The 143,148-nt window shown below is 35.3% G+C and overlaps 14 protein-coding genes and 1 pseudogene across 25 annotated transcripts in view; 7 read left to right on the top strand and 8 right to left on the bottom strand.

Moving 5' to 3' along the window:
• LOC113497952 (protein unc-13 homolog 4B) overlaps positions 1–11,560 on the bottom strand; it is a 53,112-nt gene extending 41,552 nt beyond the window's left edge. Inside the window, exons 1-3 of one of the 4 annotated variants that reach the window (XM_026877791.1) lie at positions 10,545–11,476; positions 9,323–9,638; positions 8,636–9,292 (exon numbers count right to left, since the gene is read on the bottom strand). In XM_026877791.1, the coding sequence (XP_026733592.1) occupies positions 8,636–9,292; positions 9,323–9,543 (878 nt within the window). In that variant the 5' untranslated portion in view covers positions 9,544–9,638; positions 10,545–11,476. Of the gene's footprint in view, positions 1–8,635; positions 9,639–10,544 lie in introns of all 4 variants that reach the window. The other 3 variants (XM_026877790.1, XM_026877792.1, XM_026877789.1) reach the window with 3 other exon arrangements.
• A 3,863-nt stretch (positions 11,561–15,423) lies between these two features.
• LOC113497960 lies at positions 15,424–17,408 on the bottom strand. Its single transcript, XM_026877808.1, is given in 4 exon segments — positions 15,424–15,609; positions 15,881–16,016; positions 16,502–17,338; positions 17,341–17,408. Coding segments are annotated over 4 exon segments (1,062 nt in total). The 5' UTR covers positions 17,405–17,408; the 3' UTR covers positions 15,424–15,584.
• A 12-nt stretch (positions 17,409–17,420) lies between these two features.
• Positions 17,421–28,667, top strand: LOC113497962 (protein FRA10AC1 homolog). Its single transcript, XM_026877811.1, has 5 exons — positions 17,421–17,503; positions 25,123–25,407; positions 26,060–26,219; positions 27,156–27,383; positions 28,565–28,667. Exons 2-5 carry the CDS (start codon positions 25,135–25,137, stop codon positions 28,633–28,635), a joined length of 732 nt encoding a protein of 243 aa, XP_026733612.1. The 5' UTR covers positions 17,421–17,503; positions 25,123–25,134; the 3' UTR covers positions 28,636–28,667.
• On the bottom strand, positions 19,784–22,036 carry LOC113497958 (ribonuclease H2 subunit A). Its single transcript, XM_026877806.1, has 5 exons — positions 21,669–22,036; positions 21,168–21,397; positions 20,855–20,998; positions 20,323–20,470; positions 19,784–20,095 (listed from the first exon to the last, which is right to left on the bottom strand). The coding sequence occupies exons 1-5, from the start codon at positions 21,925–21,927 to the stop codon at positions 19,824–19,826; spliced, it is 1,053 nt and encodes a 350-aa protein (XP_026733607.1). The 5' UTR covers positions 21,928–22,036; the 3' UTR covers positions 19,784–19,823.
• Positions 22,267–25,076, top strand: LOC113497961 (zinc finger protein 596-like). The gene is made up of 2 exons (XM_026877810.1): positions 22,267–22,389; positions 22,473–25,076. The coding sequence occupies exon 2, from the start codon at positions 22,494–22,496 to the stop codon at positions 23,469–23,471; it is 978 nt and encodes a 325-aa protein (XP_026733611.1). The 5' UTR covers positions 22,267–22,389; positions 22,473–22,493; the 3' UTR covers positions 23,472–25,076.
• A 349-nt stretch (positions 28,668–29,016) lies between the features above and the next one.
• Positions 29,017–52,514, bottom strand: LOC113497953 (cytosolic purine 5'-nucleotidase). Of its 5 annotated transcripts, none has more exons than XM_026877800.1 (13): positions 52,361–52,514; positions 45,943–46,173; positions 38,801–38,874; positions 38,449–38,566; positions 38,270–38,365; positions 37,941–38,087; positions 37,243–37,519; positions 36,815–36,989; positions 32,942–33,164; positions 32,307–32,454; positions 30,849–31,003; positions 30,110–30,218; positions 29,017–29,563 (listed from the first exon to the last, which is right to left on the bottom strand). In XM_026877800.1, the coding sequence occupies exons 2-13, from the start codon at positions 46,134–46,136 to the stop codon at positions 29,447–29,449; spliced, it is 1,833 nt and encodes a 610-aa protein (XP_026733601.1). In that variant the 5' UTR covers positions 46,137–46,173; positions 52,361–52,514; the 3' UTR covers positions 29,017–29,446. The 5 variants fall into 5 exon arrangements, with proteins under 5 accessions (XP_026733601.1, XP_026733602.1, XP_026733603.1 ...); XM_026877801.1 differs by lacking the exons at positions 45,943–46,173; positions 52,361–52,514 and adding exons at positions 40,714–40,981; positions 42,448–42,588; XM_026877802.1 differs by lacking the exons at positions 45,943–46,173; positions 52,361–52,514 and adding exons at positions 40,714–40,932; positions 42,448–42,588.
• Positions 52,515–52,923: 409 nt separating this feature from the next.
• Positions 52,924–55,426, top strand: LOC113497959 (BRISC complex subunit FAM175B-like). Its single transcript, XM_026877807.1, has 3 exons — positions 52,924–53,150; positions 53,252–54,229; positions 54,525–55,426. Exons 1-3 carry the CDS (start codon positions 53,067–53,069, stop codon positions 54,636–54,638), a joined length of 1,176 nt encoding a protein of 391 aa, XP_026733608.1. The 5' UTR covers positions 52,924–53,066; the 3' UTR covers positions 54,639–55,426.
• A 739-nt stretch (positions 55,427–56,165) lies between these two features.
• On the bottom strand, positions 56,166–61,909 carry LOC113497946 (Hermansky-Pudlak syndrome 1 protein homolog). Of its 2 annotated transcripts, none has more exons than XM_026877781.1 (11): positions 61,580–61,909; positions 61,337–61,483; positions 61,067–61,179; positions 60,469–60,687; positions 60,019–60,149; positions 59,806–59,941; positions 59,353–59,476; positions 58,900–59,180; positions 58,033–58,144; positions 57,368–57,567; positions 56,166–56,818 (listed from the first exon to the last, which is right to left on the bottom strand). In XM_026877781.1, exons 1-11 carry the CDS (start codon positions 61,673–61,675, stop codon positions 56,641–56,643), a joined length of 1,737 nt encoding a protein of 578 aa, XP_026733582.1. In that variant the 5' UTR covers positions 61,676–61,909; the 3' UTR covers positions 56,166–56,640. The 2 variants fall into 2 exon arrangements, with proteins under 2 accessions (XP_026733582.1, XP_026733581.1); XM_026877780.1 differs by having other exon boundaries at positions 58,033–58,183; positions 61,580–61,907.
• Positions 61,910–62,040: 131 nt separating this feature from the next.
• LOC113497949 (dihydroorotate dehydrogenase (quinone), mitochondrial) lies at positions 62,041–64,547 on the top strand. The gene is made up of 5 exons (XM_026877785.1): positions 62,041–62,287; positions 62,397–62,606; positions 62,744–63,138; positions 63,442–63,779; positions 64,042–64,547. The coding sequence occupies exons 1-5, from the start codon at positions 62,264–62,266 to the stop codon at positions 64,251–64,253; spliced, it is 1,179 nt and encodes a 392-aa protein (XP_026733586.1). The 5' UTR covers positions 62,041–62,263; the 3' UTR covers positions 64,254–64,547.
• Positions 64,313–65,580, bottom strand: LOC113497951 (ATP synthase subunit s, mitochondrial). The gene is made up of 4 exons (XM_026877788.1): positions 65,441–65,580; positions 65,058–65,355; positions 64,688–64,951; positions 64,313–64,592 (listed from the first exon to the last, which is right to left on the bottom strand). The coding sequence occupies exons 1-4, from the start codon at positions 65,459–65,461 to the stop codon at positions 64,564–64,566; spliced, it is 612 nt and encodes a 203-aa protein (XP_026733589.1). The 5' UTR covers positions 65,462–65,580; the 3' UTR covers positions 64,313–64,563.
• A 616-nt stretch (positions 65,581–66,196) lies between these two features.
• Positions 66,197–68,701, top strand: LOC113497950 (ras-related protein Rab-4B). Its single transcript, XM_026877786.1, has 4 exons — positions 66,197–66,417; positions 66,520–66,600; positions 67,597–67,929; positions 68,173–68,701. Exons 1-4 carry the CDS (start codon positions 66,402–66,404, stop codon positions 68,385–68,387), a joined length of 645 nt encoding a protein of 214 aa, XP_026733587.1. The 5' UTR covers positions 66,197–66,401; the 3' UTR covers positions 68,388–68,701.
• Positions 68,702–69,076: 375 nt separating this feature from the next.
• LOC113497947 (hexokinase type 2) lies at positions 69,077–87,251 on the bottom strand. 3 transcript variants are annotated; one of them, XM_026877783.1, is made up of 9 exons: positions 86,912–87,251; positions 79,288–79,450; positions 78,991–79,172; positions 78,722–78,895; positions 77,277–77,376; positions 76,547–76,736; positions 76,048–76,253; positions 73,535–73,761; positions 69,077–71,910 (listed from the first exon to the last, which is right to left on the bottom strand). In XM_026877783.1, exons 1-9 carry the CDS (start codon positions 86,936–86,938, stop codon positions 71,821–71,823), a joined length of 1,359 nt encoding a protein of 452 aa, XP_026733584.1. In that variant the 5' UTR covers positions 86,939–87,251; the 3' UTR covers positions 69,077–71,820. The 3 variants fall into 3 exon arrangements, with proteins under 3 accessions (XP_026733584.1, XP_026733583.1, XP_026733585.1); XM_026877782.1 differs by lacking the exon at positions 86,912–87,251 and adding an exon at positions 79,983–80,730; XM_026877784.1 differs by lacking the exon at positions 86,912–87,251 and adding an exon at positions 83,089–83,372 and having other exon boundaries at positions 71,821–71,910.
• A 6,017-nt stretch (positions 87,252–93,268) lies between these two features.
• LOC113497944 (proto-oncogene tyrosine-protein kinase ROS) lies at positions 93,269–129,983 on the top strand. Its single transcript, XM_026877777.1, has 38 exons — positions 93,269–94,490; positions 96,125–96,184; positions 113,274–113,333; positions 113,404–113,494; positions 113,578–113,798; positions 113,878–114,126; positions 114,207–114,354; positions 114,530–114,649; positions 114,727–115,057; positions 115,172–115,384; positions 115,462–115,863; positions 115,930–116,024; positions 116,095–116,233; positions 116,313–116,514; positions 116,598–116,787; positions 116,872–116,990; positions 117,131–117,326; positions 117,491–117,657; positions 117,986–118,173; positions 118,694–118,901; positions 119,245–119,514; positions 119,600–119,805; positions 119,881–120,704; positions 121,023–121,166; positions 121,409–121,643; positions 121,896–122,092; positions 122,848–122,983; positions 123,228–123,361; positions 123,760–123,972; positions 124,275–124,414; positions 124,694–124,858; positions 125,372–125,566; positions 127,071–127,290; positions 127,589–127,686; positions 127,992–128,101; positions 128,561–128,724; positions 129,200–129,253; positions 129,332–129,983. The coding sequence occupies exons 1-38, from the start codon at positions 94,338–94,340 to the stop codon at positions 129,730–129,732; spliced, it is 7,458 nt and encodes a 2,485-aa protein (XP_026733578.1). The 5' UTR covers positions 93,269–94,337; the 3' UTR covers positions 129,733–129,983.
• A 223-nt stretch (positions 129,984–130,206) lies between these two features.
• On the bottom strand, positions 130,207–137,333 carry LOC113497945 (smad nuclear-interacting protein 1-like). Of its 2 annotated transcripts, XM_026877778.1 has the most exons (12): positions 136,849–137,333; positions 136,651–136,747; positions 136,361–136,504; positions 136,167–136,286; positions 135,952–136,049; positions 135,566–135,647; positions 134,984–135,073; positions 133,053–133,127; positions 132,451–132,699; positions 131,965–132,165; positions 131,530–131,744; positions 130,207–131,111 (listed from the first exon to the last, which is right to left on the bottom strand). In XM_026877778.1, exons 1-12 carry the CDS (start codon positions 137,222–137,224, stop codon positions 130,861–130,863), a joined length of 1,998 nt encoding a protein of 665 aa, XP_026733579.1. In that variant the 5' UTR covers positions 137,225–137,333; the 3' UTR covers positions 130,207–130,860. The 2 variants fall into 2 exon arrangements, with proteins under 2 accessions (XP_026733579.1, XP_026733580.1); XM_026877779.1 differs by lacking the exon at positions 136,167–136,286 and having other exon boundaries at positions 136,849–137,332.
• Positions 137,334–138,384: 1,051 nt separating this feature from the next.
• On the top strand, positions 138,385–142,569 carry LOC113498113 (annotated as a pseudogene).
• The last annotated feature ends 579 nt before the right edge of the window (positions 142,570–143,148 follow it).

Below are 143,148 nucleotides of genomic sequence, written 5' to 3'. Positions count from 1 at the left end.
TTTATTCTGCACCGAATATCGTTCCGTTATCCTCGTCGCCACTGATAAATAATAGACGTTTGCATAGTTCAAGCTTCTATTTTCAATTGCCGCCATTCCAAATCTGGCGCGTCGCTCCTCACTTAACCACAGACAACACAAATATTTATAATCATATGTAACAAACCCATAACATAATATTGGGATGCTAAAAAGGTTAAGGCCATAGTTATATTATAAGCAGAATATTTTGTTTGATACTGATGGCTATTTTTAACTACCGTAGAATTATCCGTTGTAGTTTCACATGTAAATGGTGATGCTAATAGCAAACATTTATATTTTGATGATGCATTTTTTTTGTTTTTCGTTGATTTTATGATTGAAAAATCAACTACATATATGTTGTCCCTCTACTGTACTGAAAGATCCGGCTTTAATGTGAGCAGAAATATATAAATAGATAAAAGGTAAAACCCTGAAAATTCCAGTTACTCAATTTAAAATTGCAGTATTCAATCATTATTAATCACAGTATTTTGAAAGACAATGTCGTAATTGCATCGGAATCTAGAAATTAATTATTAAGTACATAGCTACAACGTTTTTTACTAAGTAATTGTTCAGAGACCTTTTCATTCATTGTTAATATAACAAGATTCATCTCGCAAATCCTTGCGATAATTATAACGTAACTGACCTTTCACAAAGGGCTTTTCTCGGTAACATTCGCAACTGTAAATAAATGCAGAATATCACGGAAACTCTACATTTACCGAGATAAATATTTTGCATTCCAACTAAATAGTCACGCCTGACAACTAACGAAGTCTCATAACTTGCATTATAATTACACTGTATAATTAACAACTTTATTATACACGAACGAAAAATTCATGCATCGACTATGTATGTAAGTCAAAAATGAGAGGTACCTAATTTAAAGTAATTTTATTTTAAAAAGTTTTCGTTAAATGGTGACAAAAACATTCAAATATTAGTGCTCATCTATTTTATATTTACATAGATGTGATAAGGATAAGCAAATAATAAGGATAAGTACTTATATCACTGATAACTAAAAATATTATTTTTAAACAAGTCGCACCAATCAACTAGACAAATTAACATTTAGAAAAAAACGAATTAAATACAAGAAAGCTCTTACTTTTTTCTGGAGATGATTTCTTTTTCTTGTAACTTCTTATACAAGAATTTCCACGGATCGTCTAACTTTTTCGTATGCATTTTCACTGATTATTTTGATAAAGCGCTGTCTTAACAACACAAAGTCTTACGCTTAATAGAGTCTAAAACTGTAAAAGGCAATTTATTTTCATAAAGTCAAATTCCTTCACCATATTCCTTGTACGCACATCAGTATTTTTCAGGCTATACTGTTGTAGACAGCGCGTGGTGTCAGCCACTGACCGACTGAATTGCAATGCCGCAAGCTTTGTTTGTTAGAGGTTTATTACCTACTCCAGTTTTTAGAGTTCCAAGGTTTATACGTAAAACATTTTTTGTAAGTTCAATTATTTAATACCTAGTTTGCCGGCTTATTATTCTCATGAAACATTCTTGTTGAGGAAAACAGCAAAAATTAAAAGCCGGTATAATTGGGTTATAAATTGCTTATTCAATCAAATTATTCGCAACTGTTGGCTTATTTAGCTACTTAGAACGTAATAAGCAAAATATGATTATAAACATTTTCTTAGTCCATACGGTACGGAACTTTGCGGTGAATACTTATAAAGCCATCATGGTTACTTAAACGCAGAAGATTTTCCTCCAACCCTGTTTTTGCTGTATAATTATTGAGTAAGAACAACATTAACAACAATGGAGTCATTAAAATGTCAGGTTCTTAGTGGTTTTACACTTGAGTTAAACTACAATCTTTAAAAGATTTAATTAACATAATGCCAGATAGAAAACCCCATCATTGTTAAATTATAGAATCAAAAAACCGTAGGCGTACAACATGCTGTATTTAGTTTACTGGCTAATACCTGAAAACTTTCCGTTTTAAGTCGACGATGGAATCGATACAGGTCTGGAGCGTTAGGGTCAGTAGCTTTATATTTATCTGGTGAGTCAGAAGAAAGGGTAGAAACTTCTTGGGAATTTTTGCTCCGTCTCTTCACCCGCAACAAGCGCACTTAGAAAGCAAAGAAGAGTGGGCGAATCTGAGTGCTGTACATTTTATTTTAACGTTCAAAAGTGTCATTTTGAACAGGTGATTTTAATTTTAATTTCAGGAGATCCTTAAGAATCAAGAAATTATATTTAACCACTATAGGAAACAATCGAATATTAGTAAGCGTTTTTCGTCATTAAAAACTTCAATTAGACTTCAGGGGTTTTTTAGAATTCCTAATACAATAGCAAAACGACGAATACACCGCTACTTGAGAGGGGCGATGACCGAGAATTCAGTCAGTTTGCTGGTACTGACGATTACGCTGCAGCCCTCGTGATAATTAAATTAAACCGTTCTCGGAAATACCTGTACAGAAATAAGAACCATTTATGAACTCTTTAAAGGCCCATAAATTTACGCTACTTAGTTTTTTAGGCAAATGACGTATATAGATAAATAAGTCATTTGCCAAAAAAACTGGTACGACTGGGATTTTTTTGAAAAAAAAACCATTTCCCTCTTCATATGGATGGGTAGGTAGCTGTTAAAATTTAACACATCTCCCAAATATTGGCATTTTCTGATTTGTTCCAGCTATTTAACATTAATTTTTCCTTTATTTATTTTGTGGTCTAGATTCAGCAGTGCATTTTTAGATTTATAAATATTATTCTTTAAATTGAATCTACAATCTACATTAAATAGCAACAGTCATGAAACACCTGCAGTTCTAGATATTACCTAAATCTTACCAAAGTAACGTATGCCGTTTCGTAACTTTAAGAACTTGGTGAACAAAAAATTGACCCAGTCAGTCATGATTAACACAACAACACGTGCATCAAATGGTTACTCATTGATAGCTAAGAGAAGCTCTCGGAAACACCTGCATGCACTGAGCAGTTTTCTTATATTATTTCCATATTCATGAATAGTAATGCCTATTCCATGCTCTATTTACACCCTATGTAGATATGAGAATATAAAGCATTGAGCTTTTAAAATAAATAGTTGCTATCTAAGACATTTCGGCCATCGAATCAAATCAGATGGATGGTTCAAAAGGATGGGGTGAGGCGACAGGACGTACTACCCCTAAGGAAACCACGCGGTGTATCTGTTCTGCGACGACCGTCCATACTCTAGTTCATCTAACTTGAGTTTGGTAGTTAATAATTTATCACTTGCTCAGAAGAACAATCTTCTTTCAACATACTAAAACATATAACAGCAAAAGTACGTAGGGTGTCTTACTATTTTTTTATTTGCCACTGGAACGGCATTTATAGGATGGAAGATAGACTTTAATATAACCCGGATAAAGGTATCACCTATATCTACACTAATATATAAAGCTAAAGAGTTTGTTTGTTTGAACGCGCTAATCTCAGGAACGACTGGTTCAAATTGAAAAATTCTTTCTGTGTTGAATAGACCATTCATCGAGGAAGGTTTTAGGCTATATACCATCACGCTGCGACTTATAGGAGCGAAGATACAATGGAAAACGTGGAAAAAACAGGCAGGACTTAGTTTTCTTTGCAAGATCCTACGATTAAAGTCTGATCAAAGTAATGAGTTTGACCACAGAAGAAGATTTATTTCTGCTTAATTTAAATCCATCATTACAGGTTACATTGCATTATCTAACGACACTTAATAGCATGTCACATGCTAACATTAATCAGCAATAGATCTTTACGTGGACCGGTTTTGCCAGGTTTTGTTTTTCCAGAAGACATAAAATCCCCCTTATCCATGACGTCATGTACTACCATTAATTTAACAATTGTAAATTCAGTGTGTAAATTCTTCGCAAAAATAAACACAAACATGATTTCAAATGAACCAAACGTTCTGTGTAAAATTCCGCAACCTAGACGAAATTGGTATTATGTTCCACTTGACTTTAAAATAACTAAGCTCTTTAAGATAATGAGACATGGTCAACCGTCTACCGAGTTATCACAAAGCATAGAAGTAATGATACATAATGTTCGTCAACATTCTAACAATAGAGATATGTATGTACTCTCATCACTTAAACTGTTAGCATTCTCGTCCGTGGGCAGATAATTTGCATTTGGCTGTATTGCTGGCATTGTTGTTCCGCAGTACATTCATTCTTTCATACAGTCGAGTTAGCAATCCCGTGGTCAGAATTTCAAAAATTCAACCGTAGGCCTTCGAAATAAGAGGGTCGTTGACAATAGCATTGTAAAATGTAACGTGTTGTACGCGGGCGAATGTAGCTTGCATTCTAAGAATTTTCGTCGCACATATTAGGCTAAATGGAAGCATGCGACGTCATTAATATTGGTCATCGCTTTTTTAATCAATTGATGGTCGCAAACACACATCTCTTACACAGAATATATATAGTATTAAGCCTCTTATTACTTAAGTACTAGAATTCTAATTTATAGACATAATTTATCTTTTTATATTAAAAACTTCATTAATTTATTCATGTACATTCATTTAAGTGAGCATCAATTTATACGTAATAATGATCGCGCAATCAAATAAACAATAAGTTTTTGTTCAGTCGCTTCTTCATAATAGAGACCGTACCGGACCGTATTGCCCTATGCATGCAGACCGTATTGTCCGTCCTGTGCCATGCAGCGACAATTAATTCCTGATGCCGAAGAGGAACGGACGTCGGACGTTGATCGCTACGCTAGCTCACTACTACAAAGCTACCTTGGACCCATTAAAGATTCATCACATGTTTAATAGTACCGTTAGTCATTTATTATTATAACTAAGAAAGCAAATATTGACACGACAATATTAATGCAAGTGTAATTATACGTCTTATCAAGATTGTGGATAGAAGTCTCCAAGAAATGGTATCACGTAACGACTAGTTAGGGCTTCGGATGTGATTGATGACGGAAACAGGATGAACGATGAGCAGAAAAAGGTGATGTTTACATAAAAGAACTTGCACCTTGTTATCATACCGTACGGTAAACATTTATCACGCTAGTATAACAAGTTGCGTTCCCGCAATTTCTACGTAATTGACTATCCAGTTTTCAAAGGAAACAGTCCGTTTACTTGATGTAATTATCTATATCTGCTTTTAATGATAAAATGTGTGTTTACAAGACAGACAAAGAAGGCCATATGACGAACAATGAGTCTCTCTTTAAACAGCGAGATGTTTATCATGATGCTGATGAGGCGAGTGCTGTGTAAGCGCGATCGCGTGAAATAAGATTTAGCACATTTATTATGCCTAATGTGTTGCTAGATTTCCAACCGAGATACCTAAAGTCAATAGAGGAAAACTTACTGCATTATGAAACGTTTACTGTAAATGTATCAGTATGACGTTCGTTTGTGGTAAAGGATCAAAGTGAAAAAGTGTGCGTCACGCGCTTTATTCCACGATTTCCATGCCTGTTATCGGCCATCAGTTCTTTCATATAGCAACATAGGAAATGCTATAATAACAGTCGTTACTTGAGCGCACATTGATGTTACACAACCACGCAGTAATGTAAACGAAGTACCTGTTAACTATTGTGTGGATGACCAAACCCAAGGTCGGGAAATTAGTCAGCGCGTTTGCCATGTTTTTGATATACACATTTTTTTGCTCGAGACATCGTTTTAGCTCATGCAATCAGTGGGCATAACCAAAAATGGATATCACAGCAATTTATGAATGTTTTGCTTGGTTTTGCTCGCGACTATCTAAGTTAGTAGGTAGGTACTGTACAATTACAAATAAACGACCGGTCCCTGAAAATAGCAGCATACTCAAAAAAACTTGCTTCAAATGTGGACTGATTTCATTGTTTTCGATGGTGTTTTGTTTGTAACTTTCCTGTGATCTGACATACAACGCCATCTGTATGGCTGTTTTAAAACAATTATACGAACGAATGTTCATTCAAGGCATAGTTTCTTACTATACTCCGTTAGAGGCGCTTGCGCATGCTCACTTTTGGAATACATACTTATTATAGTTATTTTTTTTACAAATCATTTGTTTAACTTGATTGCAAACATAGATTGATGAAATAGCTTCACCTGTTCCAATTATACTGATACACAATAAGAGAGTTTGTTTAATTCAGATACCAATAATATTTTTATCAAAGTATAATTATTATCTTATTAGGTACTAGTTAACGCTTTAAAAAAACGTGATTGGTTTTACATTGATTTTAAGTTATCAAAGCAACTGAAGTATTTAATTCGAATTAATCTATATGTCGCGTCAGGTGGCATGGCAAGACACTAAAAGGTATGCAACTTGTCGTAATACCGGACAATTAAACTAATAAAGCCACTTCGCTTGTACAATCAGAGCAAAGATGTGTGCAGCTGCAGAAAAACAGAGCGTTTTAAGCGACATAATTAAAGGGACAAATAAGGGATAAGAAGTTAATTAAACTAATAAGAGTTTGTAAAGACACTTGTCTTGTGGTTTGTCCTTATTGAATTGACTTCAGCGTCATCTAAGTGTAGAACATGGAATAAAAATGTTAAAATAGTAAAAAAGTATATTTTCAGCGATACCGTAGCCAAATATATTTTTCTTACTTTTGACAGTATGTCTTTTTTTCTGTGTTACCACGCAGAGATAGAAATTGTAGAATGGTTAACATGATTCTTATAAATCCAGAAACGCGGCCCTGCTTCAAGATTAAAGTAGATTCTAAGCATTTCGTTTCAAAAACACCCTACCTATAATAGTTACAAACACATTGGTCGATTTGATTCCAGACAGACCACAAGCAGGAACAAGTCATATACTCCCAATATGTATATAGTTAGAAATTGTCTTGTATACATTTAGATATAACGGAGTTACGTAACAGGAAAGCCGGCTTGCTCTACAGATTAATATGGTCTGAATTACCTACAGTGACATCATAAATCCGATTTGAAACTAGAAAGACCTTTAAACCGGGACAACTTCATTGCAAGTACTGACGTAGAAAGCATAAAAATGTCTGCAATTGCAATTATATTACTTTAAAAAGTGGAAGAAGTAGATGAGCGGTTATTAGCATATCGCATCATCCTGACTCATCGTATAAGACTCGTCTCATCAACCGGACGATTACTAGGTCTACTAACGATGGAATTGCGCAAAATTATACGTCCAGAAGAGATTAAGCAATTGCCTGTAAATGCTCTATTCTATAGGAAGCTAAGAACGGGAAATTGTCTCAAATGATATAACAAAAATAGGTGAAAACTCTTCGATAAACTATTTGTGTATGAGAATTAGAACATTTGGGACTCAAGCGAGAAGTAATAGATGGTATTTGGAACAAATATAGAAGGTTTACGTAATAGGAATAAATGATGACGTCAATTTAATTTATCTTTATGCTCGGTAGCCCCTTATTTACGTAATTAACAAAAGAACTAAACGAAATTAGTTCATTAATCAGTTCCGCATTAATCATGTTCAGTTCTTTAACAGAGCTAACACGACTTCATGCAATCTGTTTTATCATATTCCCTTGAATTTAAATAAGCAACTTGAACGTAAAATCTATGCTTCATTAATTTCGTTAATACTGCGTATACAAATGCTATATTACCACAATTATGTAATATCTAAGTACTAAAAAAGTGGATGGAAGTTTGTCGAAATATAAATATCTATATCCCGTTACAGTGGCTCAAGAATAGTTATCAATTGGTAGTTAGATACGAGTATTGTTTTAATTAATTTTAATTACACAGTATTAGATAATTTTTGTATAAATGTACCTAATGTGTAATATAAACGCGCAATATTTTTTTTTTCTAAACATTGTCGTTTCTTTGCTTATGCGTAGAAATTTCTAACAACTAGCATTTTGATTTAGGTACTACCTAAATCACGTTACCACATATTTTTTATTACAGAAATTCATGATAACTACTTAAATAATGAGGTAACAGCAATTTTCCAAACACAAAGGGAATAAGCAATGTTTCTCATGTTATAAAAGCCAGAAACAAATCGCACTATAATTTTGAATCTAACACTTGAATACGATATTTGATACAGTAGGTACATACAATCAGTTGTTTTTGAGACAGATGTCTATGTATGTCACGTTTACAATAATAAACATTCCGCACATGTATCCGCGGAAGATCAAGCGACACGGTAATCTAGAAATTATTCTAGACACTATCGCATCAAAAAGAAGCAAATACGTCATATCAATCGTTACTCAACGTTGTGAAAGTGACGTATTCACAAAAACAAACAAAGAAGATAAAATTGGGAAACAAAGCAAGACTACTGACTAACAATCGTACTAGAAGGTACCTGGTATTTAGCTAGTTTGTTATATTTATCATGGTATGCTAAACAGCCACAATCAACGAATGAAAGTGGTGGTTTTATAGGAACAACATTTAACTTAATAAAATAATGATAAGTACTCTATAAAAGTATGATTGTAATGTTCAAAATTCGGCGTATCATCAGGAATTCAAAATATTCAAATTATGCAGTAGTACAAAAAATTGTTCACTTACTTCTGATGCTTGGTGGTCTCTGCCGTGTTTTGTTTCTTCCCACGCCACAGTAGTAAACAATCGAAAGCCCCTTTTTTGAATGGGGGCTTTAACATCTTCCACCGCTTTCTAAAATCCATCGTCTTTGTATTCACTGAACTAGCACTTGCACTTCCACTAGCGTCCGCACTGAGGATGTTCGGTTCGGAAACACCTTTCCTAAGATCACCAACCCTGGTCGAATTTATAGAACACTTTTCAAAGTCCACTGGTGAAGCAAATCCACCCGAACATGTTTTCCTTTTCGACATAGGGGTCGATGTAGTAAAAGACTTGTCATATTCAATACCACTGTCTGAGAACTCTGATACATCTGTGACTCCTTCGCAAATACTGTGAAGTTTAGGCCTTCTAGTTTGTACCACTGTCTTTGAATTTAATATACTGTTCTGTTCAAAATTTTTGCTTTTCACATTGTGGTGAATGTCGACAAATGCGGTTACATCTTCGCAGCTTTTTGTGTTGTATTTTGACAAAGTGAAATAAGGCCTGGTTTCTTGCTTTGGATCCGTTCCAAGTTCCATGTCTCCGATGCTTGTCAAATTGTCTTCACTTTTGGATAACACTTTTATGTTCGATAGCTTTTTGGTCCTCGGTGGTCGTTTTGGGGTGGATTCGGGCGTGTTGCGCACTACGGAATAGGGTTCGTCCGCACGCTTAGTGGGCTTGGAATATTTTGCGATAATTCTGTTTATTTCAGAGCTATTCTTGCGTCTATATGTGTGTCGTTTAAAGTTGAGTGGCTGTTGATAAGAGTCGGCTACGGTTGCTCCGGCGACCCGAGCTGACCTTTCGCGCCATTCCGCGACTTTGTCCTCTATCAGCCTCTGCAGCTCGAGTGCGCGCATCATCGGTCCTATCTCAGGCATTTTGATGTCTTCACAATGTCAGTATTTATAATTTTAATGATATTTGGCGATTTCTTTGGTTAACAATTACACTATTCACGATACTGTATTGAATTCTGCAACGATACAATAAAAAATCGTAAATAAATTGAAAACTTCCCATTTATCGCTTTATAGCTAAGGAAACATTTGCATTATAATGAACTTAGTCACGAAAGGCCTGCGCATTTCGACGTTCCTTCAATTAGTGCCCTACTTAATCAAAGACTCTAATTAGATATGTAGAAGCCCTTCAAATTCAATAAATGACACAATGCAGTCTACATTTAGAAAAAAAGTACCAGAATTTTGTAATAGTTAATGTTACATCATAGCGAGTTGATATAATTTGTTATTGAAAATTTTACACTTTCCTCTGCAAGTTATTCAATTAATGATGCAGGGAAGCTAAAACAATTTAAGACACTTAACTTTTTTCTGTTTTTATTGCTGAAGGTCTGCAACCATCTATTAAACATTTGGCGTACCTAATGCAGCCTCGCTCTTTTACAAGAATAACCGTCTTTCTCTAAGATACAGCGCGATATGCCCTCAGATACCGACTTTAGATTATAAGATTACATTTAGGTTATAAGTCGACAAAAGAAATAGCTCAAGACAATAGCTGTCTGGTCAACGGGGCCAGAGAAGCGAATACAATTGTAATAACCTATTAGAGAGGAAGTGCCAACCGCGATTTCTAACGTCCTTCCGAAACTACGCGTACCTATCTAACCTTTACATCCTATCACCGGCACAGAGCTATTAACACAAGTACAGGAACCGTCGGAACTATCGAAATTTAATCGCACAGATGTTCATAAGAAGCAAAAAACGTAACAAACCTATACGGATGGAAATGATTTTAGTCAACGCTAAATATACCAGTATCACTCCATAACATAGACTAGGAATGAATACTCATGACTAATACATATAAAAGAACTAGCGAACCCCTGTAAAGAAATAAAAATGCTACTCACATACGCACATAAATTCCTGTTTATCACGTATACGTCACTAAAACTCACACAGCTTCTGGTTACAGTAATCGATCAATTTAGACTGACTTTTTTAAATAAAACTATAAGACTGTTAGTGTCACGAAGACTTCATGTTTGATAATAACACATTTTTACCAAACAATGCCTTCAGACACCATCTGATAACAGATAACATATATCGTTCAAGAATCGAGATAAATTCGTTCCTTTGGTAAATACTTTGTAACTGTATTTTGTAACTACTGTCAGATTGAGAAGCCATTATTAGGTCGCGCTCGTCCTCACTGGTAATCTCCCAACACAAACAAGGTATTGTGTAAAAGTATACTATATAACGTTATCCATATTACGTAATTTTATTCTCAGCACCTGACTGAGCATGTAGGCCTTCCCTATGTGTTTTGAAATTCTAATCACCTCTAAGTTAAAATATACCACGGCGGTTTTACGTACAAAATGGTAAGCTAGGAAAAATCTTTGTTCATATAGCGCTTTATACGCGAATTGATCTAAATGCGGTTAGATGATATGTTTACATTTATTCCTATTTCTGTACGCCTTAGCCCTCAAATATCTCTGAGCACTAATATTGTTTAGAGAAAGCCAGTAATAAAAACAAGAACAGACAATGAACTTACATTTCATGCCTTATTGTCTAGTAAATAAAAATTTAATTAAAAAACACTATTCACTGAATATCGACCATTTCACATGACGATCATCTTCAAGATGTTAAGAGTCGCGTACACTCACTGAACAAGTATACACAGTCCCGATGTTATGGTGCGTCAAGGCACACGTGTGGCGAGGGCACGTGCAGATTCCACAGTGAGCCACCGAGCCACACAAAGCGTTCCAGGCGAATGCTCCTGCACTTGACTCAGCCAGCAATATCCACGGACCGGCCCATCCTGCCACCACCGACAATGGATTAAATAGAGCATCCACTAAATACTACGCTGGTTTGCGATAGCGAACGCTACCTATGTAGAGTATCTACGTTTGTTATGTCATCATCATTCATCATCATTTAATTGACGACATTGTACATTGAATATTTTCTTAATTGCTATTGCACATGACTAGTTTTTGCCTGACTTTCTGTAACACACATTATTGCTATCAATAGTTTAGAACCGTGTGAAACAAAACTCTAAATTTTAACTACATGTTCCTAATAAGGACTCACCAAATATATTTAAGGATTTGTGGATGTGTAAAGTATGGATGTATACCAAACCAAGTTACTAATATTTTCTATATTAGGAAAAAAATAAATATTAATATTTATGAAAAAAAAAGTAAAACCATCAATACGAAGCTTAAGTGTATTACCTGCAGTAACTTACGGTACATGATCCTTAACCTATGCTGTTCCAATTTTTTAACACCGTGGAATAGTTAAATGCCATTATCTGTGTTCGTGGGGCATTGTTCGCCGCTGCGGGCGTGACAACTACTTCCGCCAAGTTCATTGTCGTTGTCGCACAGGCTTGTTGCATTCATGTCCTAATGTGACCCCGGCCTGAATATATATTAGCCAGGGATATTATAAGTCCCTTATTAAATAACTGTAAATGAATTTATATCTAGCCTTTAAACTAACTTTTATCAGAGGAAATGTTATTTTAATCGTACGACTAGGCTTACCTGTCCAGTCCCTAACAAGTTTCACAGGATACGATAGATCCATCTGGATTTCCTGATTTAAATACAACATTTATGGAACATGTTGCGAATGATAATATTTTTTGTGCCGGTAATTAACAATGAACTTAAATTAGGCCAAATTATAATGAGGATATTTTGATGACGCCTTTATTATGTCAACACTTAATTAATTGCAAGGTTGATGGAATTTTTATCCACATAATGCACGAAATTCGCAAGTATCAACAAAGCTGTTAAATAGGACAGTGGAAAAAATGAATTTTAAGCATTGATAAAATTAAACAAACCCGCTGTTTGCAGATCGTTAAGATTAAGATACGAGAGTTATAAATTATCCAATAAATATGTGCATTTTCGATAACTCGGGTCGCTTTAATGTAGATTAATCATCAACGAGAATTATCCAGTTAAGCTGGATATCAGTTGAAGTGCTTCGGTTTATGGAATTTATTTGAAAAGGGTTTCATACCTAAGAGTTAATCTTCTTAACTTACATCAGCACTCGTAAAATTCACTCTCACTACAGGTGAGCGCTGCTGATCCGTGTAAATATCGAACATTAAAACCATTGTTTCGCAACGGTTACGTAGGAACCGTAGGAAGTAATACACCAGACAATGCATCCGGTACGAACTCGAGAAGCTGCGGGCACATTGTATCTTTTATTTGTAACACTTGACACAAAAATAAATTGTCCCAAAAAGTTTTTGTTCACTCATAAAAACCAACTTATGTCCAGAATAGTTAAACGGTTGTATTGTATTTAAACTTTTTTCTAATCCAGTCTCCTTTAATACCCTCTTAACACGTATCAAACTTCTTGAAATCACTAAGAATTTTATTTCTAGGTAAGTACCTAGAAATAAAATTCGAATAAGAAAGAAAAACTAACTACTTCAAGACGCATTCCGACGCGACGAGGTCTTTCAAGAACAACATAACACTGAAAAATATTTTCTTATCAGATCGAATCAATATTTCAGATAGTGTACGTAAGCATCTGTTTCTTATTTACTTAGCTGTCTGTTATATCTTAAACACCTGACATACAACTGGACACTGATCTCCAGTTTTTAAGCGATAGTGGTACTTAAAATTTCCATACTAAAATAATAAACGAGCAAGTAATTCTGTTTCCAGTTTCTGACTGCACGGATAGCGAAGTGGTTGAGATTCTCCACGCCGAACCCACTGTGTGCGTTGTGTCGCGGGTTCGATCCCTGCGGTATCAAGGCAGGAAAAGCATTTGTATGATCCACGCATGCTTGTCTGGGTGTATTTGTGCTTGTGATTTGTATGTTTGTGCGACCCCCGCGACACAAGGATTAAATTCCTAACTTGGGGAATCGTTTAAAAAACTGTGCTAGAGACGGAGTTTACTTTAGGCTAAGTAAAACTTATTGTATTAAGATATGACATCCAAGAGGGCAAAACCGCGGTCCAAACGTAGTTATGTCTGAGACTGTTCGGTACATTAGCCCGATGATAAATCCCACATCCAAATCTCTTGCACCCAATGAACTGTGCTCTCGAGCACATGTCAATTGCTTGAATTGGTTTAAATTAACACTGAACACAAAAGTCTAAAGTTAGACGATTCAATTGTAATAAGGATAAAGTCTCGGTCGTTAATGTTGATGTCAGATTAATTTTGTTTTTTCTAGGAACTACGTTTGGGCGAAACAATTAATTCTTTGGAATTAATTTCGGTTTCATTACATAGTGTTAAAGGTTTGTGAACTGGAAAATATAAGGAATCATATTGTTGTTTGAGAAAATAAAATAGTGGATTATTATAATACACTACGTCATCTTCCGCTTTTTTCCAAAACTGGTTGTAGTCGGCTTCCAAGTTTAATCCAAATTATTATTTAATGCAATATCAAAGCTATTTATATCTACTATTTTGCACTTAAATTGTTCAAAAGTTTCTAAATTTAACCGTCCCGTAACTGACTAATTTCAGCAAGATAAGGGGAAGTCCAAACCCGCTTCTTCCGAATAACAAAACCACTAAGACAGGATAAAAAATTTAATGAATTTATTTAAAACCCGACTTAAAATGTTAATCGCGGTATTGCGGTGGACGACTAATAGTGGGACGTCGCTTTATCATCACAATAGCGTTATAATTACTTAATTATGTTTATTCCCATAAATATAGGTCAACATTACAAATAAAAACTTATTATACCCAATAATAAAGTTTCTGCTTCAGTTTACATATAGAAAAACAGTTTTTCAGCATCAAAACTACTGTTTAAAATAAAATTTGAATCCTGATTAATAGTAAAGCATGAAAGAATTAATTTATAATTTATAGTAGATAGTAAGTGTGGGATGTGCGGTTGTATAACTTCCGTAAGTAGTCTTGTTAATACTTTCATATAACCAGAACATATCAATCAATAAATGAGGCAAGTACTTTCATATCTCCACTTTCCCTATTCAGCAAATCGATCATCGGATCCTGAATACTAAACGCTTGACCGTCCAATGTCACCTAATTTTCTTTAATTGTCCCGAGACGCCAAACAATGAAACATTGCCAGCTGCATTACTATTCAGCATTTGTAATCATACGGAACCGTGCGTAGAATTGTTAATGCTAAGACCTCCAGGTCTCGGTCTTTGATCCTAAATACGGAGAAAGTACATTTTCACCAAAATTCTGAGTTGCACAACATGTTTGATAAATCTGTACGCGGTTCAGGTGACAAAATGTTGCTTTGAGTACACGCAATTTTCACTTTCAAAAAGTGATTTGTAACGAAATAGCAGAAATTAAGTTCGTACCCTAATAGTAAATCCTGATTTTAAATTATAAACGCGAAAGGTTGTATGGACGTTTGTCCCTCTTTCACGCAAAAACCACTGAACGGAAGAAGAAACTTGGTACACAGATATTTCGTAGTCAGGATCACAGGTCAGGATTAACACATGTTACCGCGGGCAACTCGAATACCTTTTCTAGAAATACTCTATTACGACATTTGACTATAACCACGTATTAAAAATCTTCACTAAAGGAAAACCTACTTAACTTATCAGAGTAGATTTACTTTTCAGCATTACAAATGCACTATACTTAAGTACTGTGTCAAATAAGTAGGTTACGCAAATAATACCGAGATAATCAAATTTTATACTTATGAAAGATATAACTATGTAAATATAAAAATAACAATAAATTAAATAACATATTTATTTACTTATAAATACACAATAATATCTAGAAATAAATTAAATAAATAGATCGTAGCTAACGATTTGACTTGATTCAGACTAATTTCAATGGCACCTGCTATAACAAACCAATTTAACAATGTTGTAAATAGCGCTTACATCTTACGACGCTGGTGATGAATTTCCCCTGAAAGAAAAAATGCTAATTTAACTCTCGCTATACATCACAAACAAGTACAACCGATTAAAGACATCTAAACGATTAGAACCTGATCGATTTCAATTTATCGATGTGATTAAAACGAAATCTGCAATTTAAAATAATTATAAATCATAAAAATGACCTTTATAATTATAATCACGAATGCAACTAATATATCAAGTAGGTACTTGGTTTCACTTAATTTTGTTTTTCATTTACAGTCAAATCAATATAATCTATTATAAGTGTTATTTACCTGAAATAAGGTTGAAATTCGTAAATGTCGTCGATGACTCTGCGCATGCGACACGTAACGCCGCAGTTTGGCTGTTGCTGACCGTACACTGAGATAGCGCGCTCGAACAACTGATGCACCGTCGTTAACTCCACCACTGTACCGAAACAAAGTATACGTTTATATTTAAAAAAAAACACATGACTTTAAAAATATGTGAATGAAAGAATGATAGTCAACAAGGTTGGTTATGATATGGCGGCATTTCAAGGTCATTAAAAAGTCTTGGGGCAACAAGAAGAAATTATAAGCAGTAAGATTCATACATCGACTTGAAATTATTCTTAGGATTCCCTTGACGCAAGGCGCTAATCTAAATACGTCATCGACTATTTACCCGTCATAATTCTGACATTTTTCTATCTTAAACATTCAAAACAATCCTAAAAAGCGTGGTAAGAGAATTGTTTTCAAATTGATATTTTCATCGAAAACCAAGGGAACATTTTTCAATAAGAAATGAAAAAAATAATATTATTTGCAAAAAAATGGACTAGAAGTGACAATTACAGAGTTTCTAAGTCGAGTCATTATCATTAATTTTATTGAATGATTAAATAGTAACTAACAAAATGAACTTACGATCTTTGGCGCCAAAGTTTCGTTCATCTTCATCATTATTTCCACCACCGGTATCTTTCTTGAAACTTATGAGTTTTGGTATAACCAACAACATACACACAACGGCGAGCATAGTCACAAGCTTCTTGAATATAAGGAATTTCAACAGCAATTTAGCGATCGTCAAAATATCGAGCTTTAACGAAAGTTTGTCCAAGAAGCCCAAACCTGGTGCCGTGTAAGGAACTCCATAGGAAGGTTTGAGAGGAGGGCCGTATAAAGGTGGTGGCAATGGTTTCTGAATAGGCGGCCCGTACGTCTGAGCAGGAGGTCCGTAAGTTTGCGCCGGAGGTCCATATGTATGCGCCGGTGGCCCGTAAGTATTAGCCGGTGGCCCATAACTATTTGCAGGTGGACCATAGTTTGATGAAGGAGGCCCATATGTGTTCGGTGGCGAGTTGTACGTAATTTCAGGTTCAAATTTCACAGGCGAACCGTAGCTCGATGACGGTGGCAAGTAGCTGTTAGATGATGAAGGTCCTGAGAAACTGGATGATCCTGACGAACTAAAACTTGTGTCACTTGAAAACGGTGGTGAGTAATCATAGCCAGACTGGTAACTGTCATCGCGGTTTGTAATTTTTTTCTCTCCATCTTTTGCTGTAACTATCACAACACCTTGTTTTGACTTCTCAGCTTCTACACGAGATTTAGAATAGGCATCTAAATACGTATCAGTCTTCGATAAAGATGATTTTGTTTCATTTCCAGGCCCGACAATTGCAGAAACACACACGCTAAACGCTGCCGCTACAGCAAAATACTTGAACATCACCATGATGCCGTTTGTCCTCCGTCTACCGTCCGAAAGAAGTTGTCGCCATCGATCGCAACCAACGAATGACAAGCGACGTTGACTCCCATTCAGTTTTCACTTTTGACTTACCGTAAAAGAACCTAAATATGATAATGGAACACAATTAAATTCTCCGAGTGAGCCCAGCGCGTTCCGCATTGCTCATTGTAAGTAGGTGCGCGCGTGTGCTGGCTCGCATGCTAATGCACGTTAGAGACTCGCCCCGGCCTTGTTGGATGAGCCTCCCCAAACATCGGGACCTTTTATCGTATAAAGAAATCTTTAAATAGACCGCAGATGGTTTGTGAAAGTTTTATCGTCGTTTTTATCGGTGGTGATAAAATCATCTGATGACATTTGCCTATCCATTTTTATATCGGACCAAAGCTTTTATTATAAATAAGCTCATAAAGACAACTATTATACTCAAAATATACTCCGCCAGTTTTTAAAGTACTTCATTGTACGAAAAAAAATCAGGACCTTTTCTTCATAGGCCGTAACCGTGTAGCGAAGCTGTACCTATGGTTGGAAGCAGAGGAATATGGATTCTTCATGCCGAATATAATATGTGCTTTATGTGCATGCACATAGGGTAGCATCATCAATCAAAAATACCTATTTTAATAAAGCCAAAAATAATCTACAAAAAAATTACCGCTTTGAAAATATTCTAAATCCAAACATGACGCATTCCAATAAAATTACTAACAAAGTCACAGAAACCCAAAGCTGCTTAAAAAGTAAGTGGCATTTACAGTGTTATAAATAAACATTCAACTTCTTTAACTTTCAACTCACGAAACCGTGCATTTTGCCAACATTTCCGCCACATAAATCACATAAGCATTGGGAGAGACTCCAAAATTATAAAATACAATTTGTATCGTATGGCAAACAAGCGACAACCGTACAAATTGTATTTAAATTGTTGTCGATTTCTACTGATCAGCAATGCACAGCTGTGTCATTTTCACTTGCTAAGTTATACGAAACTTAAATACCTTTTCAGGTGACTAAAGGAGTCTGGTTCTCATAATTGCGGTAACAATAGCAACCGTTGTCATTTCAATGGTTCTGGCACCGACCGTTTAACATCTGCCTGTATTTTGTAGACCCAACAGTTTGTGTAAATATTAACAACTTTCTGTATAATTTTCATTAAAGACTTTAAAAATTACTTTACAAATCCTATAGACACCTTGTTTTAGTTGTTTTAATCAGGAATAAGCCACTATTTAATATATTAAGTAAAAGTGGCTCATATGTGAAATACTTTATCCAGTATATTACAAAACAGGTAAAGAAAATCTAATTGGTAATCCCGTGGCGTACCTACTTAGTAAATGTACATTCGTAAACAATAGCGACGGAACTGTTTTAAATTTAAATGTTTTTGATCAGTTGCTTACTCATTGAATAACTAGTCAATAAAACATTGTGGAAACTCTTACGCCTGATTTAGTTGGTTAGAGGTTTGGGTTCTAGATATTTGTGAGGGTTCAAACCAAAAAAGGTTTTAGAAAAGTGTTTTATTACTTTTTTGAGCATCAAATTGAAATGATATTAACGATTAGGACAAAGCGTTTTGCTTTCGTTTTTTTCTTCCGCTCTTAAACATGTATTTATTTTTCGCTTCACTTTAGATATTCAGAAAAGTATACCCGGATTATAAGCTTTTTAAAATGATAATCGAATGCAGGCGCCACAGTTGCACACACTTTGCAATTTCCATTCTCTTTGAATGACAATAAGTATTATTTTCTCTCTGACAATGTACGTACAGAAAGATGTCGCTTTAAGAATATTGATTCCAAGAAGAAACTTACAAATCGCAGTCCGGATAACTGTTAAATTACAAATTTTCGTCTTTTAAAAGAAACGACTACCAATAAGATACTCCTGGCCGCAAACGCGTCCTCTCATGTTTTAAGACTTCGGTTGGGTCCAAAATTATCCGGAAGATCTCGACTAATAAGTAATACGTTATTTCAATTAATTTTCCGTAGATACCCCAATAGTTTTTGTAAATATTTAAAATCTTACATAGCACTGTAGTAGTACACATTAAATAATTATTATAGTACTAAACTTGTCTATAAATTCAACTTGTTTTTGTTAGTTGTACCCTAAAATGAAAATAGATTTAAAATATCCTAAAATCTACGTTTTTAAATGTCACTCCATTCAAATTTTATCAAAATCTTGTAAATTGCTCTGAAAAATTTCAGCCTGCTAGCCTATCGGGAAATGCCTCATAATTGAGTTACAAAAATCCAATCAGAATTACAAAAAAACTAACAAGAATAGTGAGTATATGTATAGAAAAATTAGACCATAGCGAAAATATCAAGCAATCACACACCTTATTTTAATAGAATTAAAGGTTTTTCTATGCATCTTATTAAAAAAAAGACATCTACTGTACACTAAATAACAACTATAACTCAAAATTAACTAATATTTATTGCTACAAATTAAATTAAATTATTCAAATGGATTACTAACAGTCAGGTATCTTTCGTCGAAAAACTTGTGCCTTTTCCTCGCCTTTCCTTCATCAGGTTTTTGTGTGAAGAATGAGCTTATTGATTTTGTTGGTTTCTTTGTAGAACCCTGGTCATCTACCTCCTCAAAGGTGCACGCCGCAGCTTTCTCTTGCAGCATCAGCTCGGCTGTTGACCAACTGAATCTGACTAGCATTGGATATCCAAACACGTTGTCAATTTGATCACGAATAAACTTTTTTGTGAGCGGGTCTGAAAAAAGAAATGTTTTTAAAAATAGAGTATCATTTGGTTTAGCATTTAAATATAAGTTTCTGAATGGAGGCTATCATATTTTAGTTGTATTTTATTGTTTCTTACTCGAAGGAGAAACAGAGAATCCTGTTAGTAAGGTTCCACTGCCAGTTCTGAGTGAGATAATATAAAAAGTTACCTTCATTATTTATCAAATAAAATGACTGATATGATAACATTATTACCTCCAGGATAACCACTTCCAAATTCTGTATGTGACATTTCCAATCCTTCATGGAATTGCCAAACCTTTAGTGCATGGTCTCTTGTCACCTTAGCCACAATACTAGCCGCTGACACAATAGGATAAATAGAATCAGCTTTCTTAGCAACCTGAAATTATTATAGAAAATATATTATTTTTTGTGATCAAAGTAGACAAGACTCAGACGTCTTTACTGTTTATAAATGTAATTTATTTATTAAAAGTATTTGTATCAAAAGTGATACAAACCTAATAAGAAAAAAAATCAAAGTAAATATTGAAGTTTAAATTCAGATTAACAGAATGTAAGTCTTTATTGTCTACCCACCCACCCACCTCATGCAGGATTATGACAAAAAAATAGTTAAATATGTACTATAAATGTTTAAGTGCATTAATGTTAAGCATTTCTTAAGTTCCTTTATATTGATCATTATTGGAAATGTTTCAATCTCATTTGACTTGTTTGTATACACATATAGCATTATAGCAGCTATAACAATTATACTCACTGTAATTTTGTAATCTGGGAATATCTCTTGTAGTTTAGCCTGGTACTTTTCTGGTGGTCCCACAGTATCAACATATACCTCAGTTATATTAGCCCCACTCTCAGCTGCTCTTTTAATCAGACTTATTGCAGAATTCATTGACACCTGGAATTTAAAAAAAAATAAAGTTGTCAATACAATTAGGAATATAGTGATAAAAAGTGATAAAAAGTGATAAAAAATAAGTGGTATGGATTATGAACAGTAGTAATAGGTTTCCATTTTTATCCTTTGGGCAGTATCTTCATAAATATAAAAAATAGTAAAATTATACCTCATTCAAGGAATGTTTTGCTCGTCTGTACATAGAATTTGATATATAATTAGGTGAGATCACTTCAGCAACCCAACCAACATTCTTTAGTGAACTTTCTTCTGTTAACATTTTAGTAAAAATATTATCTCGCTTTTCTTCCGTCAATGCTTTTGAGTCAGCACAACCAAGATCTTGTAGTACTTTGGTTTCACTCACTGGGCAGTAAGCCACTCCATACACCATTGGACCTGGAATTAAATTTTAGAGAATTAACAAATAAATTATTAAAGATATGGCAGTTTTTCTCCTACTAATGACAACATTTTTACTTAAGTACTACATTGTAAATATACATGATGCTATGACTCGCATATGCTTTGATTGCTTAAAATTCTATCAGGCGCCCAACTTTTTCAGAAATTGTAGGTAGGTTTATTTTAATACTTAACAGCTCTGGAAACTCTGGGAGCTAATTGAAAATTTACTCCGATAACTATAGCCTATGATTAATTTCTTTACCTAGTACGGGCCCTCGTCCAGCCTCGTCGACGCCTAGCATGCATGGTTCAGTTTTACACACTTCAGGCACCTCAGAGGAGCTAATGAAATTACTGTAATTATTCTTAGCTTTTATGAAATCTTGTAATTCTTGCAAAGAATTCACCATGTTTGTTGTTAAGTTATTGCAATGTTTATAAAGACTTGTAATCACACTTTGATAAGTGATAACTGATCCTAATGACACTTGACTGATTAAAATCAAAATCATTCGCGCCATAACAATTTTGACGGACGATGATTTTGTTGTTGTTCCAAAAAAAAATGATTTAGTAATATTCAAATCGGACGCAAATTGTAAAAGTTTTGGTAAAAGTGAATGAACAACGAATCTTTCTAAGAAAGTAATGATCATATTAGAGGTGATTTTATAGAGAATTTTCATTTTTTTTTAATGTGTAAAATTTAACAAAAAAATAAGTTCTTAAAAGATTTTTTAGAACAAATTACTTATTTTTCTTGTATTTAAAACAAAAATCCTGAACAAAAAAAAGTAACTAAACTAAACAAACATCCATAGAGTTGTAAATAGTTAACCATAAGCATGAAGAGGCGTAGCATAAATAAACTGAACTCCTTGTAGAGTAGTGCATAAGCATAGCATAATATTTTTAGATGTAGAAATCAAAGGTGTCATCTGAATAATTATTAGAAAAATAATCACTGATCGTGTACATTTAAGGTAAATGTTATTATATTCTCTTTTTTAATTATGTTATTGGTGTAAGTGTTCAGATTCAGTAATTTATGTATACTCGTTTGTAGGTTAGAGTAGTGCGATCTAATATGCAGAACAACCCCCAGGAGCTTTCATGGCAGGCGATTCAGGCTATCGTCGGGGTTAAACTTCCACCAAATGTACTACGGTTTGATGATATCGGATTCCATTTAGTTAATAATACAGCTTCAAGCGCAGAAGACTCCGATTCGGATGTAGAAATAGTTGAAAATGGATGGGAGTCTGATAATAATGTGTCCTCCAGACCCGATCATTCTGACAACGAAAAAACTACGTCGCCAGATAGGGAGCAGAGTGAGTCGCCTGTTTTACGTCTCGTAGAGCCTGATAACAATAATTCAGGTAAAGAGACATTAGATTACAGAGATTATATGGAGAAAATGGATACGAAAGATATTTCACCAAAGGATCATATGACACAGATCCAAATCGACGATGCTGATAGCTCTAACGGGAATGTTATGTCTATTGAAAACTACTTGGAAGTCACTTTGTCAACTGATTCTGAGGCTAGTCATACTTGCAACCAATGTAACCAAATATTTACTAATGAGAATTCACTTGCCTCACATAAATGCAGTGCTAAACCCACCGAAGAAAAGAAGTACCCCTGTCATGTTTGCTCAGAGAAATTTCCAAGTTACTGGGATCTTAGGAAACACCTAAGTAGCCATTTCCCTGGAATGTTGGAATCCAAGTCAAGCTTTTGTCATCTCTGTCAAAAAGACTACACTAAAACAGGATTCATGAATCATTTACGCAAACACACAGGTGAGCGACCATTTGTCTGTGAACTCTGCCACAAGGCATTCTCACAATCAAGTTCACTGTCAATACATATGAAATTCCACCTCAATGTGCGTAAACATGCTTGTACGGTATGTGAAAAGAAATTTGTTACTAAAAGTGAATTATCTCGTCACATGACTGTGCACACCAAGCAGAAGTCCTACTACTGTGGTGTGTGTGACAAAGCATTCACTCGCTCTGATAATATGAAGAAACATGAGAAGACTCATGGGTAAATGCTTTTGACAGAACTGAATGAGAATATAGTACTGTGAACAATGTCATAATATAACATGCAATTCAATTGCATTTTAAATAACAAAATTGTCAAAGTTAATTGTATCTGGTCAATTCTGTTGCCAAAAACTGTGGTATAATACTTTTCAACTAGCTATGATTTCTGATTCTCTTATTGCCAAAAAATTAGTTGTATGTTTATTACGAATAGAACTTTTACATTGTTTATACTAAATTTAAACCTATCATGATCTAGTTCATATTTTAGTCATTATGGTGTGTTTCTGTGTTTAAGTGAGTGTTAACACACTCATGTGTGCTGCTGTAATTGCTTTCTAGATTTTTTTATTTATATGATTTTCAACTGCATGTTTGGGTAATATTAGGAATTTAGTAAAATGTCTTTGCAGGTGCTTTACAATAAGGTCACACATATCTCAATCCAATGTTGCCTTTTAGATATGATAAAATGATATTTTAATATTTATATAGGTTGAATGTCCAAAGGTCCCGATAGCCTTATTGTAATGTTTACATTAGATAGAGGGAAGATGTTTGTTATAAAATATGGGGCCTATTCAAAAATAAGTCACAAATAAGATATATATTTTTGTAAACCTTATACTATAAGGTACTGAACTACCAGTTAATGTGAACTTTGCCAAATTTTAGATAAGTATTTCAAGTGATTTATTATTGTACTGTGTTGTAACCAAAGCAATAACATTTTTAATGTGCCTATTCTTTATAATAATTATTATAATTACGAGTATGTATACCAAATAATTTAAATATTAGTGTTAATAGTTGTAATAAATTAAAAATCAGAGGTAACTAGTAAGTTACTGTTTCCATGAGTGGATAATAAAGAGGAACACAATATTTCCTTCTTGATGGTCTCCTAAAATTTGTTAGTTAAGACATTGAACAAGTATAATTATATATTAGTTAAGGTTTTATACAATGAGGTCTTGATTAAACATCACAAATGTTTAACAGTGCACATATTTATTTGTTACTGTTAAGGAACATTAGTAAATTAGTATAAACTATTTTATATGCAAGGGAATGTGTCCCTCTGCTGTAAGACTTTTAGAACCAAAATAAGCAACTAAAATCCCAAAGATAATGTATTTTCATATTTTATTCTTAATTGGCTATAAAACCAAAGGCTAAATTATTAACTTGTTTGTGCCACTTGGATTTCATAATCTGGTTGTAATATAATGCCTTAAAATATTGTCTAGATTTATCAAATCTATAATATGGACAATAATCATATTTTAATATATTTATTATATTTAATTTTAGATGTTTAACTTTGCATGATATGTTTGTAGATTTAAGAAATTGATATTGAGCCAAATGAAATAAAAACGCAAAAATCTACAAGACTGACGATAATATTCAGAGTAGGTATAACTCGTGCACAAAAACAATTATTTATTCATACTGTTTATTGCAATGTACTATTTATCAAAAATGCACCTTGTTAAAACTCATCATGACAATTAGAATAAGATCCGTTTGATTATAAATTTAAAATATTTTATGGAAATGTGTAATAATAATTGCGATTTTATTAAAGAGTTGTTTGTTGCAAACTATGTTTTATTTCCGAATACATTAATTATTTTCCCTTTGTTCTAGGTTGCACTTACGATGTCTGCAAGATTACGTAATCTTAACCCCTATGAATTGCATAAATACTTAGTTAATGTATACTGTCTCAATACGAAGGGCTCTACCACAGCTTTAAAACGGGACACCTCCAAGGACAGAACTGATCTTGACATCATAAGGGAAAACTACAAGTTCTTATGGGACGAAGATGATGTCGCTGACACATGGGAGAAGCAACTAGCAAAAAAATACTACGACAAGCTTTATAAAGAGTATTGCATTTGCGATTTAAGCAGATATAAAGAAAACAAAGTAAGTTCACGAATATTCTAAAGCACTCGTGTTATTCTAAATCTCTAGTCATGTTAAAAATATTGACGAACAAATAAATGGCAAATATGGTTCCATAGAAACCTCCGAACCGGTGCAAAAGCCATGTGAAAAAGCTTAAAGGCTCCCCCAATTTAAAGCACGGCTGCGAGATGGGGCCGACCCCTTATAACTCAATTGCCTTTTTTGCCCGAGAGACCTTCCTTTGTGTGTACACTGGGGAGTGCAACAAAGGCCGTGCTGCCTTTCTGTAGGCTAAATATAGCTCTATACATTCACCCGCATTGATACACAGTAACGCACATCTGGCCATTCGTGCCGTACCCGATCCCCGTTTGTCTCACTAAATCAATGACAAAAACGCACGCTAGCTCTCACGTTCGTTACATTATAGAAGAGATTATAATGTACTATAGTCAAAGTTTGGCGCCAAAATCTATATTTACTTTCCATTGTAAATTAAAGTACTTAACGCATACTGAAATAAACGGCAGTTTAGTTATGAGATCAAAATACCAGCCAACTTCACCGTTTAATTGATATTTTTTTGGAATTCGTTTGTTACAATAAAAAAATGGAGGCTTCGTAAACAAATCGGTACTTGGAATGTTTAAATATAATTTATTAACACTAGGTAGCACTGCGGTGGCGCATTGAGAAAGAAGTTGTACTTGGAAAGGGTCAATTTCAATGCGGTAATAAGACGTGCCATAGCGATCATGACCTAAAGTCGTGGGAGGTCAACTTCGCTTATATAGAGGACAACGAGAAGAAAAACGCACTAGTAAAGCTTCGTGAGTTTCATACTATCTTATCTGCACAAATTTATCAAATATCCATGTTATTTGACTGTGGCTAATGACGTGTTGATTCTGTAATGAGCTTATATTACCTACACAATAGTTAAGTACCTACTTAAGTAGGTATGTAACTAGTAAATGATATCAAACAAACAGTCTTAATTCACAAACATATTATTTACCTTGAAGAGTAAAGGTTATTACAGTAAAAACACACAATATCTAATAATTGATTCTCGACACTTCAGCGTCCCCTGGTTTGGGGTAAATTTTATCTAGACGTACCTATCTAGGACACCTATCCTCTTTCTATATAAAGCTTTAGATGCCGAGGTCAGGTATTAATATAATCAAGTCGCAGACGGCTGGCATACGATCATCCGGATCCAGAGGTAAAGGGATATAAGTGGCTATATTTAATGGCTATTTTATAAATAGCTACTGTTGCAGCCAACCTACACTCTTCGGTGGTTTTGTGGTATTATAAAATGAAATTCATAAGTCGACCGACAGATTTGGACTCAGCTCATCGAACCAAAATACAACTAGTACACGAAAGACTTTAATAAACAAGCAATTGTTCCATCCCTTTTAAAGAAAAGATATAATTATTACACCGCAGATTTAGAACCTTGCTAGTGTACTACGAAAGTGTACTGTAATATAATTCACACAACAACCCTTGCAGTTATGCTCCTATCTGTGAATGATCGTAAATTTTAAGACGGATGTAAAGTAATTACGCCAATTGGGTCTCGTTACACGTTATACCAGGGGAAGGCTTGTACCCACATTTAAACTAGGCTCCATTGTTGTATTTACTTTGTATAGCTGTGCACAATGCACATTTAAACATAATATACGTTCTACGAAGTACTCTACCGTTACACGTGAATAAAAAAAATGTTTAAAAATCTTAACTTTTTGTAGGGCTGTGTCCAACATGTTCGGATATGCTGAACTACCGTTCGAAAAAGCGCGAAATTAAAAGACTGAAGAAAAGCCACAGAAAAAATAAAAAGTCTAAAAGAACAGTTAACGAAGTGGACGAAGATCAAAAGCAAGATCCTGAGCCTTCTGAAGAAGTCATCGAACCTTCCACTTCAACGGAAATGACTGTGTCATCACAACCCGAAGATGAGTCCTTATGGAAAAAAGGTTTGTAAGATAATTAATTATTGTGGCAAATATTTACAAAAATTTTGTATAGAGGTGTAGGTAAGATACTTTTTTTATTTCTTGCGTAGGTCGCCTGTTTTTCGGTTACGACGAACTCGGAGGTACATTATCAGCATACTATATTTTATTTGTGTTAGGTACCTAACGACTTGCCTCATGTTGAAAATAAAATTCAAGACAAAAAAAAAAAAGTCTAATCAAATATTGTTTGTGTCCACAATTTGTTTTGATCAGCGTGGAATCGTTGTTTACAAAACGGCTACCTTGAACCGTTCTGCAGAGCCTTATCGATAATTTTGTTATTGAGCAGCGACATCAGTAGTTAGAATCCTCCATAATTATGTTAGCTTTAACATAATTATGGAGTTATTTTTTTTTAAATATTACACGAATCATAGAAAAACAAGTTGGGACGTAGGTAGGTAGATATTATATAGGTAACACTTTTTGTTGTTCGTATATAAGTGCACCGCACCCGCGCAGTAGGTAGGTTGTAATTGTGTTGGACAGCCAAGTACTTAAATAGACGAAGGATTAAAACTGAGCCCACCGCCGCATAAAATAGTTTTTTTGATTCCAAATTCTGGCATTTGTAGTAATCGAAACAAGCAACACCCATTTTTTACTTCAGTCTTACCGCTATCTTTGCTATATCGTAGCCGCCCTAACAGCTAGTTGATTACTACGTCATCGGCCGAGAAGAACACAAAACGGATGAAACGAATTTAGGCAGCTATTATTAAGCAAATTTAGAAATTTTATTAAAATTTTTAGATTTTTATTAAGTTTGGCATGTCGTTACTTCTGCTGATATGCCCCTGGTAAATTTTGGTATGCACTGCAATGAAACGACTTAATTGCGGGAGACGGTGCACGGCCGATCAAGTGTTCAGTAAGAGTCTACCCTCTTCCTACTTAGAGGAGATGGGTGTTAGGAAAAAAGGCTCACTGTTTACACCAAAAAGGTACACATTTGAGACATTTCGTTAGTAATTCGCAACATGCGAAAGCCATTATCTTCTAGGAGAAATGAAAATTGACTGAAATTATGTTTTCTAGAGGAACTATCTCGCATTTGCAATTACTACTTTAGTAAAATAGTCATAATACTGCAAACTCATTGAAATTGAAAATACTAATGTTTCTTTTTTTCAAAACAGGTATACAAGAAATTGAAGAAAAGTCTAGAGAAGAGGAATTCGAAGAATATTTAGAGGATCTACTACTATAATTAAGTATAAATAAAAATGCACATAAATGTAATAAATCGTTTTATTGCATCCTATTACACAATATTATAACACTTTATTATGTAAAAATGGAATAACCGCTATTACAAAAACGATTTGCTCGTACATTATAAGTATGTAGCAAAAAACGAGCTATGTATATTCATTGTAATGCTAAAGACTATGCGGACATACTGAATCATTTGTAATTGCACGATGCATTTCATATCTAACAACACATTCAGACCTGGAAATAATAGCAGTATCGTATACCTAAGGCCGAGAATGGCTGTTTTAACAAACATACTGCCAACCATTCGATCGAAGAAATATAACCATAATAATCAATTTTAAAACAATCTGTAAATAAAAACCATTTAATATCATTGTATATTAATCACATTTATTATAAAGTAATATAAAAACATCTAAAATAATAAACAATTATTCAACATAAACATGTATAAAACGCATATCTGCCTATATTAACAAAGCCTCTTTCAACCGCATGACTCGGAACTGCATATGATACTTACAGATAACGAATTGAATCTCGCAATAAGTGGATAAGTGTGAAATATTGGACGCGCCGATGTTAATACTTCAATGTTTACGTTGAGTCTCATCTCGTACGAGTACACGAGGACGTTTGTGACGTGAGTCATAATTAGGGGCTCTGTTCGTGATGATCCCGTATAGATAAATTTCCACGTCCTGTTGGAGTTTGGTACTGTACTGGATGTACTGTGTTGAGGTCACGCTGGCGGTGACTGATGTAAACAATCATGAGAAGACGTAGAACATTGAGAGTGTTTATTTGACGTTCGCGTTTGTCGCCGTCTTGCCGACGTCCTCGTCGTCCGAGCAGTCCTCGTCGTGCGTGTGCGTGAGCTGGCGCGGGGTCTCGGGACGGACGTGCGGGACTTGATGCTACAAACATTCATTTCATTAGATTATTTGTGATCAATTATTGCATTTTGTAAATTCATCTTCGATATTCTCCCGATGGATTTCGGTGCTACAGAAAGGACTACAAAAGTCTAAAAAATATGTCTAGTATCCAGATCCATCTATAAATAGAATATTGACCGACAGACAGGACGCTTCTACAATCCTGTTACTTTTAAAATTAAACTACCTGTCTTTGACGAAGCAATCAAATCTTACCAACTCATTTATTCTTATAAGTTCTACGTAATACGTTCATTAAATTACTAAAGAGGATACGAAACAATGTCACCTGCAACTAAATTTAGTAAGCAATTTATTAATCACAACTCGCGCTTCATATAGTTGTTTGCCAAAAAAGTACAATGGGATATTAATAAAGGATGTGGATTCAGTCAGTTTATGGAGTATCTTGCCGGTTCTTTTCCATAAGAATGGCACTTTGGCACCACGCAACTAAAGTCATCACTATAACGAAGTACCTGGAAAACAGCCTACTTAAAAAAAAAATGATTTTGATTTCTGTACCTTAGTGTCGGGATTGTCAGTATGGCTGGGCGCGTCATCCGAGCTGTCCTCGTTGAGGCCGAGCTGCAGGCTGAAACTGGGCTGACGCGGCGCGCTCGTTTGTCTAGATCTGAAAACAAATTTTAAATCTTTTGACTACAACGACTTTAAATATTTTATACTGTACACAGGACATTAGATACAAAAGTTTCTTTTCCTCTGAGTATTTAAACACACCAATAATATTTAAACAAGCCATTAAACACATAAATAATTTAAGATTTAGATAATCGAATACAAACCCATGTGGTGAAAACTATCTTGACTAGTTAAAATGTATATCATTACTCAATTGTTTTATTATGTATACAATAAAACAATTAAATTATTTATGTATACAACGTAGTTAAATTGTGTTGCTTATTATAAATAAATAAACAGTTGTACTTAGAAAAACAGGCGGACTTAGGGCCAATTTTTCAATCGCCAGATAAATTTTATTCGACGTATATGTTTGACGTTTTGACAGCTTTTGTATAGAAAAATCGGGCTTTACTGTGATAAATAAGGAAAAACATGTCAAAATAGGTAACACAATAACCCAGAGTCTAGACTAGTAGAATACCATCTGGGGAATTGTGTGTCAAAACGTCATTTAATTTTAAACTCTAATTCAGGTTAAATTAAAGTTCAATATAGGTATTAACGTAATTAATTTAGGCCTCTTTTACGTATATACTATAATACCAAGGATACTAACCTGTCGATAGTGGGCGCGTCTACGGTGAACCTCTGTTCGTGTGCCACCGTAGACTCGTGGGGCATAAGCATCGCCGGGGCGCGGAACATGTAGCAGAACGGGTAGTACATCAAGTTCAGGAACGAAGCCGCGTACAAGTCGGCGTACCTTACAACCTGGAAATTTATATATTTATTATTTAGTCATAACACTTTTACTTTATATAGGTACTCAAAAGCTTAACCTATACATTATGAAACTTTCATATAGTTAGCAAGCTCGTCTACATACATGACAAGGTAAATTAAAAATTCCTTTAATAAACACACACTACTGGTCTAGAGCATTTTTAAAATAATTGCGTCAGTAGCTGTCAATGCAATGAAACTTGGATAGAAATAGAAATTGCCAAAATCCGGAGTCAAAGCATATACCAACATCCATTCGGACGATGCGTTGTAGAAAAGTTGGTACAAAAAATCTTACTCAACATCACACAGTATCATGTCTATACGAACAAAATAATTGGACCCAATAACAACACATATAAAGCATCTTTATGTCAAAGGATTAAGGTTGACTCTCGTGCTTCATTCATATAACTAGCAGAGTTGGAAAGTACAAACATAATAGGTGTCCACTTCCTGTACCAGGCGTGTGCTCTTTATCAATAAAGAGATAACGGTGTACTCATAACTCGGCCGTAAAGCGTAACCGACTGACTGAAATGGTGTGACTAATCTAGTTATTAACAAAGAGACGATTTACATTCTTAGGTAACTGCGACGCTAGCGTAATAGACGTTAGTTTACGTCGACTCGAATTTTGTTCCACAAATCATCACAAAATATGGTATTCATCTATTTAGAATAGCTTTGATTGTTGCACTACTTAATAGGTACTTATGCCGCAATTGACGTCAATCAAAACCCTCGTCTGGCTATCAGAGAAGGCACTCAACTTGTGATAGGAATTTGACTTAATCAAATTGAAATGTATTTAACTGCATTATGCATGCATTAACCAGTCTATTGCCAAATAAATCTTAGAGGACAACTTGTTTCACACACAAACTAAACCAGATTTTGAAAACCTACGCGTATTTTGTCCGAGTGTAGAGAGAGATAGATAGATCAGATATTTATTTATGTACATACCTAACTACGTAACTGTGACAGGAGATAAGACTATGTGAATGATTTAGCAGACGTGATTTAATTTTATGATAGTCATAGATCTTAAGTCTTTGTCGTCTAGTCATTAAATTGACAACTGTATGTCTATATATTATCGTGGCGAAACCCACCTCTTCTCTATAGAAGAAAAAAATGTAGAGTGAAAACTAAATTTGGCAATTAATAATTCTGTAAAATATAAGCGAAAGTAACAACTTATTATAAAACCGCATGAAACTGCCTATAACCTCGAATTCGAAGTCTCCAAACATTTATAAATGTAGTAACTATCAATGTAACATACCTGTGACGAGAAGAAAGTCTGCCTAGATCCGGAGCGGAACAGCGACCCCAGCATACCGTAGGCGAGGTCCATCTTGTGTGTGACGTCACGGATGGACATGCGCAGCTTAGAGATATCGGGCTTCTCCTTTGTACTTGAATCTAAGTCTCTGTAAAGCGAGGTATGAGTTAAAAATGTAGGACTAAGACATGTTGATGATTAAGATTGATAGATTTTGATATCGAATAAAGTAAGCTTAAAATCCAAGAAAGGATGTCCTACTAATGTTATAAACGCGAAAGTTTGTATGTGTGGATCTTTGTTCCTCTTTCACGCAAAAACTACTAAACGGATTCAGACGAAACTTGTTTTGATAGTTTATAACCAGGATTAACGCATGAAATAGTCTTTTCGTGTTTTTATGTTCCCGTGGGATAATGTTCGATTTGCAGCAGCCACGCGGGCAACAGCTGGAAAAGTTGTATTTTCCCTTCGTTTTTGCGGCTATCCAAGCCACCTTGGTCATATTTAACATCCAGACTAAAGTCTAGACTTAACACATCTATTAAAATTAATAACCGTTCCAACTAACAGCACTGTACAATTAAATATTAATAGTATGACCCAAACAAAGAGCAATTATAATGGAAACTTACTTGTACATATCGCCTAGTTGCACATCAAGGTTCTGTAGCTGAGCAAACAACTGACATTTGTCGGTCCACACGTGTAGCTCTTGAACTAATTCAGGTACGATGAGGAAGGTGCGCCAGCCTCCGATCTTCTTGGACTTGAGAATATCACCGAATATGTGGTCACCGATGTATAGAACATCTTTACCCTTAGCACTGATCAATTCAGTGAATACGTCGCAGGAACCTGTAACAGGTGATTTTTTTTAATGATGTTATGTGAACTGATTTTGGAGAGCAGTGTTTTGACTTATTAGATGTCCTATATTCTCTTTCTATTCCTACATAAAAGGCTGGAAAATGGGCTCATGCATCATATGTTTTCACAGGTTATCGATTTTGGATTCCATCTGAAATTCGGATTCTAATATGATGTTTTTCTTCCCTGGTTGTCAATGGAAAATTTTAACATGCAAATTCAATAAGATTTTGAGAGGATAATTATAATCAAATTATGTCAGTTCAAATGCAGTTTATTGTATTACCATTTAAACAGATCAAGTTCTTTAAAGAAATCTGTGTTAAGGTCGTGACGCAATCTTTACAGGACATTTTACAATTTTCCCTAATTAGTTCCAAGTACGCAGATAATTGTGCTTGATTTGAATCTTTTAAGTAGATGAAGCAGTTTTAAATAAACTATCAAATATGTGTACAATACTTACATAAATTTATAAAGTATATTATGAAAATACCGTGTAACATACGTGAACAGATAACAAATAAATTTGCCTAACAACAAAAATATTTTCCGTGAAATCGTTTTAACAAAAAAAGATAACATATTGTGCTGCGTATCTATAATTATGATTTGTTTCATCATGGTATATTTAATTCTTCGTTTAAGTATTAACAACATTGAACGTCATTAGAAGTTGGTACGTGACAGTAATAACAAAACAAGGAAAATACTACGGTTAATTACGTAGGACACCTGTATACCTACTTCAAGTTCAATCTAGAAAATAAAGTTCTATCTTTTAAAAATATATAATAACTAGCTGACCCAGCAAACGTTGGTTTGCATATTTTCTTTTCTAGTTGTGTGTATTTTTAATGTCACATTTAAAAAAAAAAACAATCGATTTCGCCCAAAAAATAAAATATATTTTTTTAGTGTGAGCAACCCTTATCACTTAGGGCTGTGAAAAATAGATGTTAATCGATTCTCAGACCTACTGAATACGCATATAAAATTTGTAAAAAGCGGTTAACTCGTCTCGGAGGAGTACGGTAACTAACATCGTGACACGGAAATTTTATATATTATATCACTCTCAGTTAATACACTATTTTTATTACTCATTTTGATGTTCATCATTTTCAGTCCTGTGTAAACCGCAAGCAGACTCTAATTCACACTACGTTGCGCAGTATTTTTAGATTTAAGAAATAGCCTATGACACTAAAATGTGGCGGACAAATAAGATAGTAGTTCTTTTAAAACTAAATAAAAAATTCACTAAAATTTCACTCTTAATAATGTTAGTATCAATTCGCCCGCTCTGTAAGTAGTTTCTCTGATGAAAGTTTTTTGCCAATTTGTTTAACTTTCCGTAGTGTGGAATGGTTTGCTCTTTTTTATATTCACCTCTGTCAAATATTACACCTATGTATTGGTCATAAATAACTTTATAGCATCATATTGCCAAAGGATAAAATCAACTAATATTGAAAGTAAAATAATATTTTTACTTTCAATATTTAGTTTTACCTTGGCATTTACTACAACATGAGTTTAAATTTTCAGTTTTATAATTATTATTTAAAGTTCAAAGTAGATTAGTGGACAGGCGCGAAACTGTTTTTTTTTAACATAAGCATTGCTTAATTTAACGTAATCGACATTTTGAAGTTTTTAAAGATCAAAGGTGACTAAAACCTTCCACGAGTAAAATGACTGACGTCTTTTTAATTACAATAAATCTTTGGCTGTTTATCAGTTCACAAAGCGTCTCCGATTAAACAAAAAAAAAACAAATTTAATTTGGAGGAGACTAAAGAAACTCCACCTCTTTTACTAATATGTTTTATTAGTAAAAGAGGTGGTGGTATTTATTACAGTTATAAAGCGTGACAGCGCACTAGTCTGACGTGTAGAGCTGAGTCTCTCTCCAACTGCCAAAAATTATATGTAACGAAACTTCGAACACAAAACGTTTGACATAAATACAAGACTCAAGTAACAGTTTTAATATAATCTGACTTGATAACACTTGTAAGTATGTCTCGTGTAATTTGCAATTAATGTAATTATTTGTAAATTGATAACCGCTCGCGTAACACGATCGTATCTTAAATATTATTTCATTATTAGTACAACTTTAAGGACGAGTTCAATGTTCAGACGGAGAAAATAAGGTCTTATAATGTACAAGGCTGGCAGTATGTTTCTTGCATAGAGCTTGCGTGACCAGCTGATAATGTGGAACATCTTACGTCATGTAATCGCGTTAGTACACCGTGATTTAGATTTCAATGACGTCGCCACAGTGCGCATGCAGAGCTCGGGTGAAAAAAACTTTTATATAATCTTTTTTGTAGCACGCATAATTTCATAACACAAGTTATTCCGATCTTTATCGATAACATTAGGACGGTGTCGCACTGTTGCTGAGCGAAAAGTCGCGGCGGATGAAAACAGCTGGAGCATAACAAATGGCTATCAATAGATGATGCATGTATGTGAGAGTGATGCTTGTGAAATTCCATCGGTGTCGCATCGTTGCTTTCACGCTTCACCACACACTGTGACATGAGCCTTATATCATAAACGGCAACCTTGTGACTGAGCTGCAAAACTCTACAAACCGCTTTTAAGACTTCAAATAGTTTTCAACGTAAATAAAATATCCGCCGAAATGTAAGTAACGGATACATTTTTAGCTAGAACGATGACCATCGAATTAGAATAGATAAAGCATGGTCCGTACAAGCCTTAGCAAGTATTATCAATGAATCATTATCAGTGTCATAAGTACATCTAATTGCTAAGGAAGTGTGTTGATTATGATTAATCATTCTTTTGAGAAATGTTATGATAAGTCGACGTCGTATTCCTTATGACATTAGTGGACTACAAACATGAGTTTATACTCAACCAGTCATCAAGGAACACAGTGATTAAAATACGAATTTAGAGTTCTTACGAATGTACAGACGCGCAGACGGTGTCAAATTCTCCTTGGTACTAATTTGCATTTATTATGATGCCGCAATAATATACGTAGCATGTACATGTACATACTTTTACTTCGGGTGACATCACGGTACTTGTTAGGCCATGACCTCTTTGTTTGAAAATAATTTTCAATTAATTCAAGATATAAATGTCTTGAATTAATTTATTCGATGAAGAAAGGAAGGAACCGAAAAGGATACATAAGCGCAAAATAGATAACTTTTTTGCTAAATAATTAAAAAAATGACACGGTTTTTTCTTGGTGTAATTATACGGGTTGGAAAATTTTCAGCATAAGCTCAACAGATAACCAAAATTGGTACGAAAGGTTCAATAAGATCTCTGAATACACTATTGCTTTTTCGTTTTAAGTAAGGCTAGACCTTTCCATCACCTATTTTTTTCCAGTACAGGTTAATGCAGTAAACCAACAAAGCACATGAACCTAAGCCTATTGGTATATTCTGAAGTGTTACTACACTGCTCTTACTACTACGCTTTAAACCTTCATAAACATTATTCATATTTACTGATAAACGTATGTAAAGTTGAGCTGGCGTGGTGATCAATGCTCAGTCCATCTCTATGGGAAGAAGCCTGTTCCAATGGGAAATTCATTAACAGTATTATTTTTTTTGCAATGATCATAATAGTACCTCCAGAATACACAAGTCCTTCGTGCAGCGGGCCGACGTGGTGGCCCATCTTGAGCGCGCCGGTCTGAGTGTCGACCTGCCTGAGTGTTGTTCCCTCGCCGAAGAACAACGGCTTCTTCGCGTCTACCACGATCCAGTCGAAGTAAGTCCTCCAGTTCCTGTGGGGCTCACCAGGCTACAAACAAGACCAACGTTTAGTACTTGAATAGCTGTTCTTCTTCTTTTTAAGTCCAACCTAATGTCACTAACTTGATCAAGGTTTTAGTACTTGTAAAAATAGTCTTCGTTTAAATTAAACCCAATTAGCCCGAGGGGTAAAGCCAATAGGGATGCTTAGCAAAGAATAAAATTCTAGTGGCCGATTTTAAAATGAGATATATCTATAGACCAATAGAACTTAGTGTAACAACAGTAATGAGTCTTATTACCTTAGCGCCATATGGAAAATCGAATAGGTAGTTCATGATTTGGTCAGTGAAATTGTAGTCGCTGTTGGTCAATATGAAGATCTTGGCGCCGCTGTCCCGTATCCTCGAGAGGAACATGGGCAGCCTGTCGTCTTTCTTCAAATACAAATCCATATTTTCTATAGTCTTGCTCTTTAAGTCCCCGTGTATGTGAACGTAGTCGACCGCATTTCTGACGTCTTGGAAGATTGATTTGAATGACATTGCAAGATCTCCGGCTCTTACGCCAGTTTTTTCTCTGCGATAAAAATATAGCATAAAATTAAATATTGTTGATCCAGAAAATCTGTTTTTAAATAATGACCGAGAATGTACTGCGTATGAAGATTTTTTCCTTCTAAAATTAACTGGGCCTGCCATACCAAGTAGTGCGTTTGTAGGTCGACGAGTGAAGTACGAATTGCGCAATGCATAGCTTCGTGTTATGTGTGAACGACTATTGACCACTCACTTTCAAAAGGAGAGCTATTACCGAGTTATATATGGCATCTGCTGGGCCATGCGTCAACACTGCTAAAAACTAGTTTATCCGGCTAATCTTGCTATTTTTGTACCTGACTAATTTACGAGTACATTAACGGTATAGGACAAATATACAATTTTAACGACTAATTAAATACAAACATATATTACAATTTGTTTTCCTTTGTGACACTCACCTTGTGTATTGAGGAGAATTTGTGAAGAAATCTATCAAACAAGCTATGAGGTATGTTTCTGGCAAGTTGAATAGTGTGTTCAACACATACACTCTAGACTCATCCAATGTTAAGAACTTGTTTGGATATAATTCGTATACTTGTGAACTGAAATAAACGTACAGCAAAATGTAGTTTTTATTTTTTATGAGGATACAATTACAACATAGATATCGGATTTCAAATTTCACAGTTTTTGTCATCAAACATCAAAGCGAACGTGTTATTTCGTGATGATTATTTTTGAGATCATATTGTAATTGGTAGACAAGATAAAAAAGTGGACTTACTGTTTTAAGAATTCGAATCCATGTACGCATACTAAAATATTACCATAGGCGTCTACTTTCAATAGGTTTCCATACAAGGTGTCGAACCACAGACCTCTGAAAAAAAAAACATCGTAAAATATCTAGCGATTGAGAAGTATTCAAACTTGAGTAGGTACTGTTTGTTTTTTGTTTCTTACCGAACTGGGAATGAGGGATCATATTCAAATTCTAATATTTCTTGTGGATATCCCTTGGACACTAATCTCTCTTTGGTTAAATTAAATCCTAAATTTTCATACTGTGGCGATTTGTACTCTGTAAAAAAAAAGAAACGATAAAACCATAATTCTATTTTTGAAATACATTTGATTAACGGTCGATTTTTCAATCGCCAGACAATGTTTATCAGAGTTATCCGAATATAATTTGCGTTTTGACAGCTTTTGTACAGAAAATATGTCAAACGGCCATTATTTATTCCTCAGATAGAAGATTCAGATTTAACGGATGATTGAAAAATCGTCCCTAAGTAAATTAAGTGTAACGCACCAGCCAGTGTGTAGTCCATATCAAACCCATAGAACTGGACATTTTCCAAATGTAGCGATCTGTTTACAAAGATTCTGTAACAATACAAGGGGTCAATGTTATCTCTCTGAATGTAAACAAGCGTATGAAGAGCATAGGTATAATCGATATAAATAAGTAGGTACAATGTTGGACGGATAAAACTGTCACCGTCTTTTACACGTGAATACCAATTTCTTTCGGAGATAATGGAGAATTGATATCATATTCAAAGATGTTGATGAGGCAACCAAAGGTCAAAATCGCTGAAGTACAAATACTTTTTTTTTAATATACGAGTACTAATTATATGAGTAAAATTAATTTTATCTTGGTCACTGGTAGAGTACCAAAGCTGGACTTTTAATTTCAAAGCCCAAGTAGATAAGTAGCTCTTCAATTTTAATTAATTAAAAACAAAAAAGATGAGAACACTAAGAAGGGTCTGTGAGTCTGAAAATAGAATACCTAATTACTTACATACAAGCCGCCTGTCAAAATATAAATGGCCTATCTATGTATAACATTTGACTGATGAGTGATAAAATGGTTTGACGACTTCAGTTCCAAGACCTTGGCAAAAATAAACAAGTTTCCGAATCTATTTACTAAATAAATTCTGTTACAGTAAGTATATTTCCATTAGTCAGCTAGTAAAAATGTTCGCGACCGAGAATAACGTGATCAGTCGAACTCTTTTCTAAGTAATTTGATTCAAGTAGGTACTTAAATAGGTAAGCGAATGGGTAGCTAACTAGTGCTAACACGCAACCCTCACATCCGTTCCGTTGTTTCTCGACTTGAGTCGTTAGATAAGAATGACGTCATCACAAAGACGGCTGCTGATAAGAATTTCGTATGCCCTTCGTACGCTGCCCATAAGGAATCTGGACATATCGATTTCCTAATGATATTCAAATGACTTAAAACAAAATTGTAGATTGCAGCAAAGAATAACGGTATTCCCCGAAAGTTTAATTTTAGCAAAACTGCTTGCCGCTTATTTTTATAAAATTTACGTGTTCTTACTTAGTAAATACTTATTGTAAGCACATCATAGAGGATAGCCAAAAAAAAAACAATGTAGAAAACATTTCTCAGCATTGACCATGAATTATCAAATTAAATTAAAACTGAATAACAAACTCGCAGCTATTAGTCAAAACATTTTCCTGCAAAAATATCTATTTATATTTACTTTATTTGACTAGGTAACTATAAATTGGTGTTCTTATAGCCACATCGTACTTGCTTGTCATAACAGGAATGTATTTTGTGATGTTTTCCTACCAAGTGTCGGGCAAGGTGAAAAATTTCATGCAAGTCAGACGATAATCCAAAACGAAGCGATGCCGTTGGCTCCAGTTTGATGTCAATTTCAATAATCTTAATGTATAGGTACATGTTTCATATTTGTATCAGACCGCTAACGCACGCACATCATGAGTGAAATTCCAGCGACATGCCAACATCGTGATTTTAACGAATCATTCCAGAAACATCAATAACTTGTGCCCGTTTTTTTTTGGCAAAACCAAGAAATTGAGTGAAAATTGACTTTCTCTCATCGGAATTAAGGCAAGTCCAATAGTAACTCAATTAACTATAATATATCATACAGTTCAATGCAATTAAAGAGTCAAGGCAGTTAAAAACAACAAAGAGAAACAAAGCGATTATATTCATGAAAACAAAAACATAGCTACATCCAAATGTGTAACAATACAATGTAGAAAACGTGCAGCAGGGCAACGTCACATTATATGCATAAAACAAAGGCATACCGACTGGCAAAACATCTTTTTAAACAAGCAACAACACATTAGCCGATTATAAGAATGTTGTTTAAACCGTTTCGTCATGATATAAATTTTATACCAGCAACAAACACTCACTCATTTGGTGCTGCCGTATATCTGTCCCCTTTTCCGTAGGAACAACCGTTGGCAGTGAGAAGATCAACAGAGCCACTTGTAGATCCGTTTTCCATGGCTAGTTCTATCCTCATATTATAACTATCACTGATAAAACACTATTCACAACACAATTACATACACCACTAAACAAAAAGGTGCACTGATACCGTTTGAATACTGAGACGTAATTTGATTTTACTAAAAACAAAACATTTATTTCAGCGATTCACACGTCGCTCATGATTCACTGCAATCGTTTTAGTGAAACGCAGGAAGCATTTGAGTGGATATCCTTGACAGTGACAAGGTTAAAAAGACCGGTCTAGCTTCACATTCAGGTTGACGGGCGTTAGGTTCACATGGTGCGGGCTACTACATAACAACTGCACATTTTCAGGGCTTATTCGTACAAGGTATTGTTAGTTCATTATTTATGCATTAGGTACGTATAGTTCTAGTTTACTACGACCGAGCGAAGTGCTAAAGGAGGCTAATGATTTTCCAATTATGTATGTGTGCTATATTCTTCACATAATTCTCCTTTAAAATACGGTATTTTAGTCCATTGTTCTACAGATATCTCTAAATTATATTTAAAGAAGAAGCAATACCGGAGCGGTACTAAACACGAAATCCAACTATTTATTCATTCAAACAGACAATCACATTTTACATTTTATTAATAGATCTTTATATTTTTTATAATAGTCGGCGAGGCCAATGATATGCATTACTCTCCAGTCACGGCTTTCAAAGAAATTGATGCACAAAGCAACATTAATTTAGAGTTCTGGACAAATTAATATTTTTTGATACTCCAATGTCATCAATTTTAAAACAAATTTACGATCATTTTCATGTATGTTTGAATATTTAAGTACACGAGTAAGCAGTACATGATAGTTTTAGAAAAAGAGGTAACTACTATAACCCTTTAATCTATAGATGCGGGCTACTATGTGTTACTAAATAGGCACAGATTGTATTCAAGACTACTAATATTAATTATTTCGACTATTTGAAACGAATTCATTCTATATCGTAAGCCAAATATCGTGAAAAGGGATGAGAAGGGTCAGTAGTCTGAAGTGAATGCAGTAACTGGGCGCATGGGAGAGAGGCTGCCAGGAAACACGAATCGATACTATAATACCGCCTAGACTACAACAATAACTACCCACGTATCGTTCACAGTACCATGTCTCTTATTTTATTGAATAACACGATTACAGAACTTGCAACTTTGATAAATAAATTATTAGTATTGGGTTTAATTTTAAAATTGTTTCAATTTGTTTTTTCTTCCCTGGTATATAGCTTTCCTTTTTGGTGTGGCTCACATTTATTGGTGAGTATAACTTGAATAACAGCATAATTGAAGTGTTGTTGTAAAAATAAAGAAAATCTATTTTGCCGTGTAGCACACCAATCAAACTGACATGTAGATATACTTTCCACTAGAATACCACACTAAAGCATCTGGGACAAACAACAAACAAGTTAAACTAGAAATCATCGCTTGCACAACAAATTCAGACTATGAATGAATGTTATGCGCAATATAAAGTGCGACTCGCACCTACGCGCTAAAATAACAACCTTGTTACTGTCAGAATAACCATTTCATATATGTATTGTATTTTATTAAAAATATAAAATTTTACATAAATCACAATACAAGACGGAGCAAAAACATTCGTGAAAATTTTTTACTTGACGGAAATGTACGAGGTGACAACACACTGTACTGTACACAATAGTTTCACACGTTTGGTATTAAACTCGCGCAGATAAGAGAATTCTATAAATTAATTAGCCTTTATGTGCGTGCGATATGGATCGACGAGAGCGTCGCGTATACTGACGTTATATCGGGTCGACGGTCGCCTATACCTAAGGCCCCCACAGTACAATCACTTCCCCCGCGACCGTAGCGAACAGCTGATTCGCTAACTTCGACAGACTCATAGAGTCACGGCAGTATTAGACTAGCGTGAATAATAAGTACTTAAACGAAACTATTATATTTTCTAAAATGTAACTACAAATGTGATGTCCAATATTCGTTCAAAGAGAAATATTATTTTCTATCATACATGTTTTGAAAGATTGTATGACAGCCTGTTCAGTTAGCTTCCTTTCATTCCTTATAACATTCTGCAATTTACCCACCTGTGAATGAATACTCTCGTGGGCATCACCACTCACTTTCACTGACACAGCTTACAATAATTCCGTCGTGTTTTTTTATGAATTTACGAATAAGAATTGTAGAAATGTACCATGTACTCAGTATCACATTATCGACGGCAAAAATAGCATGAATCCTTATAGATGTGTGGCAAATTTATGAGAAAAGAGGAAAAAATGCAAATATTTAAAAAATAAATGCAGGGCTTTCGAACACCAAATTGCTCTTATAGTAGCACAAGGAAATCTTTTCAAACCATTACCAACAATATATTTTAGATGTCAAGAATTTATAGTACTTTAAATTGAATGAAATAAAAACTTCATTATTTATTTATTCGTTTTTGGTCAACAAAGCTTGACATTTCGCTAAAAAGGTCGAATATCAAATCAATATTCTAACAAAGTTAATTACGTGTAAAAGGAATCACTTCATGAAAGCATATTTGAAAGAGTTCGAATCGGAGCTTACTTTACGGCAACGCTACTTCGAAGACACTCAGAACTTTTGGATTATGTATGCACTTTTTCGTCCAAAAAAAGAGAGAAACTAAGTGTAGTTTCTCTCTGAACTAGCGAGTTCAGATTTGAAAAAGATTGCCATATCCACCATAGATCTTGTCACCCAAATACTAAAGAGAAATTGTCTAAAAATAGATACGTACCATTACATACGAAACAGTTTTCTAACACGACTTTAAAATGGAAAGTGTGCAATTATCTTTTCATTATACTTTTCCTTCTGGATCAATAAAGAATGGCAGTCAATTTGATGAAGACACCAGCTGGTCAGGTTTATCCATATCGTTTTCAAGGCGGAACAATTCAAGATTTTGATATTACGAACCTCAAGTTAAAGCGGCTAACGTAAAATATACATTTTCATACTTATTGCGAAATCTACTCACATCTAAGAAGTTTCTCATAAACATTTAACAGGCGATTTCATTCATTTCCCTTATCGGACTTGACAAACGCCTACCTACTACTTACATAAATCTGTTAGTGACCGACTGCGTGGTTTCGATCTATGTATAATTAATCAGACACGCAGTAGGTACGCTACAAATATTTTCGCACGGGGTGAGTAAAATTGAGAATATCCAACTTTGATAACTATTTTTTGTGGAAATCTTTGGCCGAATCAGATGAAAAGCCGTTTTTCAAAGAAATTGTTTTGGGAAAGTATGAACAAATAAAGTCTGATGAAAATGAACGAAGTCAACTAAAGGAAAGTGCTTTGAGCGAACACCCAGGAACAACAACGGAAGAGTGTAAGCGAGGAGAAAATACATTTACAAAACCACGACTAGCCGAGTCGACGAAAATTATGGAAAAATTGCGAACAAAGGCACCGTAGAAGACAATAAAAATTGAACACGTATTTTGAAAAAACCCTATTTCAGAGATATAATGATACGTAAATTATTCACCAAAAAAAAAAACTAACTCTAGAATGGCCTTTTTCAATGTCAAGATTAGATGTGTATCTATTCAGTAATGTGTAGTCTCGCACATGTTGGTAGGTACATGTCTAATCTCAAGGTTATGTAAATTCTACGCAATGACAAATAAAAAAACGAGAATTTTATGTACAGACCTGTGCTCAAGATTTCTTTTATCAAGCCAAGTTGAATGCATTTCAGAAAACGACACTGCGATACTATCAAGTTCAACATCTCCCTTGTAAAAAGGCTTGTCCACACCAGCTTCTGATTTATCAGGAAATTCTAGAGCTTCATCGCCAGCGAGAAAGGTAACCGTTGGCCGCTTACTCTTCGATGAAGAATTAGCGCGTGCGCGTATATCTTGAGGATTCACTTGTGGTGATAATGGGTACGCACACTCAAACGCGTCCGGCATTTTGATAACTAACACGTCTAGCTGTTTCTGTTGCTAAAATACAACTGCCGTCACAAGAACAACACTTTAAAAAACAAGAGGACGATAATGATAACCTCAAGCGGTGATAACTCTTGACCCGGTCAACAAGTGATGTAAATATTAAGTTAGAGTTACGAGCTACGCGTTCGCGTCAATTGGCACTTGAAAACATAATGTAATTCAGGGCGCTAAATGGTACCATCAAAAAACAAAGCGATAGCGTTAAACAGTTATTTTGGTTAGGTAAGTAGCTGAAATTAAATGTGCTGTAACATGATAATTTAAAGAACAAATTGTTTTTGTAACTGGTTCTTCCTTTTCAAAATTGTATGTTCCTCTTTCGTTTTTGTTTCTAGTTTCTGCATAATTATTGTTGTGATGTCTGGAATAGTTTTTAATGCTGTTAAGGATTTACATGAACGTAATCTTTGAAGACGTAGGTTTAATATTTCACTTTATCAACATGTGAACTTCGAGAGTACCTACGATGTATAAACGTGAATGATAAAAATATTATTATGTAGATAACGTACCTATGTATATCCAAATAAGAAATTGGGTAATTATAAATGCTGCGAAAATGCATTGCCCGAATTCTAGAAATATTTTTAGGCCAAAAATGGCGCAACTGCAATTCTGCATTTCTTTATGGTGCCGTAACTCTTTTAGAAAATTAATTTACGCCGATATGACCAGGGAAATGACTAAATGTCCAAAGATTTAAGGTTGCTGCAGCTCTTTCGTGTTCAGGGTTCGCGGTTGTCTGCGAAAGGGATCCCCGCCTATAGGGATCGTAGAAGCATTCCGGTGCTTTTAGCCGGTAAGAGTCCTGCACACCTCTACGCCTCCACCAGGGCGGACAAAACCCATGAGGATTTCGGACAGTGCACAAAAAAAGCTTGTCCATCTTCAAAAGCGTAAATACGGCAAGAAAGACGGAGCTCTTACACCAAAAGCAAGTGAAGGTTGCATTGCACGATGTTTTTTATTGACTATTGTTCTTTTAGTCTTAAGGATTCTTCAAGCTCAACTTACGTCATTTGTTGAGATGGTATGCGTATACTCTATTTTTTTTAACATCTGTGTTTAGGTACTTGTCAGTATCCTAAAAAATATTATATTTTATGAACTTACCTGTGTTCTGCACGTCGATAATACTTTTTCGACGTCAGCTTTTTTTTTTCTTGGCTCATTACACATTCCTTGTTAATGCAGGATTCCATGTTTGAAATAGTTGTGTGTGTCTCTAGTTTAAATAAAGGAGCACTTAAATTTATAAATCTTCGGTTTCTAGATGAGCTTAAGATTATTCTTGGTAACCTGAACATGCATAGGCAATGTTCTGTTACGTTTATTTTTAATTACCTAAAAGAAAACGTCATAAATTAATATGTATAATTATGTTTTGAATTTAACTATGTATTGTTTTCGTTTTTATCAGACGGTCATTACATTAGATATGTGATGGATGGCAAGACAACAACAACAAAACCAACTAAAGAATATTGTGTTAGCCATTGATTTTCAATCAGAAGTTTATTAAATGCTTTTTTACATAATACATGTCTCACAAATATAATTAAAATTTTCACATCTTAAATCACACCCATACAGTGGGAAATCCAGGTTTTTCTCTTGTCTATTAACAAATTAATATTTATCCTAGTAGATTACAGGAAAAAATGCAAAAATCTTATGTTAAAAAGCTGTAATTATGTCATTACAGCTACTAATATCAGCCTAGCATATTAACTCTTCAAATTATTTTTCACAAAAACTCAGCTGCATATGGGGGCATCAACCTCTAGCTAACCTGGCTTGATCAGCCACTGATGGGATCAAGCCAAACTAACTCAAAGCAGGAATAGTTACTTGATATTTTCTCATCCAAAATAAAGTTTCTTTTCTTTTTTTTCCTCTGTGTGTAGTCACAGTGAACAGACGTGTTTTTGTGAGCTCCTCAATTTAAAAAAAAGTTTTGCTATTATATTTAAAATTATTAAATGAAAGACACTTAGCAAGTACACCACCCTCTTGCTAGTTAAAATAATTTATTTTCAACACAATGGACAACAAATTTTCAAGCAGTTTGGCAGATCTGGAGCAGCTGTTCCATTCCCGTATGGCTGAATATGAAGATAAACTGGTCAAAGCTTCTGCAGGAGCAGGTCAACCATCAGACAGCATAACCTCCATCAGCAATGACTTCAGGGACTTCAAGACCTTTGTTTGGCAAGCACTGTCTAAGTTAAAATCCCAAGTTGAGTTGCTTGGCCATGGTTTTGACAGGCATGAGACCCTCATGCGAAGAAAGGTGCTGCTGCTTCATGGGGTGCCTGAGAAACCAGAAGAAAATCTGCATACAGTTGTGACGGACATTATTACCAGAAATTTAAAATTGGAAGAACTAAGGGACAATACCTTGCATGTTTGTCACCGCTTAGGCCCTTCCAGGCAGAAGACTCGACCCATCCTAGTGAGGTTTTTCAAGGTAGAGCATCGGGAGCTTGTTTGGGACGGCAAGAAGCAGTTAAAGGGCTCGGGCATCACCATTTCTGAGTTTCTGACTCAGACTCGACATCAAGCCTTCCTTGCCGCCAGGAAACATTTCAGCGTCACGAAGTGCTGGACCACTGAGGGCAGGATAGTGATCCTTTGCCCTGACAATATTCGGCGGAAGATTGAGACGGTAAGTGAGCTCAACGAGTTGACAACCCGTTTTCCTACTGGCGCCATTGAGACCTCCGGCTCCGACCCTGGTCCTCTTAAAGACGCCCCAGAGACCTCCAAGGCTCAGCGAAAGGCGAGGCGTCGGAACTGAAGACATCATGCACTTTCACTAATTCACTTCTAACTTCAATCTCTTTTGCTTTCGTCGGTACTTCAATTTAAATTTGCGTTAACTATAATTCCGTTACTTTTAAAATAGTTCTATAACTTCTTGAAGGTATAACTGTATTTTGTTGTGCACAGTTCTATATTTATTGTTGCCACTTTATTACTTTTAATATTTAATTTAAAGGTCAGTGCACCTATAATTGTGTAATACATACTTTGCAGAATCTGTGGTTATTTCCTAGTGACATCTGTCAAATTGTGTCTAACTGACATCTTCTTGCTGCGTTCATTAATACTTGCGCGTGAGTGTTTTACCTGATTTGGCTTCATGTCTTTTAATTTGTTTCATTTTATTTTTTTATTTTTTTTTGTTTCTGTTTGTCGTTCTTTGTGTTGGAATGTACTTATTTCTTATTAATTCACCGGCGAGAAGGGGTGGTCGTTGCTATTGCTACGTGCTTATTAGTTATTAATTTAGTGTAAAATATTATTATACATATATTAATTTATTTATTTTTAATTATTTAATGGATGCTCTCGACGAGCTTAATGATAGTTTTTTTTCCTGCTCTTCCGAATCTTGCGGTTATGTTAGCGCGGACGACTTAAATTCTACTCCCTCTTTACACGAACAAATTTCTTCTCTTTTCTTTGAACATCGTAACAATTTTAACGTCGTGCATATTAATGCCCAGAGTGTTCCGAGTCACCATTCCGACCTTCTAGCATCCTTTAGCAACACAAACGTCGATGCCATTTTGATTTCGGAAACCTTCCTCAAACCTTCACTTCTCTCTACTCAATTTTCTCTTCCCGGCTTCGTTCTCATTCGTAATGATAGAACTGGGAAAGGTGGTGGGGGTGTTGCCATTTACTTGCGAGCCCATTTACCTCATAAAATTGTTCTGGCCTCACCCTCATTGTACTCCGAGTCATCCGAATACCTATTTCTTGAAATTTCTTTAAATTCTTCCAAAATTCTCCTTGCTGTCCTCTATTCCCCCAACTTACGCATCGACTATTTCCGCTCTCTTGATTCCACTTTGAGTGAACTTTGCCCTATTTACAAACATATCATCATCATGGGCGACTTTAACACATGTCTTCTTAAAAATGATTCACGTTCCACCAGACTTACTTCTCTCCTTTCTTCTTATGATCTGCATGTCTTACCTCTCTCTGCTACTCACTTTGCTCCCAACTGTTCTCCTTCTCTATTAGACCTTGCGATTGTGTCTTCCCTTGACAATGTCGCACGGCACGGTCAACTTACGGCAACTTTCTCTTACCACGATCTAATATTTCTATCGTATCGTGTTCGCACTCCTAAGCCTAAGCCACAGTATTTGTATTTGCGTAATTACAATGCGATAGACATTGAAGCTCTGCAGGCCGACGCTGCCGCACTTGACTGGTCACCTGTCTCTGATAGCCCCGGTACGGAACAAAAAGTGTCCTGCTTTAATTCGATGGTCCTTGGTTTAATGGACAAGCATGCACCTATCCGCCGTATTAAAATAAAGCATAAGCCAGCTCCGTGGATAACAGCTGAAATTAAAGTTCTTATGGTCCGCAGAGACAGAGCGAAGAATAAACTCAAGGGCAGGCCGTCTGATGTGAACCTCGAATACTATAGGGCTCTGCGCAATCGCTGCAGCCGTCTGTGTAGAGATGCTAAAAGGCGCTACTTCCACGAATCACTTATCAACCGTAGTTCCTCCGAGGCTTGGAAATTTCTCAAATCCGTTGGTATCGGCAAATCTCCCATACACACCTGTACAGACATGGATCTAAATGAATTAAATCTCTCTCTTTCTCAGCCGCCTATCCATTTAGATCCAAATGCCAAAACTGTCACTCTCACTGAGCTTCAGAACTTGCCGGCACCAAACTGTCCCTCCTTTTCATTTAGTCCTGTTTCTGAGGTTGACGTTGAAAAATCGCTTCTTGCAATTACCTCCAATGCAATTGGCTGTGATAATGTGTGCTCGAGAATGATCCGTCTCATCCTTCCCCACCTACTCCCGATCCTAACTCACATTTTCAATCATTCCTTATATACTTGTAATTTCCCATCCGCCTGGAAGCAGGCACATATCTTACCTTTACCCAAGATCCCTAACCCCTCTGTATCATCTCATTTCAGACCCATTTCCATTCTCCCTTACCTCTCCAAAGTTCTCGAGCATATCGTTCACAGGCAGATAACCGGTTTTTTAACGTCAAATTCTCTTATTTCTTCTTTCCAATCTGGTTTCCGTTCTGGCCATAGTACCGTCACTGCCTTGTTGAAGGTGACTGACGACATCCGCTGGGCAATGGAGAAAAAGATGATGACGGTCCTTGTCCTGCTTGACTTCAGCAGTGCCTTCAACTCGGTAGATTTTGATGTGCTACTTGGCATCCTAAAATCTCTAAATTTCTCTTCTACATCCCTAGCATGGTTAGATTCTTACCTTCGGGGTCGCTCGCAGTGTGTTCGCCTTGAAGAGTCTCACTCTGATTGGTGCGAGCTCACGGCGGGTGTTCCCCAGGGTGGCGTCCTTTCTCCTCTTCTCTTCTCTATTTTCATCAACTCTGTAACTAGAGTAATTGCTTCCCACTTCCATCTTTATGCAGACGACTTGCAGCTGTATCGCCACTTTCCAGCTGCTGAGGCAGACTCTGCCATTGCTGCCATGAATAAAGACCTGGCTTCCGTTTGTTCTTGGGCTGAGTCTTATGGTCTTAAGGTGAATCCATCAAAGTCACAGGCAATCATCATAAGTAGCAGGTCTTTGGGGAGCCGATTAAATTTATCATCGTTATCGCGCCTGTACTTTGATGGAATCCCGATCAAGTTCTCGGAAACCGTAAAGGATCTGGGGATTATATTGGACACAAATCTCTCGTGGCGTCCTCAAGTTGCCGAAGTTAGCCGTAAAGCCCATTTTTCCTTTCATTCCCTCAAATCCCTTCAACACTTTCTACCTCTTCAAACTAAAATCTCACTAGCCCTATCTTTAATCCAACCCATCATCGATTATGCTGATGTTTGCTATCTGGATGCTAACGAGGAGCTCCTTAATAAACTTGAGCGCTTGCAAAATCTATGCGTACGTTTTGTATTCGGCCTGCGCAAATATGACCATGTGTCTCACCTCCGTAAGCAGCTTAAGTGGCTCCCAATCCGCCTTCACCGGAACACTCGCATTTTATGCTTACTGTACAATGTCCTGCACAATCCTTCGTATCCCTCTTACTTGCGTGAACGCTTTTCCTTTACCCGACCTCCTGATGTCCCTTGCAGATCGCATATAAAATCCTTGTTGCATTGCCCATCCCACTCCACTGACTTCTATTCCTACTCCTTTACCATTCACGCAGTAAGACTTTGGAACTCGCTTCCGCCTAACATCCGTGATTCCAAATCTCTTCATATCTTTAAAAAACGCGTCAAAGAGCATTATCTCTCTCATGACTGACTTATTTTGGATATACATATATATATATTATAGTATTTATACCTATGTATGTATGCATATATATATTTATATATTATAATATATTGTTAGTTATATGTAGTATGTATTAGTGTCAATTGATTTATTAGTTTAATTTTTATTAGTTTAATTGAGCCACACACCATGACTGCCAATATTGACGACTTCTCCTTTCGCGGGTCTGCTGGCAGAGATTTCTTAAGAAATAAGCAGTACCCTTGTACATCATTTATGTTTATAATGTTATGTTACTTTTAAGATCTCTTGTGTGTGTACATAAATTATTAAATAAAAAAATAAAAAATAAAAAATAAAGTTGTATTAATAGAACTATTTAATGGATATACATATCGGCATGTATATTAACTATTCACCTTTAGCCTACCATATTCCTAATATAGATTAATTGGTATGATTTATATCTGCGTCTATATATGGAGCACATCTTTTGATAAGCTTCAATAATGTTGATAATATCAGCCCACCAGCTGAGATAATTTCAAATTATATACAAGCATATTACAGTAAACATGGAATCATAATCTACTACCAAGTAAATACTGAAGCTTTATCTGTATGAAGATGTTGATACATCGTCTGTTAGATACATTTGGTATTTTTCCATTCCCAATGTGTGTAAATAAGATTGGCTTCAAATAGATACTTCACAAAGTTGACATATTTCATGGTATCACCACTTATTAGAAAATGTATAAAGTAAGTTTTCAGCATTAAGGTAAAGAGTAAAATATGGCTATTGATTTTGCATTCTTCAATATATTTATGATTGCTACAACTGGCTAAAATTCAGATAAAATATTACTGATAACTTATTTTTATGTTACTTACTCCATGGATGAAAAAAAATAAAAATCAATTAAAATGGTTTTGAGCATTGTGTACCGAAAAATTTAGGCTGACCATTTAAAAAATAAAGAGCTGACTTACGGTACCATCACAGCAAAATAAAGCAAATAAATAAATACCGAAGTAATGGATGTAAAACGCGTGAATAAAAATAAATGAGTTATTAGATAACCACCTGACAAAAACGAATAGAGCAAGGTGCCTTTTACTGCCCAACGCAATATGGTACTTATTAAAAACTGTTCTCATTCGGAATCTTTTAATAAAATTATATTTTACCCCTTATTTGTGCCAAACACTAATTTTAGCTTGTAAGTATTATAATTTCATGAGTCATCGTAATCTTTATTTCAAAATAAACTTACCGCTGAACTTATTCAAATTCTTAGATTCTTATAGAAATATTCCGTAGTAGAGTTATAAAATTGTGATACTTGATTTTGCGTCCATACAAGTGTATCGAGCGAATTTAAACTTGCACTTGAATGACAACTACAATATCCACTGACTGTTTTCAGAACAACTTGCGGTTTCACAGACAGATCATAGAAACTTCAAAATCTACCCGATCGGGGATCTATTATTAGGGCCGGATGAAATAATCGTCTTATTTGGAAGTCTTGAATTAACTTCAATTTCAAAATATGGGTTTTTATTCTTATTTCAAAGACACAATTTAAATGACCACACGTATATGGGAAGTTTCAACTGATTGCCAAAGAAAACTATTAAGTTTAAAATCAAGAAGCGAGAGGTCCCTGTAAAATACTGTAAATACATGGTGCATTGAGTTAGATCTATGTCAAGAAACGCCTGAAATAACTTTAAATGTTAGTCCATTATTATTAAATAAATTCCCGACTTAACTAAACGTAACTAGTGTTAATAATACAGAAGGTTTTGTTATCTGTCTCTGAAACGTGACAGCACTATCTATCACAGAAGTCATTGTCACGTCAATTCGGTTACTGTGCAACTGGCCAGATATTTGTATATATTTTTGATATTCATTCAATTCTCCATCGCATATTACTTTAAAAAGTTGCTTCAGAACGACCTGCCCATGTAGTTATGGCTTATACAGAGAAGGTGTTGTTAAGTAGCACTGCGTTATCGTTTTTGTTTTACGAGTGTGTAAACTCTGCGAACAGTCAGGTTAATATTTGTACTTATTGACTCCATAATAAATAATTATATCTTTAAACAATTTTAAACGTATCTTATTCCACGATAATGACGTATGTGCTTACTTTCAGGAGGGATTCCTTCTCGGCGATGTGACTACAGAAGTTACTAATCACATATCCGATTCACATAATGATAACACCCGTTTAGACACCCAAATTGAAGTCAGAACAGTGCTACCGTTACCTTCGGTATCTCTTTTCTATTTACCTACAGGAAGAATAAAGGAAGATGTACTTTCTGACTTGCTCTCTAGCACTGCCAATGATATTGTAGGTTGGTACAAATACCGAAAGAATACCAGCATCAAACCAACCTTTAGAGACAAACTAATATCTAAAGGATTACAAAAATATTTTGAAAGGTTTCATGGGAAGAAACACTTTGTAACATGTAATTTATCGAGCAAGATCTCATCATCTGGATCTACACAGACTTTTATGTACAGGTTTGGAAAGATCAATAGTTTTGACATGTATGAATACATTGAAGACATAACGGCAAACTTAGGTGAGAAGTTTACTGGCTACAAAAGATCACATAGAATTTCTCCACATAGCATTTTTAATAAGATTGTTAGAGAGAGCAATGTGCAAAGTAACAATACCAGTGATGCAATTCTGCGTATACAAGAAGCTGTAGATGTGAGACTGCTGAAGGAGGCTAGGATTGCGGCCAAAAATGAGTGTACAATCAGAGAATTAGAAGCTGAAATCAAGCAAATGTCTACCATCTTGTCTGACAAACACTCAGCTGATTTACAGCTATCATACAACAAGTATGTTGAAGAGAAGTTATTGAACAGAGAGGCTGAGATGGCCCAGGCTTGTTTAGAAGCAATGAGGACTCCTCTAAAAGTGGACATTTTGAATGCTACAAATGCTCCCTTGAATAATAAACATTTAGATAATGACAGCCCTGGTATGTTGGTGAAAAATGACATCACAAAAAATAGTCAAAGTCCTCCCCTTGTGGCAACTGGCCCAACCAAACAAGTTTTGAATTATGCTGCTGCATTAAAAAATAAGAATGAGGTGGCATCTACTAGTGTAAGTATTCCATAGTTTTTATTCTAAACCCATCAGTCCATCAATTCTATCTTATCTTCTGTTCATTTTCTTTCATAGCTGACAGATTGGGCCCAATCTTTGTTAAGGTTGTCTAAGAAACCCTTCCATTTACATCTGGGTTCCTATGATGATACATATAAAGAAGCTGATGAAAAAAAAAATGTCCAATTTTTAGACAATCATTTTTCTGTTTATGTACACCATGACACAAGTTTTGAATATCAAAAGACAATAGTATAAATTTTTTCATTAAAAAACAAATGTATTTTTACAGAGAGGGGACATCTTCACTGAAGATTTGATTACCTTTGATGTAGATGAAAATCACACAAAAAAGACTTTGATAGTGAATGAGGACAAGTGTGATGACAGTTCACCTGAATACTGACAAGTGCCTTTACAGCTAAGTGTTTAGATATTAATTATGTTACCAGATAAGTAAAACTGTCAACTGTAATATTGTTTTGTTTGTTTCTAATAATACTCATTATATAAATAATACTATTATCTTTTCTAATACAATAATTTTCAACACACATTGCTTGTTTGTATACAACTTCACTTAATACAGTATGTTACAATTATTCTATTGTTTTTAAAGAATATAATTTATGAGCATTTTCTCAGCTGGACAGTTTTACAGAGCTGAACTTCTAATACATTAAAAGTTTTGCTGCTAACCTCTAACAACTTAATATTATGTAAAAGAAACAACCATCATATGATGAGAGACTCTTGATCTGTCCAGTTAAGGCAAGGCATTAATACTACTTAGTTTTAAGTTTTATTATATTACCTATGTTTAATACTTGAATGTGAATTGTGTATGAATTTCAAAAATCTTAACTAACTTTTATATCAGCATTAAAAAGCTCATTAGTTGTACTTCAAACATATTGTCTTTCCTGTTTTGCCAATTGCCTGAATACTTAATAATAGTTTAACTTATTGTAAATAGAAAAGTTAAGCAATTTTATTTCTTATCAGTCTTGTTAGATGTTGTAAAGTCCATATTGTTATATAAATACTTGAAATATAACTTAAATCCATATATTTCTTAAAAGAAACCTACTAGTTTGATGTAAGCCAATAAACCAATCATTATATTATTATAAAATTGTTTGTTTATTAAATTCCTTCCTTACTGTATATACTGAATGTGGATACATTAAAAAACACATAATATTAAGTCTTATTTATTTATTTAATTCAATTCTAACAATGATAAAATATGGCACACTAAAAAATAAAAAAAATAATCTTACTCTTATAATACTATTGAGTACAATAATAATTTATAATGTTATAAGTCAAAATATAAAACTCAATATAAAATAACTAGGTCATGCATACTTTTAACTATATTTTTAATTTCAATGAAATAATTCATTCATGTAAATTGAGGTAGGCTAATGTTAAATTGGTTAAAAGCATGTTTTTTATTAAAAGCTGGAATGTTTTGTATATTACATTGATAATGGCAAGAATATTCTTATAAGAACCTCATATCAACACACTTACAAAAAATATTGTAATGAGTGTCCGGTACACTTGATATGTTTTCAAGTATGTATGTATGAAGCCAGAGGTCGACAGCCAGTTTAAAGGCTGGCCCCAGATTGTACAACAACCATAAGATCCTTGCAAATGATCAATTAATGCCCTATTAGTTAATGATGAATTAAACAATTGTAAAGAATAACTAAGAAGGCTGAGATATGTTATTACGATGTAGTAATACCCATCTGCGTTTAGCAAACCTGTATCCTTACTAATATTATAAATGCGAAAGTAACTCTGTCTGTCTGCGCTTACGCTTTCACGTCTAAACCACTGAACCGATTTTAATGAAATTTGGTACAGAGATAGAGATGACCTTGAGAAAGAACAGGATAGTTTTTATCCCGGACTTATGAAGAGTTCTCTAGGAAACGCGATATAACCGACCTCGACGTGGGCGAAGCCGCGGGCGAAAAGCTAGTTTAATATATGTGCAATTCTTTTTACTTGGAATGGAATTATACAGCACATATGGACCCCATATTAACCCTAAATTGGTAATATCAATAAACATTTCTACTCATAGCTACCCCAATAAGCTACCATTAAAATATGAACTACACCTATCAATGTCGTAGATAGTAATACAGTATGAATATCACTTATTATATTGTGTAATACAAATATATGCTACCCAAAGTTGGTATCAGATACGAAAGCAAACAAAATTAAGTACCCACCTAACTACTTGAGATTTTAGAAACCACTTCCACAAGGTATATGAGTACACGAGTTCCACAAGAAACAATCATCGTCGCGATAACTCGAATTGTACTCAGGGAAAGATACTAGAAATGTATTTTGTTTTGTTTTGAGCGTCTATGCTCGGTTTACAATAGGTCAGCGGCCCCAGTAGATACTTCTCCTGCCAACTCGTGTACTGAGTGCGCTAGCCGGCGAGCCTGCTGGACCGCCGTGGACGCAGGCAACAGACCCAAATGTATGCAGATTAGTTCCTTGACTGCTACTCCGCGAGTATCACCCGGGAACGCCAGTTCCAGCAGCTGCCTGTAAAACGTGTTGAAATACAAAATGTGATACAGTTAAAGAATGCTAGCTGAGCTATGGAAAGGTAGATTGGTAAAATATTACTGATCTGAGCACAAGAACGAGATAAACTACCTCCATGGACAACAAAGGGATATCCCGCCTGGTCATAGTTGATGAAGAGCATGGTCGCCTTATAATATGCCCTTAACTTGTAATATATATTCTTACCCAGAATGAGTCATGAGAAAAAAAAGGATTGCCCGACTAATATAGGCGTGGTCGCGGGCAATCCCGATAATTACGCGTGAGTAAATCGTTGCATCATTTAATTATGAATCATTCTCATGATAGTTACTATCAAAATAAAAGTTACATGCATAGAGACAACCAGACTCGAGACCAGCATTCGTGGTTCACACAAATATCCTACGCGGGGATCGAACCCGTGACACGACATGCTCAGTTGGTTTGGCATTGTGACCTCAACCACCCATCTATCCACACAGTTGCAAAAATCCATGTAGTTTGGCCATTTTATATGATCGTATACCGTGTGGTAGGCCATACCTGTAGAAGGCGCCGAGTATGTCCCCGGGCGGCGGCAGCGCGCGCACGGCGGCGGGGTGCGGGGCCCGCGCGGGCCGCACGGGCTGGCCGCGCCGCTCCCACCACACCAGCGCGCAGCCGTGCAGCGCGCCGCGCCGCCACGTCGCCGCGCAGTAGCCCTCGCGCACCACGCCGAAGCTGCGGCACACGGCGCGACGCACCTGCCCACAGAACAAGGCTTGATGATACCCAAGGCCTATGTATAAAGACTACTTATATACTGTTCGAAATACGTTGTTGAGAAATTATGAGCCTAATCACTAGCCGATACTTGAAAGTTCCGCCTTTGAAGTGTCTAACTTTTCGAAAACTGGGATTATTGACGTAAACAGATTGCTAAATAGGATGTGTGGATCACTACAACCGTATATACCACTGGGTTAAAGTCGTCACTCAATGGAGGCCACAAATTCCAACCAAAAGAAAATTGGTGCCTTCGAAGCGAATTGCAGAACACATACCTCGAGAGCTGATTTAAGGTGGCGTGAGATTAATTTTTATCGAAAGACTCGTGGCACTTAGATAGGTCACGTTAAAGCCTCTCATTTATATCCACCATTAAAATCCTAAAAACGAAACAATTAAGACTACCACTATTCTTCCAGAATTATGTATGTTACACTCACCGTATTTGGCGCCAACATATCGGCGCAGTCCGCCATGTCGGGAGCCAGGAACCTCCCCGTGGTGCGGTCCACGTATATGAAGTGTATAAGTCCGGGGAACTCTTCCACATACTTGTGCAGCGTTAGGGAACAACTCGCATCTGTCTCGCCCGTGCTCTTCCAGACAAGCCACATTAAGCGAAATAATCAATTCAACAATGTCTGATGATGGCAAGTGGCAACCATTTTGTGACTTGGTTTAATTTTATTTTAGTAACATTTATTATGGAATATCTAAGCAATAATTCGTGAGTGTAATTTTCTAATTACACTCGCGAATTGTTGCTTTTTCTCAAATTTTCCCTTTTGGGATAAATCAATCTTAATGAAATCAAGATTGGAGTCACAAATTGATTAAAAAGAAATACATGATTATGGTTTAAATAAACTAAATATTTCAAAACATGTACAAATGATATGGTGATAGTTGATTTTCAACGAGCACATCAATTTGGAGTGATTTATCAATTTATCTGTCTTCCGGTATAGCCCAAAATGGGTCTTCATAATAAGCGTTTTTAAAAGCTTCTTGGTCTTTGAATTTTGTGATAACTTCATATGAATCTACTACAAATGAAAATGAAGCAATGGAAATTATTTACTTGAACAACACATGAAACGAATACTATATCTACCAACATGCGGGAATTCAAATCCAAATGTTAAAAAGAAGCTAGCTGATCTTTTTTTTCTGCAATAAACTTCTTCCGAATATATTTCGGACTTTTCTATGTCTGTTACAACAACAACAACAGAGAAGCACTTTTAAATAAAATAAAAAAATATCATATCCCCATTAACTCTATGACACTCATTTGAAAAGGATATGATCCCAAACTGAAGAATCTTTTCGCTTTCACACACAGGAACTCGACGTACGGCGCTAATATTCCTCTCAGATCTTTCAAGGGTTGTTCCATCTTGAGACCAGGGATGTCAGGTTTCAGTTGTTCTATAACGGCCTCTAGCGCCGTATGCATCGCCGTGGCAGTCGTTTCTGGTGTAAGGGGCGTGGTTGTAGTGCAAGATTTGCGCAGTTCCAACATACGGCTTGTCAAACGAGCACAAAGATTTGAATGCGCTTTATTCTTGCGTAAGGAATCTGTTGTCTGAAATTTATCAAATATTGGATTATTTATACAGTATAGCAGAACTGAGTTAGGAGACTCGTCTGGAAGATAAAACTATATATTAGCACACACAGTATTAAGGACAGGAGTCATTAAAATAAATGTTAGGTACCTAATTTACTTCAAATCAAAGTTTGTCATAGTAACTTACTTTCTTTATAGAAGTCTCCAAAGCATCAAGGGTATTAGGCAGCAACTCTAAATTCCTTTGCAACAAGAGTCTCCTCAAATTGGCAAGTATCTGATTCGACATGTATGCAGCAATGCCCACTTCCCTGTGAAAAGATCAAACAGAATTTCATCTTAATTGAAATAGTGGAAAATGTGGTTGATTGTTGATTGTTTCGTGTACACGAAATAAACAACAAACAATAGTCCTATCTTTGGGGTTTTTGATAGCGCGACGTTTGAAAGGAGATAATGGAAGAAAAAATCTTGTAGCCACAATTAAAACTGGACAACTGCTTACTGCCCAGTAAGCAAAGAATTGCTGAAGTATACGAGGCCTACCGTGACATAGAGTGACGTGAGGCCTCTTTTCCAAAACCACTATTATATTTTGTTTAAGAAGGTATGACAAAATACATATTTTTTTAATAATTACCTTAAGTCCATGTCGACAACGACAACGAAAGTAATACGCGGCGCAACTTCAGCTAAGTGTATGGAGTGCGGCGCGCAAGGGCTGGCCGCGGAGCCCGCACATAAGTTCACTATAGCACTATTCTCAGTTGACAACCCTGTGGAGTATATAACACATTTTTATTCCTTAAATCCAATTTAAAATAAGTATAGAACAACAAAACAATATACTCACAAGGTAAACGGATTATCTCCCGATTCTCATTGGAATCTTCATCACTAACATCTTTCCAATACTCCTGAGCAGCAACACATTGTATGCTCAGTAAAATCAGATCAGGTGGTGATAAGTCTTCACTTCCGCGACTAAAGAGAATAATTTTGAAAGATTATAAGTGTAGCAGTATACCAGTTGCTTTACCCAAAGCAACACCTTTTGAATAAATAAATAACTGATGAGTAGTATGATTGATTTGATAATATTTACTGTTGTTTTACATGTTTTTAAAGGAATTTTTACACAAGAACTACCGAAAAAATAAAGTATAAAATGTAGATTTCTGTGCAATAGAAAAAATTACCCTCAAATTTCTAAGGTTATCTTCTACCTTTTTGATTCTGTCACTGATTAGATCTAATTCTATATTACATCATTAATCATAATGTATGTAAATTATAATATTACCTTGAATACAATGCCAACAGCTTATCCCCAACAAATAACATAAAATGACTATGTTGGTGGGGCAATTTGATATCCTTTGAAGTTGCTTTCAGGGCATTGAGGGCAGCCATTGTTGCCCCACTCTCACCAATGACTCCATTAGCGCCAGGTATTGTGTCACCCTTGGTGCGGCTGTCCAGTAGTACCGAAAGCCAGTCTTGGTATATTGACGAATGTAGACTGTAAGATGACATTCAAACAGAAATTAAAGTTTGTGGAACAGTGTACTGCTTGTTTTTGTAATTTTGTTAATCATGTTTTGAACAATATAATAAATCATAATAATTTTGATGTCTCAAACTCCTTGTTCAATAATTGAGTCCAGGTTTAGGTAACTGGAAATATGGTCAGTGGTATATAAGTCGTTTTGCCATATTTTAATAGTATCTACTTACTTACATTGTATTATAAACAAGTTTATCCAGCTAACTTTGTTCTGCCAACAGATTTTTGAATTTAAGTCATCCATGGAGCCACCCAAACCAGCCATTTAGCAGTTAAGTGACATACACATGGACAGTGGAATTAAAAATAAATGGAGATTATAGAGTTTACTTACAAATTAATGTTTTGTCCACAAATATGCTGGACAAATGTCTTGAAGTCCAACAGTTCTCTGTGGGCATCATCTACATAATCTTCACTGATAACCATAAACACATGATCAAGCCACTGTGAAATTAAGATTTGTTATTTTTTTAAAGGTGCTATATCTATAATTCATAGTTCTATACTTGGTAGCAACATTTATGGGAACAACTTAAAGAAATGAATGATAAAGTTCTTAAGATAAAATTAACTTATATAGTGCATTATAATTTTTACTTACCTCATCAAAAACAATAGTTGTCTTATCCTTGCACTGTATTGAAGAGTAGGTGTTTCCAAACTGAGCAGCCATAACCCGCTGTGAAGTTATAATGGGCGCCAAAAGTTGTGATACAGTATCACTTTCTGTTACATCAGTTTGGTTCTCCTGAAATCGAATTATGATACATATTATATATATTGCGATGGATAATCAATAAACCATCTCTACTTTTAAAGGCATAAACTTACTATGTAGACTTACCTGAACACTGAACGTTTTCATACGTTCTATGAAAGAGGAGTCCCATTTTCCAAACACTAGATCGTTAACACTATCAAATATCAATGCAGCCTTCATTGTTATTTACTTCAAAAAATATTGTAAGTAATATCCGTGTGACTATAATGGCGTGAACTAAGTTATAGAATTGAATTTCGGCTTTAGAATTTTGATCAAAGGCGATATTATTTCAACATAATATGATTTCATCCACAAAAACATTAAATGGAAATCAGCACTCAACAGCAGGTACATACATTCCAATAACAAGTTTATTAAGATCAGGTTTTTGACAATGACATGACCAGACATTGACATTGTCATTTTTTTTGCACTACCTACGTTTTATTCATAGTTCAAACAAACTTGTTGTAAATTCTGTAAATCCCACAAATTATTAAAATCCTTGGCAATTATAAAATCATAGTACCTACTTACAATAAAAAAAACAATCGATTAAAAACGGTTTACTGTCATCAATGGAAAATAAGTAAAAATCGCTTTCGCTTTCTTTGGTCAATGACATTTTGACAACTGTTTATCAAATTGTCAAAATTCCATTCTGACTTCGTTAGCTTCCTTGTAATCTCCCTCATATTTTGTGGGAACGTTAACCTTAACGAGAGTATTTCATTGATCAAATTTTTATTTCAGTAGTATAGAACAATGGGTAGTAGAGAACAGGCAATCGTAAGTTCGTAATTACTTCTAACTTAAAAAAAAAACAATTTTTTTACGAGTAGAATGTAATAGAAACTAAAATAATTAATTAGGTAATTAACATTTCTGTCAATTTCAGAAAAAACTAAAATCATTATGCTATGTTACGTTTGGAGGCGCAGCGGCTTATCAAATCATTTATTACAAAAAAGATTTCAATGGTTATTATACTAATATTTTACAACCAGTCAGTCAATATCTCAATCCTGAAGTAGCTCACAAGCTTGGTGTGGCAGCTATAAAATATGGTATATTTCCTTCCGAGAAGGCAGAAGATCCTTCGATATTGGTAAGTTATTTTTCTTTGTTTTTGTCTAGCCCACTGTCTCATTGGTGGGCAAAGACATCCTCCAAATAATAATAATTTTATTTAAAAATATTTTTATTTTGCTTACAAATATACAAATTTCAAATTTCATTTTACAGAAAACGAAATTTCTCAATTATGATTTAAATAACCCAATTGGAATTGCGGCAGGCTTTGATAAGCATGGTGATGCTGTTGTAGGGTTGAGAAAATTAGGATTCTCTATTGTGGAAATTGGCTCTATCACACCAGAAGCTCAACCTGGAAATCCTAAACCAAGGGTATTTAGATTACCTGAAGACGAAGCTGTTATAAACCGGTATGGTTTTAACAGTGAAGGACATGACAAAGTGCACCAGAAAATTGATACTTTAGAAAAATCACTTCTGGATAAAGGACTATTGGGAATTAACTTAGGGAAAAACAAACTATCTGAAAACCCAATTGAAGATTATGTTTTAGGAATAAAAAAGTTCTCAAATGTAGCAGATTATTTTGTTATAAACATTAGCAGGTACCAGCTTAATAGTTAATTTTAAGATTTTGCTTTTTTCCTGATAAAATTTACTCCCTATCTCCAAATAATATCTACACTACCTTGGTTTGGTACATAAAAAGGTGAAATTGGTGTGTATTAATACCAAAAATATTAAAAATACATAATATCAAAATATATACATGAATTTATAAACTGAGTTCTTAGATAAAGAGACATACCAAGATTGTTAACTTTTTTTTGTAGCTAACCAAATGGAGTACAGGTTGTTGGGTCTCTAAACTATTGTCAATTTTTTTTTTTAATAAAATTGTCTTTCAGCCCCAACACCCCAGGCTTAAGAGCCTTACAGCAGAAAGAGGAACTCTCCCAACTCCTCACAGAAATCAACAAAGCACGAGATGCATGTCAGACCAAGAACAAACCACCACTGCTTCTCAAACTGGCACCAGACCTCAGTAATGAGGAAATGAAAGAAGTTGTATCAGTAATATTAAGAAAAGAATGTCATGTTGATGGCTTAATAATCTCAAACACAACCATAGACAGACCACAGCTTCGTAGTAAACAGCATACTGAAGAAGCAGGTGGTCTAAGTGGTAAACCTCTGACTAACAAGTCCACAGAAATGATAAGGGAGATGTATAAAATGACGAAAGGTGTGTTAAGAATAAACTGTCTTTATCCGAATCATAATTTAGTAAAATTAGCTTTGGATGAATTTCTAATTTCAACTTTTTTATTGATTATGTAGGTTTTTTTTTCATAATATATAATTTTATTGAACAGGATAGAATGGGCACAATAAAAGTATAACAGTTTTCAAAACAGAAAATATTTTATTCATGAAAAAATTGTTACAAAAAAAACATTTTAGATAAATAATTGTAAACAGTAAATATAACATCAAACTTGTTGCAGGCAAAGTGCCCATTGTTGGAGTAGGAGGTGTATTCACAGGACAAGATGCATATGAGAAAATTTTGGCAGGCGCAAGTGCTGTTCAAATATACACAGCCCTAATTTATCATGGGCCACCAGTAGTGACGAAAATTAAAACAGAATTAGCAGAACTACTGGAAAGAGATGGTTATAGTAATGTTAATGAAGCAGTTGGCAAAGGAATTAAATGAACATTTCAACACTTGTTATAAAAATGCATAGTTAATTGGATTGCAGAGTTAATTAGTGGGATAGTTTTTAATTGGCATCTGACAAATTGATTTCATTAAAACTGTTTCTATTTTCAATTGATTAATATACTCCACTTGCAAGATAATTTGCTGTATAGACATGATTGTTTTGTATTGTTAGTATTGATATCTAAGTAGTGTTTAGTTTAGTTAAATTATGATATTTTTGTAATTCTGCTCACTAATTATTATTGAGAAGCAAATTAAATATTATTATTTTGTGATTATTTTTGATCTACATACATAGTACTCATTTAATTTTCTCTTTTACTCCACCATCTGTAAAAAAGTGATGAATAAAAAAATAAAAATATAATTACTAATAAATAATAAGACTATAGCATCCTTATAAAGTATAATTTATTTCCGCCTACCTTCGATTTTGCACTTAGGTAAATGTGCCTGAATGACCAGTTTACATTCTTCCATGTTTTCTACACTTATCAACCCATAAAGAACTAAGTGTTGTAGCTTCCTAAGTGCCTTTATTTCTTTCAATCCAGCATCAGTAACATTGACACACTTGGACACTTGAACATGTGTTAAGGTGCTTTTTCCATAGGCAAGGCCTTTTATAGCTCTGTCATCAATGTAGTCATCATTGTGGAGAGTAATTTTTGTCAACTTTGTACATCCCACTAAAATAATAATGAACACAGTATCAAAAGTTATAATTAAAGTAAGCACGCTGAAAACTGATTATTAGAATGTAAAATTAACAGCTACTACAAGCTCTTTACCTACTTAAGTGAGGAAATCCATAATGTGATATGGAAGAGTCTGACCCATCAATTTCCAATACTTTAGGAACACCTAATGATTCCGGTGGCAATAAATTATAATCCCTTATTGTTGATCCATTGACCCAGACAATTTTGCCACCGTTTCTTAGCACCCATTCAGCACACGCACGATCTGGGCCAAATTTTTTAATGCGATCCGTGTCCGGTTTATTGAACATCATGTTGACGTACTCCCAAAAACATCTTACTTGGTTATTTCTCGGGATGAAAGTTTTCGGAGTTACTACACCAAAAGATTTCTGTGAACATTGAGTAGTAACAAATCAACAAATTAAATCAAAAAAATATATTTACTGTGCAGCACGACTGGTATTGATCACTTACATAACGTAGTGTATGCAACATCTTAATTAATTATATTTTAAGAACGTAACTGTGTGAAATCTAAACTCCGGTTTCATATAAAAACAACTTTGACATGTTTGGCTTTGAAATCTCGAGGTTATGTAAATTATTAACTGTCAAATTGTCAATTGTCATAGACATTTGACTTTGTTTCACTTTTTAACACCATAGGCTTATACCAAAGTAATAACAGGTATTATAATACTATTAAAAAATTATGTTAATCAAAACGTTTATTAATGCCAAAGACATTATATTTGATTATATCATACTTGATTAATACTGCCTAGGCTATGGGGAATTGTCAAAATCAATGGCTTTGGGTCTGAAGTAGCCATTTGAATTGTTACAGGGGTAGAATAATTTTAAGGAACAATTAATGTACCTCAATGTATAGTACTTGGCATTGTGAGTGTAAATGTACACAAAAAAGCTGTAACAAACTTTGTCTTTTCTGGTATAAGTGTGATTACTTTTCATCTAATTACTGTTTTTTAATATAAATTTGAAGTGAACTTAAACATTTTCCTTTCTTTATTAGGGTCCAAGTCATTAGAAACAAGTACAGCACCAGAGTTGCATTGCTTTGCAGAGTTGTATTGCAAAAATATTGTAGTATTTTTTTAATTAACATTATTTTGTACCTTCAGCGGTTCAATCAATAACTTGTAGCGTTAAACGTTTTGCAAAAACCATAAATTTTATACATTTAATTTATCTGGCAAGGTCTGTAATGTAACAGTTGACAGACAGAAACCAACAATCAACTCTTCCTGTCAACTTGCAAAGTATGTCGTGAAATTAGAACCGTTTCTAGGTCTCCGCTTAATAATATAATGAAACTCCGCAGTTACTACAGTTTGGATAGTCAAGAGTTTAAATTCTAAAAGCCTGGAAAACAAGTTTAAATCACTCTTCGCCTTTTATTATCAGATGAACGATGTCTGAATCTTATGGTATGTATACAACTATTATTTATTATGTTTGTTACGCCAACCGTGTTATGATATTTTAATACCATTAGTAGTTTCTTAAATATTTGTTTAATCTTTTTTCAGAGTACCTGTTTAAATTTTTAGTTATTGGTAGTGCTGGTACAGGAAAGTCAAGTCTCCTTAATAATTTTATTGGAAACAAATGTAAGTAACTATAACATCTTTATACATTTAATCAATACACTTCATAAGCATTCTAGGAAGTGCCTTGCAACCTTTTTGCGTGGGTGTGGACTGGTAATATATTGGATATCTTAACATTTCTTAAATTTTGGCTTTGGTTTTTTTTTTAATAATTATAGCACAATGATTATTTTTCTGCCTGTGCTAGAGTTACTGCCGGTTTTGGGAGATTTAATTCAAAGTAGAATTGGCATAACAAGATATTGTATGTCTAATAACAAACCAGTAGTATTGAATGTGCATTGCATCATGTACCTCTTTATTAATGTAATATCAATTAAAATAAAAAGTAATATAATTCAATGGCCTCTATGTTTAATTATTTTATTTTTACTGAACTTTTATTTTACAAACTTGGAGCCAATTTCTCTTTTAATCATCTGCAATTGTAAGGTAAATAATGCAGAGGCCTAAAACTCTTAATCGGATATTTGAGCATGTTGAAATATAGGTGATTCTCCTAATAAAAACTATGTTATCATGCATAAAATAAAATAAATGTTCATATCTCCTTAACACGTCTTTGCGTTTTCATTGTTTCTCGTCAATAGCTAATTTCATTGCATATCATTTTCTGTTTTTACATTTCAACCTATAAAACTCAAATTGCATGGTTATCTTTGCCCTTAGTGGAAGTAGTGTACCTACATTTTAAATATGTTTGGCTTAAGCATATTGTTTTCAATTTTTTTCTCAATTCATGCATGATAAAGAATGTAAGTATGATAAAAATTGTTTTCATGTATGGCAATTTACCTGGTTTGTTATCATTAATATATTTCATATTAACACATTGCTTTATCACTGAGCTCATTTTGTTTTGCACAGTAAGTTCATTTTCGATTATTAAAGTACTCTAGAATAATACAAAATATTAAACTTTTATTGTCTGTTAACTTATTCATACATTTCTTCTATCACATAAAAAAAATGATATCCATACTATTGTTGTTACAGTTAAAGAAGACAGATGCCACACAATTGGAGTTGAATTTGGGTCCAAAATAGTTAATATAGGTGGCAAGTCAACCAAATTACAGATATGGGACACAGCTGGCCAGGAGAGGTTCCGTTCAGTGACTCGTTCCTACTACCGAGGGGCAGCTGGTGCATTGCTGGTGTATGATATAACATCCCGAGACTCATTCAATGCACTTGCTAACTGGCTGAGAGATGCTAGAACTCTAGCAAGTCCAAACATTGTTATTTTACTTGTGGGGAACAAAAAAGATATGGAGGAAGCCAGAGAAGTCACTTTTACAGAAGCCAGTCAATTTGCACAAGAAAATGGTGAGGACACATTGTAGTCTCTGTATTTAGTTCTATTTTTGCCGGCCTACCTCTATGTCGTGTATGTTATTGCAGTTGTATAAGCGTAACAGTGCAGTATAAGGCGTAGAGCAGCGTCAAAATTATAATAATATTATTATTAATTGTTGGTGCTAGGCCATGTGAACACTAAACTGAATTTTCAGATATTGTTTTTGGCGTAGAGAATAACTTATTGTCTTTTATATTTAAATTACGTTTCAGAATTGATGTTCCTGGAAACAAGTGCTAAAACTGGCGAAAATGTAGAAGAAGCTTTCTTGAAATGTTCTAAAACGATTCTGGCAAAAATTGAAACAGGGGAACTGGATCCCGAGAGAATAGGTTCAGGGATACAGTATGGTACTGGCACATCGAAAAGACTCGCAGCGCCTAAGAAACCAGCAAGAACCCCATCTGATTGTGCCTGTCATGTCTAAGAGAAAGGGTTGTTACATAAGATGCATGATCTGCAGGCAGATATGAATTTATTTAAGAATCTTTTGTTTGCAGTCTCACCTTTTAGTAGTTAATTTAAGTATGTAAGTATCAAAAGTATATGAAGGCAATTGAATTGTCCCTTCAAGAGATCTGATTGTATGATCTGTTTCGATATTATAAATTTATGTATAGCTACACTTTATAATGTGATTGTAAAATAGGATATTATCGCATTGTAATTATATGTTATTTCACTGCACTCATCTTGTGGTCCTGTTCTGTCAGGTTGTGAGATAAACTAGTTATAATCTCATTCTTGTTTTTCTTAAGAACTTCCCCTTTACGCGTGTTGGTACGTGTCGATACTGTCGATGATATCTCTCGTTTAAAAAGCTAAAAAGCTAAGCTCGTTTAAATAGGTAGTTACTAACTACAGTTGACTTATTTACCTACCGAGCCAGTTCTCCATTCTCCGATTGTTCAATCGTTGTATGTGATCGTCTTCCAAGACCTAAAGAAGTTCATTTTATAATTAATTATGACTCGAGATTCATACTCACACTCTCATTGAGTCTTGGCACTGTGAGTTAAAATTATAATAGTAGTTTTTTATTATAATAATAGTTTATAATTGCTTATATAATAGTAGTTTAGGTGTTAACAGTGTTAAGTAAATGATGAAACTCCATAGGTTTTATACAAATTTATTTCTGAAATAAAACATTTCTAGTAGCTCCTATGCCTTAGAGCTTGCACATAAAATTAATCTGATTAGGTACTACCATTAACTGGCCCAAACATAATTTGATTGACACAATAATTATCTACGAAGCATGTGTAGAATTTATAAAAAATATTCATATTAAAAACACAACTAAGAAATATAACATAATTTAAACAACAACAAGTATAAGTATCGTATGTCCAGTTTTTAGAACAAAAGTATTATTTACAATTTGTTGGTAATGTATCTAAACGTAAACTCGCCTGTCTTTCGAGGCATAGGTACTGAATTTGATATGTACATTTTCTGCGGGTAGTAGTAAAATCAACACACATTTATGACCCTCCAGATACATGTGGAATGTGGTATATTGTTATTTGATGCAGAAAGTTTCCATATCTTTTATAATTCATGTAACTGAAGTTTTATAAAAACAACAAGAAAATAAGGTCACTTATTGAATTCATATGATGTATTCTTACAAAAATTTACACGTTTTTATAAATAAATATCTTTTTAGTAATAAAATTCACCATTTGAGCAAATAAGTAGATAATAATAATCAAATATACATAGTTTTATGTATTTTGTTGGAACTCATTATTGTAATGAAACTGAACAAGGCATTGCAAACTTTTTGTATTTTTATCCGTATCCGGTTTATGTGCTATAAATATAAAAACTTTCGGTTGTACTTTTCTACTATATAATTTTATATTAACTGTTGATATGAAAACTAAACGCCTGAATTACAAGCTCAGCTTGGTTAACGCAAGTATTAGTTCAACTAAATAATTAAATGTACTTACATAGATTCTAACACTGTACACTTATTCCACCATGATTACTTACAAATAAATCTAATAGTGTTCGTAACAGCGTGCAGCACACATACTTGTAACGAAACATCGCATACATAAATTAAAATGCACCTATATAATGAATCTAGGAACTATAATTGGTTGTGTGTATGTTAAAGTGAACCCGATTATAAATTTATAGATAACTTGTTATGAATTACAGTTTTAATCATTATTTAAGAATAAACGCTGTTTATACTATTGTTGATAAATGGATACTATTTAAACAAGTCAAAATATAGGCACACGAACAGCATTAATTGCTGAATAGAGTCAACAAATTTAGCAAAGAAATAATATAGTTGAACTGGTCCTAGTTCTATCACAGTAAAATATCAAAACACTTATGCAACTTCTGTGATTTGTGTATTTAATATACTCCACATTAAAACAACACTGCTGTGTTGTATTACCTATATTTTTTAAATTGATTAAATTCCAAATCTCACTTTATTTATGTTCTTTTTTAATGGAATGATTATAATAACGAAAAAGGATCTACAAGTATGAGATTCTAACCGAGAATGTAGTAGGTTCGGCTCGGTCTATTCTGATTTTGGAATAAGCTATCATTCGGGCTTGATACTTTGATAGGTTCTATGTAGACTGGATGTTATGCAAACAACGGTTGTCAAATTGCATAGTTTGTTTAATTAAACAAACAATTACTTATATGAATCGTTATCATCCAATCGCCATAACCCATATGACATCACAACTTATAGCTTGTAACAAAAATATATTAAGTTCGAAACTATGAAAAACTTTACGTGGAGACTTCCAATACATTACTTTTAAAAACCAAACCTTTACAATTTATATCAAACAATGCGCAACACGTTGCGTTTAACAATTACTTCTAAATTAACAATTTTCTCAAGAAGTACTTTGCATTAAGTGTTTAGTTATTAAGTAATTTATAATATCATTCTAATTAATTTTTCAACAGTTGCTATTAGTATATAAAATTACATATCTACTTAACAATATAAGAGCTTTCTCTCCGATAAAATATACAATACTATAAAACTACTTATTGCTAATATAACACAAGTCACTGAAGAGAATTCTGAGCCATCTTACTGTGTGCTGGCAAGGAAATGCTTATGTTACTGCTGTACACTGATTGACACTAAGATCATGTTCAAATCTGACTATTTACGTCGTTGATGTTCTTCACCTAAATCAGTCTTATTCTGTTCAAAAACAAAATGTGAAAAGATCAAAAATCAAACAGATTAAAGAAAAACGAAATTTTAGAAGCAGACCCCTACAACCCTGACTAGACTTAAGTACAAACAAATTGCAAAAATAAAATTAAGTAACTCGTTGGCCGAAATATTGAATCTTAGTGTCTAACAAACTTACTGCATTTGTAGAACAGATTTTCTAAATTTCATGCAGCGATAAAGCCAACTTTAATTTCAACATAGCGCGTATGCATAAAGCCGTGAAACCATAAGCACACAGTGGCTAGGTATACATATCCTGTATACATTGTATTCTATCTACATAATTTAGTAAATGTGCTAACAGCCGCGAGCTTAAGGCCATACATTATCATTTCCGTCTGCCTATTGATTGATTTTTACGAGAACTTTAAGTGATCTTTATAAATGTAAAACAGTGTATTCCCGGCTTATATTTCATCTTTAGTGATTGACACTTACAGTTCTATAAAGATTGAACGTTATACAAATATGGTATAGTAAACAATTTTAAAAATATATTGTTATTTAGTTGACTGCAGTGTCTGTTGTGTTGCGGCTTACATGCGAAGGCTCGGAGTAGCACAGCCGCGGCGGCGTGGCGCTCGGCGGAGAGATCGCTGGGTGTGGGGGGGGGGGCCTACGCCACCGTACTGCTCTGGCGGCAGGCCACGGCCGCCACCAGCGCCGCGCCGCGACCGCTGCCGTCCTCTGATAGCATCAGGTCGAACTGAAAATACAAAACATCTTCATTAATCTTAGTTACATTCAAACACATTCAACCTTTTTTGCGTTAAAATTCTCTGAAATATCTACGTGTTGCGAGAGTAAAAAATAACTTCTTTAAATAAGAATAGATATGAGCTGGTACAGTGATGATCCTAATTTAATACGACCATTAAATAACGTAATTAAGACTATCTAACACTTATTAGTATGTCATAATGTATTGTAAGATAAATCACGGTTTACAGTCGCAGATTAAGTTTATCTCGTATCACGTATTTAATCTCGTAGCCCGCTATTTCCTAGCTAATATTTGAAATAAAAACCGTATAAAAGTATTTTATAGTTATCGCTAATCTTATATACAATGAAGGTATTATTTTTGTTTAGATGCAAGATATCGTTTACGAAAGTCATGGCGGTGACTATCTTTCTTTCAATCTATTAAGTCGAAGTGATTTGATTACACCCCTATCGAAGAGTGGAAACTTTGAAAAGGTGACCAAATAAGTAGGAACCCAGTGTAATGACAAGTCACCTTTTCAGTGATAACGATTTTTTTTAGAATGATGTAATTAGGAATTTATTTGTTTAATTGGATTTCCTAATCGGCAGAGGAACGTATTCTCGGTATCAAATTATTTTAATAGTTATTAAAATTATAAAAAAAAATCGTGGAAGGTCTTTTGGTAAATTGCCCAAGTCATTCGCCATTGACACAAAAAAACGTCACTTAAGGTCAAACGTCTTATCTATTAATTATAACTCATTCCTAATAGTTGATACGTTGTTCTACACTCATCAAACGAAGCTAACAAACAAATAAAGATGATCCGAATGTCTAGCTACATTTAGCCACGACTTCATTTAGAAACCGTGACCTTTTGATCACAACGCGAATAGCGATTCGCCATTTAAGCTAAAGGTCGCTTTGTTTAATTTCCGCAAGCTATATGTATTTGTACATTTGGTGAACAAAGTTACCAAGTGCGACCATGACGTTAAATTGCACAGTGCATCAATGATACGCGGACTGCGAAGACACGGGACAATTTAGTAATTGACAACTATTAAATGTGTCGACTTGTCAATTGCATTGTGATACACAACTACATTGAAATTAATTGACAGTAAACGTAATTGTATTTACCAATTGCGATAAATTGACCAAGTGACCGCAAACTATTGAGATGGGTGTGTCGCTTGTAATAAGATTATAAGTCATCGCCCTATTCTACGTGCGTATAATAACATTATTTTACAATAATACGCTAGTTATCTGATTGAACTTCGAACAAAGTGGGAAAATAATATTATCTAAATTACACAAGCGCTATAAAAAAAGAGTGCGTCACCTTAATATCAACTAAAAGCAGTTTTTTTTTATCAGTACATAAAGCTTTATTTGCTTAGATTTCATGAGTATGCCCGTCCAGTACTTTTCGATAACGTTTTACGCATTTCGCCTATTACTTGATTTGATTAGATTGTAATTAAACCGGACGTATAACGACTTATTTGCTGAGTAATGTGGCAAAGCACGAAAAGCGCCTTTATAACTTAGTAGCTAAGGCGATATTCCATGTAAGAGAGTTATAAAGATAAGAGAAGTGGAGGTTGGGACGTACCTTTAGGCCAGGCCGGACGAGTTGCGCGATCTTTTCGCACATGAGCGTGTGGAAATGTGGGTGGAAACGGTATACTGAGCCGTCGATGCCGACGGTGACGTGAGGCTCGTTCATCTTGTTGAGCAGGCAGGCGATACCGGCCGACACGAGGTGAGCTGCGCGCCTCGACACAGCCTCACACACGTGCCTCACTGCTGCCATGTCTGCTTCGCTTGCGTGTGACAGACCTGAAAAATAATGAGAAACCTTTAGTTCGATGAATGCATTTTTAAAGCGATTGACTAGCCCTGTGGATCACGATATATAAAGAGAATTCGCGGAAGACGTACAGTTTGAAGCAGTATGGTCGTGGACATTGAAGAAAAAGTTCACGAAACAATCAGGCTGATAACTCTGTCTAAAATTGAAAGTATTGTAGAGAATAATTCTAAAAACATATTAAGTAACTCCCTATCAACTTCATTACTTAAGGAAGGTCGCTACCTCCTCCAAAAGAGCGATAGAAATTTAGAACAGGCAGAAAAATACGCTCTATAGTTTGCCCCTACATGGCCGAGGCCTTGATTATTAGGCTTCGTTCTAGTTGCCATGATACGGTATCTAATACTATCACACACTAAATTGTCAAACACGGACACGTACGTATAACTAATACATACATTAACATTATAATGTCCTTCACTTGTCTAACGTCATGCGAAATAAAACCGTAAAATATTAATTTTCACTACGCTGATGTCATGTTTTCATGTTCATCAATACAAACATACCTACATTTTAAATTTCCCTTTTGTCATTTTTGTTACATGCTTAAATGACGAAACTGAAATAAAAATAAATTCCGAATCTCAAGAACAAAAACACTTTTTTTATTCGTATAAGATGCAGGTGTTTACCTGTCATTCCAAGAGTCGTCGCTATAGCAAATACGTATTAATGTAATTAGGATGACAAGCATGACTGTTAATTAAAAAAGACACACGTACAGGCGGCACAGGTGATAGCAACGATAAACTATCGCTGTTTACAATGTCATTGTCAATACTTGTTAAATGAAGCAAATTAACATAGTAATACCTCTCATAATATAGTTTGCACAGATGTAGGTGGTATTTTGTTACATTTACGACACGGAAAGAGGTTTTATTGCTTTACATTATCTTAAACATTTACACGTACTATTGCCTCTTGACAATAGTACGTCTTATAGATGAATACACAATACGGGAGCTATTAGACGTCGAATTTAAATAATTGTTGAGTTGTAGTGTTGTAGCAAAATGTATTTAAATAAAAATAATTTGAATTCCAGTCTGATAAGCGATCTTCGTTCTAGATTTAAGAACTGTATTCAAAATACCTTATACATATACCCTTCACCTAAGTGCTCAAGCTGTGAAGAATGGAACAACGAACTCCATAGTATAGCATTATAACTAGTATTGTTTATTCATTCTCGTGATATCGTCATAACTAAATAGTCTATTAATTAATGTTTATAGTCATTTTTATCAGTTATGATTTCCTAAAATTCATATTATTAATCAAATCCGGACCTTTGCTATAAGGTCAGCACTACGCACATTGAAATTGATACAAGGCCCGGTTGACCCTTTATTTATTCAAAACAATTAATATTTGATGAAGTATTATTAAAATTTTATTACCATTATATTTTTAGTATTAGCCGTAATCTAATAAACCTTTTAAAAAAATCTGTAGTAACAGATCAAACTAAAGGATACTCTAACTAAGGATTGTATTATTTGTGTACTTACATAACCAGGTGTCATGAATTTAAAAAATTTCTTGTTTTACATACATAAAAATCGGAATATTACCAGTTTTGTGAGTTGTGACTTAAAGACAAGGTCACGTCTTGCAGTCGATTTTTTGCCATCCGGATTTTGTTATTCGAATCACAAGCAAACATTTAAAAACTTGCATATTTTTTTATTTTGACACTTCCTTAAAACGTAGGTTTTAAAAATGATTCAGAAGAAGACACGTAAGTGCATGAGTGAAATCTCGAGATTTCCAACTCGACAACAGTATAGCGCATAAGTAAATAAAATTGACCTTTACAACATCATATCAAAGATTAATTACTTACTAGTTCTATTGAAATGCAATAGTCATAAAATGTTTCAGCATTGATTTATTTCACGGCTTGTACATTGGACATTAACCTATAGGCAGGTCGCTACTATGAATGTATGTAGATAGCAAGCATTATGTAATTTATTGCCAACAGAAAGATTGTGCAACATGTATAGATTCTTGTTATGCAGCTCTGATTAGCGAAGTTTACATAACATTTATTTAGAAGTATTGACTATCATCCAGCGCTATGAAAACATCCAGGTTTAAAAAGTACTTTTCATTCTACCCCAAAAAACATATATTGTGGCCCGTTTTTTCTCTATACAATAAATCCCACATTTAACCCCACTGCCCTTTAAATTCAAATTAAACTGCTTTGCCTTTTCTATACTTATGAAAAAGGTACTTACCAAGTTCTTCAAGGACTTCCATACAACTGGTGAAGTCTCCTGGTTTGTCTGATTCAATTTCCGAAACGTATTTGGTGTAGAAGCTGCCGCGTTGGAACAACAAATCCGATCCACGTCCCCCGAATAGGAGTCCCATCTTTGTGAACTTCACTAGCGCTAGCCGAACAAGCTCTCCCATGTACATTCCAGAAATCATCTTCTCTTGTCTGTAATACAAATAATACTGTTATTTAGCTATAAACGGATTTGCCCGAAATTGGGAAAAGGCGGATATATAATACCTATCATTATTGTATACGACAACTGCGTAATAATTTGAGAATTGCATTCTCATATGTTATGGGCGTGTTTTATCATTTTTGTGAGTGTAAATCGATAAAATGAGTCGACACTTTAATAATTTTTGATTACATCGTTCAATCAGTATGTATAATTATGGTTATCAGTAATCAAAAAGGGTGAGGCGTCAAATTTGATACATGAAAGATAAATTACTTACATCTGTTTTCCTCGGTTGATAGAGTTATTGTCAACTTCTCGGTCGAACTCAGTGCGAACAAAGTCTAGGGCTCCGTCGTCACCAAATGCGCCCCATTCAGTGTTTATGAGAAGTTCAGGTTTACCGGGTTCTCCATCAAACAGTTCGCAATTTTCTGTCTTTTCTACATAGCAAGCGTTGCTGCCTGTACCTAGATTATTACAAAAAATATTGTGAGATACTTGTTTAAATAGATTAACGATACAAAAATCAAGCAACATACTACAATCCCAGTTAATTTCATTGTTATAATACACACATTGGATTATAATGAATGCTTATTCGATTGAAATCCAGCCAACCGTTACATAAAAATATGATTAGTGATGAACCATGATGTGGTCCCTTCCCCAACATCCACATGATTAGATAACTTTTTAATTTATCTCATTTCTTTTTCGATTGCTTTAGTTGTGTATGCTTTTAGTATAGAGTCGTATGGTTATTAAAAAGTTTGAAAACTTTTAAGCAGCATGCCCAGGAAACAATGCCAGTCCCAACACCCAAGCGTTCAAAATCATGTGTATAATTTCGCTTACGGAAGCGTACCAAACGAGGCATGTAAATCCAATTCACTACCAATAGTATACACAGATTGGAATAGGTAGATGTTACGGTTATTTGCAAGTATTAAAACACAGGACAACAGTCAAAGCGACATCGAACATCACTATAAACAAGGTAAACCTACCAACGATGAGTCCTATTTTGCAGTTGTGGTTTTTCCACGCGCATGACATCAATGTTCCCGTAGTATCATTCAGAATAGCGCATATGTCAATTTGTACGTCCTACAAGAGTGAGAAAACATGCGTTTTAGATGAGAAAAAGTAAATATCATTCCAGAATCAGATATGACAGATTATGATTGAATAATTTGTTCTAGGTTGAAGATGATTGATCTGTAGAGGCTTTCAGAGGCGGTGTATCAACTCGTTAGATAATGTTTACAATACCTTAAGTATTCGTCGATAATGGAATATGAGATTGAGATTGATAACAATTTTAGAACTATCATATAACCGGGCCCATAGTATTCTCCTTATATGTATACCAATTACCTCAAAGTTAAATCTCATATTACATGCAATCTTCGCAATATGATACGATATTTGTGACAGTGATTATCGTGCAGACGTATAGTCCCGGTTAGTGGCCCATTTAAGTACGATTGAAATATTGCAATGGCTTCGTAGCGTTTGACTAATTTTCCCCAGAAAGAATGCCAAAGGATCGGATTATTCCATGCACATGACTCAATTGCGATAAGACACTCCAATACGATACCAATAAGAATACGTACTCATAATGACAATATAAAAATAATCGAGAAAGCGAAAAAAAATAATTGTTGCTTTGCTAAAATTTTTGAAAAATAAAATAGATGTTCCCACAAAACATCTTAAAATTATTGTCCTGGACAAGTCGTATTGGTAGCTAGAAGTGAGGCATGGATGCAAACGCGCACGTTTCTATAACAATGGTATTGTAGGTATATTACCTACTTAGTGTTGATAAAATATCATTGTATAAGCGTTTGTTAAACGCGATGAGTAGCAAAATATTTTGCCAAATTAGGTTTGGAGTTTAAACTGAAATGAATCAGCGTTTTAATCTATAAAAAAGTACCATTGTCAATAAGACGCCAAGTATGTTAAATGCATAAAACAAACGAAGGACGAAAATGTGGTCAAAAAATCTTTCAAAACAAATGAATGCACCGATTGCAATATCCACCGAGTTGTTACTTATTTGAAAGCCTCTACACGGCTCTCTTATTCTGAATCCAATAATCATGCCTTACATTAATAAAAGAGAGCTTTTATCATCATCAACTCACCAATAATAACCCCTATTCGGCAATTAGAGTTCTTATGTGCACATGTCATGAGAGTGCCAGTGGCATCATTAAGAATGCCCATCACATTTATGTGAAGGTCCTGTAAAATTTCTGTTCTATTACAATTTGGACCAGAAAACATGCTTATAAAGTTTTGCATTGATCAATCATGCTAATTCTGCTGAATCAGTTCATTTTGTAACGAAAGATCTTGATCAAAGGCTTTTTATGAATCACATAGTCAGAGTACAATTTGGAAGTATAATTTATATGGTATTGCGATCTGAATGACTTACCCCTCGTCTGGCAATGGCATCTCTTAGTCCCTGGACGACGTCTTCTCCGACGACTCCTGTACAGGAGAATCCTTTGGTCCATCGCTGTAGGATTCCTTTTGTGAGACCCAATTGTTTTAGAGGGAAGCTGAACGTAAAACCAAGTGATAATCTTTCTTCATAAACATCATGCTCCTATTTAAAATGAAAAGTAAAATCATTAGATATGTTATTGTTTAACACGTAAATGATAAAAACTTAAGGTAAAGAAGTTATCTGGTATTACCCACCTTCATAAAGTTTGCTAAACATTCAGCTATGTGGTCAAATAGAGCGATGCCTGTACCAGTCATAATGTGATTTGGAATAGCGTAAATTTTGGACTGCATATCGAAATGATTTGCTCCTAAGTTAATAATTAAAACTCTGAAATTAGTTCCTCCTAAATCCAAAGCAAGGAATTTACCGCGTTCTGTAAGAAAATTGAAGAAATACTGAATATAGTAAATGATTGGTGATCCCGATGTAATTTGGTGGCGTATGTTGTTTTGTTATGGGAGTTCTAAATTATTTTTGAATGTTATTACCTTTTCCATTGGGTAAATCTTGAATGTAAGTAATCCAGCACTTGACAATTGAATTCGCATGCGTGTCTTTACCGAGCCCTTTGATCAGATCATTGTGGAGGCGGCTCATTATCTCCTTGATTTGTTTATCCGACAAATGTAAGACTTCGCATTCTTCGCGAATCTGAAAAAAAATATCAACAAATAATAACCTAAAGTTACACGTTAGACAACCGAGGCAGATGCTAATTTTAGATGTGCTTGTAACCGGTTGTATATTGGGAGAGGTTTTGGTGATACCTTATGTGCACTTATCATCATAATATTATTTATGGGATGTTTTTTTTCGCCATTTTCGAGATTAGTTGTTTGTTGTCGTTGTTGTGGTTACACATATATTTAATTGATTAAATTCCTATGATTTAACTTTATTTAAAAAAAACTTATTGTTTGTTACATAAACTCTATGAACATCGTTATTTATGCATTGTTATGATTTATTGTTTGAGGAATGATGATTACGGCAATCTCTGTTTTACCTTCATAACTATATATTTTATTATATTACAAAATGCAATTCTTTCAGACGTATGTACGAGCGAGTTGTTCATTATCGCGAGCGAGTTTCACAAGGTCAAAGCGGTCATTACAACACTACCGTTGCTTTCCAATTCAAAGCCGGCTTTAAAAAATATATTTAAATACGTTGCACTCACCTTTGGTAAATTATTTATAACTATGCCCATTTTGAAACACTTGTGCTCTGACAGTTGATAATAAAATAAAACACTGCGCGGTTTATAAGGTTATACTCGACGACACGTCTCGCCTGATCCGCAAGAAAATGAGGAATACGGCTCTAGCTACTAATACTAACGGACGTTGCCGTCAGCACTGCGTCGAACGCTCATACAGACGCGGTCTTTTTCATTCATGATATTAAACTATTGTTATCTCGCTTTAGTGAATTCATTTTGCATGTGTTAGAACGGTACGGAAGACCCATATGACAAACATATTTTTTATGTAAATAATATCGCCAATCCTTTATAACAACGGCGTTCTATATGTACCATAGATATAAAGTTAACCTTTAGGTCCATAATATTTTAAAATCGGAAAGCGTGTTTTATCGCACTTCCCAAGTCGTGCCCCTGAGTCCGCGATTCTGATTGGCTAGCGCGTGGGCTCGCTCTTGACGTCATGGCATTCCTCGATGTTCGTATTTGCATTAGTAGTGGTGACTTGTTCTTTTTAAATGTGTGTAAAGTTCGATTATGGTTAACGCACGCATGCAAATCTAAAATGAGCATTATTGCCAGGATAAGTAAAAGTGGTTGGTTTATTTTTGTGTTGTGTTAATTATATAGGCAAACTTTGAAACGTTAAAATGTATTTATTAAAAACGATAAAATATTAGGTTTTCGGAAACTTTGTTTGTTCATCATGAAATATTTTAATACTGTAATCTATTCAGTTGTTAACAAAATTATTTAAAATGCTTTGTAATAGTTATGTAGTAAAAACTTGGAAATAACCTCAAATACTCATAGGACAGCACGTTTTAAACTATTGTGTAGGATAGACTCGAGAAAACAGTGTGGTGTCGTTTTGAAAACATGCATTGAGTGGAAATTTAAGTATTTTGCGACGTTCCGGGTAAACATACGTAAAACTGTCTTGGCATAGTGTATCTGTTTATTTTTGATACTTGGGTAGTTGTGTACAGCGACTGTGACGACAACGACGCAACATCTACTTATATTTCAAAACGTTTGACGCAACTAAGCAACGTCTATATGACAATAAGCTTAACGACCAATAAATCCAGTGGAAAGTTCCTACTCAAGTATCAAAATATTTTAAAGATATGAATCGACGATTTTGTACTAAATTAAGCATTTTCCGAAACGAAAGTAGGTGCGCCTCATGGCTAGACAGCATTATCATACTTCACGGCGATTTCGATAAAGTACCATATCATATTGAGATTATTAATTTATCTTTAGCGATTTTATCACTTAAGTGTTAACACTCAAACCCTGACTCACAGAGGTAAGCCAATTTGCACTCTATTTCATGGTGGCTAAGTCCACGACATATCGTAAAAAATTGCGCAATAATATAAATCTAATATCTCAAATCTTAGTGGCACTGATTGTTCTTATTTACTGCGAATTTCTGAAATTCATAGACGTATTCCCATTTACTTTTCTAATTTAAAATAAAATTAAAAAATCGCTCCTAAAACATCTCGCTACATTTATTCTAGATATTATGAAGTTTATCCTCATCTATTAAAAGTGATTTTACTTTATAACCTTGATCGCTGTGATTAGAATTCATGAGTTATAAATTATCAGCAGATTTAAAAGTCACAATCTTCTAGTTCAGACTAGTTATGTCGAGATGAAAACTTGCTAAAGGAATGTGCTAATAACTTTATTCCACAAACAATTCACGATTGATTTAGTCTTTGCTATCAAAATCTATCTTAATCGATGATCAAATAGCCTATAGAATTAAGAGATAATGTACAATTGATAAAACTTAATTAGGATACTAATTAACGTATATATTGTAGTCTGTGAAAGCAAATGGACAATATTTTTGCCTAGGTATTGGTGACATATGGACCTCTGCCTGATTTTTTGGTTGTTATTAAACAGTCTCTGTGGCTATTCTGAGCGTAGTCTCAATCTGCTTTACTTGACTTAGTAATTTCTTGCTGAGGAAGATATTAATGTTTAACCCAAACATTAATATCTTCCTCAGCTTTAAGCTAATATACATATGGCTTTACAAAGTCCTTTTGTGGCTACTTTCATCCCTTACCAAATTTGCGGTAAAAGAACCAAAAACATGTATCTCATATATTTATTTACTTTAGAACTAATAACCAGTTTTTAGTACTCTTGTCGTGTTTTGATACAAAAGTTCATTCCTCTGTTCGCTATCACTCGACTCTTGAGGCTCAGGTCTCCATTCTCTACACTTTGGGGTTAGATTACTTATTTTGCGAGTGCAAATCAGGCAGTCAGTTATCCTGACGGAAATACAATATCCATGTATTCAATTTTCACTGAACTAAGCAATAATAACAGGTGTGTATACTACAAACGTAACAAATTTAAGTACGCTTTTGCACGCGAATGAAATGAATTGGAAAATCTGTGGACAGTTTATTTTTGCACTCAATCCATATACTATTGTTTACTCAATCTTTCGCAGTATCTGGACAATATAATAATTCCTGGACAATTTCAATACTCTTAAGAAGTTTTAAAAGTGCCTGTAAATGGGCGCAGTTCATATAAAAATACACCTATAACTTCCAATTCCTTTTGCTTTTGTTAATTTAATTTGAAGGACATGAAATATTTGGTTTCAAAAGTAAATAAATAGAAATGTTTTGTTTGTAAATTTAGATCTTTATGAACCATAGATAACTACTGTAAATCATCCAGCAGTGACACTTGAATCATAACCTCAATGATTCATTATATTGAGGGGAATCCCTTCCTGTTTTTCTTTCCTTGGACTGATTGCTAGCAAGGACAGTTGTGAAACAAACTAACAGATGTCTGTAATAAATTGAATTACCTGCCTACTATATTAATCTTTGAGTGTAGATAAGCTCACGGAAAAAAAAAATCCTTACGAAAGTCCCGGCCGGCATTTCTTATGTTATTGTGAAGCAGAATTGCATTCTAACCTAAAATTATGTTTTGGAAAGGATACATGAGAACAACTATGTACTTTAGTTATAACCGTTGGGAAAATTTCTAATTAGAACAAACATTTAACTACGTTGGTACTTACGACATCTCGTGCTTGACGCATATCGATTTGTCTTGTCAGTCGCGATGACTGCGATAAAAGGTGATGAACGAGTAACGTTGGGGTCCACAGGGTGCTGTCATAAATTTAACTGGGCACAAGAAAAATAGTATCCGCGTTCTGGCAAATACCGGTATCGGTGACCGCTAAGCCGTTCAGAAGTGAAAGGAACGGAGAACAGTGTCGTGAGCAACGCAGAACACTTGCTTGGCGAGCCGAGGGTCACCTTGAGACGACGCGAGTTGCGGCGCATGTGCACCACACCCTCGGCCTCGCCGTTGCCCCGCGCCGCGCGCCCTTCCCTCCGCCAAACGCGGAGCGCCGCGCCGACGAGACGTCACACGCGTACGCCTCCTCCCCCTCCCCTCTCACCCGCTCGCGCGCTTACTATAGCTAGAATACCAACATTGCTCACGTGATGCCCTTCATGTAATACTGCGTCAGTATTTTTTTATTAACGACGTATTGTGCCCTTTATTCGAATTCAATTTTTGAAAAGTCCTATTCCTGCTTCTCTTATATAATAAAATCGGCGACTGTGTCGAATCCGTGCATATTGCGTTGTTTTGATTATAATTTCTGATAGTACGCATAATAATTTAATTAAACTTTGTAGCCAGTTAGTTACCTAGGTACTTCTCACAAGTGACAAGTACCAAGAATGCTAGTCCGCCTATTCAAAGTTTAACATTTTTGATTTTTCGAACTTATGTACTAACTATATTGTTACTAATGAACTGGATAAATCCTCAAACATGATGACGTATTGAAATCAAAGCAATAAAAGTAAATTTTAACAAAAAATAATATAAATAAGTGTGTGGCAAATATCAATATTACCAGATATAATACTTTTTGCGTCAGAGTTGCAAAATGCTCGCTTCAGAATTCGATTAGAGCATAGTTTATAGTTCATTAGTACTGCACATTGATAAGTACCACGGGTGTGACAGCGACGCCCGCGCCGATGTGGTGACGTGCCCCCAACCATGTAGGTGTTTGTTTTCGTAACACATCAGACCACAACCACTACACTGGCATTGCGTGACGCATAGCACGAGCCACGAGCCACATCATGTTATGCGCTTCTCGGTATTCAAATGAGAACTATTTCCAAATGTTTTTGTACTGTTGCATTTATTGCATCATTAGGAACAAAGTTTCCAGGATAAGGAATATTGTTTTTTCGTTTTGGTTTTTCATATAGAATATTTATCAGCTGATGAATATTTGTACAGAAAACTATTATTTTCGGAACACTCTATTCCTTTCTTGTAAAGGTGATTATTTGCAGAAGCCGCATTTGAAATATGCCTGGGGTCATTTCATCTTATATTAATCTTTGTAACGGACTTTTCAAGAAAGTCAACCTTTTTTGTCACAAATGTGCAAAACTTGCTATGCAGTCTTTTGTTTTCAATTTGTATTCGATGGTCATTCACTTGAAAATAGAAGGATGACTGATTCTTTCAACAATTATTATAACCCTAATTGGACCGTAAACTTTGGCTCATACGCTCTATAAATTAACGTCAGCACATGATTTGGGCACGTCAAAACAACAGCATACTTTCAATCTTAAGGAAGGACACGTGCGAAATTTCTGCCCGAGAACGTAGAGCGGAAAATTATAGTCTTGACAAATAGAAGAAACGTAGTTTACGTATAAAGATACAATGCTCATTAATCTAATAAAGCCTGTCATATAAATAACAAAGCGTTTATTTGAATTATTATCGTTAAACAACATCCCTAGTCAGATAAAGAACAAGAAACTACCTATCAAATTGAAACAATGCCGCCTTTAAGTAGGAAAAATATTTTTGTTATCAATACCTAGGCATTGGTAATCAAAACGACTTCAACCGTAAGAGCTAGGTATAGTTCCTAGGTAATAAGGCCTAACTAGGTAATGATACTTATAAAAACAATGGCCTATAAAAATACTAGGTGATGGAGTTGAAGCGTAACTCAAGGTTAATTAATTATTTGTTTTATATCGGTTTTCTCCCGTGTATTTATCGGGATGTTCATCAGTTTTGAATCCAAAAGAGTCCCTATTATGAGCCGACGCGGTTAAACCGTTATTGAATAATAATTATGGATCCGCCTTACGGAAGTTATTATAATAATCAAGGTTAATTAGCCAGATTTATTGATTAAATTAAAATCTAAAAATAGAGTTATTCATGTTTTTTCCCAACTGAAATGCAGTGATGATAAGTTTCCTTTCAAGTTCCTGTGCTTTAGGTTGCTTGCTTACAACAAATTCTCAATCCAACAACAAAAAATAATTATCTTGTTTTTCATAACCCATAAGTAAAATTACTTCTTAAAACATTGTTCATTTAAAACAATATTTTGTTATTGAAAAGTACAGTAAATCATTAAACAGACGGTCACAGAAACTCGGGTACTGAATCGATTATATTATTATTGAGTTGATACCCACTCATATATGTATCAAGATCAATAGTTTATTGATTGACCTCCGGACCCTGTACCTCTTGAACTAAGATATACCGTGAGCTAATGTTTAGAAGATTGATAATAAATTAATTTTTGACATAACTTTATAAGTGTTTACTTCAATTTGTAAGCATTTGATTTTAAAAGATTTTTTTTTTAAATTTGCTTTTCTTCAAAAGAGTGCTTTTTTGGGTGTTTGTTTTGCAATGAAAATACAAAGGAATTTAGGACTTTAGAAATTATGAAAAGGATATTAGCTTGAGGAAACATTGACTCTTTATAAACAGGAAAATTGTGGTTTGGACTTCGAATACCTACATGATGTAATTTGTTTTTTTTTTGTTTTGGTTTGTGTCAAGAATAAATACCTACGTTTAACACCAATATGTAAGTAGCTTTAATACTTGGACGCCATTTGTCTTCGAGGTAATGCAAACCCCATTGCAATGACTTTTTCTTACGTCACTAAATAATAGCTTTACTGACGTTGTTTTCCTCATAAAACGCGGGGATTACCAGCGAGCAAACGATACAATACGTTCAGCATGCTATAACATTTAAAGCCGAGATAATTATATACCTCATTATGTTATAAGCGACTTGTTAGTATTCAGATGTCTCGAGATTTGTGTCATAACAAATTAGGCAAAATTTTCCTATGATTCAAATGAGAACTGCGCTTCAGTATCGAAGAAAGAACTGAAATAATATTTTCGTCAGGTGTTTTCGAACTTCATATAAATACTCTTTTCGTGTCATTGAAATATTGCATGTCTTACTTGTATTTCTATACGTATAGAATGTTAGCTTACGTCTGTTCCTTTTGTAAGGGCGTTACGGGCGACTAAATTCTGGATCTTTGTCATGTAGCCAAATGTGTAGGATCGTTGATCCGTCGTTCTGAACAACATCCTATCAATACTCTCGTAATATAACATCTACATTGTGCATAACTCATGAGTATTGTAAAAATAGAAATAGGAACAACATTAGTAATTTTTTGGAACAAATATTCGTTTTAAATGACATTTACGTGTCCGCAAGTAACATGACATTTGAAATGTCAACTTAGTTAGCAGACAATGGCGTAAAGTAAATAATAATACCTTGTTTTTCTAAACGTATGCAAAATACATACATGTAACAAGTCACCCAGTCGCAATGAGTTTGAATAGCGGCGTAGTTAACTTTATGCTGTGAACATTTCTTACAAGAAGTGCAAGTAGAGGGTTACGTAATTGAAAATATTCCAATCACGGGTTCATGATTAAAATAACAGTTTTATAGGATATAGCGTATTATCAGCAGGTTAATTAAATATAATTAATATATTTACCTTGTAATCTACTAAGTCCGAAGCCATGATGTTCCCCGTCTTGGAAGTTTTCACCGACACACTCCGTATCACAGTTTATATTGAAATAAGTCGACTATTTCTTCAACACGTCTTTTCTATGATGCTCCACAATAAAATCCTTTATCTTGACATTTACCACAGTATAATCTTTATCTAAATTACGTCCAATGAATTGCGGGAGAATTACAGATATATTACATACACATGAAGTATAAAACAACGGTTATTAAACGCTCTGCGGTTCTAAAAGGAACAATCAATAAATTCACTTTTATGTATTGATAAGGTTTTGTTTGTTCGTGATGGTCCTCAGAACTAAATTATGTGCGAGTGTTATGGTTAGGTAACAGTCACTGATCTGATCGTTCTTTGGCACTGAAATAACGAATCTTGGAGCTCTCCCAAACTAGTTGTGGAAGACGAGACTTAAAACACGAGAGGAGCATAGGACAAAGTATTTTTGCTTGGGACTTCTTATTCTCATATCTCATTGAAACGGTATGAGACGGAATATAAGACTAAAACTTTAAGTGATTCGTTTTTGTTTGGCTTCAACTCCACACGTCTATTTGTGTGGTCAAACTGCAAGCGTACTGAGTGTAGTCAATGCTGCAATTATGAATATTGTAGTAATTGCTGTGCGACACGCTTGAAAGAAAGCAAGTGAGGCTAAGCTTAACCCCTTAGATAGAGTAGATTCTGAGAACTAATTGCAATTAAATGTACTTAACGGTTTTATCATGATACCGATGGCACTGACATGACCTTTGTTTTTCTTGATTAAATTGCTGGCACTTCGCTCTTTGAAAAATATTTTTCAATAATCATTTTAATTGGTTGAAGTTTAATATTATATTTTATTCCACGTTTGAACACGTGGCTTCATTATTTGCATGTTATTTAGTAACTAAATAACTCATTATTTTGTTTCAAAGGTCAAGTTAGCTGTAGCTACTCTAGTTCTATTTAGTTTTGAATATGTAAGTAAACCAAATAATCTTTCGAATACTAGGGTGTTCATTATGATTCCCAAAATAATTTTTGGTCTAAGTTATTCAATTTCATAATCTAATATTTGTGTCTGAGTTTTTGTAGAGCTGTAAATTTTCCTATTTTTGAAACCTCTTATGATATAAAAAAGGGAATATCAGAAGCGTTTTATAATTTAACTACCCGTTGATTCTTGAGTCATTTTAACTTTTTCCTTCTTAAACTGGACTTTCTTGGAGACACGAATCTACTTTGAAATTGCTCTTGTGCGTCAGAATGTTAATTTTCCTTCATGGGTTTAGGGGTTTACCATCAACTATTGAAGTAGGAATATTACAGTTATGGAATAGAGACGATTCTCTTATCCTTATTGAGCCGCTATCTTGCATCCACAACTGCAAAATTCTTTATTTCAGAGTTGATTTGGTAGTAGGTCCCCTGTATATTCCCATTATACCTCGATTGAATGACCAACTGTTTCAAGTGAACCTATTTCTCCTCGTATTTTCATTACAGGTAATTGATGTTTTACCTTACTATTGTATCTTGATTCTAACAACGACGAATGTTTTGATAACATGGATATTGTTACGTATACTCACTGTTCATCAACATTCATAGTATCTGTTGTAAATTATATTATTTTATGGTATGTGCCACTTATCATTTTATAGACGCACTATAAGTCGATAGAAACTATCGTTTAAATAATTTCTTTACAAACATAAATGTGTAAAAGGATTACAAATTATCAAACGCGTTTATTGAATTGAAAACTAATAATAACAAAAGCATAAATACTTATTTTGCTGGACCCAATGCCTACCGCTCTACAAATTGCATTTTTTTTAAAACTCACATCTGAAATTTTTCAGAAGCTTCATATCATAGAATGCAATATGTTTGCTGAAAAAAAATAGAAAACAATTGACTCTAGACTTTTCTTATGTTTGACTATCCGTTCTGATTCTTAAAAGATTACTCATTAAACTTAACAAGACTTAGTAAATGTTTACAAAATTAACCATTGATATAAAAAAATCACCGGAAAGTGCCAATAACACGGCAGATTAGATTATACATTTCTTTGAATTAGTGAAATGCGTTTCTTGATAAAATAATTTTATTGCAATAGTTCATAGGTGGTGAATGTGTCTACACTTATATTCTCAAGACATTATCATTAGCCTTGAATAAGCTGGGTTTGCTGTGTTGGGCCTTAATAGGCTAATTTTTTATACCATTCTCCTGCCCGAGGTAATTTTGGATGCTGCCGGGCCGGCGGACCCTGCTATCGTTTTTATATCATATACAGTGTTATCAACATTTTCTTCCTTTACTTGTTAACTTATACTCATGTGAAAGTGCAAATAACACGCTGATTAGAAAGCACCGAAATACAATAAAGAAGGATTGCGCAATTATTGAAATCTACACTGACTTTCTTGATAAAATAATTTTCCTACCATAGTTCATAGGCGGTGATTGTTTTGTTGTGATACTATAAGATGATGGATATAATGAAAGGACTTGCATGCATTGCATTGCATTATGTTATCACATTCTTTTTTTTTCATGATGAGAGGGAGGAAAAAAAGACATGATTATAAGTGTACAACCGAGATTCATGGAGTATTCATTACGCTTCATGCCGGTGCGGTCTGGATTTTGATCGTGGACCGCGATCTCTCATGTCGGTGTCACTGCAAAGACGACAGGAGATTTACGTTTATTTCAACAGATTTACGACCAATGTATATTTTAAGTTGTATGGAATATTTAATGGAAGGGCGTTGTGCTCTTCAATAGAAATGTTTACCGTTTAATGTCCTAAATTGTCCCACAGAAGTTAAGATAAAAATGCTTAGTTCATAAGATTTAGTCTTTGAACTTAAGATTGGGTCATTTGAACCTAGAAGTCCCTCTTCTTTACCTGTATGCATATGGAAGTTGATGTATCTGTACATGATCTGAAGTTATGTCATAAATAGATATGTATAAGGCGTAGATAAATGATTGTGCAAATCATACAACTCCTCAATCGTTTGAGAGGCGTTTGGAGAACAGATAAAGTTTAAATGACGTCTCTGTGTTATCGAACAAGTCGCGATGACTATGGTGTTTTACTAGGTAGACGTAGCAGTACTTATAATTGAACTGTATTTATAGATGTATTATTTACAAACCATAAAAAAAAAAACAAATAATAACCTTCTTTAGCCCGTGAGAGGCCGTTCATTCAAATTATAACCAAAACTAATTATTTGTTTATTCAATTTTTTTTAGTTATACTTGGCCATTTATTCTTCTTTTTTCAAGTCTAGCAAGGGTGCAGAATCTTCGGAAACTTGGCTATAATGGAAGAACTACTTATGTTTTAATTTGAGTTTTCAATTAAAGGAATTGTTTATGCATCGGTGGTTTACCATATATATATTTTTTTCTTTCTAATTAAAAAACAGATTTTGTTAACGATAGCTTATTCTCAATAACAAGTCTAAGCCGTCCGTGTTACCACAAAAAAGCAAGTAATTTACTTAAAGAATGTGACCTAGACACTAGACAGCTACCTAGACACGTTCTGTGCTAATATAGGATTAAAAAAGTCCTTGAACGCACGCAGTAATAATAATTACACACTGCTTCCTGATAAGATCCGGTTAGTGAACGAAACTTCCCTGATATGTCAAACTACAGGAAGCGTACCCATTACCCATATCGAATGGGTCAGTGTAGTGGGTGGTGATTCTATTGATCTTTAGTGCTAATGGGTCTCGCTCAATGCAGTATTTAACTATGTATTAAGAATAGCGCCGACAAGGAACTGGAAACATTTTATTTTTGAAGACCTAGATAATTATAACTTATTTAGTTCCATTATATCTATATTTTATTATCTTTGTACGCTTCCCTTTAAGTATTAATTAGATAGCAGTATGACGATGACGAATTCATGATATTATTTCTTATAACAATAGGGATATATATTGTTAAAAAAAACGAAATACGTAGATAGGTATGATAGGAGGATGTTAAAGACAAAAGGCGTGTTTAAAAATTAATAACGTATAAAATTGCCACTGTTACACAATGTTTATGCAAGGATGACGTAGTTTATTTTTACGATCGATCATCTTCATCAGTTAGCAAGACCAACTTTAAAGTAGCTCCATCTGTTGATTTGTTTTTGAACTTTAGTTTGCATTAGTAGCGACATCTAGTGGTTATGTTTTATACTACTATTTCACTGTCTCTCCCACGTGTGAGGGGTATTAATCCTGCGTTTTATACTTGGACAGATACGTGTGGACAAGTTTCTTACTACAAATCAGAGATGGCATTTTATGCCATGCGATAGGTAAATAGGTGTAGATGTAGAGTGGATGCCTCGAGTGGCAAAATTCTACTTAAAAATAATAACATCTAGTCAGTGAACTTATTTCGAGTTATATAAATTGAACCTTTACTATCCTAAAGTATTTGGATGTTTTTCAATGGCCCCAAAATAATTCCTTGAGGGACACCTGCTACCTAAGGAATCCAATATATGCCCCGTATGTAATCTTAGGTCCATTTTAAACTGAAGTGGTAAAATAAAACACCGTATAGGACTCAAAAATTAAAAATAATTTTCCTTCCTTAAGTAAGGCAGCAAAGCAGGCACATCAGTTTCTGAAATCGTCAATATACATGGTCCGTGACATACATTTACACGAGTAGATGGATCAAAACAATATAATTAATAACTTTAGGTCAAACGACATCGTGTTCGATAATAAGCTCTTCGTTACTAAACGCAGGAGTGGATCAGATATTTAATCAACTAGTCAATGAAGATAACGCAGTAGGTATTTACTATTAATAAGGCCCAAATATTCAGAAAAACAGCTCCCATTTTTTTCTTTTAGACTGTTCAGGATTTTTCTAAGTAATATGGTTGATATTCATGATTCGTTGCTATAATTTTGTTTTTGGTTTTTAGCTAGTGTTAAAAAATCTTTTTCTTTTTATTATAGCTTTATTGCTTTAATTCCCTCTTAGATAAAAATCAAGTACCTCTAAAAAGAATGTAAAATAGGTAAGCCTGCTATTGCACCGAGAATTTGCCGTGATATAGATTCTACGGTTTGTATGTAATGCATAGGATGGTGTTTGAAGACTTTGAAGTCGTCGTTTATCGGAGGCTTTCGTAGCTTCATGAACGAAGGGTCTTACAAATTAAGGTATAAGTATTGTCCTTATTGCAAACCATTATATTTCAATTCTAGATTAATTCTTCTAAGTTTGCATATTATGCCGTTATGAAGTTTTCCCTCTTGTTTTGAGTATTTCTCTTGATCCCATAAAATCATCATCAAGTTAGGATCAGAACTTTTTATTTGAAGTTAGTTGTATATTTTTGTTCTTAAAAAGATTACTCAAACAATTAAAGTAACGAGTAGATTACTTTCAAATAAATACGTTTTATCTTATTACAGGGAAGGAATAGAGTAGCGGCGTTCTGGATCTATCTGAGAACACACGTTGAACTGAGACTTTCCATCGTATGCATACCTATCTACCGTTGGATATGCAGGTGAAGACTAGGAAATTTGGTGCCAACAGGTAGTAGCATTTCATAGTTTTCCTTGGAACTGCTACATCTAATTCTGAATAGCTCTCTGTCATCATTGCGATTTATCAATTATTCATCTCGTAATTTTTTCCGCTTGATGTATTGCTAGTTATGGCTTTTTAGAACTGCTAAATATTGCTTTGTATTTTTTTTGCGCGCAAGAGGCCTATCTCCAGCACTGGCCAGAGATGATGATAATAATTAATTTATAAACACGTTAAAAAAAATGATTTTTCTGAATGCTCCTCTATCTTCTAAAGGGAGAGACAGTGATGTTTGACCAACACGACAGCACAAGTTACCTCGTAAAATGGGCCAAATTGAATTGTAAAGGTGAGGTAATTACATAGATTTGAGTAATTTTTTCCACAGTTTCCATATTCTAATAGCCAAACTGATAGAACGTGCTGTCTTGGTGCAATAAAAACTTATTGTGGTATTAAAAAAATAATACACACAACATATATGCCTTACATCCTACTACTATTATAAAGGTGAAAGTTTGTAAGTATGGATGTATGGATGTTTGTTACTCTTTCACGTAAAAACTACTGAATGGATTTGAATGAAACTTTACCACAATATAGCTTATACATCAGAATAACACATAGGCTACAATTTTTGAGGTTTCTAATGTGAGGTCGTTAAAAACACATTTTTGTGCTTACATTGCAAACGCTGACTGAATCCTACAAGATAGATAGAAGGCAGATAGATAGATAGAAGGCAGGTATAAATCATAACTTATATCTTCTAAGCACGCGGACGAAGTCGCGGGCTACAGTTAGTGTACAATATGGACACATGCAGACTGATATGTCATAATTCATAGTCTTTGATAAATTCCCCAAAGGAGCTAACCACCATAATATTTTTAAGTAACAGTGGGACAAAGTGATCAAGATGTACACAAAAAGTTTAAAAGTAACGTCTTATAAGAAATGAAATCATCTCACCAAAGGAATGTTGGTAAGCGTGGGAAGTCATATATGAAGAGTACGTTGTTAAATTAATTGAACTCTTCGTGTAATGGCGCGTCTTCTCGTATCATTCGACGGCCTTGCTCCTTACTGTGATATACGGCAGCATAAAGCATGCTTTACTTCGAGATTAAGATCAAAAAGGTTAAATGCGTAAATTTCAAATTATAAACACTGTATTTTTTTTTGTTGATAGCAATAAAAAGATTTTTTGAATTTTATACAAGAAAATACACTAAAAATGATCTCCGGTCTGTCGTTGATTAATAATTTCAGTTTATTATGTGCTTCTATGGAACAATAAACGTAAATTGTTCTTAAATATTGCAATAATTGAAAAATTCGACCCATGCGAGTTTGACCTATTCCAGTAGACATGAAAATGTGTGCAATTTACATAAGGACATGAAATAATAGGTGCGACAAGTGAATTTTGTCGGCAGGTAGGGGCTACAGTTATAATGGTTGTAGCGCCCAAACTAACCGTCCTCGTAGCGCGTGCGCCGGCGGGCGGATGCGCGCGACTCAGTCCATGAGTAGCTTTAGCTGCGTACGCGCACCGAACGGACTCTTGCCGCGCTTTACGAACTCATAGGATTATGTTGACTCGTCGCGTACTCGATATCGTCCACAAACATTTTACAGTTTTAATTTAAACTGTGCTACCAACGACTGTTTAAGGCTGATTGTTTTATATAAATTGTATGATATATACAGTGTTTTTCATAAATAGTTATGTTATATTGCGGAAAACATGTGTGACTCGTGTGAAGGTGCGCAAGAGTGAATTCAGCAACGGTGGCGGTGGTCGGCGTGTACAATGAGTGCGCCGCTGAATTGGCACAAATGGCTAGTGTTGTCGCTGCTCGGATTGGCTTTGTCCGCTCGGACAATTGGCTGCGATTACAGTTCCATCACCGAGAAATTTGGAGCGGAAGCCGTAGCTCGATGCAATGAAAAATGCCCGTTCCAGGTTCGCTAAGTCAAATTAATCTTGTTTACTCTACAACAACTGTACCATTCACAAGTTCCATAGTTCTCCAGACAATTTATTAGTTTATATATTTCGATGACATAACAACTACAACATTCCTGTTTTGTGCGTTCATTGACAAAGATTACAATGTACAGTTTATTGGTCGAGGATAAAACGATGATCTTAATTTATTATGTAGTTTATTTGCGGCGACAGTCGTGCAGGTTCAACGCACATCTAAGTAATTGTCGACAATTAGCGATCCACTATAATCAACGCAAACACGCTAAATATAGAGCAGCGTGGCCGACTGTCAAGTGAGTTGCTGGTCGATGGTTGAAGGATAAACCCTTTATAATTTAAATATTTAGTTATTTCGTAAAAGGAAGCATTTTTTTACTCTAAGCCACAATATAGGAATAAAATATTCTTACCACTTGAAAACGAGGCTAAAACTGTATCCATCCATATTCCCTTGACCAAGAGCGCAGTATGAGAATCTGATACTGTATTATACCATGTGAATCAGAAACGTTTAAACCACGGATGGATCACATTTCGGGGAGAAGCCTTTGAGGTGCACCCTGCGGATTCCGGTCTCACGATCGCAAAAACTGACCAAATATAAAAAGAGGATAAGGGAAGCTTTTATCTTTTTATTTCTACTATGTCGATGTAATCACTGTGCGGTTATGCACGGTGGTTTAATTTAGCTATACATATTTTCGCCAGGTCTGATCAAGGATTATTTCAAAGAGACAAAATTTGAAGTAACCAATGATTACACATGCTTGTCATTTGTAATGTGTTATGCTATGGAAAAAGTCCTGGTTGTTGAACATTTCCGCACCTGTACTTCTAATAAGATTTAAATCATGAAGATTTAATTTACTCAATCGTGTTGAGCCTTTTGCTCATTGAAACAAGTATGAAAAGATGTCATAACATAAATTTGTGCAATATAACAGTGTGTTGACCACTAATAAAGGGTATTATGTCTTCTTTGAAATCCTTAGCCATCAAACTTCATTAACTTTTAATAAGTTTTGATGCCCGTCACTTTCTATTATACAAGTATTTTAATATGGACCGCGAAAATGGAGGCATTTTGTCCGATGGGTAAAATTATGGGTAGAGGAATCTTGTAAATAATAATGGAAAGCACTTGTTGATATTTGCTATGTTATTTCATAAGAGTTTTAACAAAATTGAGCATTGATTTAAAGAGGATGAGTAATTCTGTTTTTTTTTCTTAACTGCCCTGTAAATTACTTTTTCATAAGCTTATAGGTGGATTAAAATCACTCAAATTTTATACTCACTCACCGACAAACTTCAAATAGTCATTTAAGACTCTTAAAGATTCTTAAACATGACTTAATAAATAAATATATAATATGTACGATTTTTAAACTACTAAACGATTTACTGCGTTAAAATAGGGATCAATCAAACTTTAATTGCGGGCACAGGTAGTCCTAATGACGTATCACGCTCCGTTGCGTTTGCGTCAACCGTGTCGCAACGGAAGCTATAGTTTGACTTCGTCGAACATCCCGTGACAACCCCATTATATGTAACACCGGACCTTAACACTTTTTAAAAATATTTTTTATTTCCTTGGTCTACAGAATCGCACCGGCGACGGTCACTTCGATGTAAGTTGTGGGTCAGATTGCAGCGTGCAACAGGTAAGTTTAATCCTAATTTCGAGTTCTTTGCTTGTACCATAAACCTATACTAAAAGCTTTGCATCTATCTACTTATATTCAAAACTTATTCAAAAAATTACACATAAACTCCTGTTTTACGGACTTCTAGACGAGAACAGTTAAAGACTTTCTGCCCTTCAAGTGCAAGTCTGACATTGGGGATATTGACTATGATGAGATAAATTGGATCAGTAACGCTATTCTCTTAACATTCAATCGTACCCACCGCCATGCAAAGTCAAAGTAATGTCATGGAGATTTTGTCTACAGTATCTGACCTATGGTTATAATGAGAAAAGAAGCTTAGATCATGTCTTATTCGATAGTTTATTACGAAAATAAAAGTAAAATTATAATGCCCAAATACTTTTATCCCTTCTTCTACTTGTGACTAATCTAAAAGGTCATTAACACAAGAAATAATAAAGCGCTATAAATTAGTAATAAATTATAATTAAAGAAACAACTAGGTTCTAGTTATCTTTTATTTTTAATAGTAAAAAATCTGTTATCCTAGGTAATTAAGTTATTAAGTTCTGTGTTTACCACCCACACAATTAATTATATCACACATACATTGTAGAGTCAGTCACTGATCGGCTGTAAGTGCGCAAGCGATCATAAAATGTAAACCGATAAGACTGTTTATAGTATATTTATGTTTTGTAGTTCACAATTGGGTAACCCAATTTTAACGGCCCTGTAGCGAAAATTATTATGTAGGCATTGAGCTAAATTCAAAATTTACTTTTTTAACCTATGGACTTTTATGCCAGTTCGTCTCCATAGAAATTATATTTTGGAATCGTACAAATTATTGTATAGATCAAAATGTTGATGTTGTCCGCATTTATTTATTTATTTTATAGGCCAAACCAAATATAAGCATTATTATTTCCAAATGTAAATATTTTTTTACTTATATTTTGATAGAGGTGCTTTTGGGTGAACCTATCAACAGTCAAAATATAAAAATAATTTACAAAAAGTTTATAATTACTGCGATAGCCAAATCACAGCGTTTCACCTATGACCTCGTTTATGATATAAGGTATTTAATGAATACTGTTACCAAAACACAAGATAAGTTGCACATTAAGATTGTGAATATTTACAAGTTGCCACTTCGGGTACCTACACGTATTGTTATTTTGTGGTCGGATAATATGTCGCAACTAAAACTGACAGCCGTATAACCTTACAAAAGAACGTTTGAACTAAATACTATTGAAGTGAGCTAGACCGTGTAGTTACATGAACAAAACAGACTCATGAAACTATTCCAGTTCTATTGTTGTCACATAACTTTGTTTAAATATTTAGAGACAGCAGGATTTTTGATGACGATTCTCCACTTACCCAACTTATATTATAATGCGGTAGAATGCGAATACTTGTAAAAGGCTTGAAATTCAGAAGAATAATAGTAAGATACACCAACTAATAATTTTCTTTCAAATAAAGGTTTTGAGACAGCATCTCTTAACCAATAAGCGAAAGATCAGTAGTCAAAATAGTACACAGCTACAAACTTCGTTATCCATCATAACTTTATTGTTAGTAGAGACATAAAACGCCGTATTCCATCTAAACATTGACAGTTACTACTGGTTTATGTCAAAATTATCTGTTATCTCCAATTTACGCCCCTGCAGCGCAAAAAAGCTCAAGTGGCGGCGGCGGGTAGGACGCACAGTCACCCCTCACGCCACAAACGAAGTCAATTGACTTGCTTCCATTATTATTATTTGTTTCCATTTCAATAACAATGAGCAATATGGAGCACAAGTTACGATAATTTATTTTTATTGTACAGACCGCATATCAGTGGAGAAACTGATATTTGCAACGCCCCAATTTTGACTACAATAAGGTTGTTTATCGTGACTCGTTTGTGCGTCTGGTGTGCGGTCTGAAATTCCCGCATTTATCTGCTTTATCGAATCCAAAGATAGCTTGAAACTTCTGACTTTTCACGTTAGGTAGGTTTACTAAGAGATATCGGGGTTTTTGTAAACATGAGTTTGTTGTATTTTAATTATTCGATTGTTTACGGAAAGGTGCTTTACACCTCCGGCATCCATGGGAATTTATTTATCTGAACGTTGCAACTGCAAGGTTGTGCTTAACGTCTGTCGTCACCTCGTAAGGTGTGGCGAACAGAAAGCTTCGTGGCCTTCGTCGTCCCTTTGCTCTTTGCCAAACAATTTCATCTTCCTTGCGAGGCAATTTGTTTACTGGCTTTTCTATGAAAGTATATTGTTTTTTTTTTGTCTTATAAGCGGAATGTAGTTTAGCCTCTTTATTCTTCATTTATTTCGATATACAATTTTGGATAACAATTGCAATAATCGTGCCTATTTTTTTTCATACCGTGATTAGGGTATAATCGCTTTTGACCGACTGCAAGATGCATCTACAATATCTCTTCAATGTTCTTGAAGTGTTTCCTAAAATTTGCGATAGTACTTTTTGCATCATGTAGGTACCTATGTCTGTTGTTGTACTCGTATCGTTTAATAACCGAGAGTTCAACTCGGCGGTTAGTTCGTTCATCCTGCGAGTGTAGATGTCAGTAGCTATGGAGTTAGGTGGTCAGTGCCATGGTGCTGGCGACCTGCGCCTGCACAAGGGTCGCGTGAGACTCGACGCCGGATGGACGCAGGAAGGAAGCTTCTAGTTGGCTGTTTGCTCCCCTCGGATCTATTTTAGAGTTCATTCGTTTTATTCTATCATTTTACAGAACATGCTTTTTAATACGGGCCCAATGAACGTGGTAATCTCTCTGAAAAATGACATGTTGCTTGATGCTTTATGCTCTCCAATTTACTTTTTAAATTGTCAGAAATTTTATCCATTCTTTAACATTCGTAACAGAAGATTTGTTGTAAAAAAAGAAGTTTTTATCGAACCAAATCTTCCTTTTTACAAAAAAAAACGAAAATATATAAGGAAAATAATAAGTCGGGTTGAAACCAAGAGTTTCATACCTTTCTTATCGTTTCAGCTAGTGCAATGTACAGGCTCTATCGCGCAAGGTCTGATCATCACGCTGTTAGCAGCATGTTACATAAATATTCCAATGCCCTTCAATGCGTCTCTTCAAATGCCTACATTACTACGTAAATAACATGAGGAACATATGTGAAATTATTAACTCAGAATCTAAAGATTTTCATTTCCTAGGTTTTTTTTTGGGAATTAACGATCAATTAAAGTACAAAATTTCTCCATGCATCATTGACCCCAAATCATACAACCTGGGCCTTTTCCAAAAAACGCATTTACCCGTGTTAATGGGTAACATTGCAAACAATACCGGAATAATTATAAAAATAACTGAACAATAAATGGGGAAATTATAATTTATTCATATGAGAAGTCAAGTGTACCGTAAAGTGACCAATATTGAACCCATGTAAGGGAATTCAATCCCCTCCCTGTGCGGTTCGCTGCGTCGCGTTCGGAAATGAACAATCACCTATCGGATGTAAAGGTACCTGCGATTAGTTCATAATTTATGTGTGAAACTGGACTGAATTGTGTTTTGGTATTTATGCTTTTTGTCAGGGGTTTTTGAAAAAAAAATGTTATCGCTGAAAATAAATGTAGTCAAATTGTGTTATTATCGGGAATTTCTCTCTCTATCAGTTGAGTGGCGAATAAAAATCAATCTCTTATTATCTCACTTATGTACAGTATAGTTTAGTATAGTTCTTCAGTTTAAGTCAAAATAGGCACAGAACAAAGTAATAGTGACTGTCGTTGCAGCAATGAAGATACGTTTTAAACCCCAGCTTTATTTGAAAGGCCTTTTATTTTTTTATGGCAATCATCAAAAATATCTTAATGTGGGCAATATTAAGATACTTTTGATGGGAAGGAAATATATTATGCAGTGTCTCAACCCTCAGGCTCCTAGTTTTTCGAAGAGCGCATTAAATTGTTATCTCTTTTATTACTAAGTCTAGACTAGACATACTCGTGTGATGAATTAAGATAAACATAATCGAAAATAATAGGAAATTATTTCTCTTAGGTAATAGAGGAAATTAATACAACGTTATGCAAATTACTATTCCTCTGGCTACCTCTATCACGAAGAGAGATCGCGATCTTAAACTCCAAAAGATTCATGCGTATTTATGAAAATACGAAAATCTATGTAATCGGGTAGGCGAAGCTGAGTTTACCTCTTAGAAAAAAGGCTTAATCTTGAAACAAACTGATGAGTGGGAGAGTATATAAGTATGTTATATTTATCAATTAAATATTACTATGACACACGATGTAAGTCTGTAGCGTATTACTTTTCCTTTGACGTAATAATAGCAACATTAGCAACTCACGTCAGTTGAATGATAAGCCATTAATACGAAATCTGATGCAGTATCTATACATATAATAAAATTGTAGAAAAGTGAAAACTGTACATTGAATATTTTTTAAAAAGAATAATTGCCGGGTGGTCTACGAACGATTCCGATGCCGAAAATATGATTTTTAGAATTTTTGTCTGTTTGTCTGTTTGTCTGTTTGTCTGTTTGTCTGTATGTATGTCCGGAAAGATCTCGGAAAGTACTGGATAGATTTGATTCAAATTTTCAGAGAATATCAACAAGAGGTCCGGTCAACATACTTTTTACTTATTATCCCGCTTTTAGTTACAGGGGGTGAGCAGGAGCCTTTTATATCTATAAACAAATATCAATTTATCTTATAAACTACTGAATATATTTCGTTCAAATTATGCATGAACCTTATCGTACACATGATACAACAAATATACAAAAACCATAACGCTACTATGCAGGGGGCATGAGCAGTAAAGTTTTAAATTTTTGGAGTCACCCGTAACATCGTGTAATACAATTATGAGGTGTATTTTCACCCCATTGAGTAGTAGGCAGCACGGTCATCAATTTACAAAAAAAAACACGCTATTTATCTTAAGACTTTTGGCAGAGCAATAATAGGATTTTCCGAAAATAAATCATTTTCACAAAATTAGTCATTTTATTCTCTTTCAAGTCTGATATAGGCCTACCGCGACTATTTCACACGTAAAATAAAAGAAACATAAACTAATATGTTTTTTTATGCAATTGTTACCGTAATCAGTACATTCTTGAAAGAAAGGAACTTAAATTCTTTTTATTTTTATTGATGTACAAAAATTGCTCAAGTTCAAATTAATATGATTTTGTATTTATTTACGATAGGAGTAAATTACCTATGTTTTTAGCTCGGTAATGTTGGCGATGCTACTTCAAGATCAAAACATTCGTAGTGACACTCAACCCAAAGTTGCAAGTAGTTCACATTGATCTCATCTATAATTATGCATAACAAAAAATTACTGAACGACACAGTTAATTATTACCTTGGTTCATCTGTAACAAATAGCTTTGTTTTTTTCTTAAATTTGCAACATTACATAGGCCAAAAGTATTTCGGATAAAATAACCCAGAAAACTTGCATAAAAACTGCATAATAGGTATGCAATGTGAGAGATCTATAAGACCAAAGCTATCAATGAATAGACATTATGTATCTATTGCTAGAATAATGTCTACTGATACCTGGGATTTTTCAATATTTTAACGATTTGATCGGGCCACATTCACCATTATAGAGACCGCACACGTGGTCCTTCCAAAAATCCCTGTAACAATTTATAATATTTTCTTATTTTAAATTTTCTTCTTTCGTAGCCTGGTAAAAACAGGGAAAGGAACGAGACTGTATCTGAGATCCCTAAGCCGACGTGGATTCGGAACATATTTTTGGAAATTTCCCCAATAAGGCTAATAATAGCGTGTAGCTATCAGCACTTACATCCGTCATACAATGTCTGGAAAATTCATTTTGGCTGTCCGTATCGACAGCGTAACCTCATAACCAACCTCATGTAGTCTTTATTTAAGTTCCATTTATGCAGTAGGGATGACGGTAGGTATTTTACTTCAATGATCGTCAGGTATGTTAACGAATAAAATACCTAATTTTTCTTTGTAAATTGGTACAGTAAATAGAACTCATGCACATGAAGTCACTTTTATGTTCATATTTTGCTTTGTCGTAACATCACAAATTACACATATCCTATACTTCAGATTTTTGTCATTATCAATTTTTAAAAAAGGGGTCTCTGATATTTTTTTTATTATCATGCTATTTATTTATCAGCTATTTAAAGGTAAATCATGATCAAAATACCAGGGGGGCAAGATAACACGTTTACCAACTTTTTTATTTTGGAAATATTCCAAATGTTTGAGAGGAAGATCAGTTTTAATATTAAGAGGACAATCAAACATAACGTGTTTCAGGAAACCGTTTATCTGGGTGCAATTTTGCAAAATCTTATATCTTATGACACTATGTAAAATCTACAGTTACCGAGCCCGACTCTCACTTCATCAGCTCCGTCCACAAAAATAATTTGACATCTTCTTTATATCGTTAGAAAACATCGTGTGTGAAAATAAAAACTGTCTGGCCATCACTGTTCCTGAGAAACAGCCAGGTGACAGACAGACAAACGGACACTGGGGCCTCAGTAATATGGTTCTGGTTTACCTCTTTGGTTACAGTACAATAATAATTTTATGATACCTCATAACCGTCTAGCAATTTCAGGTGTAGGCCGGCCCAAGAACAAACGTGCTCGAAAATCATAACCCACCCAATTAGTAAATGGAAAATTTCGAAAGTAAAACATTTTTAGCAGAAGTACTCAGACTGAGTTATACCTTCTGTTATTTTTTCGTACTTGCACCCCCCCCCTCCCCCATTTTTAAACGGCTCGATTTGTCAAACATGTCTAAACGAACACTCGCACATAATTGACGTTTAAATTAAAATAGTTCAATTCGTTCAGAAGCTATGATGCCACAGACAGACAGACAGGCAGGCAGATATGTCAAAGTTATAAATCCCTCTTTTTGGGATTAAATAAGAAAAAGTCATTAAAACAGCTGTGAAATATTTGACACCAGGATAGTATCGTAAACGATGAAATGTGTTTGATTCAAACATTTGATAGTTTTTGCGCGGCTCAAGATTCATTATGATTTAGAAATAAAAAAGGAAGCTTAAAATATAAAAAAAGTGTTTCATTTTCAATATTGCATTACATTTTTGCGATGATCGTTATTATTAAACTTCATAGTTTTTCACATCTTGAAAATCACGCAGACAAAGTCGCGGGCAACAGCTATCTATACATATAATAAAATTGTAGAAAAGTGAAAACTGTACATTGAATATTTTTTAAAAAGAATAATTGCCGGGTGGTCTACGAACGATTCCGATGCCGAAAATATGATTTTTAGAATTTTTGTCTGTTTGTCTGTTTGTCTGTTTGTCTGTTTGTCTGTATGTATGTCCGGAAAGATCTCGGAAAGTACTGGATAGATTTGATTCAAATTTTCAGAGAATATCAACAAGAGGTCCGGTCAACATACTTTTTACTTATTATCCCGCTTTTAGTTACAGGGGGTGAGCAGGAGCCTTTTATATCTATAAACAAATATCAATTTATCTTATAAACTACTGAATATATTTCGTTCAAATTATGCATGAACCTTATCGTACACATGATACAACAAATATACAAAAACCATAACGCTACTATGCAGGGGGCATGAGCAGTAAAGTTTTAAATTTTTGGAGTCACCCGTAACATCGTGTAATACAATTATGAGGTGTATTTTCACCCCATTGAGTAGTAGGCAGCACGGTCATCAATTTACAAAAAAAAACACGCTATTTATCTTAAGACTTTTGGCAGAGCAATAATAGGATTTTCCGAAAATAAATCATTTTCACAAAATTAGTCATTTTATTCTCTTTCAAGTCTGATATAGGCCTACCGCGACTATTTCACACGTAAAATAAAAGAAACATAAACTAATATGTTTTTTTATGCAATTGTTACCGTAATCAGTACATTCTTGAAAGAAAGGAACTTAAATTCTTTTTATTTTTATTGATGTACAAAAATTGCTCAAGTTCAAATTAATATGATTTTGTATTTATTTACGATAGGAGTAAATTACCTATGTTTTTAGCTCGGTAATGTTGGCGATGCTACTTCAAGATCAAAACATTCGTAGTGACACTCAACCCAAAGTTGCAAGTAGTTCACATTGATCTCATCTATAATTATGCATAACAAAAAATTACTGAACGACACAGTTAATTATTACCTTGGTTCATCTGTAACAAATAGCTTTGTTTTTTTCTTAAATTTGCAACATTACATAGGCCAAAAGTATTTCGGATAAAATAACCCAGAAAACTTGCATAAAAACTGCATAATAGGTATGCAATGTGAGAGATCTATAAGACCAAAGCTATCAATGAATAGACATTATGTATCTATTGCTAGAATAATGTCTACTGATACCTGGGATTTTTCAATATTTTAACGATTTGATCGGGCCACATTCACCATTATAGAGACCGCACACGTGGTCCTTCCAAAAATCCCTGTAACAATTTATAATATTTTCTTATTTTAAATTTTCTTCTTTCGTAGCCTGGTAAAAACAGGGAAAGGAACGAGACTGTATCTGAGATCCCTAAGCCGACGTGGATTCGGAACATATTTTTGGAAATTTCCCCAATAAGGCTAATAATAGCGTGTAGCTATCAGCACTTACATCCGTCATACAATGTCTGGAAAATTCATTTTGGCTGTCCGTATCGACAGCGTAACCTCATAACCAACCTCATGTAGTCTTTATTTAAGTTCCATTTATGCAGTAGGGATGACGGTAGGTATTTTACTTCAATGATCGTCAGGTATGTTAACGAATAAAATACCTAATTTTTCTTTGTAAATTGGTACAGTAAATAGAACTCATGCACATGAAGTCACTTTTATGTTCATATTTTGCTTTGTCGTAACATCACAAATTACACATATCCTATACTTCAGATTTTTGTCATTATCAATTTTTAAAAAAGGGGTCTCTGATATTTTTTTTATTATCATGCTATTTATTTATCAGCTATTTAAAGGTAAATCATGATCAAAATACCAGGGGGGCAAGATAACACGTTTACCAACTTTTTTTATTTTGGAAATATTCCAAATGTTTGAGAGGAAGATCAGTTTTAATATTAAGAGGACAATCAAACATAACGTGTTTCAGGAAACCGTTTATCTGGGTGCAATTTTGCAAAATCTTATATCTTATGACACTATGTAAAATCTTCAGTTACCGAGCCCGACTCTCACTTCATCAGCTCCGTCCACAAAAATAATTTGACATCTTCTTTATATCGTTAGAAAACATCGTGTGTGAAAATAAAAACTGTCTGGCCATCACTGTTCCTGAGAAACAGCCAGGTGACAGACAGACAAACGGACACTGGGGCCTCAGTAATATGGTTCTGGTTTACCTCTTTGGTTACAGTACAATAATAATTTTATGATACCTCATAACCGTCTAGCAATTTCAGGTGTAGGCCGGCCCAAGAACAAACGTGCTCGAAAATCATAACCCACCCAATTAGTAAATGGAAAATTTCGAAAGTAAAACATTTTTAGCAGAAGTACTCAGACTGAGTTATACCTTCTGTTATTTTTTCGTACTTGCACCCCCCCCCCCTCCCCCATTTTTAAACGGCTCGATTTGTCAAACATGTCTAAACGAACACTCGCACATAATTGACGTTTAAATTAAAATAGTTCAATTCGTTCAGAAGCTATGATGCCACAGACAGACAGACAGGCAGGCAGATATGTCAAAGTTATAAATCCCTCTTTTTGGGATTAAATAAGAAAAAGTCATTAAAACAGCTGTGAAATATTTGACACCAGGATAGTATCGTAAACGATGAAATGTGTTTGATTCAAACATTTGATAGTTTTTGCGCGGCTCAAGATTCATTATGATTTAGAAATAAAAAAGGAAGCTTAAAATATAAAAAAAGTGTTTCATTTTCAATATTGCATTACATTTTTGCGATGATCGTTATTATTAAACTTCATAGTTTTTCACATCTTGAAAATCACGCAGACAAAGTCGCGGGCAACAGCTAGTGACGGATATAATAATAAATGACATCGCACTACGTAGACCAAACAAACTTCCTTAACTACATATATCTATAAAAAATATTATTTATTAATTAATATATTTATATGACAAACAAAGAGCAATAATACACATACTTAAAAATAAGGTAAGTATAAAGGACGGTAGCTATTTCTACCACAATATTTGTGACAATAGTAAATAAATACATTGTGTAAACAAACGAAGCAACTCTAAAAAGTGCCTTACTCTCTAATAAATTACGTTACCAAATAGCCAAAAACTTAATTTAATCAAATCGGTAGCGGGACAGGGAATTAAAATGTGACCGCGTTCCGCGTCAGGTGCATTCATGAATATTCTGAATAATTTGAATATAACTGTGTGAAAATGTGGGATTTTATGGGTATTCGAATAAACTTGGTCATGTGGTTAATGATAATGAAGTCGCTACAAATATTTTGTTATAGACGCCAGCCCTATGATTCTTAATGTATATTTAAAACTAGTGGCTGCATTACTAAATTCGAAAGTAAATCGTAAACTCTCACGCTCTTTGTCAATCTAATAGGAAATAGTCATCTATAGATATTTAAAATATTAAGAGTTAAGTTGATTGATATGACTGTTTTTTACCTACCGCCTAAGGTAAAAAACAGTAAGCCACGTGTGCAATCCCCTAAAACGATTTAAAAGGCTGTCGAATAAAACGGCTACTTACTTAAAAAATGTAAATATAAATCAAAAGACTATTATCTCTTCTTTCTCATGAGAACTATTTTAAAGACGGACAAAGGGCTCATATCGTGTCCGTAACAATTAAGAGATTAATTCGTAATTGTAATAAGTGCAACAAGAAGTCGGGTCGGCGCTTCCATTAGCTAATAAACGCTGATTATGTTTGTTTCTTTTCGGTTATCCTTGCTTAGTTCGACGACGAAAGAAAAGACAGTAAAGTGTGTAACCATACTGATGGAATAAATAATCTGAATAATTCCTTATATTTTGTACAATTAAAGGAGGTAATTTTGTAAAGGCTTTTAAAAGCCTTTTCGCCTTTTATTCATATTATTGCCGCTGTGGAGGAGAGACACCTGAAGTCCGCCGTCAAATTTTCAGCCAACGTTACAAACGTCATGCTCCAAAATTAGTAAAACAAAGTCCTTGCAATTTCTAAGTCATCATGAATGGTTCTAATTTTAGCTACACTAATTGGTCCTTCTAATTCAATTGTTACTTTTCGCTATTCAACCTGCTCACCGCTAATCTCTGTGGTTTGTCTAGCGTTAATTGGCGGCCAGACGGCTTAATTCCTGAAACGCAGCTTGCAAACAAATATCTCTCTGGGTAGTAATCCAGACGAGTTACTTATGTGCTGGTTTCACAAGAAAAATAAATATTTTTGTGCAAATGCGTAGAGACTTATTACATGTACATTATTTATGCAAGAGTAATAATAATAAACGCTATATAAAAGTCTCGAATCGTCGGTTTCCATATACCTTTTGAAAGAATTGTGCCTTAAATGGTAACTTTCAAAAATATTGCCTGTTGTAAGACACATCAATCGAAACCCTGATACTCAAACATCAAAGGGATGCCGATGTGGTATTGCATCTACCAGGTACTTATGATTTAACGGTTAACTCTAATAAATACTTCCTATCGAACCACATCCGCAAAGGACAACAAACTAAAAAAGAAATACCTGTGGTATTCAAATTCTAAACAGTATTATGAATTCTATAAATCATGTAGAGACGCTCGCTTCTGATAAAGAACTGCACTCGGCTTCGTCGTCGCCCGCTAATTCCTATTTCCTCATTAGGTGGACCGTTCCCCGCTTGCGAGTTGCGCTTGCGCCCATTCAACAAGTATCCTCCCCCCTCCACTCTGCGCCATTATCCCCCGGCTGCCCCTTCAACACTCCACGATACCAATCTGTCGAGTGAAATTACCTAGAGTGCACTCAGCTTCTGCTAAGTGTTGTGATTTATTGCCCTTTTATTGGATGCTCAAATAAAACAAATAGAGATCGGCTCATTGCCATCATGACCACGATGATGTCATGTTTACTTTTCAACATTAAGGATAACTGAACAAAAATGAACGTTATCGATGAATCGGAATTAATAACATATTTCTCCAAAAACACTTTCTCTAAAAAGCAAAACTCAATAAAGCACCTAGTGCTAAGATTTTGCAATTGTAGTATCCTGTAACATAAATAAATGCTGATCTATCATACATCGCATCTATTTCTACCGTGTATATTTTGGTGGTTTCCAGGCGTTGTAAATTCGACTGATAAAGGCTAGCAATAGGGCGGTAGATTGAGAGGAGAGCTCTCGAGGCTAGCGTGGCAGAGGCGGCGGGAAGCACGCCGGTGGGCCCCAATTTGCCCCAGTATTATCCAATTGCCAGAATAAAATGGTTGGCGTGGGCCAGCGCGTGACCTGCTCTCAAATATCCAGTCCCTATATCGCAAATGGACAAGAAACTGTGTTTCATGTAACACGTTTTGATTGTCCCTTGTGCTCACTATATCTTCCATAGCAATGGTTATGATTTTCTTTAAGATATTGTTTTTTTTTTGTTCATCTACTTACTACGAAAATGTTCTTACACGTTTGTAATTTCTGAGAGAACAAAAGTCAGTAACCTTAGGCATATGAAGCACCATAACGATGTGATAAGCGCAACGAGCAGTAAATAGGGGTAAACAGATCCATCAAACCTAAGAAAATATTCCCCGAACGATAAGAATACCACATGCTATTGTGAGCTGATCTATTCGTGCTAAAAACATTAATCAAGTTACTTATAAACAATTTGTGAAATAAATACGGAATACTATATCTAAGTTCATCAAAGGTTAGTAACGTACGGAATTAGAAAAACGGAATCACGTAAGCGAGTATCCAGTGGCGCCTACTTACAAGTCAACGAGATAACTTCTTGTCATTCAATTAATTTGTATAAAAAGTGCAACCGTTTTCTGTCTTTGTTTGATATAATTAATACAATCTGAATGATGTGGTCATAGGTCGAACCAATTGCAATATTTGTTGTGGCAAATAGTTTAACCTATTGCAGCTTCGTTTATATATCTCGTATTTAACACCACACAATTATTTTTCTACTTTCTAACTAACTTTGCAACCTAGTTTTTATTTGTTTTTAGGGTTCCGTACCTCAAAAGGAAAAAACGGAACCCTTATAGGATCACTTTGTTGTCCGTCTGTCCGTCCGTCCGTCTGTCCGTCCGTCCGTCCGTCCGTCTGTCAAGACCCTTTTTCTCGGGAACGCGTGGAGGTATAAAGCTGAAATTTATATCAATTACTCAGGTCTACTGTCCCTTGAAGCTGTGAAAAAATCAAACTTCTAAGCCAACGCAATCAAAAGATACAACCGTTTATGCCGCAAATTTTCGACACTTGCAAGGGAATCAAAACCTACAGGGTGCTTCCCGTGAACTCAGAATCTTGAAATTTGGTACGAAGCAACGTTTTATAGCATAGATAAAGGAAAAATTACGAAAACCATAAATTTTTAATTACATCACATAATATATATTTTTTAATAATTTTAAACTTACTACCTATTTCCTCATAAACGCGTAGAGGTATTAAATTGAAATTCATACCAAATACTCAGGTCTATAATACCTTTAAGCTGTAACAAAAACAAACTTCTATGTCAACGCAATCAAAAGAAACAGCAATTTAAGCTGCATATTTTGAAACTCACAAGTACTCGCAAAGGAATCAAAACCTAAAGGGTACTTCCAGTCGACCTAGAATCTTGAAATTTGGCATGAAGCAACGTTTTATAGCACACATAAAGGAAAAATTCCGAAAACCTTAAATTTTTAGTTACATTACAAAATATATATTTATTTTTTTCCGGTTTGTACGGAACCTTCGGTGCGCGAGTCCGACTCGCACTTGGCCGGTTTTTTGGAAATATCAGAACATTTATTTATTCACAGTCACAAATAAACCAAAGCGATGCTATAGAACAATATTAATATGAGAGCAATTACAAAACAAACTATACAATAAACATAAACATACTATACCTACATGAAATAGTAAAACTTAACTTTTCTTAAAAATATAATTTTGACTCTACATCTTCTACTAAAATTTGTACATTTTTCTGGAACTATATTATGACCTTGGGTCATTTATATTGACTGGATTTTTGACTTAATTAGAAATAACGCAGCTACTAGTGAAGTATCTACAGTAAACTGTAAATAACAGTTCTTGTCGAAGGTATGCTGTTGCCTTTCCCATCAAAGCAATATGTCCATTCAAGTCACCGATATTAAATTTTTTCGCACTAACAAAGACTGCTCACATGATTTAGAGAACTTTGCTATGAAGCAATTAACAAGTAAATTATCCGTAAGTGCTTTCACAGCGCCCTGCGTCCGGCGTGCTCTTGCGCTCCCAATTGGACTTCCGAGCGCGTTTCCGAAATCGCTCCAACAATGAACTGACGCGACAATTTTAATGACTCGAAAGGGAGTAGTTATTGTTTTGTTATTATAACGGCACGAGACAGGAAATAGGGTAATTAGTCGTTAATTTTCTAAGTTACTTTATTATATTTAACTTTGTATTATGTGTAGTGAGCACGCAATTTATGTCTTCATTTATTTGAACCAGTAGAAGCACATCAGTTTGGATTTTGTTTCGTTCTGGTACAATATCAGTGGTGCGCCATTATGTAGTAGATTTGTGGCAACAATGAACTAAAGTACCTAATTGCAGAAGCCGTCCTTGGTTGACTGAGTAAACGTGCGAGTAAACTACATGCGAAATAAATTGGATGAAACCTAGACTTAAGAATGATCTACAGTAGGAAAAACGAATTTCTCACAAAATTAACTTTCATAAATTGGCTTTTAATATCTGTAACTTTTGATGGATATGTCTATTTATTCTAAATTATTGACTTGTCCTCTATCGCCTGTGAAATCTCGAACATCCCGCTTCCTAATAACGTTGTCGCTACTTTAATAGAAATTGACAACAAGCATCTGATTAAATATATGTCCAAAAACGAGTTCATCCGTCACACAAATATTAATAAATTGGACACGGAGGGTGCGTATGGGCGTGGTGTTGTGACAACTATGGCGGAAGAGACGCGTTAGCAAGGGATCCTACCTTTATACTGAATGCCATAACAAATCGTATCAATACGACGTTATTCGTCAAGTGATGGAGCTCTGACAGGATTGAGATGCATGATGTAAGACGGTAAGACTTATAAATAGGAAGCTAAGTAACGGGTAAAAATACAGGATTCTATTCTGCTTCAACTAAAACACTGTAGATTGAATAGGATTCGCACAGTAAATCTACCGTGTTCGGATCAAACAATGCTCTATTTAAGTATGATCGGTCTAATGGTTGCGCGTGCGCAGGCCACGACCTGCAATTATACACCCGAAACAAACACCACAAATCGCGCACCATCGCCGGCCGCGTCGCCCCCGCCTCGCCAGACTGTCCTGTGCATCCGTTTAATTATTGCGCGCATTGTTCATCACACTCAATGGGCATGACTCAAATAATCTCTGTTTGCGTCACATCGTTTTGTTGGGGGCTATGTATTTAACCTGCTGTGATATCCAACGGAAATGAACTTCCCAATTAACCGGCGAATTTTGAACAAAGATACACTTATCAACTAAGTAGATCATTAGCTATCGAATAGATTATATAATTCGTTGATAACATCATGACCGCTGAAGGGCACCCGTTTATAAATTAGATAATTGAATTCATTTATTAAGTAAAACACGCACACATAATTAGAAGTGTCATGATGTTCCATCACGTTTGTGTTTTTTGGTGTGACAAATTTCCCATCGCTTATTGTCATGTCCAATCAAAATACTGTTGACAATTGACCGACAGGGCGTACAGTCTACCCTTAAGAAAGATAATACGTGAGATAATGAAGAGGGTACACCTGTGCCTTCCGGTCACTTGCCATTCCGTATAGGACGTTACCGAAGCGTAAAAATCCGTTACAAACCCTATTTTAACTCATCCGTGAGAACGAAAGTGTCCGTTACAAGACCCTTAGTGGTCGTCACACACACTACACTTCACTTTCAGTTTCCTTAAGAAAGTTTGATTTTATAAATTCAAAACAAAAGGCAGGTAATAAAAACAACTTTGTTTATGCTCGAACGAGTCTGTATTTCATGTCTGTTTAGCTTAAAGCGAGACGAACACGTGTGAAACGTTAATATACGTACGCAAAATTTGGTCTTTGTGAACCAATGAACAGATGAATCAGACTAATAAAAGAAGTTAAGTGCAGCGATCTAATTACTGATACCGTCCAGATTATTGACCTCAAAATTATTCTCAAAGTATATCAACTTAAAATAAACAAAGAATGTGTTAAAGTGTAGTTTAATTGGATTAAAACCCGCACCATTAAATATGTGACAACACAAGTCATGTTCCTAATAAGGAAGCTCTTAGTTATTATCTCCATTATCCTGTTGATGCTTGAATAATTTTAATTATTTTATCTCATTAAAAATCAACAAAGAATGCATGTTAACGTAGGTAGCATTACTATGAAGTATAATTACGTTAGATTCATTTACCTGCTTTATCTTACCTGTTTCACGCTATAAGTATTGGAAATTATGAGATTCTGGAAAAATAATGTTCTATATGAGTCACCGGAAGCTTAATAATATAAATGAACGTAAAAGTACTCGGGAGACTACCACCATATCTTGAAGAAAGGCGGTTTTACTTGTCGAAGCTATAAACTGCTCAAAGCCAGTAGTAGGCAGCAGTTAGTTTCACAGTTACGACAGCCGAATTTAAAGAGCGGTGGTAGCGCCTGGAATAGTAGGATCATTATAACAACAATAATAACCATTGATCCACATTGCTTAGTTGCTTATGTAACATTGGTATATTGCTTCAAGTGTTAAAGTTAATGGCAAATAATTAATTTATTGTTTTAGTGCAAACTGGGGTGTAGCTTATGGCAAGAAGGATTGGAAAATTCATGTCAAATCGTTTGCGTAAGTAATCATTTTCAAATGTGAATTATATTGACGATGGGATACCACTAACTGTTGAATTTCTTTGCAGAATGTTACATCGGAAACTGTTTTTTCACGGGAACTCTACTGTGTTATGGGATGCAATGAGGCTTTGAATACTTACTTTCAAAAGTTACGGGGTACGTTGTTATAACCTGTTTTTCCAAGAGTTTTTGTCAGGAATTTCTTAGAAACATATCAAGATAAGCTATTTTTTCTACAGTATTGATCGGGACCCCAACTGCACCCGCCTTAGTAGCTGATAGCCTGACCGCTACCTCACTGTCGTTAGTATGGGAGGCGCCTAATTTAGGCAACCTGAGCTACATGGTGCAGTGGCGTTACGAAGAATTACCGGGCACATGGCAATATTACTCTAACACTAGTCATTCGGACCAGTCAATTATTCACGTCGATGGTTTACGGCCTTACACTAAATATAGGGTATGGGAACGTTCTTTTTTACCGAGTTTTATTTGCCCTTTTTTTGTGTCGCTTTTTGAGCATAGCTTTTGTTTATCAGTTTCGAGTGGCAATATTCCTATCGGGCCGCGGCGGTACGGGGGAGCCTGTGTACTCAGCGCCGTCAGTCGTGATATCGACATTAGAGGATGGGGAGCCAAGTTCAGCACCATCATCCCTCCGCGCTGCAGCTCCGGATCCAAGCCGAGTGGCTATCTCCTGGGAACCGGGACCATTTCCTAATGGACCTCTTATATCTTACGTACTGCGACTTACAAGCACACAACGTAACACGAACGATGCGCTTGAGGTACTTTTCACTCTAGAAGATTAATAAAAAAAATATTTTTTCTGTTAAGATAATATTCTAATTAATTGGTCACTGTTTAGGACATGCTGGCATCGAACAACACTTTTTTCTACATGTTCCAAAACTTGGCGCCGGCTTGTGAGTATAACGTGTCAGTAGCCATGCGCAATGCGATTGGGGAAGGACCAAGAGCATACGTTGGAATATCCACACCTCCTTTACCTACCTGTAAGTCTGAGTAACACAATTATTTAGTACAGTTCACAGCAAAAGTAGTTGATCAAAATCAGAAATTTAATGCTAATGAACGGAGTTCTTGTCATTTTCATCATCTGCTTTTGCTGTTGACTGTACATAACTAAGCAGTGTGTTTCAGAAATTTAACGTACTTGTCTTTTTTCAGCTGTTCCTAGTCAGCAGCCCATTTTAATATTAGGTGGAGAACAAAATGTTCTAGCTGCTCCCGCTAATGATCTGTTATTTGATCCTGTGGAGTTATATAGTACTGAACTTTCTATCTCAGGTAATGGACCTTTTTACACTTTTTAGAAACATGTTAAGAGTAGTGTATATCCATAATCATTATAAATTTGTTTTCAGGTGTTGGCTTGGATATCTCAAGTGATTCTCTTTTCATATCAGTATCAAATGGCTACGTATACCGTAGCTCCCTTTCCAAAAAGAGTACATCTGAACCGATATTGAAGGCCGAAAACATATCTTACAAACCGCAAGACCTGTCAGTGGATTGGTTGAACAGACATTTGTATGTACTCGGTGAAGTTAATTATACTAAAGAGGGATCGGCAAACATGACGTTTTCCTCCTATTGGGAAATTATAAGATGTGACTTCGATGGGAAGAATCAAATTGTTGCTTTATCGGGCTTTAATTCTCGGCCGATTCATTTTGAGGTGGATGCTTATAACGGGTAAGCTACGTTTTTTTGAAGTGGTAGTTTTATACATAAAATCCTAGAAGATTTTTTTATTATTTATTTATTTTATTTAACAAGTATTAATATGGTAATTTATTTATCTTTTAGGTATTTGTTCTGGGCACAACAAGGGGGCGACCTAGGCGGAGGCCTATACAGACTTGATCTAGCAAATATATCGAACGGTGTTCGTCACGATGCTCCGCCAGAAATTATAGTTAAAGATGCTCATTTAGGAGCTTTTACTGTAGACCATGCAGATTTTAGAATACTCGTGGCACATCTTAAAAGGAATACAGTTTTAGCTGTGTCTCTAGATGGGTAAGTGCAAAATATTAACAATAAGTTGTATTTTTACTATGTTAAACCGTTATCAATGTATCTTAAATGTATTACAGACGAGAAGTTGCCGATTTTCGTAAGAATACACAAACTCCGATGTTTTTATCCACGCGATCCATAGCTTACGCAAACGGTCTTTTCTATTGGACGAATGGCAAAGAAATGTTGACGGAGGAGTACCACAAACAGACCGACAGCTACTTCCACAACGAATATCCTTTAGCCTACAACACCAAGACTATTGCAACGCGTCAGGTGTTGGTCGCTTTACGGAGTTGTCAGCCAATACCAGTGCCCGTGAATCCACCTTTAGGCCTGCAGAGTGTTATGGGGATCAATCGTGCAAAGGTGTCATGGTCACCACCTCACCTCTTGGGACATCAGGGAAGTGGCGCGTGGCAGCAGTGGACTTACCATCTTCAACTAACGCACGTTGGTACTGGTGACGTTATTGATATGTAAGTAACCTTACTTTTGGAATATTTATGTGGTAAAAAAGAATCTAATTTATGTATTAATTTCAGAAAAAACATAAACGAATCCATTTGCATTGTGGAAAATTTAAAGCAAGACGCCGAATATGTGATACGAGTTGCTGCAGTCACTGAATCTGGCTCAGGTGACATATAAGGAAATACGAATTTATAATTATTATTGTATTTTGATTACTAATTGTCCACAATGTGTAGGTCCTTGGTCTTCTGAATTCGTGGGAAAAACTCTGGCATCTTCGCCAAACACGCTACACAGTACTTTGTTATGGTCTGGACCCGACGGACTTTTACAAACTGATTTGACCGGAGACAATCTACAAATTCTAATTCACAGGTACAGTAACGTTTATATGACAACAATATAAAAAATCATCAAATTACGTGTCAGTTGCTAAACATTTTCATTATTTCAGAGCTCATTTAAAAAACTTTCACATCACCGATATTTCTTGGTATCGTGACAAACTTTACTTGGTCACAAATGCTTCAACCGTAATGTGGTATAACACGACATCCCACGAAAAAGGTTTTATGCCGAATATGGACAATGTCGGGAGTTTAGCCGTAGATTGGGTCGGCAAGAAAATTTACTGGTCGAATCCAAAACAACAATTGGTAAGGAGACCTAAAGAACTGCATGCTAGAAATATATCCACAATTGTTTAATACCTACAAAACTGCAAAACTGATTTCTCTAGATCACTCGAGGCAATTTAGACGGAGGTAATCGAGAGCCAGTACCAATTGTGACTGTGGCTAAAGAACTTACAATAGACTCGTTAGGCGCCTACATATACTGGAATACAGGGCACGCGGTGGAGGCGGCCAGACTAAACGGCGAGAATAAAATGATATATTATCCAGCGCAGTTGTTTAGCGGCAAACAAGGTAAAATTGACCCTAAAACAGTTCAACTACTCTTTAGTTAGATACATCGTGTTTATAAAATATTAAAATTCTGGCTTATTCTAGTAATGGGGCTTACGGCGGATTTAGAGAAGAAATGGCTCTATTGGTTAGTTCGAAGTTACGATGGTTCAGAACTTCATCGTGCTCCTACAGCAGACCAAATATCCCATGGAATTAGTGAGGTGAGATCTCTTCATACTCTGTGATCGTATCACACTAAAATGTACTTTATGCATAAATATATAAGGTTAAATTTACATTGTAGGTCGTACTTTCTTTTGTTTTATCTGAAATTTTCCCTAAATAGAGTTTTTCCTTCTAGGTATCCGGATCGTTAGTGACCAGGTTATCAGGAACTGCAACCCTTGGACCATTATGCTACTTCAGTGGGCGACTTGTGTGGGTACAGGATGCATCCAGGGCAGTCGTTTCAGATCTAGCCGGTCGATATACTGCGGAACTGGTACCAAGAGTCCATGTAATTGCTGTCCGGGATCCTACACTACATGCTCATAGTGGTAATTATTTGCATCAGAATAAATCAGATTTTGATATGTCAACCAATCTTTTTAGTCAAAATTCAATTTCAATTTCTGTCGATTGTTAATATGGTAGTAAATACAGCACGTGGTTGCAATGGACAGATACTTTTCCCTGAATAACATATATTTTTTGTGTTCAGAGTCTTTAATAGCCATCCCAGAGACCATAAATTCTTCATCAATCAAAGTGGTCGGTGAATGGGACAAGTTTAACGTGACGTGGGACCCCGCCACGCGGGTCAACGTCAATCATAGCAAAGTTTATTACGATGTCAACTTGCACTTCCCTGGGCAGTACAAAATTGAGGTAAGCATACACACCCCTCATGTAAAATTATGAGCAATACTATTCAACTCCGATCAATTATAGCATTATTTGTATGATGCTTACCTAGGCTAGGCTCACAAGTTACCTTTAGCCCTTTGCAAGCAATCATCAACCTTTATGTATCTACCTAAGGTAGGTACTGTTTAATAGTATGGTAATGATGTTAAACCCCTATTATTTTAAAAGTGAAACCTAAATGAGTTCATGCTAAAATAAACATATAGGGTACAATGAGTGACTAGCTTTTTATCCGACCACAACAAAAATACAGTTTTAAACAAAATCTAAATTTAAGTACACTCAACAGCGAACAGTAGAAGTATCCTGGGTAGAGGTGGAATCAGTGTCAGTGGACCCGTACTCCAGTATGGAGGCCACAGTCCGCGCTCACACGCACTGGGGCGGCGGGGCGGCGGCGCGCGCCAGCCTGCACTCGCCTCAAGCGCCGCCCTCCGCGCCCAGGGCACCGAGGATATATGTGCAACCTGCACAAAGGTATGACTACTTTGAATTACGACTAGCCTTTTTTTTAAGCGGCGGAATCCTTACAGACGAGTGTCCATGAGGATTCTGCCCCCTTCCCCGTCGGGAACGGGAAGTGTCAGACTTTTAAAGACTAAACCTAACCGCCGGGTAACATCAGCCGCGTTTTGTTTCCGAAACGCATAGCATTGCTATACGTGGAAATTAAGACTTGCCTGCCTCACATGCCCAATACTAAGGCTTGACTTCTATAACCTATGATCTACAATAATCGCAGATGTTGTCTTATAAGATTTGTATTGATATGTGGTGGGCTTGTTACAGTTAAAAAGAACTCAAGGACATTCGGAATTCTTTAATTTGAGACAACAATAATGATACTGGCTTATGTCAAAAATGTATCTTATACTCCATGTTAGTAATAATAATTTAACAAAATGATGTCGATACGATAATTGAAAACATACAGGTGTTTTAGGTTTAAGCAACTTTAACCTAAAAGTGATTAAACAAATCTATTTTCCCTTACTAGTGGTGGTCCATTATCAGCGATATTCCGTTGGGGCAGTCCAGCGCGGGCTAACGGCGTGATCAACGGCTATGAGGCTATCTGCTGGGTGACCGGAACTAACTCCTCATCACCAACCAAGCCTTCAGCCTGCGCTGACGCTCACCTCCTACCCTCACATACGCAACTCATGCTGAGGGATTTGACGCCAGCGAGTAAATACTCCTTTCAGGTAACAAAAGATTTTAGACTTTACGTTAGAACATAGTTTGTAAGTTAGTTTGATTCTATTTGTTGAAAATATTATGCTACCCTAAATTTTCCATATTTTATTCTTTGTTCAATTTTTTTTTGATTGTTTGAAGACAAATAGCTGGAATTCTTTTATAAGCCTGTTTTACTGTTGGCTACCTGATTATGTTACAGTATATGCGTGTAATAAACAAATGTTACTAACAATTAAAACTGTTCTTCTTAAATGTTAATGAGATTATGTGTTCGTCTGTATCGCTAAAACTCTAGAACAGCTCAACAATAAATAGATTTAGATAAGATGTGTTCTTAATCATTCATAGGTGCGAGCTTACACTGATGCAGGTTATGGACAATATTCCGAAGTAGTATCAACTTCGTCAGACGATGTGAACCCAATTCCAAAAGTAATGGTCTCCTCGCAAGAATCGATTAAAATAATCGATTTGGACTCTGGCGAGAGTGTAACGATTCCCAAAAGTACTGGAATACCTGTTGATTTTGCCGTGTCCATTGAAGAAAACATTGTTTACTGGGTTAATAACTTGGAAGAAATATTTTCGTCCAGAATTAACAGCAGTGGACATTTCAAGGTAAATAATGAAGAATCTTTTATCAATAATGTCCGTATCGATTATATTTACTTAATAAATATTTATTGTATTCTTGTACTTTTAGCTAACGTCTATTAATGGTTCTGCAAGCAGTATGTGCGTAGATTGGGTCAGTAGGTCCGTTTATTGGACTCAGCTGGAAATAACGTCGATTGAGTCTTACGTCACGTATCGAGCGGATCTTGGGATGCCGAATACTCGGCCACACTTCACGAGGGTGATGGCAAGGAAACAACCTGTTTACAGCCTTCAAATAGCACCACTACACCGGTAAGCATTGGAGCTAACGACCCTTATTTGTTTTTAATTGAAAATAAAAACTAAAAACTTTTTTCACATTTATAGGTCTTTGTTTTGGTACGAGGAAAGTGGGTATCCAGGTTTAGGCACAATAATGACGTCATATCTAAACGGCTCCGATGTCAGAACGTTCTTTGGGCATTCAGAATCTACCGGACGTAATTGCAATTGCCCTGAAAACCCCCAAGTAGCGAGAGCTTTTGTCATTGATATGACCAAGCGTGGTAGCTATGATCTTTATTGGATCGATCCGTGGGTTCATCACATAATTGCTGCCGATATGGACGGTTGCAAATGTAGGATTGTCGTCGACGCTACCGAAAAGAAGAAGTACGGGTTTACACCCATGTCGATCACTGTCGACAGCCGATACGTCTACTGGTTCAATTCGACACAAAAAGAAATATTTTATACGACCAAACATCAAAAGACTAGAATCGAAGAGAGGAAAACCGCTTATGGATATAAAATCATGGCTCTAGATCCGGGCAATCAACCGTACCCACGGATGGAGTGCTTAGTTCCAAAAATACAACATTTGAGACCTAGAGTTATATCGAACTCGGCGAATAGTATTACTTTACATCTACCGCCTGTAGAAAAACCAAACCGATGTCACAACCTACAATATGAAATGTCGACAACGGAATATACAGTTCTTTACCGGATTCAAATGAAGAATGATACCTCGATATGTGATAAAGAATCTTGTCCTTACGTCACCACCACAAATACAAATGTTGTGATCAATGACTTGAAACCGTTTACAAACTACACAGTAATTTTAGAAGCGACTAATTACTACGCGAAGTTGAACAAAGATAAACCTCTCGTTGGCATACCCTTAGTTTTGCAAACCGCTGCTGAAGGTAAGTTTGATTGCCAAGAATAACTTTATTACGTTGTCCTGTACCTAATTGTTTTGTGCGTACGGCAGCAATAGAAGTCGAAATTATCGCCGATTTGCGAACTCCCAGCAATATTAAAATCTTTTAATGGTCCCATTTTCGGTAGATAACTGGTGTTCCAATATCTTTTTTCTTGTTAGTTACGATACCAGATTATTGTATTTAATTGTTGTTTTTTGTATTGACAATCCTTGCTCTTGTATGCCTATCTGGTAGCGATAATGCTCGCTTGTTGCTAAACGTATTGTAAACTGTACTAAACGAATGATGATATTTTAGCGCCAACTGCTCCTAAAGACGTGACGGGCATGGTGTTAAGTCCAGTACTTGCTCATGTGGAATGGAGACCAGATCCCGGGCTCTCGTATGAGGTCCATTGGAGGACAGAAGACTCGCCCTCTTTACTGCCACATAAATTAAAAGGTAAAAAAACGTAATTTTTTTCGTCATATTTTTTTTAGTAACTGTGCTATACACTACTTTAGACTGATTCAAAATTGTTTATATTTTTTCTATTCTGCTCCATGTAAATAGATTAAGAAGATACCCCCTATTAATTTAATAAAGACGGAAATTGTGTGAGTGTGACTCCTTGTTTATTTGCAACCAGCCGTTGTCATATTTAGCAGAGATGTTTAAATTAAAAGAAAAACATTTTTTTACAGAACACAACACGTTCGAAGTATCGGAAGGTCGAAGCGCCAATTTAACCCGTTTATCACCAAGTACATCATACACAGTGTGGGTTCGAGCCCGGTCTAAGCACAGCGCAGTCAGCGCTGACTCCGCCCCGCTCCGCCTGCGTACATACCCCCCACCTCCTGTGCTAGCACTGAAAAATGTTACGCCATATGAAATACATGTACTTTGGCCTCCACCGACGACTTACCAATTGCATCAGTAAGTATCTTCTATAAAACATATATTCCTAAAAAACCATCCTATCAAGGAATCTAATTTACTTTTAAGGATTATTTAGCAATAGCTAATTGGAGTTTTGGAAACGTGTAAAGATATATTAACCAAACCATATTTTTTGATCATGAAGAAATTGAAGACTTAACTAAAATTTGGACAGTCATTTTCAGCTATTTCCCGCACCACACTAGTGTATTTTAAGTTACGAAGAACTAATAACACTTTCTAAACCAGGTTCAAAGTGGAATACACAGAAGCGACTCCGTCAGGCAGTTCTTGGAAGGCGTGTGACCGCGACGAGAGAGACATTTGGTCCGCTAAAGACCTGCGGCCTCGTACCCGCTACCGCTTCAGAATACGGCTGCAGTACGTCGCGAAAGCACCGCCCTATTACTGGCCTCATGACGACCGCTTCACTTTCGAAACTTTAGGTAAATAAAGACCTGAGCTCATTTGATTTAACCTTAGTATATGTGCATTCCAGATCTATGCAGTTAGCCATAGCAGGCTTTCACTGCAAAAAGAGCAAATTTCCCAGTTGATTTTAGATCACAGTCTGGTCATGGTTAACTTGAATGTTTTTGCCTTTTAAACAGTTTAGTAAATGAAAAAGAAAAGTTTCTAGTTAGCTTCGCAGTCTTAGCATGGTTGACTGTAATGTTATGCCTCTCGAACTTAAACTGAGTTTAAGAAGACCCGCGTGAACGACTATATAAACTGTATTAAGTATTTGCCTCCGAAGCCAACTTTCTTTCCAGGGTGATATTTTGAACATTTTAAGGGGCTTTATTTTAGCGGCGCTGAGCACTTTTTTTGTACGAGTAAAAACATCTAAATTCGCGTCAGGGTCACGTGATGCTGATCGAAAAGCGTAAGATGAAAACTTATTTAGAGCAATACTGCATCGATAGCGAAATAAATAAATTCTGAATTCTACCACATAAATGATAGAACTTTTATAATGATAATAAAAGCAATTCGCAACAAAATTATTACATAACAATTCTAAAACATAAAAATACACAACGTTAATATTGAAGTTTTCACTTCTGCCGGCACTCCCGGAGTGCAACCCGTGGTTTTTTTTTTGCCACAGCAATTCAACATACTCAATTCTTTACAATTCCAGCCACAACTAAAAGTAAGCCAATATTTAATCCTATATAATCAAATGTAACATTTACAGGAGATGTGCCAGGTCCCCCAGGCCCGCTGCGTGTTGAAGGCGTCGGCGACCGAGTGTTACGCGTGTGGTGGACCGAGCCCGACCCCCGCGGCTCTTCTATCATAGCGTATCGAGTGTGGGGCCGGCCACAACACAGGTATTGAGTTAAAGCTATAGAATTGTATAAAAGACAAAAATTGTTCTGACATAACAGACAAAAGAATGGCCGAAAAGATTTTCTTTTTAGGTAGGGGGAAAAAAAAGCTTAACGGTCTGTTTCTCACTGTGGTTGTCAGCTTCACTTGAATAAGTTAACCTTTTTCTTGAATAACGGCTTTATTAAAAATCAAATCCATTTTTTATTTACTTATATTCTCTAAAGTTTTGTTAACATTTTTCAGGATTGCCCAAAGTAGCGAAAACATTACTAAGAACCTGAGTGAATTACTACCGGCGAACCTGCCATCAGATATTGACGACAAAATGAAAATGCGTATCGCAAAGGAAGGACTCGAGCTACTTCATAATGGAACTGGTAAGTTGCATTTAAAGCCTTATAAGAAGCTAGATTCCGTGACTGACATACTGTCAGCAGGGCGTTGAAAGAATTCGTAGATCACAACATTCCGCATCTATGTTACAATATGGTTATTTATGGCGTTGTGACATGCTTACATGTATTATAAACTCGACAAAAGTATGCTCATTATGTGTTGTATAGAATGGCAAAGACAAGCGTTGGCTAAAGCACCTTACCCCCACTATACAACCCCTTTCTGCAAATTTATACTAACGTAAGGGCGATCTTCTAAAGTTTTGTACGTAGAATCCCCTCAGCGATTTTTGTGCGTTTAGATTTTGGTCTTGCAGATAATTAAATCACCTTTTAAGGAAACCTCTTTATGCTCATCGTCTACTTAATTTTCTTCATAGAAACCTACTGGCTGCTAAGCGGCGGTTCAGTGGGTGCGGGCTGGGTGGCTCGCGTCCAGGCCCGCAACGAGCACGGCTGGGGCGCGTTGTCCCCTCCGGCGGACTTGGACGCGGCGGCGCTGGCCCCGCACCGTCCGCCCGCAGCCGCACTCGCACTGGCCTTGCTAGCGCTCTTAGCGTTGTTACTGGCTGTCGCTGCTGCTGTGTTTTATGGTATGTTGATGGATCAAGATCAAATTTTATTGAGTTTTTGGATGTCGTGAAGTTCGTGTCACCGATGAGCAATAGATTTCCTATTGGTTGGCGTCAAATTTGTACAAGTATTACATTCTTCGTAAGTTTTCTATAAAACGAGTCGCTCATCAAATCTTAAATCAAGCATTGTGATTGGTTGTTCGGCTTTTTATAAACCAACCGCAATCAGTAGGATTGACAACAAATCAGTTTTTAGAAATATAGAGTATCGTACCTTGCTTTCGGATACATGTAATTTAGCAATACAAATAAATCAACAGCGTACAACAGTCGGGCTAGAAAGAAGGCAGCTATCGAGAATCAAATCCCCACAAATCCATCAAGAAGAGGTCCTGACGTGGAACTTGCAACCTTACGACAACTACCGACAAGACATTCTACCAACATACTTTACAATCAGGTGAGTATCTTACATAACATGTCTATATAAGTAATTTTAAATGATAACATGCTTCTTCGTTCATCAATATTTCATGTTTAGATTGACTTAGAATTTAACTTAGATTTTCGAATCACGTTTTCAGAAAAAAATAGGGATTGATTTAAATTTCATAATGCTTGATCTCCTAACGATATTGTTGTCTAAACACCTTACTTTTTCCCCACCCCCACTTTTTCTATTATACGGCTTACTGAGAGGAGTGCTTAGTGCTTTTGCTGACTTACTAGTATCTTCCAGGGAGTCCATTGCCCTACCGACGCAGAGCTGGCAAGTTTACCCCACATTCGCCGAGAGCAAATAACACTGAGCAAGTTTCTGGGGTCCGGCGCATTCGGCGAGGTATTCGAAGGTGTTGCCAGACAGATCAACGGCAGTACTGCTGATACCAAAGTGGCTGTCAAAGTAAGTTTTTTTTTATGTGAAGTATATCAAGTTAGTTGTGACTCGGAATTGTACTAGAGAGGGTGGTAGAATGTTAGTGAAGAGTATTTTGTACATGATTTGAATGGTTAGCGTAGTGCTATCGACATGATTTTGTCTTTATGAAACACGAAAAAGTATTTAATGAAATAGTAAAAGGGTATCACGATCTTAATGTGGTAAGGAAGGCATTGAGCATGGATGTGAAAGGATATAAGGGTAGAGGACGACCAAAGAAACGATGGATAGATTGCGTAAAATATATGGCTGCAAAGTGTTTCTTGTGAGATGACGTCAGATAGAAAGGCATGGCAGAAGAAGACATGTTGCGCCGACCTATATAATATAATTGGGATATTAGGAATGATGATGATGATCTCAATGTTTCAAGCGACCTTTTATAGATATCCTTTTCTGCCTTTGACTACATGGTATATCTTACCACTGCATTTTAGCTTACCATATCTTACCATATATTTTTACCTAATTTTCCAGACATTACGCAAGAGCGCAACCGAGCAAGAGAAGACTGAGTTCTTGAAGGAAGCGGCGCTCATGTCCAACTTCAAGCACGAGCATATCCTGCGCTTGTTGGGAGTGTGCTTGGACAATGACCCCAACTATATCATAATGGAACTCATGGAGGGAGGCGACTTACTCAGTTACTTAAGGGCAAAAAGGGTTTCACTGGTATGAAATATTTATTTTCAATTAATTTATTAAGTAACTAGCTGAAACCCGCGGCTTCCCCTGATACAAATAGAAAATTATCCCACGGGTACATACATTCGGAATAAAAACATTCCTATTATATTCCTAGTTTTTGAGTTATAAAGTATGTGTGTACCAAGTTTCGTCTAAATGGTTTCAGTAGTTTTTGCGTGAAAGTGGAACAACATCCATGCATTGATCAATCAAATCGATTAAATCATTGAGGTGACATATTCTCTACTTATAGAAAAACTATGAAAATTCAAACTATGGAGATTCAAAAAACAAGTTTCAATGAGCATACAATTTCTATTCACTCAATCAAGATCAAATTAAAATTCGTATAAAAGGCTAATTTAAACGTAGCTCTGTCGACCATCATGAAAAAAACAAACAAACAGTGCGCGCCCCTTATTGCCGGCCCTCCGACCAACAAACTCTAAAGGCCGCTCAACAGTTAGCCCGCGCATCGCAATTCCTTTGACGCGGAACAATAAACTAACAAAATTTGGGGAACGAAGCGCTAAATCGCGAAGAATATGCGAAACTGCTACACACTTAGCGTTCGCGCCCTTTCGGCCATTGCGCGCTCTCCGCGGGCTAAGTGTAGAGCGGGCATAAAGCATAGCAAGCTGTCACTATTTTTTTCAAATTTTAATAATTTTTGAACTTGTTTTTTTAATTACCTACCTACTACGGCTACTACCCTGTACCCCGTAGCGGTTCGCTGTACGAAATCTCATGGTACACAGTCAGACGTTACTTAGATATGAATAGCAGCTTTATTCTTTAAGCGGTAAGGTCGATTTTGAAATGGTAGTGGAAGGCATTTGAGGGTAATAGTCGATAAATTGAATATTCCGCTCACAGGTCTCGTTAGCTCAGAGGGCGAGAGCGCCGTTATCCAGGTTTAAACACCTGAGCATCGGAGGTCGGAGGTTCAAATCCTTCACGAGCCTAATTTGGACAGCCTTACATTTTGAAGTTTTTCAGTATGAAATATGACACGAGACAAACATTTTGCTGTAACCAAAAACACAAGGGTTTTTGATTAAAGCAAAATGCACATATTTCATTACTTTTAACAAATAGGTAATATTTCTCCTGTTACAACCCTTTTTCCATTTAAAAAGTAGCTTATGTCCTTAATCAGAATATCTGTATACCAAATTTTAATGCAATCGGTTCAGGAGTATTGGCGTGACAGCGAGACAGACAGACAGAGATACTTTCGCATTTATAATATTAGTATGGATAGATGCAGTTTATCGGTATATACCTAAGTTAATCAAACAACTCAATAAACGATCAACCGCACGACTAATCCTCCCCAAAGTCACATAACCATACCTAGGTACCCACGACAACGCTTCCAATTTGTTAACGAAAAAATTACTAAAATCTAAAAGAACTAGAAGAAAAGTCCTTGCCAGTGGCTGCTACATGATAAAAATAATAAAAAATATTTTTCTATTACCAACAGTACACCCCTGAGTCTCTAACCCTACTGGACCTACTGAACATGTGTGTGGACGTGACCAAGGGTTGTCGTTACTTAGAAGAGATGCACTTCGTTCACCGCGACCTCGCCTGCCGCAACTGCTTGGTCGCTCATCGTGCGAACGGCAGAGTTGTCAAGATCGGAGACTTTGGTCTCGCTAGAGATATTTACAAGAATGATTATTATAGAAAGGAAGGGGAAGGTAACGACTTCTTTAAGTTTTTATCTAATAGAGGATTTTGATAATTAACTTTTCTACTATGAATAGTTAATCAACTATAGCTGTACTCCTGTAGTTCAAGTATATATTTCACGGTTTGGACACTGGTCCATTCTTTGACATTGCGTATTTTACGTACTTTATCTCATCACTCAACTTGCACTAGTCGGAACATATATAATTCTTTGTTTCTGACTTTCTGTAATTCTCTCTTTCTGTATCTCTAAATCATGAGCAATGATACAGCATTGTATAACCGAATTGTATGATTTCTATTCAGGTTTACTGCCAGTGCGATGGATGGCAGTAGAATGTCTTGTAGATGGCGTGTTTTCTTGCCAATCTGATGTTTGGGCGTGGGGAGTGCTATGTTGGGAGGTAAGAACGAAACACTATTTGTGGTAGCCAGGCAAAAGACATAAAACAAACCTTATCACAAACAGCTAAAGCCCATGTTTCGGTTGAAAATCATCAAATGACTTATCAAACTTTTACTGACTAAAACCCTCCCATTTTCCTTCCTTTGCCCTTTATTTGCCTGTCTACAAGCACAACAGTTATAGCCCTGTGGTCTAAAATTAAATTTTCACAAATTGTGTTAAGGTGTTTTTTTCCTAATTGTGTTCATCAAGTCTCATTGAGTAGTTACTTCTTTATTAAAGTAATCTATGTGTTGTATTCAGGTGTTATCCTTGGGGCAGCAGCCATACCCCGCTCGCACAAACCGGCAAGTGTTGTCGTACGTGCGAGCAGGAGGGACGCCTGACCGCCCGCCCAACTGTCCATCGGCCTTGTAAGTGAATATAAATTTGACTGCCACAATTTCTATGACTTATCGTAGATGGATTAATTTCAAAATATATGATAGCAATAATTTTGTATTCTGCGTACTAGTAGTAGTGCAGTATTCTTTCAATTATACACGCAAAAGAAAAAGTCGCAGAATTTAAAAGTAAAGGAATTTAATAATATTTTTTAATAACATAGGTACGAGTTAAAATAAAAACTACTAAGCCAAACTTAATTATTTATCTTTATGGTAGAAATGACAGTTATTTTAGTCAACAAAATAGGTTCATCCAGTCCGAAGATAGGGTAACAAAAAAAACAAATGAATTTAAAAATTGAAACCTCACCCTTTGCTAAGTCAGTTGAAAAGTGGAGTGGATTTGCTAAAAAATCTCACTTATACTCCGACAAAACCGTGCAAAACATAATTTTTGAGATCTAATATAATATGTATTTCCTCCAGCTACGACTTACTGCAGAAGTGTTGGAGCTACTCAGCAGAAGCCCGGCCTTCGTTCCGTCACTGCCTGGAGGTGGTGCGAGCGTTACGCGACAAGACCTCGCCCAACATCACGCTTACCGCCACGCCCACACCCGCGCCGCACTACCTCACACTACTGGGAGACGGTAACTTACACACTACCTGTTTACTTAACATCATCATAAGATCATCACTAAAACAATGCATGATGGCCAAAATAATACTCAAAAGGTTTTGTAAAGTCAGGAACAAAAGTGGATGGACATTGTCAGATTTACAAAGGCGAATGCTTAGTATTCGCTTTTATTTGTAAGACGATAATTGAGTATTGGGAATGCTGGTATTTAAGCTATTTTAGTAAACATCGATGTTGTAGAGAAAATTGAGTTTGTTCATCGACTTTCATTACTGACAGTACCTCTAGAAATGATAAAAATTAATACTATAAATTGACTATATTATGTTTCATTATTCAACTAATTCACTTACATTATAATACATATTAGATTTAGAATCAGCATAGCATGTAAGAAATAATATAAACTGATAAAATTGCTTCAACAAAAATTATCAACGAATATTAAACTAACCAATGTTATTATGCATGGCCTGCATGTTCAGATGCCGTCGACAACCGCACCTACCTATTGGACGAGAATGACAACGCCTGCTTAGGTTCGTTACTTCATTGAATGTTATCATTAGTTAACCTCATATAGGAAACAGTGTTTTAGTAATTAGTATTCTGTATAGATGAAGACTTCCCTGAGCACCACATGGAGCCGTCTCGCCTGCTGCCGGAGCGCGCGCCCAAGTACTTGGAGCTGATGTACGACAGCGACTCCGCGCCGCCCACCATCGACGGGTACGAGGTCCCGCGCGCGCCCATCACCTACATGCCGCCCTTCTCCAGGCACAGCATAGTGGGCGTCGCACCCAATAGACTGATCAAACCACCGCTCTACAGAACACATTCCTTACGAACGCACACGCGGCCGCCTAACGCCACTATCATTCCCTTACGGAATGGTATAGTGAAGCGAGCGTCGCTCTGCGAAGAAATCAGCGCGCGAGAACCAAGAGCAAGCTCTTCTCGACAACACCCGCGTGTTGAATTTGAGTTTGACAAACACTTATTTAAGACTCCATTTTGAACTGTGATATTAGAAAAAATATGATGCAATGTGTACATTTTTCCACCGATAGAGGATGCCGTAGAATTTAGGTGAATATTTAATATTATTTATTTTCACTAGATTACAATGTAAATAGAGGTGAATGAATTCGTTGTACATATTAGTATAAGCTGTGGTACGGCGATAATCGCGACTTTAGGGTACATTTATACAAGATAACATGTAAATGCATTTATTAAAAATCATTAAATAAATATATTGCCTTACGATTTATAACTTTTTATTTCTAGGACTAGGAAAATATATATCATACTATTGTTTTACCTGTATATTATGTACTTGTAAAGCAACTTAACGCGCACCTTACTGTAAAAGTTAATTTTGAACAATTTGAACCAAAGAGATGTTTTTTACAGAGATTATTTCTATAGCGCTTTAATAAGAAATAAAATATTTAATTCAGAGATTATAGGTGAAGAAATAAAAAACTGATTGAAGTATTTTTATTTATTTGATAAAGGATTAATTTATTGACTACTTAGATATTATACAGCCAACTATTAAATTAGTTGTCCTTATACAAGTTATAAGAGTAATGTGCATGCCATAATATACATTTTTTACGTAGGTAAATATTAGGTGAACTAAGTACGAAGTGTACATGCCAAAGATAACCATTAAATTGCATGTTGCTTGCTACTTATCCAATTAAACGAATTGCCTTCATCTATGAATTACATAATTATTATATGACAGAAAACTATGGACCTAAGGAGTAGACATCAATTTCTAACATCAATACAAGAAAGTATATACTTTGATTAGTTAAATATTTGCTGATTTGAAGAAAAATAGATAAGACTTATGTTTGCCAAATCCATTACGTAATATTGAATAAAGAATATGATATGAGTAACAGTTCTCCATCTACTTACTAACATTTCAGTAATGTTACTTTTCGTCATACATAATTTAAAAAAACAATCGAGGTAGGTAAATTAGTCAACGAGATACCACGTGTGAAACCCTAATCTGAACGTAGACTTATCCACGAAGAATAAAAATAAAAGTTAAAATAAAATATACCTTCTTTCTTAATATACTAAATTAAAACAATCTATTTGGATCTTACTTTAAACAGCTGTTTTATTCCCCGTCTTCGGCTATTTCTTGTTTTACCCTCTTCTCGTGTTTCAACTGCTCGGTGGTGGTGACATTGGCTCCGAGAGGTGGAACATCCTGGTTGTCATCATCTTGAGCGTCGTCCTTGCTGTTCTCATGAAGCAGCACGTACTCCCGCTGCGAGAACCCGAACTTGACTACGTCACGCTCGAGCAACTCCACGTACCGACGCGGTTCAATCTTCTTGTTGTTTACAAATGTTCCGTTTGCCGAATCTGTTTACAATGTTTGCCGTGATCAAATATAGGAAAACAACTAAACAAATTAATGTTATAGGTTGCGTAAGTTTTCATCTTCTTTTGCAAAATTTAGAATGCTTAAGCTGGGATTTTTTTTAGTTGACATATAAGCGAATCAGTATGGTAGTCTTATCTCATTATTTTTTTATTTTTTCTGGTAAATACATTCAAATTAAGGTCGTGCCCCTTTTCAAACAGCGCAATATGGAGTGCGACATAGATAAAGAATGGGAATACGATACAAGATGCAAAACGAGGCCACATACGGCAAAATCTCAACAAACAAAAATAGATTTCTGTATATTACGTTTCTCTTTACTTATCTCTTGTTTTTCTTTGTTTTGTTATTATGTTTTTGTGTTGAGTATTTATGGAATTATAGTTGTCAACTTACCTAGATCAATGACGTACGGTCTAACCCTACGGCCCTGTGAGCCGTCGGGCCTAGTGAAGGGCGTCGCGCGGTACTGTAGCGCCGAGTGCTGCTTACTGATAGAAGGGTGCTCAAGAGCTATGTCCACTACTTTCTTGTCACGACCAATTAAGAACGCAGACTGTCGGTGAATGTACAATATTGGTAGCGCTTTGTCGCCTTTAAATGGATAGAATCTGCAAAGAAAATTATTATTGATTTCTAAATAATATTACAATGTTCTACATTCCAGATTTGGTACTTTGATCAGTAAAATGTAACAATTATAAAAAAGAATATTCTGAACAACAATTACGCCAAACAAAAACTTTTTCATATACATATAGTTTGATGATTTTCCTACTAATAAAGTTCTAAGAGTATTACACAAGTTACAACAACATAAAGTGCATGTACCTCCATCTCCTCTTGGGTTGCTTAGCGTCTTCCGGTTCAGTATATTTGATCACTACTCCATTGACGGTATTAGCATCAGCCGTCAGTTTACCAGACAAACCGAAGTTGGGCTTTTCTTTATCAGCTGGAGTTTTGCCATCTTCTTTCTTAACCTCTTCTTTGCCCCAACTGTATTCTTTGTTATCCTCTGCATCAGCAAATCTGTAGTATAATTAAAGTTAAGTTTTTATAGTTAAGTGAGGAGGTCCAAGTACTTTTGAAATTGATTTGATGTGTAAAAATCAACTAACTACATATCTAAAATAACTAAAAACATAAGTAGGATGAACCAGGAGGATAAGCGTGGTAGTACAAAAAAGAAGACGAAAGAAAAGGGAGATCTATACCCAGCGTGCGAGACTCACAAGATGATGATCTATCAAATACATGTTAAAATAGTTTTATCTAAATTCACATGTACCTCATAAAACAATCCTTCCTACTGACCTGGTCTTCCGATCTCGCGCCCTGGGCTCAGTTTTGACCGCAGGCCTGGCTCGCTCCGCATTCCTGTCGTCGTCCCTGGCGGGCCTCTCCGGCCTCTCCGGCCTCTCCGGCCGCTCCGGTCGCTCCCGTCTCTCCTCGCCGCGCCCCTCCCTGTACCGCTCCTCTCTCGGTTCCGGCCTCTCTTGTCTTTCAGGTCGGCGTTTCTGCTCTTTGAAACGCTCTTCTTGACTTCTGGATCTTGAACGTTCTCTGTAGATACACAAAAATGTCAAGGTGATAAAGGTATTTATAGTAACAAATCATGGTGAAAATACAGTAACTAGTTGAGACATGGCTGTCGCAATCTAGAACTTTCACTTCATGCTTTTTCTTAATGAATGCAGCACTGATATAGTTCACAGATTTACTTTTAGGAACCTAGCAACAGAGATGCCAACTTGATAATCTTTATGTTAACTTTCTCAAAGTAATTAAGTAGGACATGTATTTCTTGAACCATTAACCATTTAACAAAAAGCAAATTGAGTATCTTTACGTGAAGAAAAAAAAGCGGCAAAATTTTAAAAGTACACATTCATCTTTGAAGTCCCTGCGTATCATACCTGTTATTAGAGGCTGAAGGCTTATCTGGTCGTCTAGCTGCGCTCATGGGCTTCTCACGACGAGCGTCACGAGGTCTGCAACCGATAAACATCACAAATAATCAACAGAACACACACAAACTATCGCAGACGAGATACAATGGCCATCAAGTGCAATCTGATATTCACCACATTATTATTCAAGCTTAAACAAAAATACAACCAAAATAATTTATAAAGTTTTTTTTTGTAACTGAATCTTTTACCTAAAATAAGTCCTATCAGAAATCCTTTTATCTTGGTCAATAAGCTTGTGTGTTCATTATAATTTAACTTAAATATCTAGTATAAAACAACACAGTTAGCCGACCTGTGAATAAAAGAATGTATGCTAGAGACAATTACGTAGCTAGTAAATATTCAGATACAATATTCATAATGTTATCTCCAACACGAAGAACCAATTATTTTGACACTCCTTTAAATCGTACACTTACCGTTACAATCGTAAAACAATGTTGATTTCGCGAGCATACCTACTAGAATCAGCCATTTGTGAATTTCTCTATGTTTTCGACAACTTAAATTATATTTAAGTATTTATATGCTTGAAAATCAAGCTATGGAGCAGACCAGCGGTATTCCTCCTCTCGAATCTTTCATGTAAAGTGTTTTCTATGACAAGCAACATGATTCTCTATTTAGTCTTCTACTAATTTTCTCTTTCTTTAGAATGCTTGTACATTTTCTCTATTATACTAGGTGTGGTAGGTATTAGGCATTCTTACCCAGTCTTGGGATATCCTTATTTATCAATTGATTTCTCCTTTGTTATCCAGTTTTGTTGCAAAGCTATGTAACTTGCATCGGATATTTTTTTCCGTTCCTTTTGTTGTATTATTCTTATCTTAATTTATTAGCAAAAAAGACTAGAATAGTTTTAAATCAACGTGGTATTTTTACTGATTGACGTTAGCAAAGTTAATAAACCATGCTTTGTTGATGACAATTAGGAGACACGACAAAACAAGTAGTAATCAACAAAAAATTCATTAAGACTTTATAATGAATTACGTATTTATTTCGGGCACCCATTCAATAACAAATAACAAACATAATATATGTTTGTCTGTTTATCTCAATTCAGTTTTAAACATTTAGCTATGCCGCTTATCCTTCAAGCCTCATAATTTAGGTAATTAGATCCTGCATGTTGAATAAATACAAACAAAACCAATTATTCATAAATCTTCTTGGTGTCTAGTTCTTCAAAAATAATTATTCCATCGATGTTGTGATCCAATAATTATATTATAAAGAATGTTAATCTTAGCGCGACATTATTCTTTGCCGCATATTTTCAGAATTAAAAAACCTAAACATTCTTTTTGAACCAAAAACGGTAATTCCATAGTTCCATCCTTTACGTTCATCCGTTATTCATTTCTTCATTATAAGCTGTAATCTACTTCTATGTTAAATATGATTATACAGCTTTCGTTTTATTCTAAATCTATTTAAATATTTTTGGTATATTTGATTAAATATAGGTATATTCTCCTCAAAAGCAAAGATAGCGCCTGCACAATCCTCAAAATATTCGTCAGTTGCTAATTAGCACTCAAATTTATAACTATTGACGGTATCACAAGTTCCTATTGCAAGTATCGTTTAAGGTGCAAGTATTAAAATATCTTTGCAACATCGATATGTTCTGATTATATCTTTCTGTAGAGTGGTCACTGTAAAAATAAATATAGTTATTTAACTTTGCAGACACTGCTACTGACCACCGGGGCCAGCATACACTCATGCAATATATTAACACTGTTCAATTTATATTTATAGTGTAAATGGTTTGATAAATTAAACTGTTATTCCTTTCAAATTATCTTATGAATGTAAAGTGCTTATGTCTAGGAATGTGGTAGAAGTAGATACGGATTTCATACCTATCGGAGGAGTAAGCTTCTTCATGGTATCTCTCCTTCCTGTCGGGGTACTCTTTTTCACGGTAACGGTCATTTTCAGGTTGACCTCGCCTTTAACAATATTTTTAAAGGTTATATTTGAGCTTAAATTATAATAAAATATTTTACCGGACTATCGAAACGAACCTGGTTGGGGACCGAAACTAGTGGGGTGATCACGATTAAACCACCTCATGAAGGACGTCATATTTATTTTTACAAGTTATGTAGTATCTTTGAGTTTAGAGAGTAACCAATCTTGTATAATAAAAATTAAACAGAAATGTTTAATTAGCCATTAACAGTGTCCAGTCAAATGCCCTTGTTATCTTACTAAGTAAACAGTAACTCCATTATTTTATTAGTAGGTATGTGATGAGACATTTGAAGGAAGTGTTTTTTTTTTAATTAATCACACATGTAGCTTATGCACAACAAGATAAGAAATAAGATTTAATCAGTTAATGGCGAGTAGTTTTGATGTAATGATTTGTACTCAAAGAGTAACTAACGTTAGATGCTATGGATTTAACAAATACTGTAATTAAATGAAAGACTAATAACCTTTCACGGAAGTCTCGCCTCTCATCAAAGTCACGCCTTTTAGGCCCGGATCTTTCTTCATATTGATTGTAGCGGTTGTAACCTAGAGCAAACCAAATACAGTTTATGATGAAATTGAGTGTTTCAATAGTAGGCTTTGATAACAAGATAAAATTATTGTTCATAATTCTGGCTTTCATCTGTAAACCAATCAGTGCATAATAGCAATTTGGTTTAAACTGTTATTTGTGAATGCAAGAATTTGATGTATAAAAAATAAAACAGGAAGAAGATATATTATGTGTTTAGAATATCCTCTGGAACAACTGGAACTGACCTGTTTTAAACAAGAATTGACTTTACACATTTTACACACAAAGAAAGTCATAATTTGAAAAAATGCATACCTCTCATTTCTTCTCTTGGATGGTACCGTTCATCTTGTTCTCTTGGTCTCCTTTGATACTCTTCCTCTGGAGACCTGTGGTCTTCAAACCTTTGATTCCTAAAGATAACATCCACATATTAGCTATACTTCTAAACAGTATAATGCTGCTACACATATAAAAGAAACAGCTTTTAATTTGCTACAAGCAAACATTTACTAGTACTCATGAGGTACCTTTTATACTCATAATCCCTCTGCCTTCTACTATAATCTTCATTAGCATCATGATAATGAGAGCTTTGACCATACTTCTCTCTATTCCTATAATTTCTTTCATGGCGATATTGTGAATATCTGCAATAATGTAATCAAGAAGTGTAATAGAGAATTACACAATATTTAAGATTGTACATGATGAAAACAATTACCTATCATTACGATCCCCCCTATCATAGTGCTGATACTGATCTGGATACTGGTGCCGCCTCTCCTTACTGGAGCCCCGGTAGAACCTTTGCACTTCTCGATCCCTTTCATAATCTTCCGGTGATACTGATCTTTGGTATTCTTTCCTAAATTAGACATACGGGTCCACTTAGTAAAATAGAATTATTCAAACTATCATAAATGCAAGTAAACCCCAAGAATTTAAGAAATTTTAAAAAAGTGAAATAATTACAATGAAAAGTAGGATTTGAAATATACAAAATTATCTTACTGATTGTAATATGTCCGTATTGGTTGATTGCGTTCTTCAGAGGAACCGCGACGTTCTTTTACTACACTGTGGAGGCGACGTTGCATTTGCTCTTCATCTATTAAAACAATAGGTAATGTAAATGTAAGATTAGAGTTGTAGAAGAAAGATAAGGTTTTTAATCCTGTAGAAAATAGTTTAATCCTGTCTACAACTCACCTCGAACACTGGCCGACGAACTTCGTGCACGCTTGTGTTTATGCTTATGTTTACGCTTTTTCTTCGATATCTCGCCTTCGCTGACCGAAGACACTTCCTCAGCGCCCGACCCACTCACTGCCACGGAATCTGACCGGCGCTTCTTCTTGCCATGCTTCTTCTTCTTTTTCTTATGCTTACGCTTTTTTGAGCGTTTTTGATCGTCTGATTCACTCTCGGAGTCCGAAGAATCAGCACGTTTCCTTTTCTTTTTGCTATAGCGGTGCTCCGATGCGGAAGAATCGTCACTATCACTGCCAGAAGAACTGCTATTACAACTTGCATCCGAATCATCGGAATCATCGGATGATGTATGGCGACGCTTTTTGGACTTCATTTCTTAATTCTTGTTGATATTTAAATATTTCAGACTAATACACCACACAGCAATGGCCCTTGTTGCAATTTTGGTGAAGACGTAAACCAAAAACAAAATGCAAATCCAAAAAGCACAGGCCACAGAATATTAAAAAAAACTAGGACCCTTTCACACTGTCTCTCAAATAGTTTGGTTTTACAATATGTGATATCCACTATTTATAAATACAGATTTATAAATAGCCACCATAGTTCACCACAGGGTGAATTCTGTTTTTATAATTTTATATTTTATTGACCTTAAAAAATATTGTAATTTGTAATTAAAAAACAATAAAAAATATGGCACTCCGTTAAGGCGTCCCTAAATTAATTCCCGTAAATAATGGAATCGGACAAGGTAAATACTTTAAAACATTTCATAAAATATTAGTAAAGTATGAACACAATGTACGTTTAAACCATAATTTTGTTTCCTCATTGTACAGTTTTATCGAGTTTAAAATGTGCCAATGTAACTTATAAAAAAGTCACACTTGTTTCTACATAATAGCCAGTTCATAATTAGGTTATAGATATTAATGTTTTGTTTTTCGGGAAATTTAAAATGGGGTCGCTGCAAACGAGCGACGACCAACTCCATGAAGAAGCGACTTTTCGAGTCGCGGGAAATTTAAAAATGGGATCACGTGATCATATTTGTCGCGGAAAAGGAGCGACCAGCGACTCCATGAGGCCGCGCCAGGTACCGTAAAACGGGGTGAATAGAGGGTTTTTTGGGGTGGATAGAAACAGAGTTTTTATTAAAATTTGGACGTTTAACTAGACAAAACATAAAGATTATACGCAAACTCACAAGTATTTCATAAAGTAAGTGTGTCTAAGCATTTTAATGTAAGAAAATATTCATGTAACCCCCTAAAAAACACTATTCTCTATTCACCCCTTGAAACTCTATTCACCCCGTTTTACCGTTATCGAGCGACGAGCGACTTTTCGAGTCGCGGGAAATTTAAAAAAGGGGTCACGTGATCAGATCGCGAGCGACGAGCGACCATGAAGTTACGCCTTTATGAATACATTGTACACCGTAATTTACTATGTAACGAAAAATTTGGTGACAACACTACTATTAAATTGTTTTTAAATGTTTTGTGTCACCGTCTGTTGTCAGTTTCCACTTGACATTTCATTTCACTTGAGTGTCAAAAATAAAGACGTGACGAAAGTTTACGATTTTGTTGACTTTTCAGTAATTTCAAGTTTTTTTAATTACATTAACTTGGTCGATTGATACCGAAGTTTGCTATAAATCATACACCGAACTGTAATTTACTATTCGTATTTAAGATTCTCTGATAAGTTATTTACTTTATAATTTGTCATAGAAATTGAAAGCCCGATAAGGCATCTTTAGCTGGCGTAGTATAGGTGAATCTAGGGAAAGAGTGCATAAGTCGTGCTTCCTAAAATATAACAGATATGGCTACACGCAAGAGAAGTGGATCAGGGTCAAAAAGACACCTCAAAGAGAAGGTAGTTCAAATTTACGAATCCTTCTTTCGTGGCGAAGATTTAACGACTGATAATGCTACTTTCTGGGATGAGTTCTTTCTTTTGAAGCCCAAAATACCCCAGTTAGAAGCTGAGATTCACAAACTTTCTGTTGAACAACTTATGAACATGAAAGACAGCATAAACTTGCTTGTGTCTCAATGTATTGAAATGTTGGGGCAAGAACACCACATAAGGTAAATACTAATATAAACATTCACAAACATATTGTATTAACTTATAGTTCAATGACTTATTGAATTATAAATTCCTGTTATTTATTACTTTAAAAATGTGTTTCAAGTACTAGTTCTTACAAGGTTATGTTTACTTATTAAAAGTAGGTGTTAACAAGATTCTATTTTTACAGATTAGTTTATGCTCTCCAAACTCTAAGTGCTCTGTTAATAACAATGTACCAAAGAGCTGGCCAGGACTCTAACATAAATATCAAAACAGTCACAATTGGTTCAGAGAATGCTGACAATAAAATGCAAAAGTTGTTTGAACACTGTAGTACTATATTATCAGGTAATACCTTAAGCCCACAAATATCACTAGTATTTTCAGATTAAGAGACAAGATAACTCATAATACATATGATTAAATTATTGGTTCATGGGTCCTAAATTGGATTTTAACATTAAATAAAACAAACTTTAATCTTAGTCCAACCTTTTCTTTTCAAATCTTCATACTTTTAAGCAAAAGAAAGCTCGTATTTCAAATATATGTATATTCAAATTAAGAACAGCTCATATACTTTTTTCGCAGGTGATGTGCCAGACAGCCTGAAATCAATGGTTTTGAAACTTCTTTTGGTCATTGCAACTGGCATAGATAACATTGATGACAATCCTCTGGTAGAATACTTTATGCAGAACTCATTGTTTGAGCCACTAATACAGCTCTTATGCACTTCTACAGAAAGGCAACATCATGGTAATAAATATATTTGAATGGTATTGTTATTCCATTAGGTCTATTATAATGTAATTGCTAGAATTGGGTCAATATCAGAGTCCATTATCCTAATGACAATAGGCTATACTATGTATAGATGGATAACGGGCTGTCTTTATGTTAATATACTTTTAGTATATTTCAAAATCAGCATGTTTTTTCCTTTCTAATGAGGTTTTATTCTTATTCAGTATAATTATAGTTTGTTTGTCTTTTAGGATATGATGTAGTCATGCTTTTGATGTTCCTTGTAAACTACAAAAAACAAGAATCAGCAAATCCTTATGTTGTGAAGTTGTCAATATTAGATGATGAATTGGCACTAAATGGGTAAGCTATTAACGCTTTTATTTACCAATAAAAAAATACAGATACAGTTAAAAAAGCTGTGATTGACTATGCTTTTGAATAACCAATTATATCAATATTCTTTGGTCAATGATCTCTTAATTTTGTATTTGAAGGTATGGTCAAGTAATAACAGCAGCACTAAATGATTACGTCATGTCCACATTTGGGGGCATGCAAGGAGGCGGCGGCGGCGGAGGCTGGCTCTCTTCTCTCACCAGTATGGTTGGCGGTATAATTCCTTACCAGTGATGAAACACAGCCTATTATTAGAGGGCAGAGGAACAGGTACATTTAATTACTGAAAAATTATAAAGTTTATGACTTGTTTTCATTGTGTAATTTAACTTAATTGTCTGTTAAATGTAAGAAAAGCATATATTGTACGCGTCTTTAAAAATAACAAAAACACAGATAGGTATTTGTGATTCCGAAATATACGTTTCGCATATTTTTCTCGATTCTATCACAAACAATGAATATGTCACCATACTGTGGTCATAAAAAGTGGTGAAACGACCCATAAAAATTACTACCGCTACAGAACTATAGAATTCAGTAACTAGCAGCTTTTGAAAAGCCTTCTTTTTGATTCTGAGCCTGATTGATTTGAATAAAACAGGAATTTCTTACAGCTTTTCTTAAAGTTTAAGTATAAACTATTTTAAGCTGACTTTATAATATGTTTCTTTAATTTTATTATTCATTTAACAATGATAGTTTGAAACACCTGTTCAAACTCATTTCAACCATTGAACTAAACATTTAACCTCATTTACAGTAAACTCCTTAGATGGTATAATTTCGTCATTTTAACTGAGTAGTTGAACCACGATGTTAATGCTCGAGGTTCTTGCAAATCCTAATCAGATAAGCTGTCTTATCTTTCTTGGAAGCATGCATTAAAATTGTGTTACGATTGTATAGTTGGTTTACGATTATGATTGATTGATACACAAAAGTACAGTAAAAATGTAGTATTTCTTAAGCACTATTGTATGCCAATAAGCATCGTTCTAATATTGTAGATTATTAATGAATATTATATAAATATCATACCGTAGCTCTTATGTTCGTGACTGTAGGACTACCATTGTCTCTTAGTTTCGCCAATTTGAATATTTTAATCATGTATTATTCAAACTGAAATATGTAGAACATCTATGTGGGGCATAACTTTGGATTTTATACCAAGCACACAAAAACAAACCAATGTGCTTACTATAAAATCTTAAAACAAGACTTATCATGTTGTCCCCAGACTTTAGACCCAGACTTAATTTACAGCTTATCGACAATTTACCAAAATTCAACAGCTCATAGTATAAGCACTTCTTAAACTCCATCTTAGTCCATAGATCTTAGAATTCCACTACAATTCGGTGAAGAGGTCAAAACCCACCCTTAGACAAAATGGCTTCTTTTATCATTTTGTTATGTAAAAATCTTGAGTAGGTATTTTTAAATTTTGTGAATATCTTTATCTTTATCTACAGTGGCGGAGAAGAAGGCATGTTATTAGCATTATATGAGGCAGCACATTTAAACCGTAACTTCATGACGACACTAGCTCATTCATCGTCAGCAGCCGCCTCTTCAGCGCCGCCGTCACCGCCCGCGACCCTTCCACCGCACCAGGTAAAAGATACTGTATGTTTGAGATGTAAGATTCACTTTACAATAATAATGTTTTGCTGTATTACCTTTTGTCTGGTAATTTGGTGCTGATAATGTATATTCTCCTTCATTTTTACAGACGCCACCTAATTTAACACAAATTCAGGCGCTAGACAATGAACAGCCAACAAATCTACTAGTCACGTTCTTTCAGTATTGGTAAGTATATTAACTTGTTCAAAATATATTAAAATTCCTCCTTTTTCAAGTACTGGTGCATTAGCTTAGCAACCTTGGAGAAAGATGGAATCAATAAAAGATTGGACATGAGTAAAAAGGTATTGGCCTCGCATTAAGACGGATACAGCAAGTCCTATGTCAGATCAATACAATATAACATTGCTATAGCATAAGAACCTCCTTTTTTGAAGTCGCTTAAAAATGTTTTTTTTTTCCTAAGTAAATTTTCTAAACCTTTACTTCCAGCTCCATTGTAATGGCTGACACACGAATGGAGTCAAGCATCAACAAGTGCAGCCTTTGTTTCATCATCCTAACTTGTATAGTAGAAGAACAGTTCGCTAATTCTATTATGCACGACCAAAATCTTACTTTTAAGGTAATATACACATCATTCGATATTTGTTATTAAAAACTTAATTTGTTATCGAATGGATTTTTTGTATTATAGGTACAGTTGTACAGGCTTCCAATGCGCCACAGGAAAATTGTCCTTGAGGAGCCGCCCTCACAACCCTCGCATCCACTCTGATTGGTAAGTTGCTGCTGCAGTAATGTAACAGGTCGACTGCGCTGATAGCCGAGTAGTTGACTGTTGAGGTCACCACGTCAAAACCAATAGGCGCGACGTGTCGCTGGTTCGATCCCGCGTATTCCCAGACATAAGACAGGCAGCTTTGTAGATAACACAAACGCTTGTTTTGCTCGCTTGTCGGGGTATCTTTGTGTATGTTACTTGAATGTTTGTGAAACCCTCGAGACATAAGGTTGAAAATCCTTAGTGCGGGAGACGCTTTTCAAAACGGAAAGAGAGGTGAAAATACTTGGTGGTGGAGTTCCCTGAGGCCTAAGATTAATAATATTCCCATTTCAGATCTCCTTTTGAGTTCATTATGTGCCATCTATTGAAGAAATTCCCCGGTGAACTATACCAGTTATGTGTGGGAGTACTTTTACGTTTACTGAGCTATCAAAAGCGGTGTCGAGTTAGACTCGCAAGGGACTGGCGACCTCTTTGGGCCGCCCTCATTGCTCTACTCAAGTTCTTAGTTACAAATGAGAGCACTTTACTTAGAAGGCATAATATTTTTATTATGGCCCAACAGGTATGTCTGGAAATCGAATATGTATTGTAGTTTTTGGTAGTTTCGTTTTTTTTCATGAACTTTCTTTTGTTTTTAGGTTGTCAACATTTTCAACCTTTTTATTACATTTGGCGAT

This window comes from Trichoplusia ni, chromosome 10 (assembly GCF_003590095.1).
Source record: "Trichoplusia ni isolate ovarian cell line Hi5 chromosome 10, tn1, whole genome shotgun sequence".
In the NCBI taxonomy this organism is placed as follows: Eukaryota; Metazoa; Arthropoda; class Insecta; order Lepidoptera; family Noctuidae; genus Trichoplusia; species Trichoplusia ni.
The sequence above is the reverse complement of the archived record's forward strand: the minus strand, read 5'-3'. Positions and strand labels throughout refer to the sequence as shown.

Bases quoted from the DNA above. Each gene is read 5' to 3' on its own strand.
- LOC113497944 (XM_026877777.1), top strand. From the start codon at position 94,338: ATGAGTGCGCCGCTGAATTGGCACAAATGGCTAGTGTTGTCGCTGCTC. The intron at 114,127-114,206 runs GTACTTTTCACT...GTCACTGTTTAG, and splicing joins ACACGAACGATGCGCTTGAG to GACATGCTGGCATCGAACAA. The intron at 120,705-121,022 runs GTAAGTTTGATT...ATGATATTTTAG, and splicing joins TTTGCAAACCGCTGCTGAAG to CGCCAACTGCTCCTAAAGAC.
- LOC113497958 (XM_026877806.1), bottom strand. From the start codon at position 21,927: ATGGCGCGAATGATTTTGATTTTAATCAGTCAAGTGTCATTAGGATCA. The intron at 20,999-21,167 runs GTATAATTTTAC...TTTAAATTCCAG, and splicing joins CAAAACATTCCTTGAATGAG to GTGTCAATGAATTCTGCAAT. The intron at 20,096-20,322 runs GTAATAATGTTA...TTCTTTTTTCAG, and splicing joins TGGAAGTGGTTATCCTGGAG to ACCCGCTCACAAAAAAGTTT.
- LOC113497945 (XM_026877778.1), bottom strand. From the start codon at position 137,224: ATGAAGTCCAAAAAGCGTCGCCATACATCATCCGATGATTCCGATGAT. The intron at 133,128-134,983 runs GTATGAAATCCG...TATCGGTTGCAG, and splicing joins GAAGCTTACTCCTCCGATAG to ACCTCGTGACGCTCGTCGTG. The intron at 132,700-133,052 runs GTATGATACGCA...GTGTATCTACAG, and splicing joins CCTTCAGCCTCTAATAACAG to AGAACGTTCAAGATCCAGAA.
- LOC113497947 (XM_026877782.1), bottom strand. From the start codon at position 80,012: ATGGGCATAGTTATAAATAATTTACCAAAG. The intron at 79,173-79,287 runs GTAATAACATTC...ATTTTCTTACAG, and splicing joins AGATTTACCCAATGGAAAAG to AACGCGGTAAATTCCTTGCT. The intron at 71,911-73,534 runs GTACGTCCCAAC...TTGTATTTTCAG, and splicing joins TCGTCCGGCCTGGCCTAAAG to TTCGACCTGATGCTATCAGA.
- LOC113497951 (XM_026877788.1), bottom strand. From the start codon at position 65,461: ATGTTGCATACACTACGTTAT. The intron at 64,952-65,057 runs GTAGGTAAAGAG...TTATTATTTTAG, and splicing joins TTATGGATTTCCTCACTTAA to TGGGATGTACAAAGTTGACA. The intron at 64,593-64,687 runs GTAGGCGGAAAT...ACTTTTTTACAG, and splicing joins ACCTAAGTGCAAAATCGAAG to ATGGTGGAGTAAAAGAGAAA.
- LOC113497950 (XM_026877786.1), top strand. The intron at 66,601-67,596 runs GTAAGTAACTAT...TTGTTGTTACAG, and splicing joins TAATTTTATTGGAAACAAAT to TTAAAGAAGACAGATGCCAC. The intron at 67,930-68,172 runs GTGAGGACACAT...ATTACGTTTCAG, and splicing joins TCAATTTGCACAAGAAAATG to AATTGATGTTCCTGGAAACA.
- LOC113497946 (XM_026877780.1), bottom strand. From the start codon at position 61,675: ATGAAGGCTGCATTGATATTTGATAGTGTTAACGATCTAGTGTTTGGA. The intron at 61,180-61,336 runs GTAAGTAAAAAT...TTAATTTCACAG, and splicing joins CAACTATTGTTTTTGATGAG to TGGCTTGATCATGTGTTTAT. The intron at 60,150-60,468 runs GTAATATTATAA...TATTCTCTTTAG, and splicing joins CTGTTGGCATTGTATTCAAG to TCGCGGAAGTGAAGACTTAT.
- LOC113497959 (XM_026877807.1), top strand. From the start codon at position 53,067: ATGGCTTATACAGAGAAGGTGTTGTTAAGTAGCACTGCGTTATCGTTT. The intron at 53,151-53,251 runs GTTAATATTTGT...GCTTACTTTCAG, and splicing joins TAAACTCTGCGAACAGTCAG to GAGGGATTCCTTCTCGGCGA. The intron at 54,230-54,524 runs GTAAGTATTCCA...GTATTTTTACAG, and splicing joins ATGAGGTGGCATCTACTAGT to AGAGGGGACATCTTCACTGA.
- LOC113497953 (XM_026877799.1), bottom strand. From the start codon at position 44,787: ATGCCGGACGCGTTTGAGTGTGCGTACCCATTATCACCACAAGTGAAT. The intron at 38,366-38,448 runs GTAAGAAACAAA...TTTTTTTTTCAG, and splicing joins GATCCCTCATTCCCAGTTCG to AGGTCTGTGGTTCGACACCT. The intron at 33,165-36,814 runs GTACTATTATGA...CACCTGTTACAG, and splicing joins AGGACTTGTGTATTCTGGAG to GTTCCTGCGACGTATTCACT.
- LOC113497961 (XM_026877810.1), top strand. From the start codon at position 22,494: ATGCAGAACAACCCCCAGGAGCTTTCATGGCAGGCGATTCAGGCTATC.
- LOC113497962 (XM_026877811.1), top strand. From the start codon at position 25,135: ATGTCTGCAAGATTACGTAATCTTAACCCCTATGAATTGCATAAATAC. The intron at 25,408-26,059 runs GTAAGTTCACGA...TATTAACACTAG, and splicing joins GCAGATATAAAGAAAACAAA to GTAGCACTGCGGTGGCGCAT. The intron at 26,220-27,155 runs GTGAGTTTCATA...AACTTTTTGTAG, and splicing joins AAACGCACTAGTAAAGCTTC to GGCTGTGTCCAACATGTTCG.
- LOC113497949 (XM_026877785.1), top strand. From the start codon at position 62,264: ATGGGTAGTAGAGAACAGGCAATC. The intron at 63,139-63,441 runs GTACCAGCTTAA...ATTGTCTTTCAG, and splicing joins TTTGTTATAAACATTAGCAG to CCCCAACACCCCAGGCTTAA. The intron at 63,780-64,041 runs GTGTGTTAAGAA...AACTTGTTGCAG, and splicing joins GATGTATAAAATGACGAAAG to GCAAAGTGCCCATTGTTGGA.